Source organism: Leucoraja erinacea, chromosome 6 (assembly GCF_028641065.1).
Source record: "Leucoraja erinacea ecotype New England chromosome 6, Leri_hhj_1, whole genome shotgun sequence".
NCBI classification, from domain to species: domain Eukaryota; kingdom Metazoa; phylum Chordata; class Chondrichthyes; order Rajiformes; family Rajidae; genus Leucoraja; species Leucoraja erinaceus.
Genome location: NC_073382.1, coordinates 4,363,955 through 4,508,133, shown reverse-complemented (window position 1 = coordinate 4,508,133; position 144,179 = coordinate 4,363,955). Strand labels below are relative to the sequence as shown.

Below are 144,179 nucleotides of genomic sequence, written 5' to 3'. Positions count from 1 at the left end.
GGTATGGAGAGAAGGCAGGTACGGGATACTGAGTTGGATGATCAGCCATGATCATATTGAATGGCGGTGCAGGCTCGAAGGGCCGAATGGCCTACTCCTGCACCTAATTTCTATGTTTCTATGTAAGTTGCTGCCAAAAGTCCGACATTACAACAGTGATGGGCCACCAAATGCTGGAGCAACTCAACGGGTCAGGCAGCATCTCTGGAGAAAAGGAATAGGTGACGTTTCGGGTGGAGACCCAAACAATGACACTGTTACAAAATTACTTTGTTTGACTGTAAAGCACTTTGGGAGATTCTAAAAGAGAATCCCAACACAAAGTCATCGTTAGTGTGGCTAGACATTTATCAGACTTTCATGGTAACTTCGAAGAGATTCAGGATTTCTTCAATGTGTTAAATCTGTGCCACAGAACCTCTCGAGATAGTTCCTTTGTGCCTGTATATTTAGGAACATTGCAAAGGTCAGAAATATTAGTCAGAAGTACGATATCAGAATGTCTCCCTCATTTGATCTAATTTTAACGATGTTCCTCAGAAAGAATAAAAGCTGAGGGTAATGGGGGAATGTGTTTGGAGATGTGAAATCCACACTTGGCACCACTCCTTTGTGCTTAGTTATTACCAACTGCTGGCAAAAATCACCAGTGAGGTTTGGATTGGGTGCGTGTAAATCAGATTTTTTTTAGTTTTAGTTTTAGAAATACAGCGCGGAAACAGGCCCTTCGGCCCACCGAGTCCGCACCGACCAGCGATCCCCGCACATTAACGCTATCCTTACACATATGCCCAGCCATTTAACCTACAAACCTGTACGTCTTTGGAGTGTGGGAGGAAACCAAAGATCTCGGAGAAAACCCACGCGGTCACAGGGAGAACGTACAAACTCCGTACAGACAGCACCCGCAGTTGAGTTCACACCCAGGTCCCCAGCGCTTCAAGTGCTGTAGGGCAGCAACTCTGCTGCTGCGCCACCGTGGCCTGTAAGATAGATTTTTAATGACAAAAGAAGGTCATTCAGCACCATGAGAGGAATAGATCGGGTAGATGCATAGACTCTCTTGCCCAGAGTAGGTGAATCGAGGACCAGAGGTTTAAAGTGAAGGGGAAAAGATCTAATTCAAGTTCAAGTTCGAGTGAGTTTATTGTCATGTGCCCCTGTATAGGACAATGAAATTCTTGCTTTGCTTCGGCACACAGAAAAAATAGTAGAGTAGGCATTTACTACAAAACAGATAAATGTGTCCATATACCATGATATAAATATATACACACATGAATAACTAAACTGGTAAAGTGCAAATAACAGAAAGTGGTTATTAATAATCAGAGTTTTGTCCGAGCCAGGTTTAATAGCCTGATGGCTGTGGGGAAGTAGCTATTCCTGAACCTGGTTGTTGCAGTCTTCAGGCTCCTGTACCTTCTACCTGAAGGTAGCAGGGAGATGAGTGTGTGGCCAGGATGGTGTGGGTCTTTGATGATACTGCCAGCCTTTTTGGGGCAGCGACTGCGATAAATCCCCTCGATGGAAGGAATCTGAGGGGTAATTTTTTCACACACAGGGTGGTGGGCGCATGGAACAAGCTGCCAGAGGAGGCCGTTGAGGCAGGGACTATCCCAACCTTTTAGAAACAGCTAGACAGGTACATGGATAGGACAGGTTTGGAGGGATATGGGCCAATCGCAGGCAGGTTGTAGCTGGCCAGTGTGGGCAAGTTGGGCCGAAGGGCCTGTTCCTGCACTGTATCACTCTATGACTATGGTGCATCAGGTTTATTCCAGCTTTTAGAACATTCACAGCAGCACCATTCTTATGGGCAGCACAGTGGCACAACTGCCTTACCGCACCAGAGACCTGGGTTCGATCCTGACGACGGGTGCTGCCTTTGTGGAGTTTGTACGTTCTCCCCATGACTGCCAGGGTATTTTCTGGGTGCTCTGGTTTCCTCCCACATTCCAAAGGAGTGCAAATTTATAGGTAAATTGCCCCTCGTATGTTGGATCCGAAACTGGGATCAATGGTCAGGTCAGCATGGACCCGGTCGGCTGAAGGGCCTGTTTCCATGCTGCATCTCAAATCTAATAGAAACATAGAAACATAGAAATTAGGTGCAGGAGTAGGCCATTCGGCCCTTCGAGCCTGCACCGCCATTCAATATGATCATGGCTGATCATCCAACTCAGTATCCCGTACCTGCCTTCTCTCCATACCCCCTGATCCCCTTAGCCACAAGGGCCACATCTAACTCCCTCTTAAATATAGCCAATGAACTGGCCTCAACTACCCTCTGTGGCAGAGAGTTCCAGAGATTCACCACTCTCTGTGCGAAAAAAGTTCTTCTCATCTCGGTTTTAAAGGATTTCCCCCTTATCCTTAAGCTGTGACCCCTTGTCCTGGACTTCCCTAACATCGGGAATAATCTTCCTGCATCTAGCCTGTCCAACCCCTTAAGAATTTTGTAAGTTTCTATAAGATCCCCTCTCAATCTCCTAAATTCTAGAGAGTACAAACCAAGTCTATCCAGTCTTTCTTCATAAGACAGTCCTGACATCCCAGGAATCAGTCTGGTGAACCGTCTCTGCACTCCCTCTATGGCAATAATGTCCTTCCTCAGATTTGGAGACCAAAACTGCACACAATACTCCAGGTGTGGTCTCACCAAGACCCTGTACAACTGCAGTAGAACCTCTGCTCCTATACTCAAATCCTTTTGCAATGAAAGCTAACATACCATTCGCAATCTAATCTATGTTCTCGCACGTATTTCCCTACAACCTATTCTCTCTCATGCCAACAAAAATAATGAAGTGGCGGTGCGCTACATTGCGAAATGAAGATCTGAAGGTAGGGCAAATGCACTGGGAGCTGGGCTCTGAGTCCTTTGTATGTTTGGAGAGATGTTAAGGGTTTGTTACCTACTGTAGTCCTCTCTTACTGTCTCCCACTTTTATCTTAACCTTGAACAGGGAAGGTGTAAATGTTGGTTTCCATGCAATGTAGCTAAGCCTGTATATTATCTGTAGCACAAAGCCGCTAGTTTTGTTTCGGAGGAGAGACTGCTGCTGAACCTTTGTGTATTGAATATATTCAGTTCTAGTCCAGAGCATTGAAGTGCTTCCTCATGAGATATTGATAGAAAAACAATACTACTTTAACATGGAGCAGCAGTATAAATATGTACCCATGGGGGGTTTGCTGTTATTTTCTGCTCTCTCGCACTGTGTCCATGAAAGGTGTGCTTGCATTGTCACCTTCTGCCCTGGCCACCTTTGCTCAATGCTCCTGTGCTCATCATCTGTCGGGTCACGGTAACATTGCACTCCTTCCTGAATGCTAACACCACTGCTTGTGCAAATTCTTTTGTAGGCCACACGGACAAACTGAAGAAAGTTTACAATCCATAAATAAAACAGTTTGACGGATTTACACTAACCTTTTGAACGCTGCTGCAGGAATACCAATGCTAACCTTTTTTTCATTGTGAATAGCTACCCTCTGCTTCCACTCTCAACTTTCTGAAGAACGGCTTTAAGAATAAGGGGCAGGCCGTTTAGAACTGAGACGAGGAAAGACTTTTTCACCCAGACGGAGCATTGTAAATCTGTGGAATTCTCTGCCACAGAAGGCAGTGGCGGCAAATTCACTGGATGTATTCAAGAGAGAGTTAGATACAGCTCCTAGGGCTAATGGAATCAAGGGATATGGGGAGTGAGCAGGAACGGGTACTGATTAGACAATAGACAATAGACAATAGGTGCAGGAGTAGGCCATTCGGCCCTTCAAGCCAGCACCGCCATTCAATGTGATCATGGCTGATCATCCCCAATCAGTACCCTGGTCCTGCCTTCTCCCCATATCCCCTGACCGCTATTTTTCAGAGCCCTATCTAGCTCTCTGATTGTGGATGATCAGCCGTGATCATATTGAATGGCAGTGCTGGCTCGAAGGGTCGAATGGCCTACTCCTGCAACTATTTTCTTTGTTTCTAGGTTTCTATGTTTCTACCTTCAAGTCAGCTTACAACCCATTCTTCTCGGTATCCTCGGGCCCCACATCCTTATTCATTAGTCTGGCAAAGTATCTTCTTAAATGAGGGAACCTTGGATGGCAAACGACATTGAAGGTTTGTGTTGGAAAGAACTGCAGATGCTAGTTTAGATCGAAGGTTGACACAACATGCTGGAGTAACACAGCGGGAGAGGCAGCATCTCTGGAGAGAAGGAATGGGTGTCGTTTCGGGTCAAGAACCTGCAGACTGTTTCAGATATTGAAGGCTTGTTCAGGGAAAAAAGGGATGGGTTGATATGGGAGGGGTAACTGCAGACATAAGTAACTGCAGATGAAGGAATCTTGAGCAAAAAAATAAAGTACTGGAGGAATTCAATGGGTCAAGCAGCATTTGTAGAGAGAATAACAGACAACATTTTGGGTTAGAACCCTTCTTCAGGTTTATGGAGTAGGGAGAGCAAGCAGGAAAAGAGAGATGGGGGTGGGGCAAAGCCTAGCAAGTGGCAGGTGGACGTCAGAATTAAAGGACGTTCATTTTAGGGTGGAGATGAGGAGAAATATCTTTAGTCAGAGGGTGGTGAATCTGTGGAATTCTTTGCCACAGAAGGCCAAGTCAGTGGATATTTTTAAGGCGGAGTTAGATGGATTCATGATTAGTACGGGTGTCAGAGGTTATGGGGAGAAGGCAGGAGAATGGGGTTAGGAGGGGGAGATAGATCAGCCATGATTGAATGGCGGAGTTGACTTGATGGGCCGAATGGCCTAATTTAACTATTCCTTATGACCTTCTGACCTTATGAGGGAGGGTGATTGGCAAATGTGTGCGAGAATGACAAAGGCAAGAGGTGAAAAGGAAGCAAAGGTGTGTCAGATGAGAGAAAAAGAGTGTGAAGCCGGAGGGAGGATAGGTTGCATGTTACAATCACTACTTGCTCCAAAGGCAAAAATAGAATTGAATTAAGTAAGTAAGTAAGTAAGTAAGTTTATTGGCCAAGTATTCACATACAAGGAATTTGCCTTGGTGCTCCGCCCACAAGTAACAATATGGCAGTTACGAATGACGCAGAAAACGCTACACATTAATAACAATAAAACATTAATGATAAAACACCATTGATCAAACATGTGAACCAACAAATACCAGATCAAAGGGAGGCTACAGATTTTTGGCTGTTGAGTAGAGCAACTACTCGTGGATAAAACTGTAGTTAGTTTAGTTTAGTTTAGTTTAGTTTAGTTTAGTTTAGTTTAGTTTAGAGATGCAGCGCAGAAGCAGACCCTTGGGTCTACCAAGACCGCACCGACAAGCGATCCCCGCACATTAACACTATCCTACACTAGGGAGAATTTTGACATTTATACCAAGCCACTTAACCTACAGACCTGTACTTCTCTGGAGTGTGGGAGGAAACCAAAGTTCTCGGATGAAACCCACGCAGGTCACAGGGAGAACGTACAAACTCCAAACTTGCATGATATATTGCTGATGAAAAAAATTTTTTTTTTTGGAGAGAAAGACCTGGGAAATCTTGAATGAATGGGAAGGAAACGAGCAACCTGGTGGGCTCTCTCTTTTCTGGAGAGAGAGGGCGTAATCAGAATGATCCTTCGAGAATACCATAAGATTCAAGATTCAAGATTCAATTTATTTGTCATTTGGACCCCTTGAGGTCCAAACGAAATGCCGTTTCTGCAGCCATACATTACAAACAAATAGACTCAAGACACAACATAATTTACATAAACATCCATCACATCGCTGTGATGGAAGGCCAAAAAAACGTATCTCTCCACTGCACTCTCCCCCCCCCCCCCCCGATGTCAGAGTCAAAGTCAAAGCCCCCGGCTGGTGATGGCGATTGTCCCGCGGCCATTAAAGCCACGCCGGGTGATGGAAGGTCGCACACCGGGCCTTGATGTTAGAGCCCCCGGCGGGCGCTCGCAGAGTCCCGCGGCCATTCGAAGCTGCGCGGGGCGGTGATGTCAGGCCCCGCTCCAGGAGCTCTTCGACCCCGCAACTCGGGCGGGAGAAGTCGCCGTTGCGAGATCCCTGAAAAGCGGTCTTCCTCCAGGGACCCCGCGGGCTCCCGGTGCTGCCGTCCGCCAGACCCACAGTTGCAGCAACCGAATCTCCGGCGGTCGGGCCGCAGCAGCAGCAGCAGCAGCGCTCCACCACCGCTCCACCCGCTCTGGACTCGGCCAGCTCCGCGACGGTGAGGTGAGTCGTCGGCACCAGAGTCCCCGGTCTTCTCCTGTTGGAGGCCGCTCCTCGTTGCAGCCCCAACGAAGCAAACACCATGCAGTGCATTTCTTGCCCCTGAAGTGATGACGAGGCAGAAGATGATGGTCCAGACTTCAAGTGCAAAATAAAATGCTTACTCAGTCCGCTTCTTAGAGGCCTGTGTTTATCTCATTGCAGATGAAAAAAACGTAATTGATTGTTTCGGCTTCTTCAGGTGGAACAATAAACAGAATTAGAGTATTCCGCTGAGAGCAATCTAACACATTTTACGACTCGAATAGGCTTGATGTTCTTCAAACTAACCATGAAAAATGTGGAATCCCACTGTAAAACCGTACAATGGACTCCCATTGGACTCGTGCTGTAGTTACATGACTTGTATTGAGGCATTGCTCAGACTGATTTGTGACCATGTAAATTCAGTGCCTTGTATCCGTTCAGTGAGTTTATCTTATCAACAGAAAGGTTTTCAGTAAGCGTGAATGCAATATTCATTAGGAACTAAACCATCACAGCTAACTAAAGCAATGATGCAATGATTAAAAAATAAAACTTAACGTCTCGACATAGTAACTTAAGGCCATTTAGGGAATACATTCTGAAATGGTGCCAATGCTTTTGAGTTAATCATTTTGGCAGTGATAAGCATCGGAGCAAATTTCCGGATTACTTCCGTTTAGGTTGGTTTAGTTTAGTGATGCGGCGTGGAAACAGGCCCTTCGGCCCATCGAGCCCGTGCCGACCAGCAATCCCCGCACGCTTTAATACAGACAAATTACAAATTATACCAAGCCAATTAACCTACAAGCCTATACGTCTTTGGAGCGTGGGAGGAATCCGGAGATGCCGGAGAAAATTCACGCAGGTCATGGGGAGAACGTACAAACCCCGTACAGATAAGCACCCAGAGTCAGGATCGAACCCGGGTCTCTGGCGCTGTAAGGCAGCAACTCTGGGCATTGCGCCACTGCACCACCCTATATGTGAGGTTGTTTGTACCTTCTCCCTGTGACTACGTGACTTTTCTCTGGGAGCTCCGGTATCTTCCCACACTCCAAAGACATGCAGGTTGGTAGGTTAATTCTGTAAATTGCCCCTTGTGTATAAGATGCGAAAGTGAGGTCACATAGAACTAGTGCGAACGGGTGATCGATGGCGGCATGGACTCGGTGGGCCGAAGGCCCTATTTCCTCGCAGTTAAGGGCCTGTCCCACGGGCATGCGACTCCATGCGGCAAGCGCGACCTAAAGGGCCTGCCCCACGAGCATGCGACTCCATGTGGCAAGCGCGACCTAACATGGTCGCTTGAGCCGTACGGCCTCGCAGGGCCGGTCCCACTTCGATCGCCGGAGCCATATGGAGTTGTGCGGAGCTGGTCCCGACATCGCGCGGGGCTCCGAAAAACTGACCGTGTTCAAAAATTCCACGCGGCAACGGCCTGCCGGCCCGCAGCCGCCTTTAGGTCGCGCTTGTCGCATGGAAGTCGCAAGCTCGTGGGACAGGCCCTTAAGTCTAAACTAATCCGACCTGCGGATACCAGACCCCAATGCTCCAGGACCATTTCTTGTATCTTTATGTTTAATCCTTGTAAGGTATTCACATCTCGACCTGTAACATCGCCAATTCCTTCTGCTATAGATGATGCCTCACCCGCTGAGTTTCTCCAGCATTTTTATCTACCAAGGATTATGAGCGATGGTTTTTGTTGTTTCGTTAGATCCATTAGAAAAACTGAAATACTGTGCAACTCTCAATACAAACTAATCTTAATATTCTAATTGTGATTACAAATAACAGAAATATTAATAGATTTAATGTTGTCCGTCTTGGTGACATTTGTATTTCAATTGGAAAGTTTAACGTCCATTCCATCAAACTTCAGCCTATAATGCAAGCTGAAACGTCCATGCTTTCCTTTCAGTTCAGAAGGCCAGTCAGGTGCCGGACTAAGACCCTATCTGCTTGCTCATTCTGATGGAGACATCTCATAGCGGGGCCATTCCCCAGATCTTCTGACCAAGCTTCACCCCTTAGTTGAGGTCACTGAATCAGATCACATGACTACTTAGCTCATTGGGGTTTGTCAAGAATTAGCATGCACAATTTGGCTGCCATGCTCACTGACATTACTATAGTCATTCCCCCCTCAGAAGCCTTGAAAATACCTCAGCCTTGCCTTTAACATTCATATGCTGAGCACTGCCAGGTTGAGTGTGGAGATTGTGGAGCTTTCTTCTCCTACTTAGGCTTTAACTATAGATACATAGAAACATAGAAAATAGGTGCAGTAGTAGGCCATTCGGCCCTTCGAGCCTGCACCGCCTTTCAATATGATCATGGCTGATCATCCAACTCAGTATCCCGTACCTGCTTTCTCTCCATACCCCCTGATTCCCTTAGCCACAAGGGCCACATCTAACTCCCTCTTAAATATAGCCAATGAACTGGCCTCAACTACCGTCTGTGGCAGAGAATTCCAGAGACTCACCACTCTCCGTGTGAAAAATGGTTTTCTCATATCCACTACCATTCTCAACGTGATGTGCAAAGACAGCTAAGTTTGATATGCTCAGTAGCTTGGGGGATTGCTACTTCTGTCTATGATATCCTGTTTTTTTGCTGTTTAGTGTGCATTTCACATTGTGATGCAACTTCATTTGGCAACATCTTATCTCACTGTATATCTAGTTCATAAGACATGGGACCAGAAGTAGGTGCTTTAGCCCATCGAGTCAACAAGCAATGTTTCCAGAGACAACCAGGAGTGATCCTTTGACTTATTTGTAACCGTAGAATGAGGAATATACCAAGCCATGAGGTTCAAAAGTTCACAAGGTCAAAAGTGATATGAGCAGAATTAGGCAATTCGGCTCACCAGGTCTACTCCGCCATTCAATCATAGCTGATCTATCTCTCCCTCCTAACCCCATTCCCCTGCCTTCTCTCCATAACCCCTGGCACCGATACTAATCACGAATCTATCTATGGCTTAAAAAAATTCCATTGAATTGGCCTCCAAAGCCTTCTGTGGCAATGAATTCCACAGATTCATCACCCTTTGACTTAAAGAAGTTTCCGCCTCATCTCCTTCCTAAAGGAACGTCCTATAATTCCTCTAGTCCTGGACTCTCCCACTAGTGGAACCATCCTCTCCACATTCATGTCGTTCACTATTCGGTACATTTCAATGAGGTACCCCCTCATTCTTCTAAATTCCTCATGGATTATGGATTATGGCAGTGGGCAGGTGCTATAGACCTGCACGGGAAAGTAGACGCTCCCGCCCCCACGAGTCTCGGGCAGATGTGGCTCGGCAGCCTGGGAAGGCAGTCCATCTAGGAGAGGGAAAACTCTGATTTAAAACCTCCACTGCCTTGTGGCCATATCCAGTCATGGAAAAGGCTCCAGGAGTAAACCTCAAGAAAATCCGGAGCCCCTAAGGCAATTCGTCTTTGTCTACAACCTCGCTCTGGCAGCTCCTGCGATGGCGCTGGTGCCAAACTGTCACGGCCCTGCTGTTCCTTTGGATCGATCAGCGACGTGGAGAGGGGGGGACGTGCTGCATGGGCAACAGCCTGTCCTCCATATGACATCGCCCAGGCTTGCATCCAACCACACATCACCTGCAAACCTACACCTATCTGGTGTGACGGATAGTCCATTGCTATCACTGTGGGATTTGAATACCCATCCTCAGGTTGTTTATCAGGGCTCTTTACTACCAGTTGGTTAAGATGGAACTGCAGATGCTGGAAAATCGAAGGTACACAAAAATGCCGGAGAAACTCAGCGGGTGCAGCAGCATCTATGGAGCGAAGGAAATAGGCAACGTTTCGTGCCGAAACGTTGCCTATTTCCTTCGCTCCATAGATGCTGCTGCACCCGCTGAGTTTCTCCAGCATTTTAGTGTACTCTCTTTACTACCAGTACAGGCGTTTGACTGTGCCACGAAGATAGCATTCATTAATTTTAAAAAGCTTACTGTGAATTAATTATTTCACATTGACACATTTCAATTCATTTAGCGCTGAGTAATTTGGTTCAGTTAAAAACTGTGAGTGAGCGGTTGTGACTTCTTCAAATAGATTCCAATTACAAAAGCTGGTGGGAAGCTCTCAGACTGAGGTGGTTTCAGTACAATAGGAAGAGATGATTCGAGATATCAACGACAAATTAGCAACATGTTGCCAGAAGAAGTTTGAGTTATGTCGAATTCTAACTTGGCTGATTTTTTCCAGGGAACCCAAAGTCTATAGTCTTTTGCCCAGAGTAGGGGAATCGAGGACCAGAAGGTTTACGAGGATGTTGCCAAGACTAGAGGGTCTGAGCTATAGGGAGAGGTTGAGTGGACTGGGACTCTGTTCCTTGGAGCTCAGGAGGATCTTATAGACATGTATAAAATCGATTGGAATAGATCGGGTAGATGCACAGAATCTCTTGTCCAGAGTAGGGGAATTGAGGACCAGAGGACATAGGTTCGAGGTGAAAGGGAAAAAGATTTAATAGGAATCTGAGGGGTAACGTTTTCACACAAAGGGTGTTGGGTGTATGGAACAAGCTGTCAGAGGAGATAGTTGAGGCAGGGACCATCCCAACATTTAAGTAACAATTAGGACAGATAGGACGGGTTTGGAGAGATATGGGCCAAACGCGGGCAGTTGGGAATGGTGTAGCTGGGACATGTTGGCCGGTGTGGGCAAGTTGGGTCAAAGGACCTGTTTCCACATTGTATCTCTCTATGTCTTTGGGATTTGGGAGGAAACTGGAATAGTCAAACCAAACAGTCCCAGGGAGAAGGTGCAAATTCCACAAAGGGCCAATTAATGTACAAATCTCGACACAAAGTGCTGGAATAATTCAGGCAGCTTCTCTGGAGGAAAAGAATAGGTGACGTTTTGGGCCGGGACCCTTCCTCAAACTCCTTCTTGCAGGATGAAGAAGGGTCCTGACCCAAAACGTCATCTATCATTTTCTTCCAGAGATGCTGCTTGTATCAATCTTAGGTGTAAACCAGCATCTGTGTTTCTTTGTTCCTACATAATGTACAATCCTGCAAGTCTTTGAGGTGTGGGGGAAAACCAGAGCACTAGGAAGAAACCTGAGCAGTCACAGGGAGGAATGTGCAAACTCCACCCAGACAGCACCCCAGGTCAGCATTGAACCTGGGTCTTTGGCGCTGTGAGGCAGCAGCTCCACCAGCAACACCACTGTGCCATTCACTAACTGACTGTCTGACTATCTACCCTATCTACTCCTCATGATGTTATATACTTCTATCAGGCCTGCCTTCATTTTCCGATACATTCCAGAGGACATAGGTTTCAGGTGAGGGGGGGGAGATTTAATTGGAACCTGAGGGGTAACTTCTTATAGAAACATATAGAAACATATAAAATTATAAAAGGACTGGACAAGCTAGATGCAGGAAAAATGTTCCCAATGTTGGGCTAGTCCAGAACCAGGGGCCACAGTCTTAGAATAAAGGGGAGGTCATTTAAGACTGAGTTGAGAAAAACCGTTTTCACCCGGAGAGTTGTGAAATTATGGAATTCCCTGCCACAGAGGGCAGTGGAGGCCAGGTCCCTGGATGGATTTAAGAGAGAGTTAGATAGAGCTCTAGGGGCTAGTGGAGTCAAGGGATATGGGGAGAAGGCAGGCACGGGTTATTGATAGGGGACGATCAGCCATGATCACAATGAATGGCGGTGCTGGCTCGAAGGGCCGAATGGCCTCCTCCTACACCTATTTTCTATGTTTCTATGTTTCTTCACAAAAAAGATGTTAGGTTATGTAACGAGCTGCCGGAGGAGGTAGTTGAGGCAGGTACTATTGCAACGTTTAAGAAATATTTAAGACAGGTACATGCTTAAGACAGGTTTAGAGGAATATGGTCCAAACGTAGACAGGCGGGACAAGTGTAGATGGGAAATTGGGTGTGGGCAAGTTGGGCTGAAGGGCCTGTTTCCACGCTGTCTGATTCCCATTGAAAGCTCCATAAAGGGCTTCCTATGGCCCATTGTTATTATTGCACCAATTTCAAGGAAGTGCATTAAACTGCTCTCCCCACAGCTGCCAGTAGGATTCAAGGCTGCTGGAGAAATTACAGGGAAGGGAAACACGGCCCGATCTCCCGTGTACCTTTGTGTAGTGTATGTGCCCTGGCTGGCTCACGTGCCACGTCACCGTGACTCCACGTCACTGCAAAGCGAGAGCTGGTCAAACCCTGGTTGTTTTTACACCGATTGCTGGAGCGGGACGGGCAGCATCGCTGGAGAGAAGGAATGGGTGATGTTTCGGACTCGAAACATCGCCCATCCCTTCTCCCCAAATATGCTGCCTTTCTCCCTGAGTTACTCCAGCATTTTGTATCTATCTTCGGTGTCAACCATCATCTGCAGTTCCTTTCTACACTAGGCCAGGTTGTTGCTGTGTGCAGCTGAGCAGCAACTTGTACTAAATGGCTGCAGACATTGCACAGACCTCAGCTTTTGCTAATTCTGTAACCCCATTCACTGAAAACTGAGGCTGTCTGATGTGGCTTGGTGCCAACAGTTCCCCTCTCTCACTGATGCCCATTGTCAATACCTAGTTAGAAGGGTATTTTAATACTTTTTGCTAAAATGGGTTTTTTGGTTTGGGAACAGCTCCATTCAAGCAACCACAAGAAATATCAGACAGTTGTAGACGTAGCCCAGACCATAATGCAAACCACACCCCAGTGTGGGTAGGGTCATGTTAATTTACGGAGATCGCTGGTCGGTGAGGACTCGGTGGGCCGAAGAGCCTGTTTCCAGGCTGTATCTCAAAACAAAGACCTCAGACTGAACAAAATAGGGAAATTCCATTGTCATGAGTTGAAAGTTAACACAGCTCTCTCCCAGTTAACAAAAGGGTTACGATCCTATGTAGGTGGTGGGGGTGGGGGGAGGTACAGCAGACAAAGCTCCTCAATCACCGTTCAAGTAAGGACACCGTAAATCAAAAGCAAATCATGCTGGTTTTGACAAGCTGAATGAACCATGCAAGTCATTCATTCAATGACCATTATTGTCAGGTGTCCAAGATGCTGAATAACTAAATGAAGCCTTTAGTTTGGTTTGCATGGAAACTGGCCCCGGGGCCCACCGAGTCCACAAGTCCACTGATTGCCCATTCACATTAGTCCACATAACTTTCCCATTCACTCTCTGCGCATTAGGGGCAACTCCAGAGAGGCCAATTAACCTACTCTTTCACCCAGAGAGTTGTGAATGTGTGGAATTCTCTGCCACAGAAGGCAGTGGAGGTCAATTCACTGGTTGTATTCAAGAGAGAGTTAAGAGCCTGTCCCACGAGCATGCGACTCCATGCAGCAAGCGTGACCTAAGCGACTACATGCGGCAAGCGTGACCTAACGTGGTCGCTTGAGCCGTATGGCCTCGCGGGGCCGGTCCCACTTCGATCGCCGGAGCCGTATGGAGTTGTGCGGAGCTGGTCCCGACATCGTGCGGGGCTCCGATAAACTGACCCTGTTCAAAAATTCCACGCGGCAACGGCCTGCCGGCCCGCAGCCGCCTCGACGCTGTGCGCACTGCCTCGACGCCATACGTCACGCGCGAACTTCCCGCGGACTTCGCTCGAACTTCATGTCACTCACTCGACCTCCGCGCGGCCCCCGCTTCTGGTTAGGACGCGCTTGCCGCATGGAGTCGCATGCTCGTGGGACAGGCCCTTTAGATTTAGCTCTTGGGGCTAATGGAATCAAGGGATATGGGGAAAAAGCAGGAATGGGGTACTGATTTTGGATGATCAACCATGATCATATTGAATGGCGGTGCTGGCTGGAAGGGCCGAACGGCCTACTCCTGCATCTATTTTCTATGTTTCTATGTTTACAAACCCACACTCCTTTTTAGGATGTGGGAAATAATTGGAGCACTTGCGGTCATAGTGAGAACGTGCAAACTCCACACACTCAGCACCCAAGGTCGGGATCGAACCAGGGTCTCTGGTGCCGTGAGGCAGCAGCTCAACCACCAAAGCCACTGTGCCACCATGGAATTGTTAGCATTGCAATTTTTCCATGTTATTTTCCTATTTTTAAGAACTATTTACAATTCTTCTTCTCAATACCCTATCAAAAAGACTGTCAGATGCGACTGGGTTTGTTTTCTGACCTGCGCTTGAAAGATTGCATCCAAATCCAAAAATTGTCAGTAAAGAAATGAATTGCTTACCCATGACCAGTGATCTGGGCAATATTGTATGTCAGTCTGAAGAAGGGTTTCGGCCCGAAACGTTGCCTATTTCCTTCGCTCCATAGATGCTGCTGCACCTGCTGAGTTTCTCCAGCATTTTTGTGTACCTTCGATTTTCCAGCATCTGCAGTTCCTTCTTAAACAGTGTTGTATGTGGTATTGGACTAGAGCGGGGCTGATGAACTCACTCACGGAAAAGCGGTAAAAGGTTTAAGAGTGCAATATATTATTTTCTTTCTGAATGCAACTTTTTATATCATTATACAGCAGATAATTGGGCAATGAAGGAGCAATTGCGTTTTTTCCCTTTCCTGAAGCTCTCCCTATCTTGATCTCACAAAGGGCATGAGCAGAATAATGTGGCTCTCGACAGTCTTGTGTGCACTAATTGGATCTACACAGAATCGGAATGAATGAGTCATCCTTCCAGGATGACGGCATGATCTGAATGGGTATTTAAGAATTAGCTGACCTTGGCCATGCTAGTGAGATCATTAGAACACTCTGTCAGTACATTACTGCTAATGGGAATGTTGAGGTGCCTCTGACTCTTTGACAGATTACCATCCGTAACGCCCATGCCAACATTTCCTGGATCTTGCCGTCTTGACTGCCAAAGGGCAGCTGCTTCTTCGGACCTTTATGTGGCACGGCGGCGCAGCGGTATAGTCGCTGCCTTACAGCATCGGAGACCCGGGTTCGATCCTGACTGCGGGTGCTGTCGGTACGGAGTTTGTACGCTCTCCCCGTGACCAGCGTGGGTTTTCCTCGGGTGCTCCAGTTTCAGATGAGAAAAACATTTTTCACGCAGAGAGTGGTGAATCTGTGGAATTCTCTGCCACAGAAGGTAGTTGAGGCCAGTTAATTGGCTATATTTAAGAGAGAGTTAGATGTGGCCCTTGTGGCTAAAGGGATCAGGGGGTATGGAGAGAAGGCAGGTACAGGATACTGAGTTGGATGATCAGCCATGATCATATTGAATGGCGGTGCAGGCTCGAAGGGCCGAATGGCCTACTCCTGCACCTATTTTCTATGTTTCTATGTTTCCTGCCACACTTCAAAGACGTACAAGATCGTAGGCTAATTGGCTTGGTTAAATTGTAAATTGCCCCTAGTGTGTGTAGGATAGTGTTGGTGTGCGTGGATCGCTGGTCGGCACGGACTCGGTGGGCCGAAGGGCCTGTTACTGAGCTGTATGCCATCGACATTTAACTCTGACATGGGGGGGGAGAGGGGAGTGCAGGGGAGAGATATGTTTTTTTTGCCTTCCTTCACAGTGCGGAGAAGATGCGCTGTGAAGGATGTTTGTGTAAATTGTGTTGTGTCTTGGGTCTTTTTCGTTTTGTATGTATGACTGCAGAAACGACATTTCGTTTGGACCTCAACGGGGTCCAAACGACAAATAAATTGTATTCTATTGTATTGTTATACAATACAATACAATACATTGTATTAGTGCATACAATTGTTATATTATATGGTTATGCACATGAAAGTTTATAAGAGCTTTGGATCTAATACAGTGGACTATTGGGTGTCTGCGATTCAATCTTTAAGGCTGGCAGAACATATCGAGAACGTACGAAACAAAACCTCCAGCATCCGTCTGGAGAAGGGTTTCGACTCGAAACGTTGCCTATTTCCTTCGCTCCATAGATGCTGCTGCACCCGCTGAGTTTCTCCAGCATTTTTGACTACCTTCGATTTTCCAGCATCTGCAGTTCATTCTTAAACATCCTGGGCATAGGTACAGGCATAAAGTAAAGAATTGAGAAATATATTATGTGCCTTCAAAAATACTGGCTCAGCTGCACAATTCCGGTCACCATTTAGGAAAGATGTGAAGGAAAATGTTACTAAAATGCCTGCAGCGATGTGAGGATTGTTCCGTTTGGAAAAAGATAAGTTTGAGAAGAGATGTGATGTTGGAAAGGGTCTATGGATTACAAAGAGAAAGGTTTTCCAATGATGGAAGGTGAGTACAGAACTTAATGGGATGGAGGGAGGAATGAAAATAATCTAAAGTTGAACAGCTTCCTTTACAGTAACCAATGATTCCATCACTCGACAAAGTAGTAGAGCATTTTATGAAGAATTCAATGTTTAAAAAATGTTAACTGCCACTGTTACCTTCATTTGTAATACCTCTGCCAAGAAGATTCAACAAGAACACACGGGCTAATGGAAGTACCCTGTTCCATAGTTCTCATGGAACTTATATGTTTATAATGGGAAATTTGTCCTTCACCTGTACATTGAACCAGATACAACAAACCAGCGTAGTATTAAGGCAGGGACTACTTATTGAAGGCCATCTCCTGAATTAAAATAATACTACTGTGGTGCAGCTGATAGAGCTGTTGACTAAAGAGCCCGTCCCACCAGCATGTGACTGCATGCGTCTAGCGCGACCAAACGTCGCTTGAGGCGTACGGCCGCGCGGGGCCGGTCCCACCGATCACCGGAGGCGTATGGAGTTGTGTGGGGCTGGATTTGCGCGGGGCTCCAAAAATCTTGCACTGTTCGAAAATCCCACGTGACAACGGCCTGTCGGCCCGCAGCCGCATTGAGGCCGTACGCAGCGTCTCGACGTTGTACGCAGCATCCTGACGGCGTACGCAGTGTCTTGACGGCGTACTTCTAGCACGTGTCATTGCGCGATGACGTCACCGCCCGGTGTGCCATTGCGTGATGACGTCACCACCCGACACCGTGCGAAGCCCAAATACAGTCGGCCCGCCTCCTGCCCAGCTGATTGCGTCACGTAAATTACGTCACGCGCGAACTTTGCACGTCCTTAGCGTGTACTTACCGCAAATTTAACGCGAACCACGCTTCCATTTGGTCGCGCTAGACTCATGCAATCGCATGTTGGTGGGACAGGCCCTTAACAGCGCCAGAGATCTGGGTTCAATCCAGACCTCGGGTACTGTCCTTGTGGAGTTTGCACGTTCTCCCTGTGCCTGGGTTTCCTGTGGGTGCTCCGGTTTCCTCCCACATCTCAAAGACTTAGGTTAATTTGTAGTTTAATTGGCCTCAGTAAATAACCCCCTAATGTGGTGGGCGTGGATGAGAAAGTGGGATAACAGAGCATTAGTGTTTGAGGATTGACGGGCGGCATTGCCTAAATGGGCTGAAGGGCCTGTTTCCTTGCTGTATCTTTCAATCAGTCAACCAAAAATACGATTTATTTTCTTTCCTTCCACTGATGCAAAAAGAAAAGTAAAACAGATGTCTTTTTGGCTCTGTCATAAGAATTAGGAGCAGGAATAAATCATTTGGCCTTTCAAGCCTGCTTCACCATTTATCAAACTTGGTTGATCTTAAACCTCAGCTCCATTTGATGACACTATCCCCATAAGGTTCAAAATCCAGAAATCTATTAATCTCCGTTTTGAATGACCGAGCCAAAGACAGTTTTGCTACTCATTGTGTGAAGAAAATTCTCCTCAATTCAATTCTGCATGGGCTACCCCTTACTCTATGCGTTGTACTCCTCACTGTAGGTGTGGACTTAAATTTGGTCCTAAAAGGGACCATTTTACTGATAGTATCTCAATTATGGAAAACATTCCCCAAGCATCGAATAGTGAAAGGCTTGGATAGAGTGGATGCGGGGAGGATGTTTCCACTAGTGGGAAAGACTTGAACCAGAGGTCATAGCCTCAGAATTAAAGGGTGATCCTTTGGGAAGATGAGGAGAAATGTCTTTAGTCACAGGGTGGTGAATCTGTGGAATTTATAGCCACAGAATGCTGTGGAGGCCAAGTCAATGGATATTGTTAAGGCTGAAATAGATAGATTCTTGATTAGTGCAGGAGTCAGGGGTTATGGGGAGAAGTTAGGAGAATGGCGTTGGGAGGGAAAGATAGATCAGCCATGATTGAATGGTGGAGTAGACTTGATAGGTAGCATGACCGAATTCAGCTCCTATCATAGAAACATAGAAACATAGAAAATAGGTGCAGGAGTAGGCCATTCGGCCCGTCGAGCCTGCACCGCCATTCAATATGATCATGGCTGATCATCCAACTCAATATCCTGTACCTGCCTTCTCTCCATACCCCCTGATCCCTTTAGCCACAAGGGCCACATCTAACTTCCTCATAAATAAAGCCAATGAACTGGCCTCAACTCCCTTCTGTGGCAGAGAATTCCACAGATTCACCACTCTCTGTGTGTAAAAAATGATTTTCTCATCTCGGTCCTAAAAGACTTTCCCCTTATCCTTAAACTGTGACCCCTTGTTCTGGACTTCCCCAACATCGTGGAACAATCTTCCTGCATCTAGCCTGTCCAACCCCTTAAGAATTTTGTAAGTTTCTATAAGATCCCCCCCTCAATCTTCTAAATTCTAGCGTGTACAAGCCGAGTCTATCCAGTCTTTCTTCATATGAAAGTCCTGGCATCCCAGGAATCAGTCTGGTGAACCTTCTCTGTAATCCCTCTATGGCAAGAATGTCTTTCCTCAGATTAGGAGACCTATCATTTATGAATTTATGAATCTATGATAATTCATCTGTAGGATCATGCAGCCTCACATGCAGTATATCCCAGGTTTAGTTTAGAGGTAAAGGGCGGAAACATGCCGTTCGGCCCACTGAGTCTGCGCCGACCAGTGATCCCTGCACACTATCACTATCCTACACACACTATGTATGGTCAATTTACAATTTTACCAAAGGAAATTAACCTGCAAACCAGTACGTCTTTGGAGTGTTTGAGGAAACCGGAGCACCCGGAGAAATCCCACACAGGTCACGGGGAGAACGTACATAGTACAGATAGCTCCCGTAGTCAGGATCGAACCTGGGTCTCTGGAGCTGTGAGGCAGCAACTCTAGTTATTGATCTGTTGGTAGACAAAAGTGCTGGAGAAACTCAGCGGGTGTGGCAGCATCTATGGAGCGAAGGAAATGGGCAACGTTTCGGGCCGAAACCCTTCTTCAGTCTGATGCACCCGCTGAGTTTCACCAGCACTTTTGTCTACCTTTGATTTTCCACCATCTGCAGTTCCTTCTTAAACGTTATTGATCTGTTTCTTGTTTCATAGAGAGGAACAAAAGCATGCTTGTGGGAGAAGAATGTGGTGCTAATTTCTTATGCCCAACCTAACCCATTTCACTTTTTTCACAGAGAGTGGTGAATCTCTGGAATTCTCTGCCACAGAAGGTAGTTGAGGCCAGTTCATTGGCTATATTTAAGAGGGAGTTAGATGTGGCCCTTGTGGCTAAAGGGATCAGGGGGTATGGAGAGAAGGCAGGTACAGGATACTGAGTTGGATGATCAGCCATGATCATATTGAATGGCGGTGCAGGCTCGAAGGGCCGAATGGCCTACTCCTGCACCTATTTTCTATGTTTCTATTGGAAAAGTGGTCATAATATCATTAGGGTTGGATTAAGGGTTAATTGGATTAGGGACAGTCTTTTATGATAAAAGATTCTAACTCCCACAATCAGCCTTTTGATCCTAATGACATTAGGATTGCTTTACAATCGAAAGTCTACAGTTATCCCTTTTTGATCCTGAATTGTTAATAAATGAGATTAAAGTACCATGATCGGATTGTGAAAATGAATTTGGAAGTTTGTAAAATAATCAGGCATCAATGAAAGCAATCATAAAGAAGGGAGATTATCAGACCAGTGACAAAGGGTGTACAAAATGTATTCAAGAGAGGGTTGATGTATTTAGGTGAGAGTTAGATATAGCTCTTAGGGCTAACGGAATCAAGGGATATGAGGAGAAAGCAAGAATGGAGCACAGATTTTGGATGATCAGCCATGATCATATTGAATATGAAGGGCCGAATGGCCTACTCCTGCATCTATTTTCTATATAAGGGGTTGGGCAGGCTAGATGCAGGAAGATTGTTCCTGATGTTGGGGAAGTCCAGAACAAGGGCTCACAGTTTAAGGATAAAGGGGAAATCTTTTAGGATCGAGATGAGAAAAACATTTTTCACACAGAGAGTGGTGAATCTCCGGAATTCTCTGCCACAGAAGGGAGTTGAGGCCAGTTCATTGGCTATATTTAAGAGGGAGTTAGATGTGGCCCTTGTGGCCAAAGGGATCAGGGGGTATGGAGAGAAGACAGGTACAGGATACTGGGTTGGATGATCAGCCATGATCATATTGAATGGCGGTGCAGGCTCGAAGGGCCGAATGGCCAACTCCTGCACCTATTTTCTGTTTCTATGTTTCTATGTTTCTAAAAACATGAGAGGATTAGTTCGGATAGACCTCTTCCCTCTTCCATCTTACCTTATCCCAATGCACATTTGATCTTCACCCTCTGAGTTTCTCTAGCATTTCTGTCTACCTTCGATTTTTCCAGCCTCTGCAGTTCTTTCTTAAACAGTGTGGAATCGGATGGATTTTCACAACAAATGGGTAATGATGCCGATCATTAATCATTAGATTTTTATTCCAGATTACATGAATCTAAATTCTTCACTTGCCTCTGAGGCAATTGAATGCTATAACTACGGATCATTAATCTGGTCTATTACATATTGATCTGGTGATTTCACTACACCACAAACGAGCATCAAGCTGGATCTACTAAGGCAAACGATGATTACCCAGTCAGTGGAAAAGGGGGTTGGAGATGGTAACTGTTCCCATCATGTACATTTCAACAGAACGTTGTGTCACGCAGAATGGCTGCAAATAATACAGTTCAGGCAACCATGGGCAACAGAGGAACTAAACATGACAGGCATTTATGTGAAGAATCAAATAAGATAAACTGCTTATTATCATTCCATTGTATATAAAAACCTGTTTATTATCTAAGACAGCTGAAGTACTCATCTCCACTCGATTCAGTAAATTCTGACTTTTCTTGTTTGCATGAGAAGGTTGTGATTAGAGACACATTTTCAATCCAATCCTGCTCGTCTGCTCTTGTGTAAGTCAATAATGTTGGGAAAAGAAACAAAATGTATGTAATATTTCCAGCTGCATGCAACATCTCCAAAGAGACCAAGTATTGCAGGTTTGTGTGAGCCAAATATCAGGACTCTACTCTGTTAACAGTGTGGAGTTATAATAAAATAATAGCAAAATACTTGAGAAGAAGGCACGGTGGCGCAGCGGAAGAATTGCTGCCATATGCCACTGTCCCACTTAGGCGATTTTTTAGGCGAATACAGGTGACTAGACTGTCGGCACCTGGTCGCCGAGGTGTCGCCTGTATGGTCGTGAGTCGTCTCCTCAGTCGCCCAAAGAATCGTAACGTTTTTCAGGTCGCCGCTGGATTTTGAAATGTTCAAAACATTTCGGCGACAGTTGACTTGTCGTAGGTTGTCGCCAGGATGACGTAGGTTGTCGCCGGTGCCGACTTTGGCGAATTCCATTGGCGACTGCCTACATCAACCTACAATCAACCTACATCAACCTGGGAAAGGGGGAGATGCAGCGAGACCTGGGTGTCATGGTACACCAGTCATTGAAGGTAGGCATGCAGGCACAGCAGGCAGTAAAGAAAGCGAATGGTATGTTGTTAGCTTTCATTGCAAAAGGATTTGAGTATAGGAGCAGAGAGGTTCTACTGCAGTTGTACAGGGTCTTGGTGAGACCACACCTGGAGTATTGCGTACAGTTTTGGTCTCCAAATCTGAGGAAGGACATTATTTCCATAGAGGGAGTGCAGAGAAGGTTCACCAGACTGATTCCTGGGATGTCAGGACTGTCTTATGAAGAAAATTACTGGATAGACTTGGTTTATACTCTCTAGAATTTAGGAGATTGAGAGGGGATCTTATAGAAACTTACAAAATTCTTAAGGGGTTGGACATTGCTAGATGCAGGAAGATTGTTCCCGATGTTAGGGGAGTCCAGGACAAGGGGTCACAGCTTAAGGATAAAGGGGAAATCCTTTAAAACCGAGATGAGAAGAACTTTTTTCACGCAGAGAGTGGTGAATCTCTGGAACTCTCTGCCACAGAGGGTAGTTGAGGCCACTTCATTGGCTATATTTAAGAGGGAGTTAGATGTGGCCCTTGTGGCTAAGGGGATCAGGGGGTATGGAGAGAAGGCAGGTATGGGATACTGAGTTGGATGATCAGCCATGATCATATTGAATGGCGGTGCAGGCTCGAAGGGCCGAATGGCCTACTCCTACAGCTAATTTCTATGTTCTATGTTTCTATGTTTCTATGTTTCTAACCAACATCAACCAACATCAACCTACAACAACCAGCGACATGTGCGACTATGACAGTCGCCAGCAGTCACCAAATAAATCGCCTAAGTAGAGCACGCCCATTACAGCGATACGCATGTATCGTCTGTGTCGCTGTGAAGCAGCAACTGGTGAGGGGCTTAGAATGAGTATTGCAGCTGAAAGTTTGCCCAAGAATAATGGAGCAATCAGCATGTTAAAGAGTTTTTTCAAAACTCTTTAGATTCTAGAGTAGTTCCTGAGGGTTGGAGGGTAGCTAATGTAACCCCACTTTTTAAAAAGGGAGGGAGAGAGAAAACGGGGAATTACAGACCAGTTAGTCTAACATCGGTAGTGGGGAAACTGCTAGAGTCAGTTATTAAAGATGGGATAGCAGCACATTTGGAAAGTGGTGAAATCATTGGGCAAAGTCAGCATGGATTTACGAAAGGTAAATCATGTCTGACGAATCTTATAGAATTTTTCGAGGATGTAACTAGTAGCGTGGATAAGGGAGAACCAGTGGATGTGTTATATCTGGACTTTCAGAAGGCTTTAGACAAGGTCTCACATAAGAGATTAGTATACAAACTTAAAGCACACGGTATTGGGGGTTCAGTATTGATGTGGATAGAGAACTGGCTGGCAAACAGGAAGCAAAGAGTAGGAGTAAATGGGTCCTTTTCACAATGGCAGGCAGTGACTAGTGGGGTACCGCAAGGCTCAGTGCTGGGACCCCAGCTATTTACAATATATATTAATGATCTGGACGAGAGAATTGAATGCAACATCTCCAAGTTTTCGGATGACACGAAGCTGGGGGGCAGTGTTAGCTGTGAGGAGGATGCTAGGAGGCTGCAAGGTGACTTGGATAGGCTGTGTGAGTGGGCAAATGCTTGGCAGATGCAGTGTAATGTGGATAAATGTGAGGTTATCCACTTTGGTGGCAAAAACAGGAAAGTAGACTATTATTTAAATGGTGGCCGATTAGAAAAAGGGGAGATGCAACGAGACCTGGGTGTCATGTAACACCAGTCATTGAAAGTAGGCATGCAGGTGCAGCAGGCAGTGAAGAAAGCGAATGGTATGTTAGGCATTCATAGCAAAAGGATTTGAGTATAGGAGCAGGGAGGTTCTACTGCAGTTATACAGGGTCTTGGTGAGACCACACCTGGAGTATTGTGTACAGTTTTGGTCTCCTAATCTGAGAAAAGACATTCTTGCCATAGAGGGAGTACAGAGAAGATTCACCAGACTGATTCCTGAGATGTCAGGACTTTAATATGAAGAAAGACTGGATAGATTTGGCTTGTACTCGCTAGAATTTAGAAGATTGAGGGGGGATCTTATAGAAACTTACAAAATTCTTAAGGGGTTGGACAGGCTAGATGCAGGAAGATTGTTCCCGATGTTGGGGAAGTCCAGAACAAGGGGTCACAGTTTAAGGATAAGGGGTAAATCTTTTAGGACCGAGATGAGAAAAACATTTTTCACACAGAAAGTGGTGAATCTGTGGAATTCTCTGCCACAGAAGGTTGTTGAGGCCAGTTCATTGGCTATATTTAAGAGGGAGTTAGATGTAGCCCTTGTGGCTAAAGGGATCAGGGGGTATGGAGAGAAGGCAGGTGCAGGATACTGAGTTGGATGATCAGCCATATTGAATGGCCGTGCAGGCTCGAAGGGCCGAATGGCCTACTCCTGCACCTATTTTCTATGTTTCTATGTAAAGGCAAGGCTTAGAGAGTTCTCAGATGCCTATGGGCTTGAGGAAAAATGTGAATTAGGAATGGGATAAGTGTCATGGATAAATTCAATGAATATTTGATGTAATGCTCCCGACATAGATGAGATACGCAATGTGCTGCAGAAATTCGGCAGATCAAGCAACATTCCCGGCACATTTGGGTAGGTGACCTTTTTGGGCGGAACACCTTCATTTTGTAACTTAGCGAGGATCAGACGGCAACCCTGGAGAACATGGATAGGTGACATTTCGGATCAGGACTCTTCTTCAGACTGATGAAGGGCCCCAAACTATTGCGTCACTTGTTTAGTTTAGGTTACTGTCACGTGTACCGAGGTACTATGAAAAGCCTTTTCTCAGTGCTAACCAGTCAGTGGAAAGACAACACGTGACTACAATGGAACCATCCACAGTGATAAGACAAATGATAAAGGGAATAACGTTTAGTGCAAGATTTAGTCCAGTAAAGTCCGATTAAAAATAGTTTGATCATCCGAGAACATGTCCAAGTTCTCCAGAGATGCTGCCTGAGCCACTGAGGTACTCCAGTACTTTGTGTCCTTTTTGTGTAAACCAGCATCTGCAGTTCCTTCTTTCTGCATCGATTAAAGGGCAAAAGATTGGGTGGTGACATGAACCTGTTTGGATGAATACATGTTCATGTCTGGTGCATGATAGAAAGCCCAGTAGACAATAGGTATTAGGTGTAGGAGTAGGCCATTTGGCACTTTGAGCCAGCATCACCATTCAATGTGATCATGGCTGATCATCCACAATCAGAACCCCGTTCCTGCCTTCTCCCCATATTCCTTGACTACGCTATGTGTAAGAGCTCTATCTAACTCTCTCTTGAAAGGAGCTAATGAGATAAGGCAAACAGGAAGGTAAAAAAATGAATAGACACAAAGTGCTGGAGTAACTCAGCGGATCAGGCAGCATCTCCGGAGAAAAAAGATGGGTCACATTTTTGGTCGGGACCCTCCCAAAGCTTCACCACAGTTCTCCATTGTTGCTGTCTGACCCGCTGAGTTACTCCAGCACTTTGTGTCTATCTTTGGTATAGATCAGCATGCGCAGTTCTTTTCTTCTACAAACAAAATGGATGATGGTTTCTGCTACTGAGGAATTGAGGAAAGAATGGGAAGAGTTGATACCACAGAGGTGAAGATATTCAGCTGGTGGTGAAGTGGATGCACAGTCAGGAATTTGTCTTGTGGTCAATTAACGCGGCACGGTGGCGCAGAGGTAGAGTTGCTGCCTTAAAACGCTTGCAGCGCCAGAGACCCGGGTTCGATCCCGACTACAGGCACTTGCCTGTACGGAGTTTGTACGTTCTCCCCGTGACCTGTGTGGGCTTTCCCAAGATCTTCGATTTCCTCCGACACTCCAAGGACGTACAATCTTCGTAGGTTAATGATACAATACAATGATACAATTTATTTGGTTTCATTTGAACCTCATTGAGGTTTCTACAGTCATACACACAAGAAAAAGAACCAAGACACAACACAATTTCCACAAACACAATTGGCTTGGTATAAGTGTAGATTGTTCCTCGTGTGTGTAGGATAGTGTTAATGTGCGGGGATCGCTGGTCGGTGCGGACTCGGTGTGCCCGAAGGGCCTGTTTCAGCGCTGCTTCTCTTAAAAATATAATAGCACATCATATTTGCTAAGAGACTGACTCAGCTTGGTTCAACGACATCTGTATTTATGACGTGGGTCCAGTTTACATGTTATGACGTGGATTGTCTTATGATATCTGTGCCTTTTTAAAGTAACAGAGTAAGCACTGGGCAGGTTCATAGTCAAAACTGCAAAATATATTTTTCAGTATAAAATGTAATTTTTTTTTACACACTTTTTTACACACTGGAACGCACTGCCAGGGATGGTGGTGCCATTTAAAATGCTGTTAGACAGACGCATTGATATGCAGGGAATGGAGAGGACAGGATCATTTGCAGATGGACAAATTAGCTTGGCATCATAAGATCATGAGAGGAATAGGTAAAGGTAAATGCACAGGATCTTTTATCCAGAGTAGGAGAATCAAGAACTAGAGGACATAGGTTTAAGGTGAGGGGGGAAATATTTAATAGGAACCTGAGGGGCACAAAGAGTGGTAGTTATATAGAGGAGGTAGTTGAGGCAGGTATTATCACAATGTTCAAAAAACATTTGAACGGGATAGGTATAGAAGGAGATGGGCCAAACGTTGGCAGGTAGAGTTGCTGTCTTGAAGTGCCAGAGACCCTGGTTCAATCTTGACAACAGGGTTTGCCTGTACAGAGTATGGAGTTACACAAAAATGCTGGAGAAACTCAGCGGGTGCAGCAGCATCTAAGAGCAAAGGAAATAGGCAAAGTTTCGGGCCGAAACATTTCCTATTTCCTTCGCCCCCATAGATGCTGTTGCACCCGCTGAGTTTCTCCAGCATGTTTGTGTATCTTTAATTTTCCAGCATCTGCAGTTCCTTCTTAAACACAAGAGTTTGGAAGTTCTTGCTGTGACCCCATGGGTTTTTTCCGGGTGTTCCGGTTTCCTCCCACATTCCAAAGACGTGCGAGTTTGCAGGTTAATTAGCTTCTGGTAAATTGTCCCCAGTGTGTAAGATAGAACTAGTGCATGGGGTGATCGCTGGTCAACGCGGACTCGACGGGCTGAAGGGCCTGTAACCACTCTGTATCTCTAAACTAACCTAAACTGAACTAGGCAGAATGAGCATTGCATCACGTCATTCAATCTGTGGCGAACCTTGCAATGTATTTCGGCCACAACACACTCGCTCATCTACTGTCATGTTTAGTTTATTTTAGTTTAGTTGAGAGTTACAGCGTGGAAACAGGCCCTTCAGCCCACCGAGTCCGCGCCGACCAGCGATCCCCGCACATTAACACCATTCTACACTAGAGACAATGTCCACAGTCATACCAAACCAATTAACCTACAATCCTGTACGTCTTTGGAGTGTGGGAGGAAACCGAAGTTCTTGGAGAAAACCCACGCAGGTCACGGGGAGAACGTACAAAATCCGTACAGGCAAGCACCCGTAGCCAGGATCGAACCCGGGTCCCTGGTGCTGTAGGCGCTGTAAGGCAGCAACTCTACTGCTGCTGGACCAGGCCGCTTTTGAACCTTACTCACTGTATAAGGACCCGCTTCAAGTCAAATATTAGAAGTCAAATCAATATATATAGAAACATCAAAATAATCTAAAACCCCTGTCCCACGGTACGAGTTCATTCCAAGAGCTCTCCCGAGTTTGCCCTGATTCGAACTCGGAGATTTACAGTAATGGCCGCTCGTCGGTACTCGGGGCTCTCGTGGACATTTTTCAACATGTTGAAAAATCTTCCCGTGCTTACCTGCCGTTAGCGAGGCTTGCCGTGCTTGTCTGCCATTAGCGTTACGAGCCGCTAAGAGACGTCCCCGAGCTCCGACGTACCCGCTACGCTCATTCTCCGTGCCGAATTGTCTTAAGAGTGCCACCATCGTCCCTGTACCGAAGAAACCAAACCCAGCCTGCCATAACGACTTTCGACCAGTGGCCCTAACACCCATTGTAATGAAGTGTTTTGAGCGACTAGTTATGCAGCACATCAAAAACAGTCTACCTGCCGACCTAGACCCACTGCAGTTCGCCTACAGAGCCAACCGATCCACAGAGGACGCAGTCTCAACAACACTGAACCTCGTGTTGTCACATCTCGATCGGAAAAACACCTATGCCAGGATCCTCTTCATAGACTTCAGCTCCGCTTTCAACACAATCATCCCGCAGCAGCTGGTGGAGAAATTGAAGCTGTTGGGGGTTGATGCTGGCACATGTAGCTGGGTCCTGAACTTCCTGTCGCAGCGGCAGCAGACAGTCAGGGTGGGCAATAGGACATCAAAAACCATAGCCGTGAGCACTGGCTCACCCCAAGGCTGTGTCCTAAGCCCCCTTCTGTTTAGTCTGCTGACACACGACTGTACTGCCAGACTCAATAACAACTTCATCAACAAGTTCGCTGATGACACAACAGTAGTGGGTCTCATCAGTGACAATGATGAATCGGTGTACAGGATGGAGGTGGAGCTGCTCACAGGTTGGTGCAAATCCCACAACCTCATTCTTAACGTGGGAAAAACTAAGGAGATGGTGGTTGACTTCAGGAGGGCGGGGAAACATCACCATGCACCTCTGCACATCGACGGAGCTGATGTGGAAAGGGTCAGCAGCATGAAGTTCTTAGGACTACACCTGTCTGATGACCTGACGTCCACGGCCAACACCACAGCTCTGGTCAAGAGAGCCCAGCAGCGACTTCACCCCCTCCGAAGACTACGGAAAGCAGGCCTCCCCACCACACATCTACGGACTTTTTACAGGGGGACTGTCGAGAGCACACTGACATACGGCATCACTTCCTGGTTCGGGAGCTGCAAGGCGTACGAACGGCACCAACTGGACAGGATAGTGAAGACCGCAAGCAGGATTATTGGTGCTCCACTCCCCTTCCTGCTGGACATATACAAGAAGAGATGCATCAACAGAGCCATCTCCATCATCAAAGACCCTTACCACCCATCGCATGACTTTTTCACCATCCTCCCATCTGGGAAGAGGTACAGGAGCATCAGCTGCAAAACCAGCAGGATGCTCCTCAGCTTCTTCCCACAGGCTATAAGACTGTTAAATGGACTTTGCCCCCTGCCAAGTATCGCGCACAAACCCCCCACACTGCAGCAGAGCCACTGTTGTGCCGCTGCCGGTCGGAACGGCTGTTGAATGTTATTGAATGTTATTAGAGGGTTAAATTGTTCATGACATGTATTTTAATTTTAATTGCTATTTATTTTGTAACGAAAACTGACTGGACACTGGTTGAGAAACGTTTTTTTGTTTCCTCTGAGTATGCGAATACTCAGGAAATGACAATAAAGATTTACAATTACAATTAACACGAGTTTGATTATTTTTAAACTCGGGAGAGCTCTTGGATTGAACTCGTACAGTGGGACAGGGCTATTACTCCTGACCAAAGTCTGACAAATCTAAGATCTTCTCTGTTTCCACAGTTTAATTTGAAGAGCCCTATTAATTGAATTAATCTTATAATCCCTTCACATTTTTCAAATGACATTTCTCTAGCCTCTGCCCACGGTATGAAAGGGCTGATACTAGCATGGCTGCATTGGGCTGTCATCTGCTTCTCTTTGTTTCCCTGTTTACATCTTCAGCCTGACATCCATTCATATCCATGTTATAATCACATTGCCTGTCATATGCTGTGTTCGGTTTGATCGGCCAAATGAGCGTAATAATTGGAATCTGTGGCAATAGAATAACATAATAGCATGCCGACGCACATCGCAGTGAATATCCGATGACAGGCCATTTCCAGCCATGTAAAGGATAATTTTAATAATCATTTCCACCATTGTTTAAAGAGTAATATTTCTGAGCACCCATTCATTTTTACAGAGAATTACAGCTCAAAAGCGCTCCAAACCTCCGCTGTTGATTTATGACCCTGCTTCCCTATCTTATCCTTCCCACGAAATGCAGTCCCCATTCCCTTCTGTGTTTGTCCTTGATTTCCCCACGTTTCATTTATTCCATTGCCTTCACAACTCATTGTGACAGCAAATTTCCAAACCCTCATTCAAAACACAAAGTGCTGGAATAAATCAGTGGGTCAGGCAGCATCCGTGGAGGGAATCGATAGGCAATGTTTCTGGTTGAGCCCTTCTTCAGACTCCAAACTCTCCTAACTCTCATTTGATCTCAAAATTCTCAATACTCCCCAACAAAGAATTTTCAGCTTAGTTTCTGTAGCCTTTAATAACTACATTCATATTTCTAGTGTAAAACACAAAGTACTGGAGTGACACAGTAACTCAGGCAGAAATTCTGGAGGTTTCAGTAAGCCTTTGATGTATTGCCACATGTGAGATGAGAGCCCACTGTATCAAAGGGCAGATACTAGTATGGATAGCAGGTTGGCTGGATGGCAGAAGGCAAAGAGTGGCAATAAAGGGGGCCTTTAGGAAGGAAATGAGAAGGAATTTCTTCAGCCAGAGGCTGGTGAATCCATGGAGTGCTGCCACAGAAGTCTGTGGAGTCCAAGTTAAACCAGAGATAGATAGATTCTTGATTAGTACGGGTGTCAGAGGTTATAGGGAGAAGGCAGGAGAATGGGGTTAAGAGGGAGAGATAGATCAGCCATGATTGAATGACGGAGTAGACTTGATGGGCTGAATGGCCTAATTCTGCTCCTATTACTTATCACCTTATGACCTTCAGTCATGGATAGGCAAGGCTTTGTGTTGTGTCTTCCAACTGCCTGACCTGCTGAAATGCTCCAGTACTTTGAGTTTTACTCAAGACTCCAGCATCTGCAGTTTCTTGTGTCACTCTTTACAATTCTAGTGCCTAGTTCGGAGCTGTTTCAGAAGTGGAAATTAGCCTTGTGTTAATATTTTGCAATGAATTTGCAATGCAATAATGTGCTTTCCTTGAATTCTAAGAAACTGATCTAAATTCCCAAAGCTGGGCTTGACGTAAGCACATTAAATTGAATTTCGACCACTTTACCCTCATCTCTTCTGAAAGATAAATGCCTGGATTTGAACCCACAACCCTCTGTCACAGAGGCAAGCATGCTGCCAATTGAACCACAGATGATCTCTCTGGACACCCTTTTCGACAGGAATGGTCTCCAAATATTTTCATTCTGATGGAATAATAATAATAATAATAATAATAATAATAATAATAATAATAATAATAATAATCATATATTTTATTGTTATTTCACATAAGTGCAACGAGATTTGGTATGCAGCTTCCATCCGATGTCATAACTTAAATAACTAACGACAAAATGTTGAGACAATAATAGAATGAGACACAAGGAACTGCAGAAACTGGAATCTTGCGAAGAACACAAGTGCTGGAGTACGGCACAGTGGCGCAACGATAGTGTTGCTGCCTTCCAGCACCAGAGACCTGGGTTCGATCCTGACTACGATTGCTGTCTGTACGGAGTTTGTACGTTCTCCCCGTGACCTGCATGGGTTTTCTCCACGTGCTCCCAGTTTTCTCCCACACTCCAAAGACTTGTAAAGAGCCTGTCCCACGAGCATGTGACTCCATGCGGCAAGCGCGACCTAAAGGGCCGGTCCCACCAGCATGCGACTGCATGCGGCAAGCGCGACCAAACCAGAAGCGGGGGCCGCGGGGAGGTCGTGTGAGTGGCATGAAGTTCGAGCGAAGCCCACGGGAAGTTCGCGCATGACAGACGGCGCCGAGGCGGCTGCGGGCCGGCAGGCCGTTGCCACGCGGAATTTTTGGACAGTGTTCAGTTTTTCGGAGCCCCGTGCGATGTCGGGACCAGCTCCGCACAAGCGACCACGTTAGGTCGGGCTTGCTGCATGGAGTCGCATGCTCGTGGGACAGGCCCTTTAGTTAATTGACCTGTAAATTGTCCATGGTGTGTAAGATAGTACCTGGTGTACAGGGTGGTCACTGGTCAGTGAGGACTCAGTGGGCTGAAGGCCCTGTTTCTACGCTGTATCTCTAAAGTCTAAAGTAAAGAATAACTCAGTGGGTTACATCACCAATGCCTGGATATTTAAAATAAAGAGCAGTGTAATGTATTGACCCAAGGAATCATCATAATCGGAAAGAATATGAAGTGCTGGAGTAACTCAGTGAGTCAGGCAGCAGTCCAGAGGATATGTACAGGCAAATGCTCCAGCACTTCATGTTCTTTCCAGTTCAGACGATTACTGGGACTTGGTTCTTGGTTCTTGGTTTCTTGGTCCTCCAAAATATTCCAAATGGAATTTAAACTGGAGGTGGTGGAGGGAGGACTTAAGCCAGAAAGGGTTATTGGGAAGAAAGAGCTACTTTAAATTTAGTTGGGTAACTATAGTTGGGTGGAGATTATTCCATGCTGTAATTGTGCGGGGGAAGAACGAATTGCTGTACACATCTGTCTTTGTAGCTGGGATCACAAATTGGATCGAATGCCCTCGTCTGCTCCTAATTGGTTTGGGTTTGGTGTAGGTCTTGTAGTCTATGTCGAGCTGACCATTTAACATTTTGTAAAAACAGGCCAAACGGTGAGCTTCACGTGTGTCTGTCTTGGAGAGGGTTCCACCCCAGAGAATTCAGAAGTTTGGTGACACTCGCTTCTCTCTCATAGGTGTTAGTAACAAATCGAGCTGCCTGTCTTTGGATAAATTCGATGGAAGAAATGTATTTATCTGTGTATGGGTCCCATGCTGCAACTGCGTAGTCCAAATGAGGTCCAACGAGGGTGAAGTATAGCTTCCCCTTGACAGAAGTTGAGCAATGATGAAAGTTGCGCCTCAAAAAGTTTAGGACACCTGTTGCTTTCACCGTTGCATGATGAGTCTGACCATTTAGTTCTGCAATTTGATGTCAAGATACTTGGTTTGTTTGGATTCTCCAAGGGTGGCACCAAGTATATTGTAAGATGTTTCGCCTGGATTCCTCTTTCTGGTGACACGCATGGCTTCACATTTGGAAGGGTTGAACTTATGATCAATGTTCTACATAGCCCTGCATTGTAAATAACCATGCATCAATGTCTTAATTACACTGAAGTCAATGGAATGTATATTTGTAAATTCACCGCATCAACAGAGTAGGAACGCTTGGGTAGAAAGGGATTCAGTGATTCATATCCCCTACAACTCTCACCAACTTCTACAGATGCACCATAGGACGCATTTTATCAGGATGCATCACAGCTTGGTTTCCATCCAACTAGGCAAAAAATTGCAGCAGATTGTTTGACACAGCCCAGACCATCACACAAACCAACCTTCCTTCTATTGGCTCCATTTATACCTCATGCTGGCTCAGCAAGGCCAGCAGCATAATCAAGGACGAGTCGCACCCTGGCCACTCCCTCTTCTCCCTTCTCCCATCAGTCAAAAGGTGTAGGTGTGAAAACACACACCTCCAGATTCAGGGACAGTTTCTTCCCAGTTGTCATGTGGCAACTGAATCATCCCACCACAACCAGAGAGCAGTGCTGAACAACTATCTACCTCATTGGTGGCCTCCAGACCAGCCCTTGATCAGACTTTGCTGGCTTTACATTGCACTGAACGTTATTCCCTTATCATTTGTCTATACACTGTAAATGGCTCGATTGTAATCATGTATTGTCTTTCTGCTGACTGGTTAGCAAGCAACAAAAGCTTTTCAATGTACCACTGTACTATACTAAACTAGGAGATCAGAGTTCTTCTGCCTTGATTTGAATCTATATGTCTCTTGCTGGGAGCACAGAATCAGTGATTTTTAGAGACAAGGAATTGCAGATGCTAGTTTACTAAGCAAGATAAATAAAAGTGCAGGAGTAACTCAGCGGGTCTGTCAGCATCTCTGGAGAACATGGACAGATAACACTTTCGGGATATGAGCTATTCTTCAGTCTGAAGCCGAAACGTCACCCATCCATGTTCTCCGAAGATGCTGCTTGACCTGCTGAGCTCCTCCGGCATTTTTGTATCGTTTTTTTTAATTATTGATGTTTAGCCCATCGGCAATGAAACGTGACTTTAATATTTTTCCCTCAACCAGGGGAGTATGTCGTCATGACCGTCTACTTCGACTTAAGCAGGAGAATGGGCTACTTCACGATTCAGACCTACATACCGTGTATATTGACAGTCGTCCTTTCCTGGGTCTCATTCTGGATCAAAAAAGATGCCACACCAGCCAGAACAGCACTGGGTAAGTTTTGTATCGCATCCTTGACTTACTGTTAAGTGGAAACCAATCAGAAACCATCTAATGGCGGTTGGGCTGGACTGGCAAATGCAACACGGTTATAATTGTGTGGCACGGTGGCGCAGCGGTAGAGTTGCTGCCTTACAGTGTTTACAGCACCAGAGACCTGGGTTCGATCATTGGTATCATTTAAAAATAAATTGGATAGGCATATGGATGAGAAGGGAATGGAGGATTATGGTATGAGTGCAGGCAGGTGGAACTAAGGGGAAAAAACATTTGTTCGGCACGGACTTGTAGGGCCGAGATGGCCTGTTTCCGTGCTGTAATTGTTATATGGTTATATGGTTATATGATCCCGACGATGGGTGCTGCCTGTACAGAGTTTGTACATTCGCCCTGTGACCAGGTGGGTTTTATCCCCAGATCTTCGGTTTCCTCCCACACTCCAAAGACGTACAGGTTTCAAGGTTAATTGGTTTGGTATAAATGTAAATTGTCCCTAGATTAATTTTTCTTTTTCTGGCCTGTAGGGAAAGCCCAGCACTAAACTGATTGGATAGCTCTTACAATGCCAGTACAAGTACAATGGGCTGAAGAGTCAGTTCAAGAGAAGAGTCAAGGGAGTTTTATTGTCATGTGTCCCAGATAGGACAATGAAATTCTTGCTTGCTGCAGCACATCAGAATATATAAACATAATAGTTGTTTTCAAAAATAGTTGTTTTCCGAAAGTCATAACTACTCTAAATTCACACATGCACTGACTTCACAGCCCAACACCCGGACTTCCATCTATTCTATCCACGTACTGAAATTTGGAACTGTAATGTGTATTGTAACTGTAATTTTTAATATTTTTTAATTTTTTTTTAAATATTTAATATAATATTTAAACATCTGCCTAAGAATACTACCTATTCATCCTTCACCATTTTGCCTTTATAGATATGTATATAGCGCCACAGAATTGTGCACCTATCCCCCCCCCCCCCCCCCCCCCCCCCCCCCCCCTTTTGTCTTGTTTTCTGTTTCTTGTTTTTTTTGTACTAAATTATATGTATGCACTGAGTCCGAGCTGCTTTTAATTTCATTGTACATGTATAGTGACAATAAATGGCATATCTATCTAATACAGAACGGGAGATGAATGTTCAGTGCGTCTATAGACCATAGACCACATATGCACAATACATAAACAGATAAAGTGATAACATGCGATAACATGTTCAGAGCTTAATTGATGTCGTGTTTAATCATTAATTCCATGGTTCTATTAATTTTTAATACAAGTGCGGTAGAAATCCATTCACTGTCGCTGGTACTAAATGTCAGTGTTTCACCATTTCAGCTGGTTCTGATGTCTAACTTTGAGGCTAATACAACGAAGTGGAGCACAATATTCATTGGAAGTGGCCTCTCGTGAGACAACCATTCTCGTGTGCTTGGTGTGATATGGTATTGCAATGTCGTCCACATACAATGCCCATTTGGCCTGTTAAACTGAACACGTTGATACCGGCAAGGTTATACTGGCTTATATAGAGTTATCTAATTGCAAAATGAATGCAATCTCTCTGTTGTCAATTAGCCCAAGGTTTTGATGAAATCCTCCTTGAAAAATGTCACAACAAAAGGCAAGAAAACACAGGGACATATCTGATATTTTTTTTGGTAAAAATAGATTTTTTAATTTTGGCATCATCTCATTATTTTGGCTATACACCATGATCTATACTACTTAAAATACAGGATATGAATCAATGGGAATATTACATACAAAATAGGAAAATAACCTGGATATTTGGAGACCTTCAGTTTCACTACTGAGTGCTGTCTTTAGGGAAACAACCCATATATATATATATGCACACACACACACACACACACACACACACACACACACACACACACACACACGCAAACACGCATAAAACAAGCAAGAGTTGTGTAATAATAACAATAATAGTTACAATATCAGGGCCCACCACAATAGTGTATTGTAGTTGAGCTTATTTGAGGTTGTAGTGTTTAATATCCTGATGGCTGTAAGGAAGAAGCTGTTCCTGAACCTGGACATTACATTACCTTGTACTCCTGTACCTTCTTCCCAATGGCAGGAGTGATATGAGTGTGTGGCCACGATGGTGTGGGTCTCTGATGATGCTGGCTGCCTTTTTGAGGCATCGACTCTGATAAATCCCTTTGATGGTGGGGAGGTCAGTACTGGTGATGGACTGGGCAGTGTTCACAACTTTTTCATTCCTGGGCATTCAAGTTGCCGACTCAGGCCGTGATCCAACCAGTCAATATACTCACTACTGTACACCTGTAGAAGTTCAAGAAAATCCTCTATGACAGTGGTTCTCAAATGGGGGTATGCGTACCCCCGGGTGTACGTGAAGGCACTCCAGGGGGTACGTGAGATTTTAAAATATAGGCGTACATATATTTAAAAAGGAGCATCCACGCCAAAATCCTTTAAAAATAATTATTTAATAAATATTTCAGGAAAATATAAGTATAAGTTCATAAAATGAATTTTATATACAGTAGGCTATTCAATTTCATTATCCTAAAAACCCAGAGTCTCCCCCATTCCAGGATGGTTCGACCCAACCTGTCATATGCCACCCGGCATCACCTGTCAATCACAACTCAAACGATAGAGTCGTGGTTGAAGCGTAGCAGCAATTCTTTTGAAAACACGGAGGGACAAGTGGCAATGAAGGCCAAACCGGAGCCGGAAAAATTCTGGCTTTATCTTGAAGATTATGTTTGTATGTGTTTATCAGTTCCAAAGTTTAATATATCAGACACTGATGGCACAGTGCTCTGTTTTAAGTCTTTTTTTTTTCAACCAAAAATACTTTGCGCTGGTTAGGGGGTACTTGGCTGAAAAAATATTTCACAAGGGGTACATCACTGAAAAAAGGTTGAGAACCACTGCTCTATGACATACCACATCTCCGTAATCTTCTCGGGAAGTAGAGGCGTTGATGTGCTTTCTTAAAATTGTATCAGTGTGTTGGGTCCAGGAAAGATCTTCGGAAATATGCACGCCCAGGAATTAGAAGTTTTGGGCTCTTTCCACCAATGTCCTGTTGATAAAAACAGGATTGTGGGTCCTCATCCTTCCTCTTCCAAAGTCCATTGGTTTCACTGATATTGGGAGCCAGTTTGTTGTGCTGGCACCATTTGGTCAATCGGTCGATCTCACTTCTATTCTCTGACTCATCGCCATCTGTAATTCGTCCAACAACGATGGTGTCATCGGCAAATTTGAAGATGGAGTTCGCACTGTGTCCGACAACACAGTCATGAGTATAGAGTGAGTAGAGCAGGGGGCAGAACACGCAGCCTTGTGGTGCTCCAGTACTGATTGTTAATGAGGAAGAAGTGTTTCTGGCAATTCAAACAGACTGTGGTCTGTGGATGAGGAATTTGAGGATATAATAGTAAGATTAAACGAGAACTTACCAGTTTGAAGTTTGATCTGTATTTTATGAGGAGTTACGATGAGGGATTACGTCAAGAGCCCGCTCAGCACGCATGCTTCAAAGCAGCGGTGTGGAATCACAGATAGACACAGTTATTGAAATAAACATAGTAAAGAAAAGGAGACATCAGTTATCAGTTTGACCCATATTAATGAGAGTGGGAGCGGAGGGCACGTAATCCCTCATCGTAACTCCTCATAAAATACAGATCAAACTTCAAACTGGTAAGTTCTCGTTTAACCTTACTATTTTACTTCAGAGTCACGTGAGTGACTACGTGAAGATTTTAAAGCTCTGTGATTTCAAACCGTGTGACAGTTATTACAATACAATACAATTTATTGTCATTTGAGCCCCAGTGAGGCTCAAACGAAATTCTGTTTCCACAGCCATACAAACAAAGACAATTTCCTAGACATACACACAATTTAACTCACACAAACATCCATCCATGATGGAAGGCAAAGTCTTTTCTCTCCCCTGTTCTCCATGTCTCTCCCGATATCCAAGCCCCAGGTGGGCGATGATAAGTCCCACGGCCATTTTAGGCCGTGCCGGGCGATTTACGGCCCCGCTCCCGGTCTAAATGTCACAAAGTTGGAGCCCCCGGCAGGCGCTGGAATGTCCCACGGCCATGAAGCCGTACCGGGCGATGTACGTCCCTGCTCTGGGTCTTTCCAACCCCGCGACACGGGCTGGAGAAGTCGCGTTGCGGGAGCTCCGGGAAGCGGTCTCTCTCTCCCCCCGGACCCGCGAGCTCCCGATGTCCCAGTTCACCGGACCTGCAGCTGCGTTGCTGGAGCCTCCGGGCCCCAGGAGTCGAGTCGCAGCAGCGAGTCACCACCGCTCCCCACGCTCCGAGGCCAGCCAGCCCCACGATGGTGAGTAGTCCGCAGCTCCGCAGTCTCCCGAGCCCCCGGGTCCTTCAGGTTGGAGGCCTCTCCACGGTGCTAGGCCCCAACGACAACGGAGACCGACAGGGAAAAGGTCGGGTCTCCCGAACAGGGAAGAGATTTTAAACGGTTTCCCCCTCCCCCCCCCGCCCCCCCACATATACACATTTAAAACTAGTATTAAAAAACACCAACACTACATTTAACTAGACAAAAAATAAAAAAAGACAGAGACAGGCTGCAGGGGCCGCTGCAACTGCAACTGGTGAGTCGCGCCACCAACCAACCAACTTCACTCACTGCCGAAGTCCTTAAGGGAGGAAGTGTGTTATCGTAATCAACCAATGAATCTGTTTGTAGAAAAACACAACGGTATTTTTTAACAACAAAGAAATTAAATTGCTCCCCTGGGCTTAAATTAAATATTTGCAGTCTGTAAATTTTTTTCTGCAAATAAAGCAGGTTTTGCCAACGGCTTATTATAAAAAGTTCTGAACGTTCTTTCCCCCGACCATCCTGCTGTAGCCAGGATGTGGTCTATAGACAATTCCATTCTTTTGGCCGTCAACGTGGATGCTGCCCTGGTGGAATGAGATTTGTACATGTTAGTGTTTATCCCAGCAGCTTTTAGCATCTGCTTGAGCCATCTCGAAACAGTTTGGCTCGTCACCCGACCATAAGGTTTTTTATGACTGACCCATAAGGCTTTTCCACTCCCTTGAATATTTTTGGTTGTCTCTATGTAGGACAGTAGGTGGGTCATGGCACATAACCGTGGTTCTGGCGGGTAAGCCCGGAATTCCACGACTGGATTAGGTTTTCATGGTCTGCTCTGTTTGATCAGTCCCTGGATAATGAAAGAGATCTGGTCTGGAGCTGTGATCATGTTGTCCAGTCGCAATAGGTGTGGTGACTGGACCCTCTGTGCAGATACAAGTGCCATCAACATGAGTGTTTTGAGCGTGGATTGTTCCAGGTTGAGAGATCTGGCTGGTGGCCATCCCCTGAGGTATGTCAGGACCACACTGACATCCCATATATGGGTGTATAGGAGGGTTGGTCTAGGGGGGTTAGAGTTGTAAATACCCTTCATTAGTTTGACCACCAGCGGGTGGGACCCCATGGCTTGTTGTCCTGGAGCTTGTTTTAAATAGACAGACAAGGCACTTCTAGCTGGTAACTGTAGCGGTTGAGTAGGTGGTCCCTGTATCCAAGCAGTACTTATCTCTTCTCCCACTTTTTGATGCTGGACAAGTACTGTTTTCTTGTGGATGTTCGGAAGGATGTCGTGGGGTAATGGGAACCATGGCTGTGTAGGCCAGTCGGGTACTATCAAAATACCTGAAGCAGAGTCTATTTGTATTTTGCGTAGTACACGGCTGATGAGGCAGAAGGGAGGAAATGCATATAAGAAGAAATTTCCCCAATCCAGCGCGAACGCATCTACCGCTGCTGCCTCAGGGTCTGGTTCCCAAGCGACATACATAGGTACCTGGTGATTCAGCCTTAATGCAAATTAGTCGATATCTGGTGTGCCATATTGCTTAATAATCTTTGCAAACACTTTGGGGTTTAACATCCATTCGGTGTTGTCATTAAATTTGTGTGACCTGGTGTCTGCCACTGTATTTAGCTTACCTGGCAGGTAAGTTGCTGATAGCCAAATATGTCTTTCGACACACCATTGCCAAATTGTGTTGACCAATTTGTTGCATGATATCGATTTTATGCCGCCCATATGGTTAATGTAGGCCACCACGTGGTATTATCTATTTGTAACCGTACATGCAAGTGATGAATATTGGATGCATATGCTTTTAAACCATAAAAGGCACCTAACATCTCTAGATAGTTAATGCCCAGTTAAAGTAGTAATGATGACTCTAGGTTAGTCCATCTGCCACCTGTGCTGGACATGGAGTTAGTGCTCCCCAGCCTTGAGCACTGGCATCTGTTTGGATAACTAAGGTAGGGTTAATGATGATGATAGGGCTGAAACTATGCCAAACGTTTTCTGCCCACCACTGTAGTCCTGATATTGCTTCAGTGGGTAATTTCATGCAAAGGTCCAAATTGTGTAGCCGGAAATGCTGCTACCATTTCCCCAATTACTCTTGCTACTTGTCGAATAGTTGGTCGCTCATTGGCCATTGAATTGTTGCATGATTGTGCCAATTCAGTTGTTTTGACTTTTGGCAAAGGTACAGACATGTGGGCTGAGTTGATTGTGAAGCCCAAGCAGTCCATGGTTGTGGATGGCTTCAACTTAGATTTATCTGGATGGTTACAGACCAGGCCTTGGTCAGGTGTAAAGATACTTTTGATCTCGGTATATATTTACTCCACGTTACTGTTGACTGGACAAGATCCACTGACGTGGAACACATCTTCCAGAACCAGGGACCACAGTTTAAGAATAAGGAGTAAGCCATTTAGAACGGAGACGAGGAAACACTATTTCTCACAGAGAGTGGTGAGTCTGTGGTATTCTCTGCCTCAGAGGGCAGTGGAGGCAGGTTCTCTGGATGCTTTCAAGAGAGAGCTAGATAGGGCTCTTAAAAATAGTGGAGTCAGGGGATATGGGGAGAAGGCAGGAACGAGGTACTGATTGGGGATGATCAGCCATGATCACATTGAATGGTGGTGCTGGCTCAAAGGGCCGAATGGCCTACTCCTGCACCTATTGTCTATTGTCTATTATCTCAAAAAATATGACAGCTGATGATCCAGATCATTGAATCATTGGTCCAGGCAAGATCATGTTTGCCAACTTTGTTAGATATTAAAGAACCCATAATATGATTTAAAGAATAATGCACCATTTATCCCAAGCAACAAAGCACAAATCTCTCACCATCATAATTTCATTATTTTGCAGTTCTGCTTAGCCACAGTTATGTTCTATGTTATAAATTAATGCTCAAATGCCCTGATAGTAAATCAAGTAATAATTGAGAAAATTACTTGTCAGGATGATATTAACGAACCTTGGATAAAACTGCAATTGCCATCTATTATAGACAATAATATAAGAATGCATTTCATGGATCTTTATTACAAATTATCGCATTCTACATTTTGATTGTATGCAATTCTGAACATTTTATGGAGGCAATGCTGGACCATCTAAGGCATGTCAAACAGCAACACATGTGAATACCAAAATTAGTCAATTCCGTTCCTTCACCATGTCCAGGTTGAATTTTCAAAGAGCTAAAATATCGGTATTTTCAGGATCTTATGAGAAATTTGCATGATTCTCACTTTAATAATTACTGTGAATATTCATGGGGGGGGGGGGGGGGGTAGATAGATTCTTGATTAGTAAAAATGTGTCAGGGGTTTATGGAGGTAAGGCAGGAGAATGGGGTTGTGAGAGAGAGATAGATCAGCCACGATTGAATGGAGGAGTAGACGTGATGGGCCGAATGGCCTAATTCTGCTCCTATCACTTATGACCATTATTTGTTTCTGGATCAATGTCATTTTCACATTTGTGTAACAGGTAAAAAAATAAATAAAATGGTGGTGCCTTATACCCGCTCTGAAGCTTAATGCCATATGCCAATTATTCACTAACAAATCCAGTATGGAATTGAGCAGAAACACTTTTTACTGAGGACAGTTAGAAAATGATGTATTATTGCCAGAAATAGTTGAGACCAAAAGCATGGATGCATTTAATGGGAAACTATTTAAGATGGTAGAAGACATTGCTTATCGTGATATGTCATGTGATAGTAGCAGAATTAGGCTATTCGTCCCATCAGGTCTACTCCGCCATTCAATCATGGCTGATCTTTCTTTCCCTCCGAACCCCATTCTCCTGTCTACTCCCCATAACTCCTGACACCCGTACTAATGAAGAATCTATCGATCTATGCCTTATAAATATCCATTGATGGCCTTCCACAGCCTTCTGTGGCAAAGAATTCCACAGATTCACCACCCACTGACTAAAGAAATTCCTCCTCATCTCCTTCCTAAAGGGACGTCTTTTATTTCTGTGGCTTTGAGCTCTGGTCCTAGACTCTCCCACTAGTGGAAACATCCTCTCCACATCCATTCTATCCAAGCCTTTTACTATTCGATTTTCATATGGAATGAAGTAAGTTAAAAGGAGGTTAATGTACCAGGTGTTGGGAAGCATGATTAATAAACATACTTGTCACAAAAGAAAATCGTGATGTCCACCTTTGTAAGAGATCCCAGTATGCTGTACTACCCCCATGCTATTGAGATTAGATTAGATTCGATTAGATCCTTTGTTTGTCATTCAGTCCTTTCGGTCTGAACGAAATGTCGTTGCCTGCAGCCATACATATAATAATAAACAACAAAACACACAATAAACACAAATTAACATCCACCACAGTGAGTTCACCAGGCACCTCCGCACTGTGATGGAGGCAAAAGTCTTAAAGTTACTGTCTCTTCCTCATTCTCCCTCTGTGTTGAGGCGATATGTTGTTACCCCACCGGGCGATGGTAGTCAGTCCCGCGGCTCAACCGAGCTCCGCAAACGGGCCGGTTCAGCTTCGTGGCCCGGGGTGGTCGAAGCTGCCGCCCTCCAGTCCAGCGGACGCAGCTGTTGCCGCGGGAGCTCCGGAAAACAGGCACCAGCCTGTGACCTGCGAGCTCCCGACGGTGTCGTCTACTGGCCCGCGGCCGAGCCCCGGATTCAGGTCGCCGCCGCCGTTGGAACACTGCCTCAGCCACCGGAGCGCCGTCTCAGCCCCGAGCCGGGCCGCACTCACCGGAGCGCCGTCTCAGCCCTGAGCCGGGCCGCCCTCACTGGAACACCGTCTCAGCCCCGAGCGGGGCCGCCCTCACTGGAACGCCGTCTCAGCCCCGAGCCGGGCCACCGGAACACCGGAACGCCACCACAGCTCTGAATTCGGCCAGCCTCGAGGTCGGTCGCAGTTGGAGGCCGTCAGCTCCACCATTAGGCCCCAGCGCAGACTGAGGGAGAGAAGGGTGGATACGACAAGAAAAGTCGCATTCCTCCGAAGGGAGAGACAGAAAACTATGTTTCAGCCCCCCCCGCCCCCCCACACATAACACATCCTAATAACCAAAATTTAACTAAAACAAGACAACAAAAAAAACAACAACAAAAAGTAAAGACAGATGGACTGCAGGCGAGCCGCAGCCATTCAACAGCGCCACCACTTCCGAGGGAGTGCAGCGTAGGTTTATTCCCGGGATGGCGGAACTGTCATATGCTGAGAGAATGGAGCAGCTGGGCTTGTACACTCTGGAGTTTAGAAGGATGAGGGGGATATCATTGAAACATATAAGATTGATAAGGGCTTGAACACGCTAGAGGCAGGAAACATGTTCCCGATGTTGGGGGAGTCCAGAACCAGGAGCCACAGTTTCAGAATAAGCAGTAACCATTTAGAAGGGAGACGAGGAAACACTTTTTCCTCACAGAGAGTGGTGAGTCTGTGGAATTCTCTGCCTCAGAGGGCGGTGGAGGCAGGTTCTCTGGATGCTTTCAAGAGAGAGCTAGATAGGGCTCTTGAAAATAGCAGAGTCGGGGGATATGGGGAGAAGGCAGGAACGGGGTACTGATTGGGGATGATCTGCCATGATCACATTGAACGGCGGTGCTGGCTCGAAGGGCCAAATGGCCTATTCCTGCACCTATTGTCTATTGTCTATTGTCTATTGTCATGATATCACCTACTGGGTAAGTTGCATGTAAGAGTTTTCCATGCAGTTAACATATGATGTTAACATATGATGAACATTTGGAGGCACTGGGCCTGTACTCGCTGGAGTTTAGAAGGATGAGGGGAGACCTCATTGAAACTTACAGAACAGTGAAAGGCCTGGATGTGTGAAGAGGATGTTTCCATTCGTATGACCAGAAGTCATAGCCTCAGTATAAAAGGATATACCTTTAGAAAATAGATGAGGAAGAATTTATTTAGTCAGTGTGTGGCGAATCTGTGGAATTCATTGCCACAGAAGGCTGTTGAGACCAAGTTTACAGATATTTTTAAGGCAGAGATTGACAAATATTTGATTAAGACGAGTGTCATGGTGTTATGGGGCGAAGGCAGGAAAATTGGTTTGAGATAGGTCAGCCATGATTGAATGGCGGAGTAGGCTTGATGGCCCGAATTGCTTAATTCTGCTATGAGAACTTACGAAGTTGGTTCCCAGCCTTTGAAACATGAGCAGTAATGAGTCACAGAGCCAGAAGAATTGGTACAGATGTGTAGGAAGGAACTGCAGATGCTGGTTTAAACCGGAGATAGACACTAAATGCTGGAGTAACTCAGCGGGACAGTCCACATCTCTAGAGAGTACGGCAGAAGAGTCGCATTCCTCCGAATGGGTGACATTTCAGGCCGAGCCCCTTCTTCAGACTGATGGCATGCCAACCTTTGCACATCGAGCGATTGCTCAAGGAGCGAACTGGAAAATGATTCAAGAGATATTCACCTGTCCACAATATTTGATCATGAAAAATGACCAGGGAGCGTGTTTTTAAGAAAACGACAAACAATTTTCTATTGAAAAAGGTGATTTATTTTTTTTAAAGTCTGCATTTTTAGTGCACGACGACTTAGGAATATCCAGCTGTGAATTCAATTTGAGTTTGCAGATGGATTCCCTGTAGCCTGTATCACTGCACCAAACTCAAGACCCAAATGCAACACCTGACTGGTGCAGTCAGCAGGTATTTAATGTGAGCAAGCCATATGTTAAAAATATATATATTTAAAACAATGTCAACCTGCCAAATGGTGCTGCATAATGGCAATACATCTCCAGGTTTTCGACAGGCTAAATGTAAAGTATCTCACATTGTATGTTGTGAACTTCCTTCTGTATCTGAGTCTCCGGGGTTTGGACAAGGCAAATCATGGGCCATATGTAGAGCCAGGATGTTTAGGCACTAAAAAACACTGAAACAGTCAGACAAATAAGCATAAAATGTAAAAAAAAAGCACGAAAAGGCATTTATTGACAAAAAAAGGCATTCATAGGCATTTATTTCCACCAAAATATGATTTTAAATGATAATATAAAAGTATACTACATTAAATGACCAAAGTTGCCTGGTTGCACATAATTACTAGCTTTTTTTTTCAAATTATCTGGTGTTAAAATATGCCGTCTGTCAGATAGAATATGCTTCAGTGAAAAACTTCTGTCTACCTCAGCTGAGATCACTGGTGCATACCCATTATAAGCTACAGTATATTCATGTTGATATCTTGTGCATTACAACTACCTTTGAGAACTTTAGTTATGTTTTGTATTTCTTCAAGATCTTTGTTCGCTAAAATCCCTCTCTCACATTTTCCTTGTATGTCTTTACCTACATCGCCAGGTACTTTACAAATATCGTCAGTTACTTTGTTGAAAACCTGCAAGTTATTCACTAATGTTTCCCCACGTTCCTCAAGGGAAGTGATAGTTTGAGGGAAGTTTGCAAAATTGGAAGCAATAAACACAAGATCGCAGTGGAGGGACTTTTTCTGCGAGGAGAGATTTGTTTTCCAATTTCTACAGTGGAATTCCAGCATCAATGAATGCCTTGCACAGATTACTCAAAAACTCAGATGTGTGACTGGAGCAAGCAGTAAATGTAGAGAGGAGACAAGCTTGGGTATTTCGCTTGGGTTGTCTCCACCCCAGCAGTATCAACATTGACTTCTCTAATTTTAGATAGCCCTTATCTTCTCCCTCCTCCCCCTCCCCCTTCCCCATAGCAAAAGGATTTGAGTATAGAAGCAGGGAGGTTCTACTGCAGTTGTACAGGGTCTTGGTGAGACCACACCTGGAGTATTGCGTACAGTTTTGGTCTCCAAATCTGAGGAAGGACATTATTGTCATAGAGGGAGTGCAGAGAAGGTTCACCAGACTGATTCCTGGGATGTCAGGACTGTCTTATGAAGAAAGACTGGATAGACATGGTTTATACTCTCTAGAATTTAGGAGATTGAGAGGGGATCTTATAGAAACTTACAAAATTCTTAAGGGGTTGGAGAGGCTAGATGCAGGAAGATTGTTCCCGATGTTGGGAAAGTCCAGGACAAGGGGTCACAGCTTAAGGATAAGGGGGAAATCCTTTAAAACCGAGATGAGAAGAACTTTTTTCACTCAGAGAGTGGTGAGTCTCTGGAACTCTGCCGCAGAGGGTAGTCAAGGCCAGTTCATTGGCTATATTTAAGAGGGAGTTAGATGTGGCCCTTGTGGCTAAGGGGATCAGAGGGTATGGAGAGAAGGCAGGTACGGGATACTGAGTTGGATGATGAGCCATGATCATATTGAATGGCGGTGCAGGCTCGAAGGGCCGAATGGCCTACTCCTGCACCTAATTTCTATGTTTCTATGTTTCCCAGCTCTCCTTTTAGTTCTACTGTCTCCGCCTCTTCCTTTCTTTTTCCCGCCCCCACATCTGTCTGAAGAAGTGTCTCGACCCGAAACTTCACCTATTCCTTCTCTCCATAGGTGCTGCCTCACCTGCTGAGTTTCTTCAGCATTTTTTATCTACCTTCGATTTTTCCAGCATCTGCAGTTCTTTCTTAAATAGATCTTGGAGAAGACTAAACCAGCAGGTAGCGGCATTAACGAATGAATGACTGGCGGTGGCACCCCTGGGTTTGCCCTTGTGATGGAAATTTTCTTGTGTCATACTATGTTACCACATTAATAATAACATTAATATTAACATTCACATAGAAAATGTCATTGTGATCATGGTAGAACTAGAGAAAATAGCACGACCTTTTAGCAAAACAGCAAAAAAAGGCTGATTAAGGCACTCGACCGTGAAAAGAACATTATCCTGGTGAAATCATCAAAAAAGGCATGAAAAGGCACTCGTGGCATTTGGCAAAATCCTGGCTCTAGTCCTAAGCGATAGGAGCAGTATTAGGCCATTCAGCCCACTCAATGACTTCAATGGATTCTGCCAGTACGTCTCTTTGTATGGGTAACACATTGCAAAGCCTTTGCGTACCGGCTGCACCTCGGAATTATTAACCAAGGCAGCTTGAGGTTGTAATTGGGAAAAAGAGCTTGAAATCGTTTGGAGATGCTTACACCTTAGAGAGTGCATCTTGTCTTAAAACACAGTAACAGCATGCCTGAACCTACCTGATCTCCTGGTTGCTAGATACTTTAATTCACCTTCCCATTCCCACACAGATCTTTCTGGCCTCGGTTTTCCTCCATTGTCAGAGTGAGGCTAATTGCAAATTGGAGGAGCAGCATCTCATATTTCACTTGGGCAGCTTTCAGCCCAGTGGTATGAATATTGATTTCTCTCACTTCAGGTAGTCCCGGCATTCCCTCTCTCATCCCTCCCCTACCAGGTCGCATTAACTTCTCATTTTCACCATACAAACAGCCTACAATGGCCTGTTTCCTTTATCATCGTTACTTTTTTGCATATCTTTAATTCATTGTTCTTTATCCCTCCACATCACCGTCTATATCTCTCGTTTCCCTCATCCCTAACCAGTCTGAAGAAGGGTCTTGACCCGAAACGTCACCCATTTCTTCTATCCAGAGATGCTGCCTGTCCCGCTGAGTTACTCCAGATTTTTGAGTCTATCTTATGTCTACTCTGCCATTCAATCATGGCTGATCTATCTCTCCCTCTTAACCCCATTCTCCTGCCTTTTCCCCATAACCTCTGACACCCGTACTAATCAAGAATGTATCTATCCCTGCCGTAACAATATCCACCAACATGGCCTCCACAGCCTTCTGTGGCAAAGAATCCCACAGTTTCATCACCATCCTCTGACTAAAGAAATTGTAAATGCCTACTATGTTCTGTGTGCTGAAGCAAAGCAAGAATTTCATTGTCCTATCAAGGACACATGACAATAAACTCGCTTGAACTTGAACTTGAACTCCTCCTCAGCTTCTTTCCGAAAGAACTTCCTTTAGTTCTTTCAGAAACTTACAAAATTCTTAAGGGGTTGGACAGGCTAGATGCAGGAAGATTGTTCCCGATGTTGGGGAAGTCCCGAACAAGGGGTCACAGTTTAAGGATAAGGGGGAAATCCTTTAGGACAGAGATGAGAAAAACATTTTTCACACAGAGAGTGGTGAATCTCTGGAATTCTCTGCCACAGAAGGTAGTTGAGGCCAGTTCATTGGCTATATTTAAGAGGGAGTTAGATGTGGTCCTTGTGGCTAAAGGGATCAGGGGGTATGAAGAGAAGGCAGGTATAGGATACTGAGTTGGATGATCAGCCATGATCATATTGAATGGCGGTGCAGGCTCGAAGGGCCTACTCCTGCACCTGTTTTCTATGTTTCTATGTTTCTATGTTTCTGAGGCTATAACCTCGTGGAAACATCTGCTCCACATCGACTCTATCCAAGCAAATGTTGGAAGCTTCACAGCTTGTCAAATTTCAAGTCTGAATATTTGCTTAATGCTACATGGCTTGAAGTGCATTAGTGCTGCTTATACATTGTGAACATCTGGTTTAGCGAAACCCAAGAGAGAATGTAACACAAATTAAAATGAATGTAACTGGTGTGAAGGGGGCATTACTGATGCCAAACATGTCTTATCACAATACTGGAGATCCGATATTCTTGTTGGTCTGATCCTATTTAATGTTATCTGATGAAAATCTAATTTAATATAAGGTGTTATACATTGAGAATTGCAAGTACACGGGGAATGGGGTTGAACTTTCAGGAAAAGATGAAGAGTATATATTTGGGAGGGATTATAGATTTATTTTTTAATTCGTGGAACTGACGGCAAGTTGTCTATTTGGATAGGAGATTGGTTAAGTGGCTGGAGCAGAGAGTGGAGGTGATGGCAAGCACTCAAATTGGCAGTAAATTAAAGTATAAAGCGAATGGAAATCTAATAGAGAAAAAGAAAGTGCTGGAACAACACCGCAGGTCAGGTAGCATCTATGGATAGAGAAACATTTAACACTTAGTTCGAAGTCCCTTCGTCAAAAAGGGCGGCATGGTGGTGCAGCGATAGGGTTGTTGTCTTACGGTGCCACAGACTGGGTTGATCCCGACTATGGATGCTGTCTGTATGGAGTCTGCACGGTTCTCCCCATGACCGTGTGGGTTTTCTCTGGGACTTCGGGTTTCTCCCACATTCTTTTTGTTTTTTTTTAATTTATTTTTATTAGAAGTACAGTAAATTACAATAATACACATCAGATATATCTTCTTACATTTGTTGTACCACTTCGTCCCCCACTTCGGGGGAGATGCAGCGAGACCTGGGTGTCATGGTACACCAGTCATTGAAGGTAGGCATGCAGGTGCAGCAGGCAGTAAAGAAAGCGAATGGTATGTTAGCTTTCGTGCAGGCGCGAAGGGCCGAATGGCCTACTCCTGCACCTAATTTCTATGTTTCTATGTTTTTCGAGCTTTTAAAAAAGATAGAAATAAAAGAAGTAAGGAAAGTGAGCAAGAATCGTGAAGGTGCAGGAAAGTGTTGGGAAAAGACAGCCCCTTAGGGAAGAAGTTAGAGAAGGAAGTAAAGAAAGGAAATAAGACCCTAGAAAGAATAAAAAGGGAATACAATCGCTCTATTGTAACTCAAAACTCGCAAAAAAGGATATACCAACCGTGTTTAAAAAATATATCTATATTTTATATCCCCCGTTACCAGATCCTGGTACCATTTATATTTTAAATTACTATTGCACCGTATGCTTGTAATAGTTCCATAAATGCAGACCACGTCATTTGGAAGTGGTCTGCTTTGCCTGCTAGGAGGAGTCTCATCTCTTCCAAGTGTAGTGTTTCGAACATGTTTGAAATCCACATTTTTATTGTTGGTATTGGAGCATTTTTCCAAAATTTGAGTATAAGCTTTTTTCCCCATTATTAGCCCGTAATTAAGTAAGTTCTTTTGAAACACATTTAATTCGGGGTTACCTTCCGATATTCCAAAAATGATCCATTCTGCTTTTGGTACAAGTTTTATTTTAAATAATTTTGTGAAGATTTCAAATATTTTGTTCCAAAATGTTTGGATTTTTATACAAAAAACAAAAGAGTGCGCTATGGTAGCTTCTTGTGACTGACATTTATCACAAATGGGGAAAAGTTTATTTATTTTAGTTTTTGAATAATATAGTCTATGTAATGTTTTATATTGAATTAGAGTATGTCGTACGTTGATCGAGCATTTATGCACATATAGTAAGTGTTTATCCCAGCTCTCTTTTGAAATTTTTATAGCTAGTTCCCAGTCTCTTCTAATACCATCGGTTGTAGGTATTTCTATATTTAAAATAATGTTGTATAAGTATGATATTAGATTTGATGATTCAGCCTTTGTCTTCATGGCTTCATCCAATAAGTCTGGGGACATGTTATTGTGTATTTTTTGTGTCTTTTGTGTATTTTTTCAGATAGTCACGGATTTGAAGATATTTAAAGTATTGATTATTTTTCAAATTATATTTGTTGTAATTGTTGAAATTATAATAATTTTCCTGATTCATACAAGTCTCCGAGCGTTTTAATTCCCATTCTTTCCCATTGTGTAAATGATTTATCTATAATTGAAGGTTTAGACGACGGGTTATTGACTATTGGCTTTAAAAGAGATAGATTTCTTAATTTTAGATCCTGTTTTATTTGTTTCCAAGTTCTAATTGTGCTATGTTCTATTCTCCCACATTCTAAAGAGATACAGGTTTGTAGGTTCATTGGCTTTGGTAAGAATTGTAAATTGTCCCCAGTGTGTCGAACATTGCTAGCGTACGGTGATCGCTGGTCGGCGCAGACTCGGCGGGACAAAAGGCCTTTTTTTCACGTTGTGTCTCTTAGCGAAACTAAACTAACGAGAGAACATTAAACATAGACCAGTACAGCATAGTAATAAGCCCTCACTCCCATAATGCCCATGCTGAACATATACGTCGTTAATCTAATCTCCACTGCCTACACGTGATCCACATAAAGTACCTGCATTCCCAGCCTACCCCTCCCTCCCCACTCTTCCACTTCTCTCCCCCCTTCCCCCTCCACTCTCCCTCCCCACTCTTTCCCCTCTCTCCCCCCCCACCCTTCTCCCCGTCCCTCCCTCATCCCCTCCCTCCCCATCCCCCCTTCCCCCACATCTCTCTCCCCATCCCCATCTCTCACACCCCTACCCCGCTCTCCTTTCCCTCACAAATCTGTCTCGTTTCCTCCTCCTCCTCCTCCTCCTCTCCCCTCACTCCCCTCTTCTCACCCCCCCCTCCCTCCACCTGTGTGTTTGGGGGGTGGTTAATGTGTGTGTGATGCCGCAGCAAACGCCGTTGGGGAAACAGACCCAACGGGTCTGCACTTGGTCTAGTCTCCTTTAAACTTTGGCATTCTCGCCTTAAACCTATACCCTCTAGTCTTTGATGACAGTTCCACCCTGGGAAAAATATTCTGACTGTCTACCTTATCTATGCTTCTCATAATTGCATACACTTCTAGATTAGATTAGATTAGATTAGATTAGATTAGATTAGATTAGATTAGATTAGATAAGATTCCTTTATGTCGTTCAGGCCTTTCGGTCGGAACAAAATTTCGTTGCCTGCAGTCATACACAATAATAATAAATAACAAAACATTCAATAAACACAAATTAACATCCACCACAGTGAGTTCACCAAGCACCTCCTCACTGTGATGGAGGTAAAAGTCTTAGTCTCTGCCTCTTCCCTCCTTGTTCTCCCTCTGCATTGTGGCGATCCAGGCCGAAGATGCCGCCCTCCAGTCCAGCGGACACAGCTGTAGTTGCGGGAGCTCCGGAAACAGGTCACCAACATGTAACCTGCGAGCTGGGCCCGCGGCCGAACCTCCGGAGTGATGTCGCCGCCACCTCAGCTCCGATTCGGTCCGCTGCCGAAAGCCGGAACACCACCGCGGGAGTCTATCAGGTTCTATCAGGTGTCCCTTCAACCTTTGGCATCCCAGGGAAAATAATCCAAATTTGTCCAACCTCTCCTTGGAGCTAACATCCCCTAATCGAAGCAGCAAACTCTTCTGAATCCTCTGGAAAGCCTCCACATTCTTCCAAAGAAAGTAAGTTAGTCTAAATGGTAGAGAAGGTGGGCGAGGGCAATGGGTGGCCCATTGAATGAACATGTTGTTATTCTTTCCAGATGTAGCGCGGAAACAGGCTCTTCAGCACACAAGACCCATGCCTTCCAGCGATCACCCTGTACACTTGCACTATCCAACACATCAGGCAGTAATTTACAATGTTACCAAAGCTAATTAACCAACAAAATACTTCTTTGGAATGTGGGAGGAGACCGAAGCATCCTGAGAAAATCCACAAGCGGCCATAGGGAGAAGGTACAAACTCCATAGAGACTGCAGCCGCAGTCAGGATGGAACGCGGGTCTCTGGAGCTGTAAGTCAGCAACTCCACCGATGCGCCACTCCTGCCATCCAAAGTTGAAAGAAGAGGAAAAACAGACAGAACCATTTCCCCAGTTTGGAAATATCACATACTGGGGGGGAGGGACATAGATTTGAGATGCTTTGTAGTTTAGAGGAGATGCATAGGGCAAGTTTTTTATAATGACAGTGGTGAATGCCTGGCAGGTGCTGCTGTGGTGTCTTTCCGCTGACTGGTTAGCACGCAACAAAAGCTTTTCACTGCACCTTGGTACGCCTGACAGTAAACTAAACGGAGATACAATAATGACATTTAAGAGACATTTAATTGGCACATGAATATGCAGGGAATGAAGGAATATGGTTAATGTACGGGCAGATAAGAATTGGTTTTGGCATCATGTTCGGCACAGACATTGTGGGCCAAAAGACTCGTTCTTGGGCTGTACTGTTTTAGTTCTATGTTCTAAGAGCAAGTGAATTACTATTTTAGCTGGAAAGACTATTTGGGTCACGAGATGGAAAGGATGAAGCAAACACTGTTCTTGAAGGCAGGCACAAAAACTGGAGTAACTCAACGGGCCAGACAGCATCTCTGTAGAAGAGGAAGAGGTGACATTTCGGGTCGAGACCCTCCTTCTTTCGACCCGAAATGTCGCCTATTCTTTTTCTCCAGAGATGCTGCCTGACCCGCTGAGCTACTCCAGCTTCCTGTGTCTATCTTCGGTTTGAATCAGTATCTCCAGTACCTTCTTACACAAACGCCGAGAAGAAGGGGTGAGAGTGAAAGAGAGAGATGTGAATACGACATGGTCTATGTCTCTGTCCACAGTGGTCATAGGGTCATAAGTGAGAGGAGTGGAATTAGACCATTCGGCCCATCAAGTCTCCTCCACCATTCAATCATGGCTGATCTCCTTCAAAAGCCCCATCTTTCTGCCTTCTCCCCGTAACCTCTGACACCCGTACTAATCAAAAATCTATCTATCGCTGCCTTAAAAATATCCACCGACTTGGTCTCCACAGCCTTCTGTGGCAAAGAATTCCAGATTCACCACCCTCTGTCTCAAGACATTTCTCCTCATCTCCTTCTTAAAAGAATGTCCTTTAATTCTGCGGCTATGATCTCTAGTCCTGGATTCTCCTTGATCATGGTGAAGCCAAGGTGCAGGAGGAATCTGCTGTGGTAGACAGGAAGCAAGGGGGTGAATGGTTACCAGGTCAAAGCAAGAAAGTGGAATTGAGGTTACAGCCAGATCAGCCTTGAGCATTGAATGGAGGAGAAGGCTCTATTGGCTGAATGGCCTGCTCCAGTTTTCAATTGACATGTTCATAGACTTGTATTAGACACAATCACACCAGATAGAACATCCAACTCCGAGTAACAAAAGCTGAATTAAATCACCAAATGCCAGATGTGATCATTCTTCAAATGCAAAAAAAAAGACAAAATCTAATCTAGAATGAGTTCTTGTGAGAAGTTTTGAAAATTAGTCGGGAGATAATTGAATTGGCCAGCATAATCGTGAGAATGAGAAGCTCAAGGGGGGGGCCACATTTATAAATTAATGAATAATATCTAATGAATTAGCGCTCAGGTTGTATGGCATTTACTAATTATTAATTTAAACACTGAAGTGTTGAAAATTTTGCTCCTTCAGCCTTTTTGTCAAATCTTTTATTAAATATTTGCCACATTTGGATTTGAGTTTCGACTTACATAGATGGACTGGCCCACCTTGCTTCGACACCTTCAATTAACCCATCGCAAGTTATATAAACGATAAGTGCAAATGAGGAAAATCTGCCAACAGTCTTTTGCAAAGCTTGCTGAGCCCTTTGCCTCTGACAGATGCTTTGCAAGTTCTCATGCACCAGGTTCCGAATACGCACTGCCCATGTTGCTATGGTGAAAATGAAAATGAAAACCCCATCATCTTTCTGGATTCCGCAGTTTATCTATCTATAATTCTCCTAGCTCATTAAAAAAATATTCCTTTTATCTCCATCTTTAACACTTTACCGCCGCCCACAATGTCCTCCTTTGCCATGATTTGATCACGTTTGTTGTGAATGCTACTCTTCAACGTCATTGTCATTTTACCGAGCATTCTTGCTATTGAGGGAGTGCAGCGTAGGTTCACGAGGTTAATTCCCGGGATGGCGGGACTGTCATATGTGGATAGAATGGAGCGGCTGGGCTTGTACGCACTGGAATTTAGAAGGATGAGAGGATATCTTATTGAAACATAGAAGATTATTAAGGGATTGGACACACTAGAGGTAGAAAACATATTCCCAATGTTGGGGGAGTCCAGAACCAGGGGCTGCAATTTAAGAATAAGGGGTAGGCCATTTAGAACGGAGATGGGGAAAATCTTTTTCACCCAGAGAGTCGTGAATCTGTGGAATTTGCTGCCTCAGAAGGTAGTGGAGGCCAATTCTCTGGATGCTTTCAAGAGAGACTTTGATAGAGCTCTTAAAGATAATGAAATCAGGGGATAAGGTGAGAAGGCAGGAACGGGGTACTGAATGTGGACGACCAGCCAAGATCACAGTGAATGGCGGTGTTGGCTCGAAGGGCTGAATGGCCTACTCCTGCACCTATTGTCTATTGTCTATTGTCTATTGTTTTGTCTCCCGGAGTCAGAGGGACACTGAATGGAGATGGAACACTTGGACCACTGTGTCCACACAAACCATCAGCAACTCCTCACAACGCCTCATCCTTCATGTCAAAATGCCCCCGACTATTAGTATACCCCATACTGATCTCACTATCCTCCAAGTCCTTCTCCTTGGCGCTCACCCATGCAAAGTGTCGATGCAAGGCACAAAATAGGACGATGATTCAGCCACTTCTCCCCTTCATCCTGAGACAGTATTCAGTATGATCATGGCTGCTCTGTGCCAGGTGGCACAGTGGAAGAGTTACTGCCCTACAGCTCCTTCAGATTCAGATTCAGATTCAATTTTAATTGTCATTGTCAGTGTACAGTACAGAGACAACGAAATGCATTTATCATCTCCCTTGAAGAGCGACATAACAAACGATTTGAATAAATAATAATAAGTGTCCGGGGGGGGGGGGTGGTGATTGGCAGTCACCGAGGTACGTTGTTGAGTAGAGTGACAGCCGCCGGAAAGAAGCTGTTCCTTGACCTGCTGGTTCGGCAACGGAGAGACCTGTAGCGCCTCCCGGATGGTAGGAGGGTAAACAGTCCATGGTTGGGGTGAGAGCAGTCCTTGGCGATGCTGAGCGCCCTCCGCAGACAGCGCTTGCTTTGGACAGACTCAATGGAGGGGAGCGAGGAACCGGTGATGCGTTGGACAATTTTCACCACCCTCTACAGTGCCTTCCGGTCGGAGACAGAGCAGTTGCCATACCATACTGTGATGCAGTTGGTAAGGATGCTCTCGATGGTGCAGCGGTAGAAGTTCACCAGGATCTGAGGAGACAGATGGACCTTCTTCAGTCTCCTCAGTGCTAGAGACACAGATTCAATTCTGATTGCGGGTGCTGTCTGTACGGAGTTTGTACGTTCTCCCCGTGACTGTGTGAGTTTTCTCCGAGATCTTCTGTTTCCTCCCACACTCCAAAGACGTACAGGTGTGTAGATTCATTGTCTTGCTATGAATGTAAATTGTCCCTAGTGTGTGTAGGATAGTATTAATATGCGGGGCTCGCTGGTCGGTGCGGACTCGGTGAGCTGAAGGGCCTACTTCCGCTCTGTATCTCTAAACTAAACTAAACTAATCCATACCTTCCCTTTCCCCCTCACCTTCAATTCTCTGATCTGCTTCCATCTCCTCATTAATTCCCCCCAATGATCTAAACTCCACAACCCGCCCTCTACTGTAGTGAATTCCAGAGATTCCTCAGCCTCTGTGAGAATGTGCAGGAAGGAACTGCAGGTTCTGGTTTATACTGAAGATAAGACACAAAATGCTGGAGTAATGCAGCGGGACAGGCAGCATCTGTGGGCCGTTATGGACTCCACCGTTCCTGAGCTCATCTGTGGCCGGCACGGTTTTTGTCCTGGCCTTCTCTATCTTTCAGTCTGATTCGGGGGGGATGCAAGCTTTTCTTTGTCGTATCTCCGTCTCTGTCTCCCTCTGCGCTGAGGCCTAATCGTGGAGCTGGCGGTCTCCAACTGGGACCGGCCTCAAGACTCCGGAGGCAGAGCCTGGACTCACCGTCGCGAAGCTGGCCGACTTCAGGGCTGTGGTGGCGCCGCGGGCAGCGGCTGCGGCCCGACTTCGGAGCCTGTGGCCGACAATATCGGGAGCTCGCGGGTCCCAGGTTGGTGACCGGTTCTCCGGAGCTCCCGCAACAACAGCTTCGTCTGCTGGACTGGAGGGTGGCAGCTTCGTCCGCCCCGGAGTTTGACCCGGCCCGTTCGCGGAGCTCGGGTTCGGCCGCGGGACTTACCATCGCCCGGCGGGGGGGGGGGGGGGGGCCCAACATCAACACCCTGGATCGCCTCAACGCAGAGGGAGAACAAGCAAGGAAGAAATAAGACATTAAGACATTTTGCCTTCCATTACAGTGAGGAGGTGCCTGGTAGACTCACTGTGGTGGATTTTAAACTGTGTTCATTGTGTGTTCTGTTGCTTTATTTTCTGTCATGTCTGCAAGCTATTGAAACTTGTCCCCTTATTTAAGATTTTCCCACTTCCAGAAATATCTGAAAATCCGATTAAGCCCCCTCAGGTTTCATATATGTTGTGTAATTTTCCTTTAAATAACAGAGGGATGTTTTTTTTAGTGGCACAGCTTTAACTGGAAGCTGAATGTGTGGGAGAAATGAGCAGAGGAGAGAAAAATAAGTGCACATATTTGTTGATGTTTTTGTTATATAATATCTGGAAATCATATGAAACTGAGAGGGAGTGACAGACCTCAGTGAAAGTCAGTGCCAGAGACTGAAGAGAATTGCGGAGATGGCGAGGAACACTTGTCAGATTAAAGATGAGAGGGGAAAGTGGGTCGGGGAAGGGTGTGATCATTTAATGTTACTAAATTTAATTTTTTTTGGCAAGCAGCGAGTTTAGTTTTGTGTGTTTTGTCTGCAGTTGGCAAAAGCCAAGATTAATCACCTCATCTGCAAGGCAAAAGTTAGAATTTCAAGTAGATACACGAGAGACTGCAGACACTGGGAGCTGGATCTTAAAACAGTGTGCTGGAGGAAGTCAGTGGTTCAGGAGGCATTGGGGGGGGGGGGGGGGGGGGGGGGGGGGGGGGGGGGGGGGGGGGGGGGGGGGGGGGGGGGGGGGGGAAGGACATTGCCACCATTTCAGGCCAAGTCCTGATAGAGGGTCCCGGCTTGAAATGTCGACTATTCTTTCTACCTGAAATAGCTGTGAAATGATAGTGGGAGAGGTAGAGGGAGAGGGAGAGTGGTAGGGAGAGAGGTAAAGAGAAAGGAAGGGGAGGAGAGGGAGGGAGGGAGGGAGGGAGGGGAGAGAGAGAGAGAGAGAGAGAGAGAGCATTTGCGGGTCTGGGCATCGGGCAGTCGACGGTCACACCAGAGTCGGCTGCCTGCCCCTCTTCCCTACATCCGTGCTCGCGTGTCCCTGGAGAGGGAACATGCGGTGTCCACGGAGATGCTGGAGGCCTTCCGTGAACGATGGTCGCCACATTGGGGGGATCGAGAGCATTGTTAATATTGATCAGAATCAGAATCAGATTTTGCAACATACGAGGAATTTCATTGGCCAGGTCAGTCATACAATTAAAAGCAACAGATCACTCAAGAACACATTTTAACATGAACATCCACCACAGTGACTCCGACACATTCCTCACTGTGATGGAAGACGAAATAAAGTTCAAGGCCTTCCTTTTGTTCCTCCTTGATCAGGGGCCTCGAGCCCTCCGTTGACGGGTTGATCTTGAGTCCTGTAGTCGGCGCCGTTCGGGCCCTCCGCGTCGAGGCGATCAGCTCCTGCATCGGGGGGTTGTCAGCTCCCCCGCGCCGGGCGATCAAACCTCGCGTCGGGGCTGGTTGAACCTTCTGCGGCATTGGAGCTCCCGACTCGGACTCTCCCGAGACTGCGAGCCCTTGATGGTAAGCCCGCAGGCTGCGGTGGGAGCGATCCCAGGCAAGGGATCCACTCCGATGTTAAGTCCGCGCCCTGCGTAGGGGTTCACAACAGTCCGAGGCGGCTCTCAGCTCCAGCGATGGTAGGCCGCAGAGCGCCCAGATAATGTGATCCGAAAATCAATCACATCTCCGGGAAGGTAAGAACTTGAAACCCCGAACCCCCCCCCCCACATAAAACAAACCGAAGTACATTAAAACAAACTCTTAACAGGCGCTAAAAATAACAAAGGATAAAAAAACGAACGGACTGTCGGCAGGTCTGTCATCTCACCGGCGCCCCTGGTGGTCGCTATATTGATTGCACCAGAGTATTATAATGACTGCTTGATGTATTGTAACTGTTGAATATTTCTGTACTTTTGGGACGCTGTAATGAGCAATTGCTGAATAAAGTCCTTGGAAAGGAAAAAAATGGGTAGAGAGAGAGAGAGCATTGGAGAGGAAGGGGAAGGGCAGAGGGAGTTTATTTCCATGTGTTTGCATGATTTTTTTCAAGAAGCACATATATTGTGGATTGTTTCAAAGTCCTAATTCCACCAGCATAACAAGTAATTGAGTGTAATGGGGATCTAGCACAGAAGGGGAGCTATAGACTCACAGAGACTGCATACAGCATGGAAACAGGCCCTGCAGCCCAACTCCTCCAAGCCGACCAAGATATCCTATCCAAGCTGGTCCTATTGGCTTGAGTTTGCCGCATATAGAAACATAGAAAATAGGTGCAGGAGTAGGCCATTCGGCCCTTCGAGCCTGCACTGCCATTCAATATGATCATGACTGATCAACCGACTCAGTATCTTGTACCTGCCTTCTCTCCATACCTCCTGATCCCTTTAACCACAAGGGCCACATCTAACCCCCTCTTAAATATAGCCAATGAACTGGCCTCAATTGTTACACAAAAAAGCTGGAGAAACTCAGCGGGTGCAGCAGCATCTATGGAGCGAAGGAAATAGGCAACGTTTCGGGCCGAAACCCTTCTTCAGACTGATCGGGGGCGGGGGTGGGTGGGGACAAGAAAGGGAAAAGGAGGAGTAGCCCGAAGGCTGGGGGATGGGAGGAGACAGCAGGGGGACTGAGGAAGGGGAGGAGACAGCAAGGACTAACAAAATTGGGAGAATTCGATGTTCATGCCCCCGGGGTGCAGACTCCCCAAACGGAATATGAGGTGCTGTTCCTCCAATTTCCGGTGCTGCTCGCTGTGGCGATGGAGGAGACCCAGGACCCTCTCTAACTGGCCTCAATTACCTTCTGTGGCAGAGAATTCCAGAGATTCACCACTCTCTGTGTGAAAAAATACATGACTCCACTGGGGCTCGAACCCAGGACCTTCTGCGTGTAAAGCAGATGTGATAACCACTACACTATGGAACCACTTATCCTTCTAAACCTTTCTGATTCATCATCTGCCCAAATATCTTTTAAACACTGTAATAAAATCTGCCTCAACTACCTCCTCTGACAATGCTTTCCATACACCCATCATCCTCTGCGTGAAAAAATTGCCCTTCATCCTATTAAATCGTGCCCCACTCACCTATATCCTCCAGTTTTTGATTCCCCTATTCCAGGTAATAAGAATATGTGTAAATTCCTTATCAATTCCTCTCATGATTGTGCACACCTCTATAAATTCCATTCATGCACCTTCACTCCAAGGAACAAAGTCCTAGCCTGCCCTCGATTCTTGGCAGCATCCTTGTAAGGTTTCTCTGCAATCTTTCCAGCTTAATGACATCCTTTCAACAGCAGGGTGACTAACGATGGGTTAGAAACATATAAAATAGGTGCAGGAGGAGGCCATTCGGCCCTTTGAGCCAGCACCGCCATTCATGGTGATCATGGCTGATCGTCCCCTATAAATAACCCGTGCCTGCCTTCTCCCCATATCCCTTGACTCCACTACCCCTTAGAGGTCTATCTAACTCACTTAAATCCATCCAGTGATTTGGCCCCCAATGCCCTCTGTGGTTGGGAATTCCACAAATTCACAACTCTCTGGGTGAAAAAGTTTTTTCTCATCTCAGTCTTAAATGGCCTCCCCTTTATTCTAAGACTGTGGCCCCTGGTTCTGGATTCACCCAACATTGGGAACATTTTTCCTGCATCTAGCTTGTCCAGTCCTTTTACAAGTTTGTACGGTTGAGGCCACCATTGCTCATTCACGATCTTATGGAGTGATGGGGCATGCATGAGGAGCAACATAGAAACTTAAAAAATACATGCAGGAGTAGGCCATTAAGCCCTTCGAGCCATCACCGCCAATCGATATGATCTTGGCTGATCATCTAAAATCAGTAGCCCCATTCCTGCTTTTTTCACCCTATCTCTTGATTTCCATTAGAACTCTCTCTTGAAAACATCCAGTGAATTGTCCTCCACTGCCTTCTGTGGCAGAGAATTCCACAGATTCACATCTCTCTGTATGAAAAAGTTTTTCCTTATCTCAGCCCGAACTGGCCAACCCCTTATTCTTAAACTGTGACCCCCTGGTACTGGACTTCCCCAACATCGGGACAATTTTTCCTGCAACGAGCCTGTCCAATCCCTTACAATTTTTACATGTTTCTATAAAACACCTCTCATCCTTCTAAATTCCAGTGAGTACAAGCCCAGTCGACCCTTTGTTTCATCAGTACGTCCATCTTGAATGGTCAGCCGACTCCTGTTTTATTGTGTTCTAGTATCTATAAAACTTATTGCCTTAATCATGTATCTGTAAACTGTGGATGGCTCGATTGTGATCATGTGGAATGAGCTTCCAGTGAAGGTGGTGGAGGCAGGTTCGTTTTTATCATTTAAAAATAAATTTGATAGTTATATGGATGGGAAGGGAATGGAGGGTTATGGTCTGAGCGCAGGTATATGGGACTAGGGGAGATTATGTGTTCGGCATGGACTAGAAGGGTCGAGATGGCCTGTTTCCGTGCTGTAATTGTTATATGGGTATATGGTTATATAGTGTGCAGTAACTGCAGTGTCCACAACTGGAAATGATGAAAAATCTCAGCTACGCAGGCAGCAGCTGTAGACGGAGAAACAAAGGGTTTCAGGTTGACAATGGTGCAGGAGTAGGCCATTCGGCCCTTCGAGCCAGCACCGCTATTCACTGTGATCATGGCTGATCATTCACACTCAGTACACCGTTCCTGCCTCCTCCCCATATCCAGCAGCATAATCAAGGACAAGTCGCACCCTGGCCACTCCATCTTCTCCCCTCTCCCATTGGGAAAAAGTTATAGAAGTGCTCCAGATGCAGGGATATCTGCCCAACAGTGTTAGGCAACTGAACCATCCGACCGTAACTTGAAAGTAATCCTGAACTACTGGTTATCCTTGGACTATCTTGTAGGGTCTCGACCCGAAAGGTCGCCTATTTCCTTCACTCCATAGATGCTGCCTCACCCGCTGAAGTTCTCCAGCATTTTTGTCTACCTTCGACTTTCCAGCATCTGCAGTTCCTTCTTAAACACCTGGACTACCTTTGATCTGACTTTACTAGCTTTATCTTGCACTAAAAGTTATTGCCTTAATCATGTATCTGTAAACTGTGGATGGCTCGATTGTGATCATGTATTGTCTTTCCACTGACTGGTTACCACGCAACAAAGGCTTTTCACTGTACCTCGGTACACGTGACAATAAACGGAAACCGAACTAAACTGAAACTGAAATAATCAATCAGGGAGCTAATTTATAAAATAACAGTTTTTGACACGAATAGAAGATTGGTTGACTAATGGGAAGCAGAGAGTGGGCACAAATGGGTCTTTTACACTTTGGCAAGGTGCTAGGAGTCAATGAGTGGCATTCCACAAGGATTGGTTTGTATGTGTTAACAAGCAACTAGCTTGGATGATGGAAGAAAGGTATTCTTGCTAAACCCAACATTGAGTTTGATTCTTAAGGGGTTGGACAGGCTAGATGCAGGAAGATTGTTCCGATGTTAGGGAAGTCCAGGACAAGGGGTCACAGCTTAAGGATAAGGGGGAAATCCTTTAAAACCGAGATGAGAAGAACTTTTTTCACACAGAGAGTGGTGAATCTCTGGAACTCTCTGCCACAGAGGGTAGTTGAGGCCAGTTCATTGGCTATATTTAAGAGGGAGTTAGATGTGGCCCTTGTGGCTAAGGGGATCAGGGAGTATGGAGAGAAGGCAGGTACGGGATAGTGAGTTGGATGATCAGCCATGATCATATTGAATGGCGGTGCAGGCTCGAAGGGCCGAATGGCCTACTCCTGCACCTAATTTCTATGTTTCTATGTTTCTATGTTTCTATTATATTATGTTCTGTGTTAGTTGAATGCTGGATAGTTGACCAAATAGGCTCAATAGATTATTAAATTCATCACGGGCTACCAGGTGAAATCGTTCATGTGCATCGGAGAGCCTTAGTTAACTCTTAGCAAACATAATTCATGTTAATATGTATTAGGAGAAGAATGGGGCCATTTGGCCCATCACGTCTACTCTGCTGTTCAATCATGACTGATTTATCTTTCCCTCATCCCATTCTCCTGCCATGGCCCCATAAACCCTGACATCCGCACTAATCAAGAATCAACCTCCGCCTTAATAATATCCATTGACTTCAGCGCCAAGGCCGTCTGTGGCAATGAGCCCCACAGATTCACCTCCCTTTGACTAACAACATTATTTTTCATCTCCTTTCTAAAAGGACGTCCTTTTATCCTGAAGCTATGGCCTCTGCTCCTAGATTCTCCCCGCTAGTGGAAATATCCTCCCCACATCCACTCTGTCCAGACCTGAAGGTAGGCATGCAGGTGCAGCAGGCAGTAAAGAAAGCGAATGGTATGTTGGCTTTCATTGCAAAAGGATTTGAGTATAGGAGCAGGGAGGTTCTACTGCAGTTGTACAGGGTCTTGGTGAGACCACACCTGGAGTATTGCGTACAGTTTTGGTCTCCAAATCTGAGGAAGGACATTATTGCCATAGAGGGAGTGCAGAGACAGTTCACCAGACTGATTCCTGGGATGGCAGGACTGTCTTATGAGGAAAGACTGGATAGACATGGTTTATACTCTCTAGAATTTAGAAGATTGAGAGGGGATCTTATAGAAACTTACAAAATTCTTAAGGGGTTGGACAGGCTAGATGCAGGAAGATTGTTCCCGATGTTAGGGAAGTCCAGGACAAGGGGTCACAGCTTAAGGATAAGGGGGAAATCCTTTAAAAACCGAGATGAGAAGAACTTTTTTCACACAGAGAGTGGTGAATCTCTGGAACTCTCTGCCACAGAGGGTAGTTGAGGCCAGTTCATTGGCTATATTTAAGAGGGAGTTAGATGTGGCCCTTGTGGCTAAGGGGATCAGGGGGTATGGAGAGAAGGCAGGTACGGGATACTGAGTTGGATGATCAGCCATGATCATACTGAATGGCGGTGCAGGCTCGAAGGGTCGAATGGCCTACTCCTGCGCCCAATTTCTATGTTTCTATGTTTCTATGTTTCACAATTCGAAAGCCACAGTGGCAACGAATGTACTAAGGGAAAAGTGTGACTTGCAGGAAGTATAAAATTAGCGCTGGACTCACTGAAAATTCACGGAAATACAACGTGGGTTCATTGACAAGACGGCTGACAAACATTCTGTATATTTGCCGCATTTTGCTATTTTTACATCAGCATGTCGACAGGTGTACGAGTTTGCTGAAAGGCATTTTATTTCTTAAGCAGCACACCAACCCTCTCTCCCCTGCAGGCACAGTATTTGCTGTGCACGCCACACATCATTTGGTGGTTCATCAATCCGCAGGGTTCCCGATCTAATGTGAAATCCCCTGGTCTGTTAGCATTGGGCTCAATTAGCATCCCTCATGCTTCAATGGAGGGATGGTTGACAAAGCAAAAGAAAAAAATCGCGAGTGGCAAAATAGATATCCATAAATTGCGCTCTTTCTCTGCGCGTTGAAGTGTAAGGGCGGCACGGTGGCGCGGCGACAGCATCTCTGGAGAGAAGGAATGGGAGACGTTTCGGGTGACACAAAAAAAGCTGGAGTAACTCAGCGGGACAGGCAGCCTCTCTGGAGAGACACAAAAACATAACGTCACACATTCCTTCTCTCCAGAGACGCTGCCGATCCCGCTGAGTTACTCCAGCTTTTTGTACAGTCTGTGGAATTCTCTGCCTCTGAGGGTGGTGGAGGCAGGTTCACTGGATGCTTTCAAGAGAGAGCTAGAGAGGGCTCTTAAAAATAGCTGAGTCAGGGGATATGGGGAGAAGGCAGGAACGGGGTACTGATTGGAGATGATCAGCCATGATCACATTGAATGGCGGCGCTGGCTCGAAGGGCCGAATGGCCTCCTCCTGCACCTATTGTCTAGTGTCTATTTCTATTGTATCTATCTTTGGTATATATAAATGGTCTATTTGCCCAAGTTTGACCCATAATCCCTCTAGACTGCCTCAACTACTATCTCTGACAACTTGTTCCATATACCGAATACTCTCTGTATGAAAAAGCTGCTCCAGGTTCTGACAGAATTTCCCCCCTCTCACCATAAACCTGTGCACTCCAATTCTTGCTTCCCCTACTCTGGGAAAAGGACTCTGTGCATTCACTTTATCTGTTTCTTCTTCTTCTTCTTCTTCTGTCGTATGTCTTTTAGACCTGCAGCTCCGTTGAGGCGAGCCAGGCCAACGTGTCATCGTCCAGGTCAATCAGACCTCGTTCACCATTCAGTGGCCGGTGTTTGGGGCAACTGGTGACCATGTGCTCCACTGTCTGTGTTGGGTCCCCACACTCCCAGGAGGCGCTGTCCACGAGGCCCCACCTCTTCATCGCTACTCCATAGCGTCCGATGCCTGTCCTCAAGCGGTTGACGGTTGTCGACTGCTTTCAGGGCAGGTCCATACGACCCTAATATATACCAGATACTGTTTTTTGGTGGACTGTCTGTGGGCCGCCGAAATAATGTTCACTGTTCGGTCCGTCAGTCCCAGCTGTAGTGGAGGTATTTTTAGACTCTACAAATTAATAAGTTCATATAGTTGTGACATGGGTGGCTATCCCTTGTTACGGGATGAACCAATAAATCTGGTCTATTCGGGATGGTGATACATGGTTCTAATACCATGTCGAGTATCACAGGGAACCATGGTTGAGTAGGCCAATCGGGTAATACCAAAATACCAGACGCAGAGTCTTGCTGTATTTTCCTTAATACCCGACTGATGAGGCAGAAAGGAGGGAATGCATAAATAAACAATTTCCCCCAATGCAGCGAAAATGCATCTGTCGCCGCTGCCCCAGGGTCTGGTTCCCATGAAACATAGTTTGATAACTGGTGATTAAGTCTCGATGCGAATAGATCGATATCTGGTGTTCCATACCGTGCTGTAATATCAGCAAATACTTTTTTATTCAACATCCATTCCGTGTTTTCATTACATTTGCGTGACCTGGTGTCTGCCACTAAATTTAGTTTGCCTGGTAGGTAAGTAGCTGATATCCAAATATTTCTCTGGATACACCATTGCCAAATTGTATTAGCCAGATTGTCACATGATGTCGATTTGTTTCCACCCATATGGTTGATATATGTTACCACGGTGGTATTGTCAATCTAGTCTAACATGCTGGTGATATAACCCAGAACAATATGATTTTAGACCATGGAATGCACACAACATTTCCAGGTAGTTTGTGCCCAGTGTTTGTAATGATGATGCCTCCTGTGCATTCCATCTACCTCCACAGCTGGAGATGGAATTGGTAGCACCCCAACCAAGTGCACTGGCATCAGTTTGTAGCACCATAGAAGGGTTGCTGATAATGATTGGATTGGAAAATGCCGAATGTTATCTATCCACCATTTTAGTTCTATTATAGCTTCGATTGGTAGCTTCATTGGTCTGTCAAAATGACCAGCATTAATTTTGAGTGCTCGTATTTTTGCTCTCTGTAAATTTTGGTAATGTAAAGGTCCGAATTGTGTGGCTGAAAAAGCAGCCACTATTTTGCCAATTACTCTTGCTACCAATCTGATGGACAGTTTACTGATGTCAATGAGGTTATTGCAAGCCTCTATTAAGTCTATAGCCTTTCCCTTTGGCAAAGTCACCGACATGTGAACTGAGTCAATGGTGAACCCCAAATAATCCATTGTGGTGGAAGGCGTTAATTTAGATTTAACTGGATGGATAATAAACCCCAGTTTTTCAAATAATTGTTTTGTGGCTGTTACAGTTTGTTTGGCCAATTCCAAAGTTTTGCCCACAATAAGTATGTCATCTAGATATGCCATGACCATGTGTTTTCGTTTCCGCAGAAACGCTAGGGCTGGTTTTAAAATTTTTGTGAACAGCCTGGGGGCTGATGTTAACCCATTTGGCAGCACTCTATACTGCCAGGGCTGTCCCATCCAGTTGAATTTTAAGTAACATCTGTGGTCACCTCGTATAGGCACTGAATAGTAAGCATCTTTTAAATCGATGCTAGCCATGAAGTAACCTTTGGAAATCAATTGTTTTGCAGTAACAAAGGTTTCCATTTTGAAATGAATATATTGTACAAATGTATTCAAATTGGTCAAATCTATGATGATGCGACAACCACCATCTTTTTTGTTTTTGATAAAGCTATTGGACACAAATTCCAGCGATTTGTGTTGGGATTTTTCAATTACCCCTTTTGCGTAAAGCCGCTCCAGTTCAGCATGCACTTCTGATTTTTCTTTACCTGAAAGTACGAACATTCAGTTCGGTACATGCTGAACTGGAGGGCTATATTTGTGTATAAATTCTATGGTATATCCCTGGATACTGCTTAAAATATAAGTGTCGGTAGTTAACATACTCCATGCATCCAGAAAGAAGTGTAATCTCCCCCCAACCTCCATACTCCCTGCAATTTGTAAGGAACCAGACCCACCTACCTCCATGGTTACCAGTGGCAGGTTTACTTATTTTTGTAAATCCTTTGTGGATGTTGAGGCGCCGGTGTCTGGGTTTGTGGTTGGGTTGGTGTTGGAGGTTTGCGTATCTTCCAAAAAGGCCGGTCTGGGCCATGGCCTAAAAAAGACCGATGTTCGGTGTACCGGTCCTTTGAGCTTTCACCAGTTTGTCTTGTTCTACTGATGGGTGCATAAGGGTGCTGTTTATGGCCGTAGTAGGTTCTTGATGAAGTCGCTTTTATGAGCCCCAGGGTTTTTGCCTCCTCATCGAGCTCCTTGACTTGCTTGGATAGGTTACCTCCAAATAGTAAAATTGGTGGTTTTATGTTTCCAGGTTTGCACAGACCTGCGAATTTCGGGTTTAGAGCAGGTCGGATGGCACTCTTCCTGATGCTGTTTATTTCATATTGTGTGTTGCAAAGCAGTGCCAATGCATCCTGTTGATCCTGCGACATCTCCTTTTCATCTACTGTGCGGGCGAAAGCTGTTATTCCCGCTGTTAGGAGCTTTAGTACTTTTTGGAGTTTGACATCCATGCCTCTAACTCCTGTTCTGACATGTTTCCATATGCAATTATTTACAATGGGGACATTCAGGGATATACAGTTTCCCGGTGCCAAGTGTCTTGCCGTGGTGTCCATCACAGCCCGTTCCTGTAGCTGCTTAAAGGACATATAAAGGACATCAATACTGGCAGCTAGTTTTTGTTCCAGGTTTTGGCCAGTCTGGTCTGGCTGTATGAAGTTGGACACCATGTCTAGTAGATTTTCACGTTCCTGCACCCCTTGCACACTTGATTTCTGTTCTGCAAACCCCTCTTCTGGATCAGTCCAGAATTGACCCCCAGTACTCCCCTCTGACGAGGGAGATGCACTGTGCAGCCCTACAAGAGATGCTGCTGTGGGTGTGGTATATTGCATACAGTGACTGGACTCCGTCTCCCGGAGTCTGTCACGTTGGAGCATCTGCTCCACAAGCCGCTCCATCCGGCTCCAGCGCTCACGGTCGCTGGCTGCTCGCGGCTGCCCGAAGTCGGACTCATCTGAGTCAACGACTTTGTTGGTTTTTTGTTTTGCCTTACCGCCCGGCCGCGGTGTAGATCTGGCCGGTGCGGGGGCGAAGTCAGGCACAGCTGATCCCATTACGGGTGATTCATGTGTCGCTGGCCACTGCTGGCTGCCCGCAACTCCGCGGTCCTCCCCCGCCAGCTTTGTCGCAGCCCTCGTTGTTTTCTTGGACTTGTCCATTGACTCCCCACCTGTAAACATAGAAACATAGAAACATAGAAATTAGGTGCAGGAGTAGGCCATTCGGCCCTTCGAGCCATTCAATATGATCATGGCTGATCATCCAACTCAGTATCCCGTACCTGCCTTCTCTCCATACCCTCTGGTCCCCTTAGCCACAAGGGCCACATCTAACTCCCTCTTAAATATAGCCAATGAACTGGCCTCAACTACCCTCTGCGGCAGAGAGTTCCAGAGATTCACCACTCTCTGTGTGAAAAAAGTTCTTCTCATCTCGGTTTTAAAGGATTTCCCCCTTATCCTTAAGCTGTGACCCCTTGTCCTGGTAAACCAATATGGGAACAACACAAAAAACGGCAGAGTATCTCTTACCTGCAGGTTCCGGCTTTTAAACTTGCCGCCGTGGGGGAACATCGTTCCACCCCGCCTGACTGTTTCGCAATGCATGTAGCGATATGTCACGTGACTCCGAAGTAAAATGCAGAGCTAAAATCAACAAACAAAACAAGGGTTTTGTAAGGAGCCAAATTAGGTTTAGAGGGCATGTTAACTACATCTTGCTCAATATTCATTTAAAACCAACACGGACTATCTGACAGAATCACACTGGTGCAGGTGTAGATGCTGCCTTATTTAACTTCTCATCAAAAACAAGTGGAAAACCCACAGTGGGGAATAAGGCAAAGAAAAGAGTGTTGTGACTTGCTGGTAATGTAAAAAGCAGCAGGAGCAGGGCTCACTAGAATACATTGAAATACACCACTGGTGCTTTTGTAATATTGCTGACAAATATAATCTGTACATTTCTAGCATTTTCTATTTTCTACAACAGCCTATTGACACAAGTGTACGAGGCTTTGCTGTGAGGTAGCTTTCTCTTTCTCACAGGGCTCACCAGCTCTACCCCGCAGGCTTCATATATTTGACGCTTATGCCGCACGTCATTCCATATTCCGTCAACCCATAGGGTCTCAGATCCTCGGGTCTGTTGGCATTGGGCTCAATTAGTCTCCGGGTTGGATAAGAGGGTGAAGGGAAAATGCTGAGATGAAGCAGAGATGAGAACGAGTAATAGATACTGACAACTTGCGCTTTTCCTCAGAGGGCTCCAGAAACTCCACCTCATTTCGCTTGGGCACCTAAAAACCCAGCAGTATGAATATTGAAGATAGACACAAAAAGCTGGAGTACCTCAGCGGGGCATTCTTCAGGGTCTCCGCCCGGAATGTCACCCATTCCTTCTCTCCAGCGATGCTGCCTGTCCCGCTCAGTTACTCCAGGGTTTTGGCTTCAGTTAGGGCACCTTGCCTTTCTCAGGCATATTGTTTTGGAACACTCGAACCAATAACAGTAATATATTGCCCCCTTACCCTCCAGAAACATACAGAATTGGTCAGTTGCCACTTCAGCCCTAATTGATATACTATGGACGAGTTCTTTCCTTGAAGTTGACACCCATAGAAGACTACTAAGCCCACTAATAGTGATGGCATGGCTTTCAATGGTTCAATGGTTCATTAGGGTGATGCATTTCGATGCATTTAGGATGGCACAGTGGCACAACGGTAGAGTTGCTGCCTTACACCGCCAGAGACCCGGGTTTGATCCTACAAGACACAAGATACATTTATTTGTCACATGTACCAATTGGTACAGTGAAATGTGTGCTCAACATTCAGCCATACGAATAAATAAAGAACATAACACACGATAGAGTCCCAGGTCCATGAGTGCTTCAGCCACTTACCCCCACACAGCAGAATCAAAGTTTCCCACTGTGAGGGAAGGCACACAATGTTCAGTCCTCTTTCTCTGATGATCTTTGATGTTCACCCGTGGTTAGGGCCTCCCGAGTCCCCCTCAGTCGCCGCCATAGGTGGCCCGATGTTCAGGCCCGCTTGCGGGGATGATGGAACTCTGACGTCGGACCGGGAGAAGAACCTCAGCGGCTTGGAGCTCTCAATCGGCCACTTCCTACCGCAGTCCGTGGCTCCCGAAGTCCACAGGCCCCGCTGGGCGGTGATTCACACTGGCGGCCCCCGGCAAAGGGCCCAAAGGCACCACGATGTTGGTCAGCGCCCCCCACACTAGGAGCCCCACGAACCACAGCCCCGCGATGTTGAAGCAGCAGGGCCAACACACCGGAGCTTCAAACGGCGATCCAGGTAGGCATCGCAAGCTCCGCGATGAATCCAGCGCTGCGCCGCCGCTGCTGAAGCTCTGGTTCGTTCCCGGGTCCCCGGCAGGAAAGGCCGCGCCAATCCAGTTGGTAGGCCATGAGGAGGGGGGCGAGGACGCGACTCGGAGAATAGGAAGTGACTGGGAAACGGTTTTCCCCTTAACCTACCACCCTCCCCCACATAGAAAAACTAAAGAAACTAAAGACTAAAAACGAAAAACTAAAGAAACTAAAAACTAAAAACTAAAAAAAAATAAAGACCTCCAAAACAAACTGTTAAGTCAGACTAAAATTTAAAAAAGATAGAAAAAATTGGCAGACTGTAGGCAGAGGCGCTGCCCCTAGTGGAGATAGCACATCTAGGGGTGACTTAGGGTACTGTCTATACGGAGTTTTTACGTTCTCCCTGCATGTGATCCCAGACCTCTTCATTCTCTGCTTATCCATGTGCCTGTCTAAAATCTCTTAAATACCCCTTTTTGTGTCTGTCTTCACCACCAACCCTGGCAGCACGTTCCAGACACCCATCGCATCTTCTTTAAGCTTTGTCCCTCTCCTTAAACCTCTGCCCAGAGATCTTTGACATTTCCATCCTGGGAAAATGATTCTCGTCTTGCCCAATTCACGAGCCTTGTCCAAGAAAAACACCTGTTCCGTCAATGGTAGACCCGGGGAGAAGAAGAAGAAAGAAGCATTGCTACTCAAATTAAATATTTACACCATAAAATAATTCGATGCAGAGATACAGTAAATGACTTAGATAACCAATAGAGAAGTCTAGAGAAGGGTTACGGCCCAAAACGTCACCTTGTTCATGTTCTCCAGAGATGCTGCCTGACCTGGTGAGTTATTGTATTGTAGATTGTATTGTATATCTTTATTGTCATTTCCTGAGTATTCACATACCCAGAGGAAACAAAAAAACGTTGCTCAACCAGTGTCCATTCAGTGTGCATTAAAAAATAAATAGAAATAAAAGTACATATATCACGAACAAATTCAACAGGCGTTCCGATCGGCAGCGGCACAACAGTGGCTCTGCTGCAGTGTGTCCAGGTTGGTGGTTGGTGCGCGATACTTTTGGCAGGGGGGCAAAGTCCGTTTATCAGTCTTATAGCCTGCGGGAAGAAGCTGAGGAGCATCCTGCTGGTTTTGCAGCTAATGCTCCTGTACCTCTTCCCAGATGGCAGGATGGAGAATATGTGATGCGATGGGTGGTAGGGGTCTTTGATGATGGAGATGGCTCTGCTGATACATCTCTTCCTGTATATGTCCAGCAGGAAAGGGAGTGGAGCACCAATAATCCTGCTGGTTACTCCAGCATTTGGTGCCCTTTCGCGCATTAAACAGCATCTGCAGTTCCTTGTTTCTACAAAATATCAGGCATCTTATCAGGCAACTGAACCATCCTACCAACAACGAGAGAGCAGTCCTGAGCTACTATCTACCTCATTGGAGACCCTCGGACTATCTTTGATCGGACTTTACTGGATTTATCTTGCACTAAACGTTATTCACATTATTCCCTTTATCATGTATCTGTACACTGTGGACGGCTCGATTGTGATCGTGTATTGTCTTTCCGTTAACTGGTTAGCGAGCAACTAAAGCTTTTCACTGTACCTCGGTACATGTGACAATAAACTAAACTAACCCGAACTATAACCAAGAGCTTTCACAATGGGACATTTACCAGTTAAAATATTAGCTAATTTTGTGACTAGGTTACTTGCATGGTATTACAAATATCTTTCAACCTTCAGTCCGTAACATTTTTCCATTAGGTTTGCCATGTTTACAAATACACAGGACTAGATGTTAAAAGTCCAAAGTGCCAAATATCAACATACTCTCGATGGTGATGGGAGCCTTCTGCACTCACCTATGCTCCTCCGATGTTGAGAAAGGCTAGACAGACATGTCATTGGGGTTATCAAGTGGGCACCTACTTTCATCAACGTTTCGTTGATTGAACCCACAACGTCTCCAGTAGGCTCAGCGGTGCATTCTGGCGTCCCAGAAACACCCCCCTCTGCATCTGTCTAGACGGCTATTTGGGAGATCAAATGGAGTCTTTCCTCTTCAGCCAGAGCCACTGGCTACTCCGCTCTGCCACCCGTGATGTTTCTTTGATGGCCTGGCATAGGGCTTGTCCGCTGATCCCCAGGTCCTTTTCAATTGGGCAGGAAGGAACTGCAGATTCCAGTTTACACTGAAGATAGACACAAAATGCTGGAGTAACTTAGGCAGCCTCTCTGGATAGAAGGAATGGGTGACGTTTCAGATCGAGACCCTTCTTCAGACTGAGAGTCAGGGGAGAGAGAATCACAGAGATAAGGAAGTGTAAGAATTCAAGAGAGATGAAGATCAAGGAACATGTAGAATAGAGCAGTGTTAGCGAGGAGAAGGTGACAATAAAGCAAACAGAGATAAAATGTATTTAAGAAGGAACTGCAGATGCTGGAAAATCGAAGATAGCCAAAAATGCTGGAGAAACTCAGCGGGTGCAGCAGCATCTATGGAGCGAAGAAAAAATTTCCTTCGCTCCATAGATGCTGCTGAACCCGCTGAGTTTCTCCAGCATTTTTGGGTACCTTAGAGATAAAATGTAATCAGGGAGAAAGTTAGACAGATCGGGGAACTGGGAAGGGGATGGCGGGGGGATTGAGAGAGAGGGAAAGCAGGGGCTATTTGAAGTTAGAGAAGTCAATGTTCATACCACTGGGGTGTAAGCTGCCCAAGCGAAATATGAGGTGCTGCTCCTCCAATTTGCGCTGGGCCTCACTCTGACAATGGAGGAGGCCCAGTTCTATTGCCTCGGTTGTTTTCTTCAAAGGTTTAGATTATTCGATCCGCATTGTGTTTCAAATGCAGTGGGATTGTGGTTTCCATCAAAGACTGTACTTCTCCAATCCAATGTAGCAATACTGCAGGCAATCTGGCAGTCAGGCTTATAAAAATAAACTCTTTTACAAATCATTAACGTAGGAGAACTAATAAATCTCAGCTGCTCATCCATGGTTATTAGTCAAAACATTTAACAATTTCATAATTATTTAATGCACAAGAAACCCTGTGTTTGACATTCAAACATTGCAAAGATGTAACAAAAAAGGTATTTTTATTTATTTAACAGCTTTTTCTCAGGGGAACAGATTCCCTGCAAAGGCATTGAACTTAAGGAGCATAAATCCCAAAATAAACTGTTTCAGCAGCTGGCAATTTTTATTAGGGCAGAAAAAAACAGAGTAAACAAAGATATTTCTGCATTCCCACGATCAGCTACTGTTAGATGAATAGTGGAGATGTGAGAAGAGATACATTTTCTGGAATAATTCGCATTTAAGCACTACCTTTTATGGGGTTAAGAGGGAGAGGTAAATCAGCCATGATTTGAATAGCACAGTAGACGTAATGGGCCGAGTGGCCTAATTCTGATCTTATCACATGACCTTTATGATTGTATGACCTTTGACAGAGGAAAACACCCCAAGGCAAGTCATAGGACATTATATTTGCCAGAGAGGAGAAAGTTATATTGGATAATATTAGATGGATGTCACAACAGTTGTAGTTTTGGTCTCCTAATTTGAGGGAGGACATCCTTGTGATTGAGGCGGTGCAGCGTAGGTTCACGAGATTGATCCCTGGGATGGCGGGACTGTCCTATGAGGAAAGATTGAAAAGACTAGGCTTGTATTCACTGGAGTTTAGAAGGATGAGGGGCTATCTTATAGAAACATATAAAATTATAAAAGGACTGGACAAGCTAGATGCAGGAAAAATGGTCCCAATGTTGGGCGAGTCCAGAACCAGGGGTCACTGTCTTAGAATAAAGGGGAGGTCATTGAAGACTGAGGTGAGAAAAAACTTTTTCACCCAGAGAGTTTTGAATTTATGGAATTCCCCGCCACAGAGGGCAGTGGAGGCCTAATCACTGGATGGATTTAAGAGAGAGTTAGATAGAGCTCTAGGGGCTAGTGGAGTTAAGGGATATGGGGAGAAGGCAGGCATGGGTAATTGATAGGGGATGATCAGCCATGATCACAATGAATGGCGGTGCTGGCTCGAAGGGCCGAATGGCCTCCTCCTGCACCTATTTTCTATGTTTCTATGTTTCTATGTAACAGTGGTGCTGCTAGTAGGTGCCACTGCCTCTTGGATCCAGAGACTTGGATTCGATCCGCACCTCTGATGTTGCCTGTGTAGTGTTCATGTTTAGGAAGGAACTGGAGATGCTGGTTTAAACTAAAGTTAGACACAAAATGCTGGAGAAACTCAGAGGGACAGGCAGCATGCTGAGAGAATGGAGCGGCTGGGCTTGTATACTCTGGGATTTATAAGGATGAGTGGAGATCTTATTGAAACATATAAAATTATTAAAGGTTTGGACACGCTAGAGGCAGGAAACATTTTCCCGATGTTGGGGGAGTCCAGAACCAGGGGCCACAGTTTAAGATTAAGGGGTAAGCCATTTAGAATGGAGATGAGGAAACATTTTTTCACACAGAGAGTTGTGCGTCTGTGGAATTCTCTGCCTCAGAGGGCGGTGGAGGCCGGTTCTCTGGATACTTTCAAGAGAGAGCTAGATAGGGCTCTTGAACATAGCGGATATGGGGCGAAGGCAGGAACGGGGTACTGATTGTGGATGAACAGCACTGATCACATTGAATGGCAGTGCTGTTTTGAAGGGCCGAATGGCCTACTCCTGCACCTATTGTCTATTGCCTATCTCTGGAGAGAAGGGATGTGTGACGTTTCGGCTCAAGACCCTTCTTCAGACTGATCAGGGCAGAGTTACTCCAGCATTTTGTGTGGAGTTCATGTCCTTTCCATGACTGTGTGGGTTTCCTCCAGGTGCTCCTGCTTCTCCCCACCCATCGCTAAAACATGTGTGTTGGTTGGATAACTTTCTGCGATATATTATCCCTGGTATGTACATGAGTGATAGAACCTAGAGGCAGATGATGGGTATGGGGGAATGGGATTCATAGAGTCATACCATATGGAAAAGGGCCCTTCAGCCCAACTTGTCCATGCCACCCAACATGCCCCATCTTCACTAGTCCTACCTGCCTGTGTTTCGCCCACATCCCTCTAAACCTTTCCGACCCATGTACTTGTCCCCATTTATTTTTAATCTTCCTATGGCCCCAGCCTCAACTACCTCCTCTGGCAGCTTGTTCCATACACCCACCACCCTCTGAGTGAAAATGTTGCCTCCCAGGCTCCTATTAAATATTGCCCCTCTCTTTTAAACTGTGGTTCTTGATTCCCCTACTCTGGGGAAAACACTCTGCAAAGACTCCGCACAGACTCTGTGCATTTACCCTACAAATTCCCCTCATGGTCACACACAGATTATGCTGGATTAGTGTAAATGACTCCTTGAGCGTTTGTGCATTGACTTGATGGACCAAATGGCCTGTTTGCATGCCGTAGGGCTGATTCTTTAAAACTACTTGTTCAGAAAGGTATATTGCAATGCCCCTCTGTCCCACTTAGGAAACCTGAACGGAGACCTCTGGAGACTTTGTGCCCCACCCAAGGTTTCCGTGCGGTTCCCGGAGGTTTTTGTCAGTCTCCCTACCTGCTTCCACTACCTGCAACCTCCGGCAACCACCTGCAACCTCCGGGAACCGCACGGAAACCTTGGGTAGGGCGCAAAGTCTCCGTTCAGGTTTCCTAAGTGGGACAGGGGCATTAGGAGCTACAAAAAGGATAGAGGGTAAAGGTGGTGAGAGCCTTAGAGAGGGAACCATTTTTAGTATCTAAAGAAATCAAACAGGGAGCACTAAAGAAAGTGAAGATGGATTAAATGATGCTGGGGGCACAGTGACCAGTGATGCTCAAGAAAGCTGGACCAGATGGCACTTCCATGCTCCATGGAAGATTCATCCACTGGTGGAGTGGCCAAGAATCCTGCTGAGGTACAAAGGATCATAGTCAGCAAGTTTAGTTTTAGTTTAGTTTCGAGATACAGCGCGGAAACAGGCCCTTCGGCCCACCGAGTCCATGCCGACCAGCAATCCCCATACATAGAAACATTGAAACATAGAAAATAGGTGCAGGAGTAGGCCATTCGGCCCTTCGAACCTGCACCGCCATTCAATATGATCATGGCTGATCATCCAACTCAGTATCCTGTACCTGCCTTCTCTCCATACCCCCTGATCCCCTTAGCCACAAGGGCCACATCGAACTCCCTCGTAAATATTGCCAATGAACTGGCCTCAACTACCTTCTGTGGCAGAGAATTCCAGAGATTCACCACTCTCTGTGTGAAAAATGTTTTTCTTATCTCCGTCCTGAAAGGTTTCCCCCTTATCCTTAAACTGTGACCCCTTGTTCTGGACTTCCCCAACATCGGGAACAACCTTCCTGCATCTAGCCTGTCCAACCCCTTAAGAATTTTGTAAGTTTCTATAAGATCCCCCCTCAATCTTCTAAATTCTAGCGAGTAGAAACCGAGTCTATTCAGTCTTTCTTCATATGAAAGTCCTGACATCCCAGGAATCAGTCTGGTGAACCTTATCTGTACTACCTCTATGGCAAGAATGTCTTTCCTCAGATTAGGAGACCAAAACTGTATGCAATACTCCAGGTGTGGTCTCACCAAGACCCTGTACAACTGCAGTAGAACCTCCCTGCTCCTATACTCAAATCCTTTTACTATGAATGCTAACATACCATTCGCTTTCTTCACTGCCTACTGCACCTGCATTCCTACTTTCAATGACTGGTGTACCATGACACCCAGGTCTCGTTGTTCTCCAAAGATGCTGCCTGAGCTGCTGAGTTACTCCAGAAGTTTGGGTCTTCTTTTTTCAACTCTTCAAAGGAGGTTCTGCACTCTTTTTATGCTGGAGGAAATCATTGGATCAGACACCATTTTGGGCCAGGACCCTTCTTCAGACAGCCGGGATAGAGCGGAGAAAACTGGTAAAGAGGGCTGAGGGAAAGGGAGAGAGCACTGGTCTTGATTCATGTTTTGTACACTTATTTTTCTGATTCTGAATGTGACTTCAGGCTCGCAAGAGGGAGACCAGTCTAAACCTGTGAGGTAATGAATTTGTGCTTTAGCAATTTGGATCTATTGACTTTGGTGGTACTATAGACAATAGACAATTGGTGCAGGAGTAGGCCATTTGGCCCTTCGAGCCAGCACCGCCATTCAATGTGCTCGTGGCTGATCATCTCCAATCAATACCCCGTTCCTGCCTTCTCCCCATATCCCCTGACTCCGCAATTTTTAAGAGCCCTATCTAGCTCTGTCTTGAAAGCATCCAGCGAACCTGCCTCCACCGCCCTCTGAGGCAGAGAACTCCACAGAGAATTCCACTAGACCTTGGTGTGACATTTTTAACGCAACCAAATGGGGAGAATTGTCCAGACCCACCTGTTCTCTGCAGATTAACCAGAAGAGTGAAACTACCACAACATGCATGGTTTCGGCTCAAGTATTGGTCTATACTTGTTACCAGGTTACCATGTGTTGCCAAGCTACATTAGTTGCCAGGCAACAAACTAACACACTGCAGGCTCCAAAAGTGGTGTCGAGGTAACAGTAGTGGCTGACAGTGTTATACATTACACAATGCAATACAAATGCGACATTATACAATGCTTTGTCAGAAAATAGTTACTTTCCATCTCTTGACTCCTGAGGAAAGACGTCAAAATGATGGAGCAACTCAGCGGGTCAGGCAGCATAGAAACATAGAAACATAGAAAATAGGTGCAGGAGTAGGCCATTCGGCTCTTCGAGCCTGCACCGCCATTCAATATGATCACGGCTGATCATCCAACTCAGTATCCCAACCCTGCCTTCTCTCCATACCCCCTGATCCCTTTAGCGACAAGGGCCACATCTAACTCCCTCTTAAATATAGCCAATTAACTGGCCTCAACTACCTTCTGTGGCAGAGAATTCCACAGATTCACCACTCTCTGTGTGAAAAATGATTTTCTCATCTCGGTCCTAAAATACTTCCCTCTTATCCTTAAACTGTGACCCCTTGTTCTGGACTTCCCCAACATCGGGAACAATCTTCCTGCATCTAGCCTGTCCAACCACTTAAGAATTTGGTAAGTTTCTATAAGATCCCCCCTCAATCTTCTGAATTCTAGCGAGTACAAGCCGAGCATCCCTGGCAAACATAGGTAGGTGATGTTAAGGGTCAGGGTCCCTTCATCAATCAATCACCTATCCATGTTCTCCCGGGATGCTGCCTGACCTGCTGGGTAACTCCAGCATTTTGTGTGCCTTTCCTTGCTAAACCAGCATCTGCAGTTTCTTGTTTTTCCATAGTGATTCCTGATAATGGGAAAAGTTGGACCAAGCCACCCAGGGAAACATATTCACAGATGAGATACCTAGAGGTTAACAGTGTCTCAGACTACAACTCATCACGTTCCCTGAGGGAGGGAACTACTGGAAGAGAGGAAGAGATGAGAAGATTGCTTTCTCATTTTGCTACATTGAACTTATTCTGTATGCACATATATACAATATATATAATCAGTCTGAAGAAGGGTTTCAACCCAAAATGTCACCCAGTCCTTCTCTCCAGAGATGCTGCCTGTCCAGCTCAGTTACTCCAGCATTTTGTGTCTATCTTCGGTTTAAACCAGCATCTGCAGTTCCTTCCTACACAATAAGCAATGGCTCAGACCAAATCAGAACATTCCCAGTTCAAATTCCACGCCAGAGAGATGTGCAAAACATTAGAGGTTTGTGAAGGCACAAAGAAATGCAGATGCTGTTTTACAAAACAAAAACACAACGTCTTCCCCAATATCTTTATCCTGACACTTCGACGAGCTACTGTCACCGGCTGCTGCAAGGAGATCTCCAACATTCCAGATCCCAAGAAAAGTCAAGTGACCAGTTTCAATGACCACCACCCAGTGGCTCTAACATTGACCATGATGTTACGGTTTGAGGAATTGATGAAGGTCCACATTAGCAGCAGTTTCCCAAACAATCTAGACCCCTTGCGATTATATACAGTAAACATACATTCACAGCGGGTACCATCTCCCTTGCACTATGTAAAGACACAAAATGCTGTAGTAACACAGCAGGACAGGTGGCATCTCTGGAGGACACGGATAGGTGATGTTTCGAGTCGGGACTCATCTTCAGACTGACAGTCTAATGTAGACAGATTATAGGATATAGATGTATCCTTCTAGTGCAGCACTGAGGGAGTTCTGCAGTTAGAGGTTCCATATTGTTTCACTAAAGGGCCTGTCCCACGGGCATGCGACCTGCATGCGGCAAGCGCGACCTAAAGGGCCTGTCCCACCAGCATGCGCCTGCAGGCGGCAAGCGCGATCTAACGTGGTCGCTTGAGCCGTACGGCCTCGCGGGGCCGATCCCACTTCGATTGCCGGAGCCGTATGGAGTTGTGCGGAGCTGGTCCCGACATCGCGCGGGGCTCCGAAAAACTGATCGTGTTTAAAAATTCCGCGCAGCAACGGCCTGCCGGCCCGCAGCCGCCTCGACGCCATGTCACTCACTCAACCTCCGCACGGCTCCCGCTTCTGGTTTGGTCGCGCTTGCCGCATGCCGTATGGCTCAAGCGACCACGTTAGGTCACGCTTGCCGCATGCAGGCGCATGCTGGTGGGATCGGCCATTTATTCATACATTGTTTTGTGACATAAAAGATCATTTGGCCCATCAAGGCAATGCCAGCTCTCAAAGCATTCCCATCAAGCCCATTGCCAGGGAAGAGTTTAGTTTATTGTCATGTGTACCGAGGTGCGGTGAAAAGCTTTTTGTTGCGTGCTATCCAGTCAGCTGGCAAACTATATATAATTACAATCCAGCCGTCTACTGTGTACAGAAACTGGATAAAGGGTGTAACGTTTAGTGCAAGATAAAGTCTAGTAAAGTCTAATTAAAGATAGTCCTAGGGTCTTCAATGAGGTAGACAGTAGCTCAGGACCGTACTCTAGATGTTGGTAAAATGGGTAAGTTGCCTGGTAACGGCTGCAAATAAATTGTCTCTGAAACTGGAGGGATGGGTTTTCATACTTCTGTACCTCTTGCCTAAAGGGGGAAGAAGGAGTGACTGGGGTGAGACAAGTCTTTGATTATGCTGGAGGCCAAAGTACCAATGCAGTAGTCATGGTCATACAACATGGAAACAGACCCTTTGGCCCACCTCATCCATGCTGACCAAGGTGGCCCATTTCATCTAGTCCTATTTGTCCAGGTTTGGCCCATATCCATCTTCACCCAGACCTTAGATAGACACAAAAAGTTGGAGTAACTCAGCGGGACAGGCAGCATCTCTGGAGGGAAGGTATGGGTGATGTTTCGGGTCGAGACCCAAACTTTCCTGTCCTTGTATCTGTCAATTTATCTAACAATGAGTATGCCTTTGGGAAGATGGTGGAGAAAACCGGAGAACATTGACGAACTGCATGCAATTATGGAGAGACGATGAAAGCCCCGCGTAGATGGCACTGAGGTCAGGATCAAATCTGGGTCCCTAGAAGTGGGAGAGAGCAGAACTATCTGCAGTCTCACTGCATAAGCCCACATTGTGCTTCGAACCCTACTTTAGAAATGTGAACCGATAGACTTCAGGCTGCTCGGCAGGGCCTATAGTATAATCAAGGATGAGTCACACCCTGGCCACCCTCTTCTTTCCTCTCCTATTGGGCAAAAGGTATAGAAGTGTGAAAACGCACACCTCCAGATTCAGGGACAGTATCTTCCCACCTGTTATCAGGCATAAATAGTGGATGTGGAGAGGATGTTTCCACTGGTGGGAGAGTCTAGGACCAGAGGTCGTAGCCTCAGAGTTAAAGGTTGCTCTTTTAGAAAGGAGGTGAGGAAGAACTTCTTTAGTCAGAGGGTAGTTAATCTGGGGAATTCATTGCCACAGAGGACCGTGGAGGCCGTCAGTGGATATTTTTAAGGCAGAGATAGACAAATTCTTGATTCAAATGGGTGTAAAAAATTATGGGGAGAAGGCAGGAAAATGAGATTAGGAAGCAGAGATCAGGCATGATTGAATGGCGGAGTGGAGTCAATGGGCTTAATGGCCTAATTCTACTCTTGTAACTTGTGAACCTATGAACTTGTGAACTGAATCTTACTACCACAACCAGAGAGCAGTCCTGAACTACTATCTACCTCATCGGAAACCCTTGGACTATTATTTGATCGGACATTACTGGCTTTGACTGAACATCATTCCCTTATCACGTTATTCCCTTAACCCTTCCCTTAACCATTCCCTTATTTTCTACAACTGCAACATCCAGGTTCAGGAACAGCTTCTTCCCTACAGCCATCAGGCTATTAAACACGGCAACAAATAAGCTCTGAACTCCAAGAGACAATTATTATTATTATTGCACTATATTTGTTTATTTATCGAGTATGTATGCATGTGTACACACACACACACTGAACTTTTTTTCTCCCGTTATGCACCATGTTTACATATTCTGTTGTGCTGCAGCAAGCAAGAATTCCATTGTTCTATCTGGGACACATGGCGATAAAACGCTCTTGACTCTTGACGCTTGACGTATCTGTACACTGTATGTATTGTCTTTCCGCTGGCTGGTTAGCACGCAACAAAAGCTTTTCACTGTACCTCGGTGCACGTGGTAACAAACTGAAAAACGGAAACTTTTGTTGGAGGAGTAACATGCCTTCCGTGCCACCCAACAAGGCCAGATTTCCCCTGTTATTCGCTGCCGAGCAGTCAGATGAGCAAGACTTCCGCAACAAGCGTACTTTTGGCTCAACTGTTGATCTATGGTTGTTACCAGGATACCACGGGTTGCCAAGCGACATCGGTTGCTATGCAACTGACTTAATTCACTGCCGTCTCTCTCTCCCGAGTTGACGCAAAAGATCCCAAGGCACTATTCAAAAGAGAACATGGGAGTTAATCCTGTGTAATCTGGCCAATGATCATTTCTCCTGCTAAATAGCGGGTGGAATTAAGTGATGGTCTCGTCGCCTTGACAACATGTGGGAGCTTGTTGTGCAGTTGCTGTAAAGTATTTCGTTGGGTCCAGTCTATGATGGGACATCTGGAAAGGCGTTCAAAAAAAATGCTGTAAAAATGCAAGTGCTAATGTGGAGGAAGGAAGTGCAGATGCTGGTTTACATCGAAGATAGACACAAAATGCTGGAGTAACTCAGCACGACGGGCAGAACCTCTGGATAGAAGGAGTGGACCCTCAGTCTGAAGAAGGGTCTCGACCTGAAACGTCCATCAAGAGATGCTGCCTGTCCCACTGAGTTACTCCAGCATTTTGTGTCTATGTAAATGCAAGTGCTATTTGCATTCAGGGTTTTGAACTGTTTTGGTATCGTTTAGAGATATGTACAGTGAGGAAACAGACCATTCTGCCCATCAAGTCCGTACCGACCAGCAATCCCCGCACATTAACACTACCCTGCACACACAAGGGGCGATTTTACATTTAAACTAAGCCAACTAATCTGCAAACCTGTACGTCTTTGGAGTGTGGGAGGAAAGCGAAAGTCTCGGAGAAACCCCATGCAGGTCATGGGGAGAACATACAAACTCCGTTCAGGCAAGTACCCGTAGTCAGGATCGAACCCGGCTCTGTGGCGCTGTAAGGCAATTTCACTGCTACATCACCGGACCACCCATTATCTGAGGGTATATAGAAATAGTACAGAACATAGGACAGTACAGTACGTCACTGGCCCTTCAGCGCACAGAGTCTGTGCCGAACATGATGCCAAGTTAAACTGACCTCTGTCTGCACAAGATCCACATCCCTTCATTCCCTGCATATCCATGTGCATGTTTGAAAGCTTATATGCATTGCCCACCGCAATCTCTAACAGCCTGTTCCACTGTGTTAAAAAACTTGCCCCACACATCTCCTCCAAATGAATCCCCTCCCACCTTAAAACTATGCCCTCTAGTCCTTGATATTTGCACCCTGGGGAAAATCATTATGACTTTTTTTTGCACATCCCCAAGCCTGAACTATCTGCTTGTCATTTGAATTTCATATTTCATGTATCTTGTCGTGTTTTATGACTGTTGGCAGACCGATTTCCCTCCTGGGATAAATATCGTACCTGTTTAGTTTTTTTAGTTTAGTTTAGAAATACTGCACGGAAACAGGCTCCACCGGGTCCGCGCCGACCAGCGATCCCCCGCACAGAACACTATCCTACACCCACTAGGGACAATTTTTACATTTACACCAAGCCAATTAACCCTACAAACCTGTACGTCTTTGGAGTGTGGGAGGAAACCGAAGATCTTGGAGAAAACCCACGCAGGTCATGGAGAGAACGTACAAACTCCGTACAGGCAGCACCCATAATTGGGTTCGAACCCGGGTCTCCAGCGCTGCATTCGCTGTAAGGCAGCAACTCTACCGCTGCGCCACCGTGACTACTCAGTCATTATGCCCCTTTTCATTTTGAATACTTCTGCCAGGGTCTCCTCAACCTATGATTGTTCCAGGGAAAACAATCCAAGTTTGGCCAGCTTCGCCGTATGGATGGTGCCTTCCATTCCAAGTAGCATTCTGGTAAATCTTTCCTGCACCCTCTCCAAAGCCTCCACATGCATCCTGTAATGGAGCGACCAGGCCAAGCACCAAATGCGGACTAACTAGTCCTACAAATCTGCAACGTTACTCCCTGATTCTTGTACGTAATTCCTCTACCGATGAAAGCAAGCATACCATGCACCTTCTTTACTACTCTATCTACTTGTGTTGCTACTTTCAGGGAGTTGTGGAACTACCCTGTACCATAAACGCAGTGGAACATTTAAGCCAAGTTGTCGGCAACATACGGCCCCTGGACCAAATGCGGCCCGTAACCCAAAATCATCCGGACCGCGGGTGGATTTTTTTTCCCGTAATCATCCGGCCCGCCGAGCGCGGCCAAACCCCGGGCTCTGCGCAATCATCCTGCGCAAAGCCGCTGGCACGGGCGCGCACCTTCTGTGATCACGTGATTTGATGCCTGCCATCCGGGGCGGGATGGGGGTGGGATCCATATGTACACATGATAGATGTGGCCTGCCATCCGCTCACAGACATGTGTCGCGGCCCCTTTGCAATGTTGCCGACTCCTGATTTAGGCAAACCCTCACGTTGCCTCATTTCACCCTTTATGCCGACTTCCACTCACATCTTGATTGTAATCACGCATTGCCGTTTCTTTGACTGGATAGCACGCAACAAAGACCTTGCACTGTACCTCGGTACACGTGATAATAAACTAAACCGAAACTGAAACCTCAGTACACGTGATAATAATAAAAACGAAATGAAACTGAACTAAACTCTAACATTCTAGCTCCAATACTCTAACTGGTCCATGACTTCCACTCTCCCCCTCGCCCCCTCTCCATGACCTTGAGGTAGTGAATGCTTAGATCTTCCCATGGTTTCCATCCCAATAGTCCACCATCAAGACCCCTTCATGTAGCTGCTGTCACCACCTCTGAAACTGTTTCGCAAAATCGCAGTTTAGAAGGATATTGAAACTTAAGGGCCTGTCCCACCAGCATGCGACTGCATGCGACAAGCGCAACCTAACGTGGTCGCTTGAGCCGTACGGCCTCGCGGGGCCGGTCCAACTTTGATCGCTGGAGGCGTTGTGCGGGGCTGGTCCCAACATCGCACGGGGCTCTGAAAAACTGACACTGTCCAAAAATTCCGCGCGACAACGGTCTGCCGCCCCGCAGCCGCATTGAGGCCGTAAGCAGCGCCTCGAAGGCCGTACGCAGCATCTCGACGTCGTACGCAGCCTCTTGACGCCGTACGCAGCGTCTTGATAGTGTACACCTAGCGCGTGGCGTTGCGCGATGACGTCACCACCCGGCGTGCCGTTGCGTGATGACGTCACCGCCCGACACCGTGCGACGTCCAAATCCAGACGGCACGCCTCCTGCCCAGCTGATTGGTGACCAGTCCCGCACAACTCCGGTTGGAAGTGGGACCGGCCCGGCGAGGCCGTACGGCGCAAGCCACCACGTTTGGTCGCGCCAGCCGCATGCAGTCGCATACTGGTGGGACAGGCCCTTTACCGAACAGTGGAAGGCCTGGATAGAGTGAAGGTGGAGAGGATGTTTCCACTAGTGGGAGAGTCTGGGAACAGAAGCCACAGCTTCAGAATAAAATAATGCACCTCTAGCAAAGGAGAAGAGGTGGAATTTCTTTAGTGAATCTGTGGAATTCATTGCCACAGATGGCAGTGAAGGCCGTCAATGGATATATTTAAGGCAGAGATCGACAGATTCTTAATTGATAAAGGTGACATGGGGTTACGGGACAAAGGCAGGAGAATTGGGTTAAGAGGGAAAGATAGATCAGCCATGATTGAATGGCGATGTAAATTTGATGGACCGAATGGCCTAATTCTGCTGCTTGAATTTATGAACTAATGAACCTTGCCACACTTTACCTAGGTTTGAAGCATCTCCTTCATTTATTTCTACTTCTGAAATTCAGTTCCATCTTCTTAATTGGAGGAAGATCAAAGCATATAGCCCCTTCTGTACTTGTAAGTTTCACAGATAGTAGCAATGGCAAATTATATCCGTTTTTGTTTCACTTCTTTAGGACTGGGTTTTCCTGTTTCGCTTAGAGATGCAGTGTGGAAACAGGCCCTTCGGCCCATCGAGTCCATACCGACAATTGATCACCAATTCATACCAGTTCTATGTCATCCACTTTCAGATCCCTTCCCTTCACATTGGAGATGAAAGGAAAGACAGGAGATGAGGAAGAATATCTTCAGTCAGAGGGTAGTGAAACTGTGGAATTCATTGCCACGGAAGGCTGTGGAGGCCAAGTCACTGGATATTTTTAAGGCGGCGATTGGCAGATTCTTGTTTAGTACGGGTGTCAAGGGTTACGGGAAGAGAGTAGACACAAAATGCTGGAATAACTCAGTGGGTGAGGCAGCATCTCTGGGGAAAAGGATGAGAAGAAGGCAGGAGAATGGGGTTGAAAGGGAAAGACAGATCAGCAATGGCCTCATTCTGCTCCTATAACTTATGAACTTATGAACACGGGGTGCGAATTTTGCAGAAGCCAAAAAACCTACTAACCCACAGGTCTTTGGGATGTGGGAGGAAACCGGAGCATACGGAAGAAACCCATGTGGCCGCAGGGAGAACGTGCTAATTCTACTCAGTACCCGAGGTCAGGATCGAACTCAGGTCTCTGGTGTTATGAGGCTGCAGCTCTACCGCTCCACCACAGTGCCCCCCCCTACATTTTCCCAACTCAGTATTCATTCATATGTAAAACATGTTGCCAATTTGAAGAATAACTAGATGATCACAGGTTTTTTGTGTGGATAAATAGTAACTAATAAAAGGCAATAACATGAAGACTCTGTTATTTTCTAATCATATTCCTGAGATTAAACCCAAGTACAAGCCAGCTGAGGCTTCATCCATGGTTGATGAAGGTTACAATTGGTGCTTTTTGAATCAGCAGTAAATCGAAGTTGTTATCTTGCTTGAGCATAACCTTCACTATTGAATCCAATTGATGTTTCAATCCAGTATTTGAATACCCAGCCTTTTGAAGCCATTCAAAATGAAATGAAGTGTATAAGTGGAGAGAAACAGCTGTAAACATAGACACATAGAAACATAGAAAACAGGTGCAGGAGTCGGCCATTCGGCCCTTCGAGCCTGCACCGCCATTCAATATGATCATGGCTGATTATCCAACTCAGTATCCCGTACCTGCCTTCTCTCCATACTCCCTGATCCCCTTAGCCACAAGGGCCACATCTAACTCCCTTTTAAATATAGCCGATGAACTGGCCTCAACTACCTTTTGTGGCAGTGAATTCCACAGATGTGTGAAAAATGTTTTCCTCATCTCGGTCCTAAAAGATATCCCCCTTTTGTGGCAGAGAATTCCACAGATTCACCACTCTCTGTGTGAAAAATGTTTTCCTCATCTCGGTCCTAAAAGATATCCCCCTTCTCCTTAAACTGTGAACCCCTTGTTCTGGACGTCCCCAACATCGGGAGACCAAAACTGGAAAGACTTCCTGCATCTAGCCTGTCCAACCTCTTAAGAATTTTGTACGTTTCTATAAGATCCCTCCTCAATCTTCTGAATTCTAGCGAGTACAAGCTGAGTCTATGCAGTCTTTCTTCATATGAAAGTCCTGACATCAAAGGAATCGGTCTGGTGAACCTTCTCTGTACTCCCTCTATAGCATGAATGTCCTTCCTCAGATTAGGAGACCAAAACTGTACGCAATACTCCAGGTGGGGTCTCACCAAGACCCTGTACAACTGCAGTAGAACCTCCCTGCCCTTATACTCAAATCCTTTTGCTATGAAATTCTCCTAAAAATGTGGTGGTGTAGTACAACCTTAATGAAAGCATTAAATGTTGGAAAAAGCATGGTTTTAGTTTGGTTTAGTTTAGAGGTACATCATAGAAACAGGCCCTTTGGCCCACTGAGTCCATGCCAGTCACCGATCATCCGTTCACACTAGTCCTTTGTTCTCTCACGTTTTCACCCGCTCCTTGCACACTAGGGGCAATTTCACAGAGGCCAATTAACCGGCAAGAGTTGATGCCTTAAGGGCCTGTCCCACTTAGGCGATTTTTTTTAGGTGACTGCCAGTGACTGTAGCAGGGATCCGAAAAACCGGCGGACTGGACCCGCCTACAACAATGTCTACGACAACCTACCACCTAGTCGATGTCACGCTAAGGCAAGCTACCGTCCACCGACGACCCATTAGGACATCCACCTACGACCACACCTACATCAACCTACGTCCATCCCGGAACAAGCTATGACAAGTTACGACCCTGTCGGCAACAACTGAAGACAGTTACGGCCCCTGTCGCCAATTGACGTAGGTAGTCGCCAATGGAATTCACCAAAGTCAGCACCAGCGACAACCTACGCCATCCTGGTGACAGCACCTACGTCAGGAGAAGTCAAGCTACGCTCATTGGCGTCAAGCCACTGTCGCCGAGAAAATTTTGAAAATGATGAAAATCCAGCAGCGACTGAGGAGACTACTCACGACCATACAGGCGACACCCCGGCGAACCATGTGACAACAGCCCAGTCGCCTATAGTGACCCAAAAATGAGCCAAAGTGGGACAGGCCCTTTACAGCACCGGAGACCCGGGTTCGATCCTGACTATGGGTGCTGCCTGTACGTAGTTTGTACGTTCTCCATGTGACCATGTGGGGTTTTTCCGGGATCTCCGGTTTCCTCCCACACTCCAAAGACGTACAGGTATGTAGGTTAATTGGCCTTGGTATCATTGTAAATTGGCCCTAGTGTGTGCAGGATAGTGTTAATGTAAGGGAATAGCTGGTCGGCGCGGACTCGATGAGCTGAAAGGCTTGAAATCCGCGCTGTATTTCTAAACTGAACTAAGCTCAATCATAGAACTGTACAGGACAAGAACAGGCCCTTCAGCCCATAATGTTTCTGCTAAACATGATGCCAAGTTAAACTATGCATTTCGTTGTCTCTGTACCGCACACTGACAATGACAATTAAAATTGAATCTGAATCTGAATCTGAACTAATCTCATGTCATGAATATCCTCTCTATTCTCTGCAAAGCCATGTGTCTGTCTAAAGCTCGACCAAACCTCCACCTGCCTATAGCATACCCCCACCTATTACCTGCCTGGCTTAGTCTTATCCCTCCTCTCTTCCAGCTTTCCTTCCCCCCTCCACCCTCCCCTCCTACTATCAGTCTGAAGAAGGGTAACAAACCCAAAACGTCACCTATCGTGTTGGCAGAGATGCTGCTTGACCCACTGAGTCATTCCAGCACTTTGCGTCTTGCCACTATTATACCTGCCCCCGCCATCACTACTGGAAGCATGTTCCAGGCACCCTCCACCCTGTGTTAAAAAAAACCTGCCCCACGCATCTCCTTTACACTTTCCCCTCTGACCTCAAGCTATGCCCTCTCATCATTGACAATTCATCCCAGCAGCGAGTAACTTTAAGGATGATCAGTAGGCCAGGTAAGTGGGGTAATCAGAGACTTGAACATTTGACAGCACTGAGCCTCTACTCGCTGGAGTTTAGAAGGTTGAAGGGGGGACCTCATTGAAACTTCCAGAATAACGAAAGGCATAGATAGAGCGGATGTGGAGAGGATGTTTCCACTGGTGGGGGAGTCTAGGATCAGAGGTCATAGCCTCAGAATTAAAGGGCGATCTTTTAGAAAGGAGGTGAGGATAAACTTCTTTAGTCCGAGGGTAGTTAGTCTGTGGAACTCATTGCCACAGGGGGCTGTGGAGGCCAAGTCAGTGGATATTTTTAAGGCAGAGATAGACAAAATCTCGATTTGAACGGGTGTTAAGGGTTATGGGGAGAAGGCAGGAAAATGAGATTAGGAGGCACAGATCGGTGAATGGCAGAGTAGACTCGATGGGCCGAATGGCCTAATTCTACTCCGATAACCTGTGAACTTGTGCGCAACGTTGGAGGAGATTACAGGGATAATTAGGACTGTGAGGAGAGTGGGAATTTAAAACAGTAATGAGCATTTTAAAACTGGGGAACTGCTTAGCTGGAGGTGAGTGAGCAGACAGGCGAGGTTAGGACAGAAGTGGTCGGGTTTTGGACGACTCCGAATTCACGGAGAGCAAAGCACAGATAGACAGCTAATAGAGCGAGAACACAAGAACATAGCCTCCAGCTTAGAGGTAACAAACAATGAGGGATGTGGTAACCCTTGCTTCACCTCTCTCTCCATTCCCCCTCCCCCCACCATCCTAGTTCTCCGACCAGTCTGACTGTCCTCCTGATTAAAATGTTCCTTTATATGCCTCGTTGTCACCTTCCCCTAGCTAACGATGATTTATTCTACATCTACAACGAGACATGGGTGTCATGGTACACCAGTCATTGAAAGTAGGCATGCAAGTGCAGCAGGCAGTGAAGAAAGCGAATGGTATGTTAGCATTCATAGCAAAAGGATTTGGGCATAGGAGCAGGGAGGTTCTACTGCAGTTGTACAGGGTCTTGGTGAGACCACACCTGGAGTATTGCATACAGGACATTCTTGCCATAGAGGAAGTACAGAGAAGGTTCACCAGACTGATTCCTGGGATGTCAGGACTTTCATATGAAGAAAGACTGGATAGACTAGGCTTGTACTCGCTAGAATTTAGAAGATTGAGGGGGAATTAAGTTTGCTGATGACACTGTGGTGGTGGGCCTGATCTCAGACAATGATGAGAGGGCCTACCGGGAGGAGGTGGCTGATCTAGCACTCTGGTGCCAGGAGAACAGCCTCCTCTTGAACATCAAAAAAACGAAGGAGCTGATCATGGACTTTAGGAGGGCACATCATCCGAGGACGTATACTCCGTTGAGTATAAATGGGGATCCTGTGGATAGGGTGAACTGTTTTAAATATCTGGGAGTCCACATCTCTGAGGATATGACATGGTCATCACACGCCTCAGCACTCGTGAGTAAGGCAAGGCAGCGCCTTTACCACCTCAGGCAATTGAGGAAATTCAGAGTGTCTCCGAGGATCCTCCAGTGCTTCTACGCAGCGGCGGTGGAAAGCATCTTGTCCGGGAACATTACCATCTGGTTCGGGAATTGCTCTGCCAAGGACAAGAAGGCTCTGCAGAGTAGTGCGTTCGGCCGAACGCACTATGGGAACTTCACTCACCCCCCTGCAGGAACTATACAACAGGAGGTGCAACTCCAGAGCAAACAAAATCATGAGAGACATCTTTCACCCCTGCAACGGACTGTTCCAGCCGCTACGGTCAGGCAAACGCCTCCGTTGCCATGCAGTGAGAACGGAGAGGTTGAGAAGGAGTTTCTTCCCAGAGGCAATTTGGACTGTAAACGCCTTTCTCACCAGGGACTAACTGTACAGAATGTTTTTCCTTCTATTATTTATTATGTAAAATAATATGTGTGTTATGATTGTGTTTAAAATTTGTTTGGTTGTTTTGTTGTTCCGCGAGCATTGCCACTTTCATTTCACTGCACATCTCGTATGTGTATGTGACAAATAAACTTGACTTGACTTGACTTGACTTGGATCTTTTAGAAACGTACAAAATTCTTAAGGGGTTGGACAGGCTAGATGCAGGAAGATTGTTCCCGATGTTGGGGAAGTCCAGGACAAGGGGTGTCAGCTTAAGGATAGAGGGGAAATCCTTTAGGACCGAGATGGGAAAAACATTTTTCACACAGAGAGTGGGGAATCTCTGGTACTCTCTGCCACAGAAGGTAGTTGCGGCCAGTTCATTGGCTATATTTAAGAGGGAGTGAGATGTGGCCCTTGTGGCTAAAGGGATCAGGGGGTATGGAGAGAAGGCAGGTACAGGATACTGAGTTGGATGATCAGACATGATCATATTGAATGGCGGTGCAGGCTCGAAGGGCCGAATGGCCTACTCCTGCACCTATTTTCTATGTTTCTATGTTTCTATGTTTCCTTGAGCTTCGTCCCCTTTGATTTCTCATTTTCACACCTTACCCTTCTTCCATACCTCTGTGACTCCCTCTCCCCTGACTCTCAGTCTGTAGAAAGGGTCTCGAACCCAAGATGTCACCCATTCCTTCTCTCCTGAGGATGCTGCCTGTCCCGCTGAGTTGCTCCAGCATTCTGTGTCTATCTTTGAGGAATGTATGGTGGGGTTACTCTGAAAGTCACCACAAATGATCCCAAACATACACATGCAGTTTCCCGATCAGAGAGTCTGAAGAAGGGTTCCGACCCGAAACATCACCTATTCCTTTTCTCCAGAGATGCTACCTGACCAGCTAAGTTACTCCAGCACTTTGCGTCTATCTTCAGAGAACCTGACTGATCTGAAACTCCCAAGCAAAAACACTGGATCAGAAAGCTAATCATTTACCATTGCTGTGCCTGTGTGTCTTCTTTATTGACATTTCTCTTTCTATTTATAGCTATAAGCAAGCACCCTCCAGCAGGAATAACACCTCCGCAGACATCACTGATCACTCGGTTGAAACACGAGAAATGAATTTTGTTGACTTTGAATTCACATGCACTGTTCGGCATGTCGGCATTTGCTTTGATTTTTGACATGATCAGTCCATTAAGGGGCAGTTGTGAAAAGGAACGGGAGTGTTCTTCACGGTGTGGGGCAGGTGATGCAGTGTTTGAGTGGCTGCCTTACAGCGCCAGAGTCCCGGGTTCGATCCTGACTACGGGTGCTTGTCTAACAATAGACAATAGACAATAGGTGCAGGAGTAGGCCATTAGGCCATTCGGCCCTTCGAGCCAGCACCTCCATTAAATGGGATCATAGCTGATCATCCCGAATCAGTACCCCGTTCCTGCCTTCTCCCCATATCCCCTGACCGCTATTTTTAAGAGCCCTATCTATCCCTCTCTTGAAAGCATCCAGAGAACCTGCCTCCACTGCCCTCTGAGGCAGAGAATTCCACAGATTCACCACTCTCTGTGAGAAAAAGTGTTTCCTGTACATTCTCCCCGTGACCTGCGTGGCTTTTCTCCAGGATCTCTGTTTTCCTCCCACACTCCACACACGCACAGCTTTGTAGGCTAATTGACTTCAGTATGATCGTACATTGCCCCTAGTGTGTGTAGGATAATGTTAATGTGCAGGGATCGCTGGAGAACTCTGCAGGCCAGGCAGCATCTCTGGAGAAAAGGGATGGATTCATTAGCTTGGTATAATTGTAAATTATCCCTAGTGCGTGTAGGATAGTGTAAGGTTGCGGGGACCGCTGGTCGGTGCGGGTTCGGTGGGACATAGGGCCTGTTTCCTGTGCTGTATCTCTAAGCTAATCTAAAGGTGTTCAATTGCTTTGTCAATTTCTTCGCTTTTACCAAACAGGTATCACAACGGTGCTAACCATGACCACACTAAGCAGCATAGCAAGGAAATCACTGCCAAAGGTCTCCTACGTCACCGCCATGGACCTGTTCGTCACCGTCTGCTTTTTATTTGTATTTGCGGCGTTGATGGAGTACGCAGCCCTCAATTACTACACCTGTTGCAGGAAACCAACGTACACAAGAAAGAAAAGAAAAGTAAGTTCACCTTGAGCCAATGAATACATGCATCATTCATGCTTTTGTGCATTGTCATAAGTGATAGGGATAGGATTAGGCCATTCGGCCCATCGAGTCCATTCAGCCATTCAATCGTGGCTGATCTATCTCTCCCTCCCCAATCCCGTTCTCCTGCCTTCTCCCCATAACCTCTGACACCCGTACTAATCAAGAACCTATCCTTAAAATTTTCCACTGACTTGACCTCCACAGTCTTCTGTGGCTACTATTCTGTATAATAATAATAATAATAATAATAATAATAATAATGCATTTTATTTGTTGGCGCCTTTCTGAACACCCAAGGACACCTTACAGGACATAAAATCACAATACATTTATCAATATTAAAATCAAGTTGATTAAAAACAAAACAAAAATAAAATACACAAAACATTTTAAGTCATTAAAATCAGGGTGAACATGGTGGAAGTTATGTCGGGTATGCTAATCTAAACAGGTGTGTTTTGAGTTGTGATTTGAATTGATCGATAGTGTCCGGGTGACGGATGGGAGGTGGAAGAGTGTTCCAGAGACGTGGGGCAGAGCAGCTGAAGGCTCTGGCACCCATGGTGCTGAGTCTAAATGTGGGGACAGTTAAACATAGAAACATAGAAATTAGGTGCAGAAGTAGACCATTCGGCCCTTCGAGCCAGCACCGCCATTCAATATGATCACGGCTGATCATCCAACTCAGTATCCCGTACCTGCCTTCTCTCCATACCCCCTGATCCCCTTAGCCACAAGGGCCACATCTAACTCCCTCTTAAATATAGCCAATGAACTGGCCTCAACTACCCTCTGTGGCAGAGAGTTCCAGAGATTCACCACTCTCTGTGTGAAAAAAGTTCTTCTCATCTCGGTTTTAAAGGATTTCCCCCTTATCCTTAAGCTGTGACCCCTTGTCCTGGACTGTCGGGAACAATCTTCCTGCATCTAGCCTGTCCAACCCCTTAAGAATTTTGAAGTTTCTCGAATCTTCTAAATTCTAGAGAGTATAAACCAAGTCTATCCAGTCTTTCTTCATACGTCCTGACATCCCAGGAATCAGTCTGGTGAACCGTCTCTGCACTCCCTCTATGGCAATAATGTCCTTCCTCAGATTTGGAGACCAAAACTGTACGCAATACTCCAGGTGTGGTCTCACCAAGACCCTGTACAACTGCAGTAGAACCCTCCCTGCTCCTATACTCAAATCCTTTTGCAATGAAAGCTAACATACCATTCGCTTTCTTTACTGCCTGCTGCACCTGCATGCCTACCTTCAAACTGGGTACCATGACACCCAGGTCTCGCTGCATCTCCCCCTTTCCCAATCGGCCACCATTTAGATAAAATTGCAGCTGAGGAGGAACAAAGTGACCGGGAAGGAGTGTATGGTAGCAGCAGGTCAGAGAGGTATTGGGGAGCAAGGTGGTGTAGGGCTTTGAAGGTCAGCAGTAAAATCTTGTAGTTAATCTGCTGGTGCACAGGGAGCCAGTGGAGCTGAGTGAGGATGGGTGTGATGTGGTCCGATGATCTGGTGCGGGTGATGATCCGGGCTGTATGTTTCAATGAGGTCCCCCCCTCATTCTTCTAAACTCCAGCGAGTACAGGCCTAGTGCTGACAAACGCTCACCATAGCCTACTCATTCCTGGGATCATTCTTGTAAACCTCCTCTGGACCCTCTCTAGAGCCTGCACATCCGTTCTCAGATATGGTGTCCAATATTGCTCACAATATACCAAATGTGGCCTGACCAGCGCCTTATAGAGCCTCAACATTACATCCCTGTTTTTGTATATGGGCCCTTCTTGAAATAAATATTTGCTTTCTTTACTACTGGTTTGACTTGCAGATAAACCTATTGGGAATCATGCACTGGCACTCCCAAGTCTATGTGGCCGTGATGTGCCTTTGTGCCAGATGCTGCCTGGCCCGCTGAGACACTTTATGTTAACTCAACATTCCAGCAACTACATTTCCGTGTGTCTCCATGAAGCCTGACTCTGAGCAAACTTCCATTGTACATGTACCTCACTGTACCTGGGCATACGGCAAAGACGACCTGAAATGACTTGACTTGATATCCTGCACCTCTGACAGGGCAGAATCCACCTCAGAACTGCACTGAAAGGTTCACCCTAATCGCACGCACCTGTCCTGAACTGTCCGAAATAACCCACATGGTGTATTACTTGCTTAAGAAGGAACTGCAGATGCTGCAAAATCGAAGGTACACACAAAATGCTGGAGAAACTCAGCGGGTGCAGCAGCATCTATGGAGCGAAGGAAATTGGCAACGTTTTGGGCCGAAACCCTTCTTCAGACTGAACTTGGTTTAGTTTAGTTTAGTTTATTGTTGCGTGTACCGAGGTACAGTGAAAAGCTTTTTGCTGCGTGCTACCCAGTCAGCAGAAAGATAATACATGATTACAACCGAGCCATTTACATTGTATAGGTACATGATAAGGGAACAACGTTTAGCGTTGAGATAAAGCCAGCCAAGTCCGATCAAGGATAGTCCGAGGGTTAACAATGATAGTAGTTCAGCACTGCTCTCTGGTTGTGGTAGGATGCTTCAGTTGCCTGATAACAGCTGGGAAGAAACTGTCCCAGAATCTGGAGGTGTGTGTTTTCACACTTCTATACCTTTTGCCTGATGGGAGAGGGGAGAAGTGGGAGTGGCCGGGGTGTGACTCATCCTTGATTATATTGCTGGCCTTGCCGAGGTGGCGTGAAGTATAACTGGAGTCAATGGAAGGTTTGTGTGATGGTCTGGGCTGCGTCCACAATTCGCAGCAGTTTCTTGCGATCTTGGAAAGGAGTTGTTCCCAAACCAAGCTGTGATGGATCCTGATGGATGCATGGGTAGCGAAGGGTTGTCTCAACCCATCCCTTCTCTCCCGAGATGATGCCTGGCCCGCTGAGTGGCTCCAGCTTTTTGTGTCTAACATGTGCAGGAAAGGTTCAGAGGCCAAATGCGGGCAAATGGGACGAGCTCAGATGGAACAGCTGGTTGGCATGGATGAGATGTTGAAACTCTGAAATAAAAACAGAACATTCTGGAAACGCTCAACAGGCCCGACAGTATCTGTGGAAAGAGAATCAGAAGTGATCGAGTGACCTGAAACATTAATTTTGTTTCCCTTTCTGCAGAGGTCGCCTGGGAGTTAGATGTGGCCCTTGTGGCTAAGGGGATCAGGGGGTATGGAGAGAAGGCAGGTACGGGATACTGAGTTGGATGATCAGCCATGATCATATTGAATGGCGGTGCAGGCTCGAAGTTTCCTGCAGTATTTCATAGTTTTGGCGGTGCAGGGTGTTTAACAGGATGTCTTGGCTAAATCCATTAGCTATTCCTTAAGAGTGATAGATCATACATATAACCATATAACAATTACAGCACGGAAACAGGCCATCTCGGCCCTACAAGTCCGTGCCGAACAACTTTTTTTCCCTTAGTCCCACCTGCCTGCACTCATACCATAACCCTCCATTCCCTTCTCATCCATATGCCTATCCAATTTATTTTTAAATGATACCAACGAACCTGCCTCCACCACTTCCACTGGAAGCTCATTCCACACCGCTACCACTCTCTGAGTAAAGAAGTTCCCCCTCATATTACCCCTAAACTTCTGTCCCTTAATTCTGAAGTCATGTCCTCTTGTTTGAATCTTCCCTATTCTCAAAGGGAAAAGCTTATCCACATCAACTCTGTCTATCCCTCTCATCATTTTAAAGACCTGTATCAAGTCCCCCCTTAACCTTCTGCGCTCCAGAGAATAAAGACCTAACTTATAATATATATTTAATAATAATAATCTTATTTATATAGCACATTTTTAGTCAACTTGCATTGACCCCAAAGTGCTTCACATAATTACATTACATTTTACACACAGGCAAAGGTGGGTGAAGTGTCTTGCCCCAAGGACACAACGACAGTATGCACTCCAGGCGGGATTCGAACCGGCTACCTTCCGGTCGCCAGCCGAACACTTAGCCCATTGCGCCATCTGTCGTCCCACAGATAACTTACTCAACCTATCTCTGTAACTTAGTTGTTGAAACCCAGGCAACATTCTAGTAAATCTCCTCTGTACTCTGAATATACTTGGCTTATCATGTCCAAGCCGACCTTTATGACCTTCCACATTAATCCCATTTCAAATGTTTTAAATGATAGTATAAGTAGGCCATTCGGCCCATCAAGTCTAACCCACCATTCAATCATTAGGCCACGTTTCGTCTCGAAACGTCGCCTATTTCCTTCGCTCCATAGATGCTGCTGCACCCGCTGAGTTTCTCCAGCATTTTTCGATTTTCCAGCATCTGCAGTTCCTTCTTAAACACAAATATTAAACCTGACTTCAATAAAACACCAAGTGCTGGAGTAACTCATTGGATCAGACAGTATTTGTGGAGGGAAAGAATAGGCAACGTTTCAGGTTGGGACTTTTCTTCAATGTGAAGGGGTTTCCCTACAGAACACATGACCAAGACACCACTTGTCCATTCCCTCCACGGATGCTGCCTGGTCCACTGGGTTCCTCCGACACTTTGTGTTTTACACTTATTACACTTGTTATAAGGTTACATGTCATGTTACACTTAATGTAACATTACAATAATAATAGTAATACACTTTATTGTCATTGTAAATACATACAACAACATTTCGGGCGCACTGCCAGAACGGAGCTCAAAACGTATTAGATAAATAATAATCAATAACGAATAACAAATACACTAAAAGCAAGAAAACGTCGTCATAATGTGCAATATTTCACAGTATAGTGTTGTGGCAGTACAAAATATTGGCTATGGTGGCTGTGTGTTCAGTGTAGAGTTCAGAGTGGTGATGGCCTTGGGGTGGATACTGTTAGTTAATCTTGTGTTGTGTGATTTGATGGGTCTGCAAAACTTTCCTGAGGGCAGAAGGGCAAGCAAGTGATGTGCGGGATGAGATGAGTCATTTAGTATGCGTGATGCCTTCTGCAGGCAACCAGAGCTATAGATCTATTCCAGGGCCGGCAGGTGTGTGCTGGTGATCTTCTGGGCTGTATATTGATGACTCTCTGCAGAGCGTCCTCATTTACGTGAATCTCTATTTGCAGGCGTCATTGTGGCGTGGTGGTAGAGTTGCTGCCTTACAGCGCTTACAGCACCAGAAACCCGGGTTTGATCCCGACTGCGGGTGCTGTCTGTACGCGGTTTGTACGTTCTCCTCGTAACCACGTGGGCATTCTCCGAGATATTCGGTTTCCTCCCACACTCCAAAGACGTACAGATTTGTAGGCTAATTGGCTTTGTGTAAATGTAAATTGTCCCTTGTGTGTGTAGGATAGTGTTGGTGTGGTCTCGGTGGGGCAAAGGGCCTGTTTTCACGCTGTATCTTTAAGCTAAACTAAGCTAAGTTAAGCCTGACTGTTCAGCACTGGCTGTTTTATGTTTCCCTATCCGCACTACTGTGATGTACAAGATGGCCTCCTTCACGGGAGGCAAACATCTGTGGACATGGTAGCATCTGTTTATGTTCCTTTGCATGTTGTTATTCAGCGCCAAGGCGGCACAGTGCCACAGCTGGAAAAGCTGCCACCTCACAGCATTAGAATCCTGGGTTAAAATCCCGACCTCGTGTGCTGTTGGTGTGGAGTTTGCATGTTCTCCTTGATATTGCATAGATGGAGACACTGCAGTTCGGACAGCAGCAGCTGGGAGCGAAACACAGACCTAACAATTCAGGTGAAGGACCCTTCCCCGGAACGAGAAACACGGTAGCTAGAAAAGCTGTTGCCTTGTAGCACCAGAAACCCAGGTTCAATCCTGACCTGGGATGCTGTTCCATGTGGAGTTTGCATGTTCTCCCTGTGACCGCGTGGGTTTCCTCCAGGTGCTCCGGTTTCCTCCCACATCCCAAAGATGTGCGGATTTGTAGATTAATCAGCCTCTGTAAATTTACCCTAGTGTGTAGAAAGTGGGATAACATGGAACCAGTGTGTGCGGTGATCGATGGTTAGCATGGGCATTATTCGGCCCCAACCTGATATATCGCCAGTGACTAGCCACATGAGTGAAACCGTCCATGAACCAGTTCAGGTGGATTGTGTTGCCATTGCGTACAGTTCTGAGCTACTGCTACGGTGACCAATACTCTTCAGCAGTCCAACTGTGCCACACTTGTTAAAGGGTGCAATGATTACCCTACCACAACCAGAGGCAGTGCTGAACTGCTATCTACCTACTTGATGATCCCCAGACTATCCTTGATCGGACTTTGCTGGCTTTACCTTGCACTAAACATTTTCCCCTTATCATGTATCCATGTATCATGTATTGTCTTTCTGCTGACTGGTTAGCGCGCAACAAAAATGTTCACTGTATCATGGTAGAAACCATAGGTGCAGGAGTAGGCCATTCGGCCCTTCGAGCCTGCACCGCCATAATATGATCATCCAACTCAGTATCCTGTACCTGCCTTCTCTCCATACCCACTGATCTCTTTAGCCACAAGGGCCACATATCTAACTCCCTCTTAAATATAGCCAATGAACTGGCCTCAACTACCCTCTGTGGCAGAGAGTTCCAGAGATTCACCACTCTCTGTGTGAAAAATGTTTTTCTCTTCTCGGTCCTAAAAGATTTCCCCCTTATCCTTAAACTGTGACCCCTTGTTCTCGACTTCCCCAACATCGGGAACAATCTACCTGCATCTAGCCTGTCCAACCTCTTAAGAATTTTGTAAGTTTCTATAAGCTGAACTGACTTAGTTCTGCGGTCAGGTCCGGGTTGTACTTGGAGCCATCGATTGAGAATAGAGTGGCCTGGTTTGACATTGAATTGTATAGGCTGGTTTCAACCGAAGATGGACACAAAAAGCTGGAGTGAGTCAGCGGGACAGGCAGCATCTCTGGAGACTCGTTTTGGGTCGTGTCTGAGGAAGGATCTCGATCTGAAACATCGCCCATTCTTTCTCTCCAGAGGATGCTGCCTGTCCCGCTGAGACACTCCAGCTTTTTGTGTCTATCGTTGACATTGAATTCACCTTTTGCGGCATGCATTCCTTCTTGTTCACACCTCACGCTTTTCATCTTTCTTTGCCTTACAGCTGCCAAACACAACCATCGGATGCAGAGTTAAACACAATTCTCACTGTCACGGCTTCCCAAGTCAATATGAACAGGACTGGAAAGGGGTGTGCAGACGTGAATGGTTCTACACTCCACAGAAAGGACCCCAAGAGGTACTTACTCTTAACATTTGCAACTTTGGCTTGAAGCGGCACAAATTGGGCGGCCACGGTGGAGCAGCGGTAGAGTTGCTGCCTTACAGTGCTTGCAGTGCCGGAGACCCGGGTTCGATCCTGACTACGGGCGTTGTCTGTACGGAGTTTGTACATTCTCCCCGTGACCACGTGGGTTTTGTCTGATATCTTCGGTTTCCTCCCACATTCCAAAGACGTGCAGGTGTGTAGGTTAATTGGCTTGGTGGAAGTGTAAAATTGCCCCCAGTGTGTGTAGGATAGTGTTAATGTGCGGGGATCGCTGGTCCGTGTGGACTCAGTGGACCAAAGGGCCTGTTTCAGCGTTGTATCTCTGAACTAAACTAAACTAAACGAGTAGAGCTACTGCCTCACAGCTCCAGCGACCCAGTTTCAATCCCAACCTCCACCGCTGCCTGAGTGCAGTTTTGCACGGTTTCTCTGTGAAGGCATAGGTTTTCCTGCAGATGCTCTGGCTTCCTCCCAAATCCTAAAGACATGCAAACTGGTAAGTTAAAGATAGACAGTAAGTTAAAAGTGTGGCAGTAAGCCAGCGAGCCAGGCAGCATCTCTGGAGAAAAAAGGATGGGTTGATGCTGCAGGTCGGGAGCTCTCCTTCAAACTTTCAGACTGAATAAGAGTCCGGACCTGAAACATTACCCATCCCTTTTCACCAGAGATTCTGCCTGGCCGGCTGAGTTCCCCAATGATCCCTGCACATTAATACTATCCTACGTACATTAAGAACAATTTACAATTACACCAAGCCAATTCACCTACAAACCTCTGCGTCTTTGAAGTGTGGGCGGAAACCGGAGCACCCAGAGAAAACCCACCTGGTCACAGGGAGAACGTACAAACTCCGCACAGACAGCGCCCGTAGTTAGGATCGAACCCTTGTCTCTGGCGCTGTAAGGCAGTAACTCTACCGCTGTGCCACCTTTCCACCCAAATCCTATTATGGTTTTAAGGTAGGTAGACAAAAATGCTGGAGAAACTCAGCGGGCGAGGCAGCATCTAAGTGTACCTCATGGGTATATGGTAATAACTTACAATGATTTACACTTGAAGGAGCAGTGGTAAACCATTGTAAATGTAGAGGGATCTAGGAGTGCAGGTACATAGTTTTGTGAAAGTGGGGTCACAGGTAGAATGGGTGGTCAAGATTCCTTTCAGTACATTGGCCTTCATCAGTCAGGGTGTGAGTATAGAAGTTGGGATGCTGTATAACTCTGTCTCATAGGAAACCCTGTAGGTGGTTAGCACAAGGACGGAGTGGCCTAATTGTTTTGGCTTTGGGTGGTAGCCTTCACTGGGGTGCTACAGATACATCCCCTGTCCTATAATATTTTCCTATTTGTTCCTGCCTCTGACTATTGATTAACCTACACCACTAACAGGGCAGAACAGCGGCACAGTGGCAGAGCTGCTGCTTCACAGTGCCAGATCCTAACCTTAGGTTCTGTCTGTTTGGAGTTTGCACGTTCTCCCTGTAGCTGTATGGGCTTCCACCGGGTGCTCCGGTTTTCTCCCAAATCCCAGTAAAATTCCCCCCTAGCGTGTAGGGAAAGGATACGAAAGTGGGATAACATAGAACTAGTGTGAACGGGTGATCGATGTTCGGCATGGATTCTGTGGGCCAAAGGGCCTGTTTCCATGCGGTATCTATAAAACTAAAACTAATAGGAATCAGGGGAAGTTGTATGTGAGAGCATTCTTTAGTCTCGATCAAATTAGGTCAAATTCAAAATAGAGAAGGAACTGATAGCAAGAAGAATATCAAAGCATGTAAAATAATGAATCAGGCATGCAATAGCATGCAACATAGAGAGATATTTACTTTCAATTTTCAATCCACTGATTCCTCTGTTTGGGAGATGCTAATTTTTTTTGTCGCTCTACAATGACAAAATTCTCTTTTAAAAAATTCCACAAACTAGGAGTGCAAGTGCATAGTTCCTTGAAGGTGGCGTCACAGGTAGATGGGGTGGTCAAAAAGGCTTTTGGCACATTGGTCTTCATCAGTCTGATTGTTGAGAATAGAAGTTGGGAGGTCATGTTGCAGTTAAGCCCACTTTCACGAGTTACTCACTAATTCTCCCGAGTTTTTTCCCCTTGACTCGGGAGAATGTCCATAGCGAGTCCGTAGGAGACCGTAGGAGGCCATAGATATTCCATAGCGGTTCATAATGCCAGCCGTAGGCACTCGGGGCATCAGGTAAGTCGGGACTTTTTTTCAGCGTGTTGGAAAATGTCCACGAGTAAAAAAAAATAGCCCCGAGTACCTACAGTTGGCAACTCCGAGTTTGAATCAAGGGGAGAATTTGTGAGTAACTCGGGAATGTGGGACAGGGGCTTTAGGCCGCATTTAGTTCAGTTTTGTTCTAGGCATCATGTTATGCTACAATGATACAATTGATATAATGATACAATTTATTTGTTGTCATTTGAACCTCATTGGGGTTCAAACAAAATTGGTTTCTGCAGTCATACAGACAAGTAGAAGAACCAAGACACAACACAATTTACACAGACATCCATCACAGTGAATCTCCTCCTCGCCGTGATGGAAGGCAAAGTCTTATCTCTTGGAAAGATGTTGGAAAAGGTGAAAAAGTTGGAAAGGGTGAGAGAAGATTTACAAGGATGTTGCCAGGACTCGAGGGTCTGAGCTATCGAGAGAGAGTTTGAGCAGGCTGGGTCTCTATTCCCTGGAGTGCAGGAAGATGAGAGATGATCTTATAGAAGTGTATCAAATCATGAGAGGAATAAATCAGTGGACACACAACATATTTTGCCCATAGTGGGGGAATCACGAACCAGAGGCCTTAGGTTTAAGGTGAAAGGGGAAAGATTTTATAGGAATCTGAGGGGTAATTTTTTCATGCAAAGGGTGGTGGGTGTTTGATGAGCTGTCGGAGGAGGTAGTTGACACAGGGACCAGCACAACATTTAAGAAGCAATTAGACAGGTGCATGGAGAGGACATGTTTAAGGGATATGGGTGAATGGAGGAGGTAAGTGGGACTAATGCGACATGTTGGTCGGTGCGGGCAAGTTGGGCTGAAGGGCTGTTTCCACACTGAATCACTCTATGACTCTAAATACACACAGTTAGCAGGGAAACCATGACTGGAAAGTACCTGGTATTGATAGGGCCACAGTATATAATTTTGGAGATACCGAGCAGAAACAGGTTTGGCCCATCGAGTCCACACTGACCAGCGATCCCCAAACATTAACACTATCCTACACACAATGGGAACAATTTACATTTATACCAAGCCAATTGACCAACAAACCTGTACATCTTTGGGGTGTGGGAGGAAACGGAAGACCTGGGATAAAGCCCACACGGTCACGGGGAGAACGTACAAACTCCATTCAGAGAACACCGGTAGTCAGGATCAAACCCGGGTCTCTGGCGATGTAAGCGGTATAAGGCAGCAACTCTACCGCTGCGCCACTGTGCCACCCTAGGTATATCTCCACTTCTCCAGCCGAGCCACTCCTGAGCATAAGAACTGTGTAGTGCAGGGATGGGGGTGAAGAATCACCCTTTAACTAACTTGTTCGACAAGGCAAACACTGTTCACTTTGAACACAGGCTGAAACATGAAGCAGGTTATGAAAGGGCAAAGTCTAAATCTTCCACAGTGATGGTGGTTTTGCTTATCATTTATCAATATTGTATTGTACTTCCGGTGGCGCTGGTGCCAGCAGCCTCCACCTTCAGCCGGGTATCTTTTTGTTTTTTTGTTTTTTTAGTTATGTTGATGTGTGTTTTTTATGATTTTTTAAATGTTTTTATGTGGGGGAAGAGGGCACGGTGCGGGGGATACCGTCCTTCAGCCGCTTCCTGGTGAGGACGCGACTATTATTCGAGTCGCGTCCTCGCCCCCTCCCCCTCCCCCCACAGCGGCCTTTCCTGCTGGGATCGACCACAGCTCCAGCAGCGGCGGGACAGCGCTGAAACATCGTGGGGCTGGCGATGCCTTACCGGGGGTCGCCGTCTGGAGCCCGGAGTGCTGGACCTGCTGCACCAACATCATGGAGCTGCGGTTTGCGGAGCTCCCAACGCTGGCGGCGCTGGTCAACAGCGCGGGGTCCTGCGACTCTGCCCGGCTCGACCTGCGGACTCGGGAGCTGCAGACTCCGGCAGCGGGAGGCGGCTGATCGGGAGGTCCGGGCCGCTGAGGAGGAGGATGTTCACCGTCAGGGATCGGCGTCGGCGTACCACCAGCCCGGCGTGAGGGCCTGAACATCGGGCCACCCGGGGCGGCGACTGCGGGTGCTCGGAAGGCCCTGACCACGGATGAACATCTGGGAAGATCGGAGGGGAGGCTGGCTGGACTATGGTGCCGTCCTCACCTTGGTGCCACTGTGTTGTGTTGTGTCGTGGACTTTCTGTGTTTGTGCTTTTTTTTTTAAATTCTATTTTATTTTTTTAATATGTTTTAATATTTATTATTTATTTATTTTTATGATACTGACTGTAAAGGGAAATTCATTTTGTTGTCTCTAATTGAGACAATGACAATAAATTTGAATACAATACAATACAATACAATGCAATATGGTTTATAGCTCTATAGCCCCTAAAGATGTATTCATGTTGTTGGCTGATTATAAATGCAGTGAGCATAAACCAAGTACAATACAATTTCTTGCATTGATTGGCACTTTCATTATAACAAATGACAAGGAGTAGTGGCATAATGGTTAAGTTACTGGACTTACAGTATATCCAAAGGACTATTGATTCATGTATTGAGTTCGTATCTGACCAGGGCAGCTGGGGAATTTAACTTCATGTTAAATGAATTGAGATTAAAAAGCTTACATCGGCAATGATGGTAATGAACCTGCTGCTTGTTATTTAAAAACTCATATAGTCCAATGTCTTCAAGCAAGGAATTCTGCTATCTTTCCCCTCTCTCACCTACACAATAGACAATAGGTGCAAGAGTAGGCCATTCGGCCCTTCGAGCTAGCACCGCCATTCAATGTGATCATGGCTGATCATCCCCAATCAGTTCCTGCCTTCTCCCCATATCCCCTGACTCCGCTATTGTTAAGAGCCCTATCTAGCTCTCTCTTGAAAGCACCCAGAGAACCTGCCTCCACCGCCCTCTAAGGCAGAGAATTTCACAGACTCACCACTCTCTGTGAGAAAAAGTCTTTCCTCGTCTCTGTTCTAAATGACTTGCGCATGACACAATATAGAAACCATATAACCATATAACAATTACAGCACGGAAACAGGCCATCTCGGCCCTACAAGTCCGTGCCGAACAAATTTTTTTTCCCCTTAGTCCCACCTGCCTGCACTCATACCATAACCCTCCATTCCCTTCTCATCCATATGCCTATCCAACAGAAACATAGAAAATAGGTGCAGGAGTAGGCCATTCAGCCCTTTGAGTCAGCACCACCATTCAATATAATCATGGCTGATCATCCAAAATCAGTACCCCGTTCCTGCTTTCTCCATATATCCCTTGATTCTGTTAGCCCGCAGAGCTATATCTAACTCTCTCTTGAAAACATCCAGTGAATTGGTTTCCACTGCCTTCTGTGGCAGAGAATTCCGCAGATTCACAACTTTCTGTGTGAAATAGTTTTTCCTCATCTCAGTCCTAAATGGTTGTTGACTCTTTACATAGTTAGGGGCAATGAGGGATGGGCAATAGATATTCTCTTGCTGGTGTTGTCCAAACCCTGTGAACAATAAAATAATAAAATACAATAAAAAGCAGTGTACATTCAGCAGTTTACCACAGAATATATCAACCTACATGTAGCTAAGATTCTTAACATGAAGTAGAATGTTAAAATGGAACAGGTTTTGATTGATTGAAAGTTACAGCGTGGAAACAGGCCCTTCGTGCCATCCATGCTGATCATTGGTTACCAGTTCACATCAGTCCTATGCTACCTACTTTCGCATCCACTCCCTACATGCCTGGGGCAATTTACAGCAGCAATTAACCTACCGACCCGCGTGTCTTCGGGACGTGGGAGAAAACCGGAATACCCAGAGAAAACACACGGGGAGAACGTGCAAACTCCACACAGACAGCACCCAAGGTCAGGATCGAAACCGGGTCTCTGGCGCTGTGAGCCAGCAGTTCTACCAGCTGCGCCACTGTGCCACAGGTTGTGATTATCAATTTAAGAAATCTGAAAGGGTACAAGGAATGAAAAGGGGTGGACAGTAAGAAACAGTTCCCCATGGTGGAGGTCTCTAAGATTAGAGGGCACAGGTTTAGGGAAAGGAGCAAGAGATTTAAATGGGACATGACAAAGATATTTCTCACCAAAACGGTTCTTAAAACCTGGGGCACACAGCCAAAATATGCAATGGAGGCATGGAGTCTAACACCATTTGAGAAGTATTTGGATGGACACCTAAAAGGGCCGGTCCCACGAGTATGCGACTCCATGCGGCAAGCGCGACCTAAAGGGCCGGTCCCACCAGCATGCGACTGACTGCATGCGGCAAGCACGAACTAACGTGGTCACTTGAGCCGTACGGCCTCGCGGGGCCGGTCCCACTTCGATCGCCGGAGCCGTATGGAGTTGTGCGGAGCTGGTCCCGACATCGTACGCGGGGGGCTCCGAAAAACTGACCGTGTTCATAAATTCTGCGCGGCAACGGCCTGCCGGCCCGCGGCCGCCTCGACGCCGTACGTCACGCGCAAACTTCCCGCGGACTTCGCTCGAACTTCATGTCACTCACTCGACCTCCCCGCTTCTAGTTTGGTCCCGCTCGCCGCTTGCAGGTGCATTGCTGGTGGGACCGGCCCTTTAGGTCGCGCTTGCCGCATGGAGTCGCATGCTCATGGGACAGGCCCTTAAATCACCATGGTATAGTAGGCGACTGACCGAGAGCTGTCAAAGGGGGTTGGTATGGAGAGGTACTTGGTAGTTATGCTGGGCCAAAAGGCCTTGTTTCCGTGCTGAATGACTCTATGAAGATGGCTTACTGTTCCAATGAGTTCCAATAATTCAATATCTCGCTTATCTCTTCATTCCAGAACCATTCGGTGCTGAACCTGGGGCCATCCTCGTCAGTCATTACCATAAACAATTCAATGTACTGGCAGGACTTTGAGGAAGCCTGCGTCTATGAATGCCTGGATGGTAAAGACTGCCAAAGCTTCTTCTGCTGTTACAAGGAGTGCAAATCCGGTTTGTGGCGAAAAGGGCGGATCCACGTAGATATCTTGAAATTGGACACATATTCACGTGTGTTCTTTCCTACAACATTTTTGCTATTTAACCTCATTTACTGGGTCGGATACCTCTACCTTTAAGTTTCTGCCTGTACCAGTCAGGACTTCCTTCTTTGACACTCTGATATATATCTCGGGAACTTGTCAGAAAAATGGAACTACTTGAGATGAAGAGGCATCAGTTCTTATTGTTTACTCCCTTTACATTAATGACAAACTCGTAAAACATAATGGCGGATGGAGACCAAGAGCAGAAGGTGTACATACCTGACCAGGTTGACTCTCCAAGGCTGCCCGTTGAAACATTATTTTGAGGATCCTGAAGTGAATAGACTGGTCCCATTGACACGATGAATTGTAGTCCTGGTTTTACAATCGGCAGCAATTTTATAGTAACTATTCTCAAGTCTGCTGGATGGTCGGAAGAGCCTTAATTTTTAAATAGTTGCATGAAGAAAAGCAAAGAGTTAGCTACAAACAAACTAGGCCAATGCATATTCCTCTTACAGAGCTAATTAGAGTAAATGAAGGCATTTCTGCCCATGCAACCAATGAAAAGATTCCCTTTTCTGTCTAAATTACAAATGGTTCATGTAAACCCATCTGAACCTGACAAGACCAAATCCAGAGGTGTCCACAGGTCTTTGGGAAAATAAAGCTAGGTGTATGCTGTGTTTGTTCATGAACAAAACTTCAAAACAATGTTGGGTTAACAAAGTGTTAGACTGTTTGGAAACTTATACAGCACGTCATATTATGTGGGTTTACTTTGGTAGTGTAATGTTAGAGGTGACTGAGTTAAACTAGCTGAAAATATTGATGAAACATTAACTAGGTACAAGGTGGCTCATTCTCCATTCATTCATTCTTCACCACGATGACGATTCTGCTTAACCCTTTGAGGACTGAGTTAGCTTTCACACACAACCAGATTTTAAAAAGAGCCACGTCTAAGACCATGTTTTGGTAAATTCAAGAGCTTTTTCGGTAAAGCAAAGGAACGTTCCCCACATCACCAAAGTGTTTCTGGGCCTCGATAGAATGAAGCGATTAGTACCAATGGCATCTATAAAGATATCGGGCAAAGTCATTCCACCCCGAGTGGACATAGAGGCACAGAGGTTAGGAATACTAATTAAACGAGTCCTCCAAATGAAACAATAGCTCAACTATTACCAATGTTTTCCTCATATTGCCCATCAGCGTTGTACCAGGAATCACCTTGAGAAATATCAAACCTCTGAGCTCTCAAAGCCACAAAAATACACAACGGAAATGGGGGCAGGAGAAGACGATGGAACGACGAAGATATTGATAACTAAAATGTTAAACAGAAAAAAACACGTGCGTAAGAAAAGTTATGCTCACCGATGACTAGTGATTTACCGTTAATACACATGAATCAACATGTGAGATTCAATGAGAATCAAAAGGAAATTGTTGCTGGAAATTTTGAAATAATAACAAAAAATAAATGGAAACATTCAACAGGTTCGGCAACACCTGTGGAAAATAAAAGTTAATTTTTCTGGTTGAAGACACCTCATTAGAGTGGATGATCCAACAAAGAGTGTTTGGTCCGAAATAATAGCTATCTACATATTCTTTCCTTATCTTTCCACTCTTTCCACATATGCTGCCTGACTTCTTGAGTGTTTTTCTGTTTATTTATGTGAGATTCAATATCTGGCTGATGTAAAAATAACTGGATAAAGTGGCTCGCACAGTTGTGAGTGATTTACATTGATGTGGGTTGGTGGTTTGGACAGGGACCCAGATGTCTCTCAGTGCCTGTGTATTAAACCCTGGGGCATTCAGAGGCAAGAAGCAGAAAAATATATTCTAAATAATTTTATAAATGATTTCTAAAGATTGAAAAGACTAGGCTTGTATTCACTGGAGTTCAGAAGGATGAGGTGTTATCTTATAGAAACATATAAAATTATAAAAGGACTGGACAAGCTAGATGCAGGAAAATGTTTCCCAATGTTGGGCGAGTCCAGAACCAGGGGCCACAGTCTTAGAATAAAGGGGAGGCCATATAAGACTGAGGTGAGAAAAAAATAATTTCACCCAGAGAGTTGTGAATTTGTGCAATTCCCTGCCATAGAGGGCAGTGGAGGCCAAATCATTGGATGGGTTTAAGAGAGAGTTAGATAGAGCTCTAGGGGCTAGTGGAGTCAAGAGATATGGGGAGAAGGCAGGCACGGGTTATTGATTTGATTCAGCCATGATCACAATGAATGGCGGTGCTGGCTCGAGGGCCGAATGGCCTCCTCCTGCACCTATTTTCTACGTTTCTATGTTTCTGTGTTTAAATAAATAATCTGTGTGCATGTGCGTGTGTGCGTGTGTGTGTGTTTGCGTAGATGATTCGTAGGAAGTAATGATGAAACTTTATCGAACGTTGGCTAGGTCGCATTTGGACTACTGTGTGCTCTTATGGTCGACTGATTACAGGAAGGATGTGGAGGCTGTGGAAAGCATGAGAGGAGGTTTATCAGATTTATGCCTGGATTAGCTACAAGGAGAGGTTTGGATTGAGGGGGGATCTTATAGAAACTTACAAAATTCTTAGGGGCTGGACAGGCTAGATGCAGGAAGATTATTCCCGATGTTGGGGAAGTCCAGAACTAGGGGTCACAGTTTAAGGATAAGAGGGAAGTCTTTTAGGACCGAGATGAGAAAATCATTTTTTTACACATAGAGTGGTGAATCTGTGGAATTCTCTGCCACAGAAGGTAGTTGAGGCCAGTTCATTGGCTATATTTAAGAGGGAGTTAGATGTGGCCCTTGTGGCTAAAGGGATCAGGGGGTATGGAGAGAAGGCAGGTACGGGATACTGAGTTGGATGATCAACCATGATCATATCGAATGGCGGTGCAGGCTCGAAGGGCCGAATGGCCTACTCCTGCACCTATTTTCTATGTTTCTATGTTTCTATGTTTCTATGTTGGACAGACCTGGATTGTCTCTGGAAAGCTGGAGGTTGAAGGGGTGACCTGATCAAAATATAAAATGATGAGAGACATTGATGGGGCAGACAATCAGAACCTTTTTCCCAGGATAGAAATATCTTTCATGGACAAGGTTTAAAGGAGATGTGCGGCACAAGTTTTGTACACAGATGGTGGTGAGCACCTGGAACGCAATGTCATCACTGGTGGTTGAAAGCGATACAACAGTGGGATTTCAGAGTCTTGTGGATGGGCACATGGATATGTAGGGAATGGAGTGAGATGGATTAGGTGCAGGCAGATGAGAGTTGGTCTTCTCATCATGTTCAGCATGGACATTATGTGTCGAAGAGCCTGTTCCTGTGCTGTACTGTCCTATGTGCTACGACCCCCTCAGTATTTATCGGAAGCTGGCTGTTTTGTTGTAGTATTGCATTAGGTTACCCAGCAGCACAGTGCATTTCTCCAGTCGCGCTCCCAAGTGCCCAAGCACCATACATGTCCCATATGTGTGAGCAGTTTGCTTAATTGGGGCAAAGTGGCCAGTGATACTGTCTTAACCGCAAACACGCGGGCAAACATATAAGCACACACACACACACAGACCAACATGTGTACACACACATGGACATGTGTGTCGTTGTTGGTCCATCTGACCCTCCCTTGCTCTGCCTTATGCATGGTGAGAGACACTCAAGCATGTATCGTGATACACAAGCATTCATGATACACAAGCAAGCATTCATTGGTATCATTTAAAAATAAATTGGATAGGCATATGGATGAGAAGGGAATGGAGGGCTATGGTATGAGTGCAGGCAGGTGGGACTAAAGGGAAAAAAAAAAAATGTGTTCGGCACAGACTTGTAGGGCCGAGATGGCCTGTTTCCGTGTTGTAATTGTTATATGGTTATAAGCAGTGAGCCGTAAATGAAAATTACGCAAGTGGAGGTAAATAACAATTTTAAAAGGAAATTGGAAAGGCATGTGCCAGATTATTTGTATACAGACCTTCCCCAAGTAACAAAATGGTGCCTTTCTAATAGATGTCACACAAGTTGATTTTGTCTGTAATTTAGAAAATAGACAAACGTCGCTAGATATGGTCACAAATACCTCTCTATGTAATGAATGGCATCAAAAGTCCATGTGACTGACGAGATCTGACTATTTCTAAAAGTGGAGAGAAAGGGAGGAAAACAATTCTGTTGTTTATAGGAATGTACATATATAGGAATGAAACCAGTGCTTTATTTTGTAGACTAAAAAGTGCCGGTACACACCTTTAATAAAACTACGTGTCACGATGACCAGATAATTAAATAATGATGTTTCATTTTTTAGAGATACAAGTAATGTTGTACCTGCCATGCCCACAGAAAACACACTGAATAATATTATTTTGAGCTTGTTTGTATGGACATAGGGGTCAGGTGTACTTAACCCAGGGATAAGTAGGGTGGGTGAATGATATTGGTGCATTGTTCCACAAAAGGACTGAAGGGCCTTATTCTGAGCCGCTATGACTCTACAACTGTTATCCACTTCATTTTCAATATTACTATCAAATCTTAATTCCATCACCATAACTCACTGCACAATTAAAAAATCGTGGCCTTTTTATCTTTATCATTTTACACATATCCAAAGGCAACAGGCCATCTCGACCCTTCTAGTCCGTGCCGAACACATAATCTCCCCTAGTCCCATATACCTGCGCTCAGACCATAACCCTCCATTCCCTTCCCATCCATATAACTATCCAATTTATTTTTAAATGATAAAAACGAACCTGCCTCCACTTCACTGGAAGCTCATTCCACACAGCTACCACTCTCTGAGTAAAGAAGTTCCCCCTCATGTTACCCCTAAACTTCAGTCCCTTAATTCTCATGTCATGTCCCCTTGTTTGAATCTTCCCTACTTTCAGTGGGAAAAGCTTTTCCACGTCAACTCTGTCTATCCCTCTCATCATTTTAAAAACCTCTATCAAGTCCCCCCTTAACCTTCTGCGCTCCAAAGAATAAAGCCCTAACTTGTTCGACCTTTCTCTGTAACTTAGTTGCTGAAACCCAGGCAACATTCTAGTAAATCTCCTCTGTACTCTCTCTATTTTGTTGACATCCTTCCTATAATTAGGCGACCAAAATTGTACACCATACTCCAGAATTGGCCTCACCAATGCCTTGTACAATTTTAACATTACATCCCAACTTCTATACTCAATGCTCTGATTTATAAAGGCCAGCACACCAAAAGCTTTCTTTACCATCCTATCTACATGAGGTTCCACTTTCAGGGAACTGTGCACAGTTATTCCCAGATCCCTCTGTTCACCTACATTCTTCAATTCCCTACCATTTACCATGTACGTCCTATTTTGATTTGTCCTGCCAAGATGTAGCACCTCACACTTATCAGCATTAAACTCCATCTGCCATCTTTCAGCCCACTCTTCCAACTGGCATACATCTCTCTGTAGACTTTGAAACTCTACTTCATTACCCGCAACCCCACCTATCTTAGTATCATCTGCATACTTACTAATCACCGCATATGTGCACCGCTCCCATTAATCTGACTGAGATTTTCAGAAAACCGACCTCCCCTATCCTTGTGCTATTGACGTGTTTGAGAAGGAACTGCAGATGATGGAAAATCAAAGGTACACAAAAATGCTGGAGAAACTCAGCGGGTGCAGCAGCATCTAATGGAGCGAAGGAGATAGGCAACGTTTCGTTCCGAAACGTTGCCTATCTCCTTCGCTCCCTTAGATGCTGCTGCACCCGCTGAGTTTCTCCAGCATTTTTGTGTACCTTGTGCTATTGATGTTGTCAAGCTGGAAAGGATAGCAAAGAAGATTGACAAGCATGTTGTCAGGACTTGGGGGCCTCAGCTATAGGGCGAGCTTGAGCAGGCTGGGACTCTATTCCTTGGAGCGCAGGAGGATGAGGGGTGATCTTATAGGTGATCGCACAAAATCATTGGAGAGGAATAGATCAGCCAGAGATGCACAGAGTCGCTTTCCCAGAGGAATCGAGGACCAGAGGACACAGGTTTAAGGTCAGAGAAAAGAGATTTAATAGGAACCCAAAGAGTAACTTTTGCATGCATAGGGTGGTAGGTGTATGGAGCAAGCAGCTGGAAGAGGCAGTTGAGGCAGGGACTAAATGAAACATTTAGACAAGTATATGGATAGGGTTAGAGGGATACTAGACCAAGTGCAGACCCGTTGGGTCTGCTCCCCCAATGGTGTGGTCCCCCAACCCAATATTCCACCATGCACCCGTCTCCTCCAACGGAACTGAAGCCGTCCTCAAATGTAAGATTCCAGCACTCCCCTGCCTCCCTCAGCAGTGGATTAAAAAAAAATTCCAATTGCACCTACCCTGCCTGCTGCAGCAGTGAAAAGTTCAGAGTGTTCCTGTCTTGTAACTTTGTTTCGAAGTGTGTTGGAAGCTGATAGGAAGGAGCAGCCGTCAACTAATCAAAAGGCAGAAAGGCAGCTGGACGGCAGCCGGTCGGATGGCACGAGAGTTTTATATATTAACTAGACCAAGTGCAGACCCATTGGGTCTGCTCCCCCAAACGTGTGATTCCCCCAACCCAATATTCCACCATGCACCCGTCTCCTCCAATGGAACTGAAGCCGTTGCCAAATGTAAGTTTCCAGCACTCCCATGCCTCCCTCAATTGCACCTCCCCTGCCTGCTGCAGCAGTGAAAAGTTCAGTGTTCCTGTCTTGCAACTTTGTTTCGAAGTGTGTTGGAAGCTGATAGGAAGGAGCAGCCGTCAACGAATCAAAAGGCAGGAAGGGATCCGTACTGCAGGCGGACGGATTTGAGTTTTATATATTAATAGATAGATGGGCCAAATGCAGGCAGGTGGGACAAGTGTAGATGGGACATATTGACTGGTGTGGGCAAGTTGGGCCGAGGGGCTTATTCTCATGCTGTAAGACTCTATGACTCGATTACTGCTCCCAATACAAACCCTTGAAACATCTCCAACAGAAGAAAAAAAAACTTCCTTAAGCAACCAGGCACCTACACTGAGCTTCTATATTGCTAAGATTCCTTTCCTTATTGCACTTTGTCTTTGGCCCACCAACCAGACAATCAGTTTAAGTAAGCAACAGATGTTAGATGACCTTATAGAGGTGTATAAAATCATGAGAGGAATAAATCGGGTAGATGCACAGAATCTCTTGCCCAGAGTGAGGGAATCAAGGACCAGAGGACATAGGTTCAAGGTGAAGGGGAAAAGACTTAATAGCAAAACTGAGGGGTAACTTTTTCACACAAGGTGTGTGGAACAAGCTGCCAGAGGGGGTAGTTGAGGCAGGGACTATCCCAACATTCATGAAACAGTTAGACAGGTACATGGATCGGACAGGTTTGGGAGGATATGGACCAAACACAGACAGGTGGGACTGGTGTAGCTGAGACATGTTGGCCGGTGTGGGCAAGGTGGGCTGAAGGGCCTGTTTCCACACTGTATCAGTCTATGACTCTATAACAGACAATTTTCCTGGAGCATGCTGCCTCATGACTACAAGGGTAAGGCTATCAAGCCCCAACCATAACTCTTTGTTGGTGTGCAATGATCCATACTGTGTTGATTGTTCTAATGTGCATGCAGGTGCAGCAGGCAGTGAAGAAAGTGAATGGTATGTTAGCATTCATAGCAAAACGATTTGAGTATCGGAGCAGGGAGGTTCTACTGCAGTTGTACAGGGTCTTGGTGAGACCACACCTGGAGTGTTGCGTACAGTTTTGGTCTCCAAATCTGAGGAAAGACATTCTTGCCATAGAGGGAGTACAGAGAAGGTTCACCAGACTGATTCCTGGGATGTCAGGACTTTCATATGAAGAAAGACTGGATAGGCTCGGCTTGTACTCACTAGAATTTAGAAGATTGAGGGGGGATCTTATAGAAACTTACAAAATTCTTAAGAGGTTGGACAGGCTAGATGCAGGAAGATTGTTCCCGATGTTGGGGAAGTCCAGGACAAGGGGTCACAGTTTAAGGATAAGGGGGAAATCCTTTAGGACCGAAATGAGATAAACATTTTTCACACAGAGAGCGGTGAATCTGTGGAATTCTCTGCCTCAGAAGGGAGTTGAGGCCAGTTCATTGGCTATATTTAAGAGGGAGTTAGATGTGGCCCTTGTGGCTAAAGGGATCAGGGGGTATGGAGAGAAGGCAGGTACAGGATACTGAGTTGGATGATCAGCCATGATCATATTGAATGGCAGTGCAGGCTCGAAGGGCCGAATGGCCTACTCCTGCACCTATTTTCTATGTTTCTATGTTAATCGTTGAAGGTACAGTGCCTTATTTTGAGCGGTGCAGATCGAGTTTTCAACATTGCCAAATAATCCTTTGCCATCAGGTTAAATTGAACACAGGGAATAATGACAGCAAAATAAATTCTAATTACAGCACAAAAAATAATTACACTAATAGAATAATTATGGCATCAAAGTAGGCACTTCAAGCCATCATCTATGCTATCTCTGAGTAGAACAAATCCATCAATCCCATGTTATAATCAGTGGACAAATGTCCTCATTACAACTTAGTATATAACACACTTACTGATTTAATTGTACCTTAGATATCAAATAGCAGACCAATGGTAGACAAGGATCTTGGCACCCAATGCAATTTGGAGGAACAGCACCTCATAACATATAACAATATAACATATAACAATTACAGCACGGAAACAGGCCATCTCGGCCCTACAAGTCCGTGCCGAACAACTTTTTTTTCCCCTTAGTCCCACCTGCCTGCACTCATACCATAACCCTCCATTCCCTTCTCATCCATATGCCTATCCAATTTATTTTTAAATGATACCAATGAACCTGCCTCCACACCTTCCACTGGAAGCTCATTCCACACAGAGTGGTGAATCTGTGGAATTCTCTGCCACAGAAGGTAGTTGAGGCCAGTTCATTGGCTATATTTAAGAGGGAATTAGATGTGGCCCTTGTGGCTAAAGGGATCAGGGGGTACGGAGAGAAGGCAGGTACAGGATACTGAGTTGGATGATCAGCCATGATCATATTGAATGGCGGTGCAGGCTCGAAGGGCCAAACGGCCTACTCCTCCACATATTTTCTATGTTTCTATGATTCTATGTTTCTATGATGAGAACCCAGATTGGGGGCTAGGGCAGTGGAGGAGGGGGAGAAGGAGGGGGGGATGTGTAGTGGTACCTGTAGATCGCTGTCTCGGTAATGCTGAAGGGAAATTGGATCCTGACTCATGGGATTGAGCCCATTTAGGGAAGTACATGAGCGTGGGTCAGTGTCAGGACAATGGTGCAAGGGGAAGAGTAAGGTCCTGGAGTGCTGCAGGTAAGCTGAAATAAATAAAAGAGACCTATCCTGATCTCATTCCCACTGCTCTTTATGGAAACATGGGACAGTAACTTCCTCAGACAACTGAATCATCCTACCACAACCAGAGGGCAGTGCTGAACTACCATCTACCTCTTTGGTGACCCTCGGTCTATCCTTGATAGGACGGACATTGCTGGCTTTACTTTGCACTAAATGTTATTCCCCTTCCAGGTGTCTTTCCTCTGTAAATGGCTCCATTGTAATCATGTGTTGTCTTTCCGCTGACTGGGCAGCACGCAGCAAAAGCTTTTCACTGTACCTCGGTACAGGTGACGATAAACTAAACTAAATGAGACTGCTTTAAACAGAACTGTTCCAGCAGCACTGTGCGGGAACAGTTGTTCTTGGTGTGACCATTAACAAGGGACTGAATTTCCTGGGCAGTTCTGCAAAGGACCCTGAACTGTCCCAAGCCTCGTGAGTCAATTTGTGGCTGAATATGCCAACACAAAAAATGGTCGCAATCTGCTTCCACTTTAGAGGGTGCGGGGCATATACGTCCGAAGAAACTATATGTCACTGAATCGGGAGTCCACCATCCCTTGTCATGCTTTACTTTCCTCAAGGAGCTGCAATTAATTGTCCTAATGATACACCTTTAACATCCTACTTCTAATATTCAGTACATTAAATTCTGGAAACATTCATCGCTGGATGGAAGTGCAATGGGCGAGGCAGCAAAAAGAAACTCAGTGCTCAAAGGGTTAATAAATTATTTCTGTATTGAATGTTAAGGCAACTGTACAGGTCATTAAGCCACTAAAGAGAATCAAACTTTGTTTTCATCATTTCTGTTTAAGATTTATTAACTTTATTCATACACTTTATAAGTGTTTTAGTGAAATGTATTTACAATAAATAAACCTATTTTATGAATAGAGATTGTACAAATGATCTCTTTGCTTCTTTGTGATATCTGCTTATGATTCAACACCATTGCTTGTCTAATAGCTGTTTTCCTCAAAATTAGTTTTCTAAGCAAATTTAAAACTTCTGCTTGATTCGGATATTTGAGATGATGCAGAGAGTGCCACCAAGAGCAAGGAACGGCCGATAGAGCTGCTGCCTCACAGCGATCGAGAAGAGGTTCGATCCTGACTGTCTGTGTGGAGTTTGCATGCTGGGCCTGTTGTCCGATTTCCTCCCACATCCCAAAGGTGTGCGGATTTGTAGGTTAATTGGCCTCGGTAAATTGCCCCTGGGTTGTAGGGAATTGATGGGAAAGTGGGATAACATAGAACTAGTGTGAATGGGTGTTTCATGGATATGGGGACCATCGAATCTTGAGGGGAATAGATGCACAGAGTCTTTTACCCACCGTAAGGGAATCGAGGACCAGAGGACATAGGCTCAAGGTGAAGAGGAAAAATTTAATAGAAATCCGAGGGGTAACTTTTTCACACAGAGGGTGGTGGGTGTGTGGAACAAGCTGCCAGAGGAGGTAGTTGAGGCTGGGACTATCCCATCGTTTAAGAAACAGTTGGACAGGTACATGGATAGGACAGGTTTGGAGGGTTGTGGACCAAGCGCAGGCAAGTGGGACTAGGGTAGCTGGGACATTGTTGGACGGTGTGGACGAGTTGGGCCAAAGGGCCTGTTTCCACACTGCATCACTCTACTTCAGACTCTAGGATAGGCCGAAAGACCTGTTTCCACGCTGTATCTCAAAATAAACTAAAATTAGCATCTGATTTATGAGTTTGGAGTTTTTTAAATAGTGGCCTTGCTCGCTGTAAAGAAGCAGCCTTCTAAATTAAAAGCTGTTAATAAGAGATGAAGAATGATCAATATTATCTCAAACACTTTTCAGAACTAAGAATAAGTTGGAAATAATGAGAGAAGTAAAGTGGGACTAATTATGCTCCTAAAGCTAGCCCCCCTCAGTCTAGTTCAGTAAAACACTGAGTCAAGCACAGGACCACTAAGCTTTATTTTTGAACAAACAACGAATCCCCTGTACGATACCTAAACCCCTGCGGGTTCGATCCTTGTCTCTGCCTGGCCAAACCCTTCAGCCTCGTGCAAGCAGACACTACCAAATGGTCACGCAATCCCAGGCACCCTTCCAGAAGATCGACTACGATCCAAATGGGGGCTACCTTTTATAGGCCTTCGAACACGGTGGGGCCGAACTGCATAGGGGTGGCGCCCCTAACAAGTCAATCACAAATATCGATTACATTAAACTATTATTGGCAGTCCCCCAACCCAATTACAAACAGTCCCAATACAATGTTTCTACAGAAGCTTCCGGAAGGAAGTCAATTAATCAAATAACGCAACATTCTCCCAGGTAATGTAAACAATTCAAACAAGGCTTCACACTTCAGCCAATCATCAAACACCAGTAAGGACACTTTGCAACATTATTAACAGTATTTACAATTTATTTGCAGCAATCCAATCAAAACAATGCATTTACAACACCTTGGAGTCTCTTTGCAGAGTCCTCATACATTCTAACAATTGGGAGGACATCTGGACCTCACTTTATCTGATATATCAATCTGGGACCTAGACTTCCTGGCACCAGCTCGTGGTCTCTTACAAAAAAATGTTAACAAGCCTTGTAGATGCATAAATCCTTTACTTTATTTTAGCTCTGTTTTTGGCCAGGATTTACAGAACTTCAAAAGGAAACCGGAGTGTAAAGATGCTGTACCTAAACGTGGTGGTACATGCTTCCAAGCTTACGTATCTTCCGCACAACAGGAGAGGGGAGAAGAGGAAATGACTGGGATGTGAGTGAGCCTTGATTATGTTGGCTGCTTTCCCGAGGCAGCGTGAGGTGTAGATGGAGATGAAGGGAGGAAGCTGGACATTGTGATGAGCTGTGCTGCCTCTACACCACTATAATTTCAGACGGTCTTGGACAGGGCAGTTGTCAATCCAAGTTGTGATACCTCCCAGTAGGAGATTCTCCATGTTTCACAGACCATCTGAGAAAAGAGCTGCCATCTCATTCTGTTTGAAATGTGCGGTGCCCTTTCCGAAACTGTGGTACATGGTCCTAAATGCTCACATTATGTGATATATGTTCTCTGTTTCTATCCCATCCCCAAACTCACCTAGAATCTTTTGTATCTTAACAAAATTCACTTTACAATACAGTATTCTAAAATCCAATCAGTGCAAGTCTAACCTGGTCAATACATAATAAGATGGAAGTGCAAATACTGGTTTATATCAGAGAGAGAAACAAAATGCTGGTGTAACTCAACAGGTCAGGTGGCATCCCTGGAGAACATGGATGGGTGACGTTTCAGGACTGAAGAAGGGTTGCAACCCGGATTGTCGCCAATCCATGTTCTCCAGGAATGCTAGACACAAAAATGCTGGAGTAATTCAGACCCTTCGCGATCCGAAACATCACCTATTCCTTTAGAAACATATAACATTATAAATTATAAAAGGACTGGACAAGCTAGATGCAGGAAAAATGTTCCCAATGTTGGGCGAGTCCAGAACCAGGGGCCACAGTCTTAGAATAAAGGGGAGGCCATTTAAGACTGAGGTGAGAAAAAACTTTTTTCACCCAGAGTTGTGAATTTGTGGAATTCCCTGCCCCAGAGGGCAGTGGAGGCCAAGTCACTGGATGGATTTAAGAGAGAGCTAGAGATAGAGCTCTAGGGGCTAGTGGAGTCAAGGGATATGGGGAGAAGGCTGGCACGGATTTTTGATAGGGGACTATCAGCCATGATCACAATGAATGGCGGTGCTGGCTCGAAGGGCCGAATGGTCTCCTCCTGCACCTATTTTCTATGTTTCTATGTTTTCTCTAGAAATGGTGTCTGTCCCGCTGAGTTTGCATCTATCTTCCATTTAAACCAGCATCTGCAGTTCCTTCCTACACATTTTCCAGGGATGCTGCCTGACCCGTTGAGATACTCCAGCATTTTGTGTCTGCCCAACTCATCAACCTCTTTTTATCCCAGGAAGAAACCAGGTGAACGTCCTCTGCGCAACCTCCAATTCAAGTGTATCCATCCTTAAATCGTAATCAATCTTGATCATTTACTGTGGGCAGCAAGAATGAGTACACGTTATTTTATCCATAACAATAGACAGTTGACAATAGGTGCAGGTGTAGGCCACTCGGCCCTTCGATCCAGCACCACCATTCAATGTGATCTTGACTGATCATCCTGCCTTCTCCCCATATCCCCTGACTCCGCCATCTTTAACACTGCTGTGTAAGGACAGAAACAACATCTTGGAGGACAGGCAGCAACACTGGAGAGAAGGAATGGGTGACGTTTCAGGTTGAGACCCTTCATCAGACCCGGCCCGAAACGTCACCCATTCCTTCTCCCCAGAGATGCTGCCTGTCCCGCTGAGTTACTCCAGCGTTTTGTGTCTACCTTCGATTTAAACCAGTATCTGCAGTTCTTTCCTACACAGGCTAATGATGTTATTGATTAGCACCTATGAGGAAAAAGGATTCTCAAATACAATTTTCTAGAATAAATAACTTACCACAAAAGAACAAGGGCTGAGAATGATAGGGACAGCACAGTGTCACAGGTAGTGGTGTTGCTGCCTCACAGCACCAGTGACTTTAGACTTTAGACTTCAGAGATACAATGTGGAAACAGGCCCTTCGGCCCCCTGAGGCTGTGTCAACCTGCACAGACTGGTACAGACGGACAGTTCCCCGCACCAAGTACCATTTACAATTTTACAGAAGGCAACCCACAGTACAAACCTGTGCGTCTTTGGAGTGGGCGAGGAAACTGGAGCACCCAGAGAAAACCCATGCTGTTACAGGGGGAACGTACAGGGAGAACTTTAATGCCCCTGTCCCACTTAGGAAACCTGAACGGAAACCTCTGGAGACTTTGCGCCCCACCCAAGGTTTCCGTGCGGTTTCCAGAGGTTGCAGGTGGTTGCCAGAGGTTGCAGGTAGTGGAAACATAGAAACATAGAAACATAGAAATTAGGTGCAGGAGTAGGCCATTCGGCCCTTCGAGCCTGCACCGCCATTCAATATGATCATGGCTGATCATCCAACTCAGTATCCCGTACCTGCCTTCTCTCCATACCTTCTGATCCCCTTGGCCACAAGGGCCACATCTAACTCCCTCTTAAATATAGCCAATGAACTGGCCTCAACTACCCTCTGTGGCAGAGAGTTCCAGAGATCCAGAGTGGAAGCAGGTAGGGAGACTGACGAAAACCTCCGGGAACCGCACGGAAACCTTGGGTGGGGCACAAAGTCTCCAGAGGTTTCCGTTCAGTTTTCCTAAGTGGGACAGGGGCATAAGGATAAGGGGGAAATCTTTTAGGACCGAGATGAGAAAAACATTTTTCACACAGAGAGTGGTGAATCTGTGGAATTCTCTGCCACAGAAGGTAGTTGAGGCCAGTTCATTGGCTATATTTAAGAGGGAGTTAGATGTGGCCCTTGTGGCTAAAGGGATCAGGGGGGATGGGGGGAAGGCAGGTACGGGCTACTGAGTTGGATGATCAGCCATGATCATATTGTATGGTGGTGCAGGCTCGAAGGGTCGAATGGCCTACACCTGCACCTATTTTCTGTGTCTCTATATACAAACTAGCCCAGACAGCACCCGTAGTCAGGATCGAACCCGGGTCTCTGAAGCAGCAAGGTAGCAGTTCTACTGCTTCACCACTGTACCGCCCTAAGTTTAATTCTGACCTCGGATGCTGTCTATGAGGAGTTTGCACATTCTCCCTGTGGCCACTTGGGTTTCCTCCGGGTGCTCCGGATTCCTCCCGCATCTCAAAGATGTGCGGGTTTGTAGGTTAATAGACATCTGTAAATTGCCCTTAGTGTGTAGGGAGCGGATGAGATAAAGTGGGATAACATTAGAAAAGTGTGAACAGGTGATCGATGGCCAATGTGGACTCCGTGAGCCGACAGGGCCTGTTTCCAGGCTGCATCTCTGAACTAAACTAAACAAAACTAAACTAAAAAGGCTTTGGCTGAAGCTGCAAGATCTGGGCGTTTTGGTTGTGATTTCCAAGAGACTAAATCAAACGGGCTCGCCAGTAGTGAATATGAGGACCTGGATCTGTGCGGAATGATTCCCCTGTGGCTTTCCAATGCCAATTTCATGCCTGCTGCTCATTCTAATGATTGTGGCCACATCGTTCACATGCTACGCGCATCAGTAAGTGATTAATTTTGCAAGCGGCCAACACCAACTTAGGACTGCTTTGCAATACTCAAGCTGAGGTTTATTATTGAACTCCATCAGATGTTGGCAGACATTTTACAGCAGAAGCTGAACTAAGTTATAGGGGAGGCAAGGTGGCACAGGGGTAGAGTTGCTGCCTACTGACCCTGTCCCACTTAGGAAACCTGAACAGAAACCTCTGGAGACTTTGTGCCCCACCCAAGGTTTCCGTGCGGTTCCCGGAGGTTTTGTGCCAGTCTCCCTACCTGCTTCCACTACCTGCAGCCTCCGGCAACCACCTGCAACCTCCGGGAACCGCACGGAAACCCTGGGTGGGGCGCAAAGTCTCCAGAGGTTTCCGTTCAGGTTTTCTAAGTGGGACAGGGGCTTTACAGCGCCAGAGACCAGGGTTTGATCCTGACTAGGGACGCCTGTGTGTACGGAATTTGTACGTTCTCCCCGTGACCTGCGTGGGTTTTCCCCGGGTGCTCCGGTTTCCTCCCACATTCCAAAGATGTGTAGGTTTGCAGGTTAATTGGCTTTGGCAAAAACTGTACATTCTATAATTCATTGCATTTATACATGGCAGAGTGGAGTCTAACCAAGATGATGTCCCTTCACCTTGTGCCATTTACAGCTGGTCTAGGTTTTTCCTGCACCTCGGCATGGATGAAGGATTTGTTTACACTGCGTCTTATCAAAGAAAAAATGTCTCAAAGTGCCTCAGACAATGATTTTATGTTATGCGTTGCCAATTATGCCATCTGTAGCCAGCAGAACAAATTCCTGCTGCTTATTTGAGTCTTCATTCTGGACAGTGGTTGTCACAATCATTTTAATCCACAATTTGCCATCTGCAACAGAGCATAGTTCTCACCGGATACCAGGCCAGAGGAGGTAGTTGCGGCATGGGCTATGCCAACTTTTAAGAAACAGGTTTGTGGTGGGTATAAAATAAATGTTTAATAAAAACACGGTTGGTATATCCTTTCTTGCGGAGTTTTGTGTTACAATAGAGCGATTGATTTTCCTTTCTTCTTTTCTTCTTTTTTTCTTTTCTTTCTAGGGTCTTATTTCTCAAAAAGAAAAAAAAAAGAAACAGGTTTGTAGGGATATGGGCCAAACATAGATACATAGAAAATAGGTGCAAGAATAGGCCATTCGGCTCTTTGAGCCAGCACCACCATTCAATATGATCGTGGCAGATTATCCAGAATCAGCCAACCCCACATTCTTAATACACAATCGCGGGCAGGTGGGACATGTTGGCCGGTATGGGCAAGTAGGGCCAAAGGGCATCACTCGATATGACAAAGAGGTATGAATCATTTCAGACAACTGGATTATTAGTTGATACGGTGAAAGATGTTTCCATCTAGGGATGAGAAACAGGAGAGAAAGAGGCGGCAGGGTGAGTATTAATAGGAATGAGCAGAAGGACATGTATGCAGAGGCATAAAGGTCTATTCCCACCAGGTAGGAGATGCTTTGCAGATACAATGACATTTCTGGATCAGATTCTCTGACGCTATTTCTCTTGTTGCCATAGCAGCCGGAGAAAAAAAGAATGAAGTCGACTCCGCTTGGGACTAGCACTCTGTTTATACTTGTGATATAAATACACCATGATTCACAGAAGCCCCCTCCCCCAATTGAACATATGCGAACAGTTTAGCAACCACTGTTAGATGTTGCACTCACTGCCCATGTCATTCTCTCAGCTCACTGTATAAAGTGAAACTAAGCTCTGCACCACAGTTTGATAATAAACCCAAGTTTCAAAAGCTATGCAGAAAAAAGCTCAGACTTACATATTGAATCGTGTAGGAAGGAACTGCAGATGCTAGTTTAAACCAAAGATAGACACACAAAAAAGTCTGAAGAAGGGTTTTGGCCCGAAACGTTGAATATTTTGGGTTGGGACTCTGCTTCGGTTTGAAGAAGGGTCTCCACCAGAAACGTCACCTATCCATGTTCTTCAGAGATGCTACCTGATCTGCTGTCAATTTGAGCCTACTTAGCACTTTTCGATGTCTATGCATTTCACAGTGCATGGATCTCAGTTCGCCTCCTGGCACCTTCTAAGATCTGGAGTAAGAGACCTGAAGGTGCAGAAATTATTATCAAACAAATGCATCAGTCCCAAAAATTGAAGCTTACATCTAAATATTGAATTCTAAATGACCAGAATCAGAGTTCAGTTCAGTTTAGTTTGTTGCCACAAGTACAGAGGTACAGTGAAAAGCTCTTGCAAGTACAATGTTCTGCCTTAGCACTTCTGCTGTGCAGTGAGAACTCATGTTGGGTAAAAGAACAAATGCCAAACTGGGCGGCAGAGTTATTGCCTTACAGCACCAGAGACCCATGTTCAATCTGAGTGCTGCCTGTATGGAGTTTTACATTCTCCCCGCAACCAGCGTGGGTTTTCTCTGGGATCTCCAATTTCCTCACACACTCTAAATACGTACACATTTATAGGTTAATTGGCTTGGTATGATAATAAATTGTCCCCCGTGTGTGTAGGATAGTGCTAGTGCTGTGTGGGGGGGGGGGGGGGGGGGGGGGGGGGTGCTGGGTCAGCGTGTACTCAGAAGGGCGAAGGGCCTGTTTCCACACTGTATCTCGAAACTAACAACTAAAAAACTAAACAATAACCAAAATCAACAGATATATTGCTGCACATCAATGAAGGCAACCCATCAGAGTAGACTTGATGTGTAGAATGGCCTAATTCTACTCCTATCATTTATGACATGGGTTAGAAGGGAGAGATAGATCAACCATGATTGAATGGCATGGTAGACTTAATGGGCCGAATGGCCTAATTTTACTCCTATCACTTATGACATGACATTACTGATAGCCTCAATGGGTCAAGTTCACCCATCATTCCATTTTCACTGCCTTACAGTGGCTCGAGTTTAAACAAAGCCTTTTAAAATTTCTCATCAATGTTTTCAAGTCCCTCAAGACTTGTATAACTATGCATAACTATGCCATCTGTGACCTCCTTCAGCTCCAGATGCCTTGAGATCTCCCTGCTCCTCCAATTTCTGCTCTCTCGCCCATCACCACTTTTAATACACTGCCAAGTGGATCTGAGAAAGATCCCAGTGTATTATTCAACATGGAGCCGCTGAAGCAGTTCCCCTCAGATCTTGTCCGATCAAGAAACATTGCACCAACTAGGAGTGCAGGTACATGGTTCCCTGAAAGTGGCATCACGGCCTAGAAAGAGTGGTAAAGAAGGTCTTCATCTATCGGGGAAGCGAGCGTGGAAAAAAGACACAAGACGTTAGAGTAACTTAACAGGTCAAGCAGCACTTCTGGAGAACATGGATAGGTGATTTTATTTGGGGTCAGGACCCTTCTTAAGACTGGTTGTAGGGGGAGGGGGGGAACTGTGGGATGTCAAGGAGGGCTTCCTCTATGATGGAAGAGGGGAACCCCTGTTTCCTAAAGAATGAGGACATCTGAATTATTATCTGAATGGTGGCCAATTAGGAAAAGGGGAGATGCAACGAGACCTGGGGGTCATGGTACACCAGTCATTGAAAGTAGGCATGCAGGCGCAGCAGTCAGTGAAGAAAGCAAATGGTATGTTAGCATTCATAGCAAAAGGATTTGAGTATAAGAGCATAAGTGGCTAAAGGGATCAGGGGGTATGGAGAGAAGGCAGGTACAGGATACTGAGTTGGATGATCTTGAATGGCGGTGCAGGCTCGAAGGGCCGAATGGCCTACTCCTGCACCTATTTTCTATGTTTTTATGTTTCAGGCCCACTTGCCGGAAAACTGGAACTCTGGCGTCGGGTGAACACTTGGAAAAGACTGGAGCGGCCGCTTCCTCCCCGGAGACCACAGCACCCGAAGTCCACGCGCTGGTTGGAGTTCCGACTCTGGCGATCTCGAATCAAAGGTGTTTTAAATCCAGCGCCGCCCGCCCGCGGCTGGACGCCCGCAGCCACTGCTCCTCAGATGTTGGAGTCGGCAGCCACAATCTGTTTGTTTCATTGAATCATGGAATGGGTATAATACTTAATTAGGCGTATACCAGAGGTATAAGGAGAAAGAGGGAGTCAGTTAAACAAAAGAAGCCAGGAAGAAGGCAGAAAGGAAAGCTCATTACCCACCTCAAGCATTTCAAACACTGTGCTTTGTATTCTTAATTACAATTGGTTTTTAATTTAGAAATCTGTTCAATGTCCTTGCAATAGGTTGTTAAAAGTTAAGCCTGCTGGCATTCGATTATGAATATACAGATATTAAGTGTATGCTCAACAAGATAAAGGCTAATTGGGTTCTAATCAGATATCCATTTTTGCCCCAGTGTTTCCGCACCTGAAACTGCAGGAAAAAAGACAATGGAATCTTGTATCTTTGCCCCGAGCCACTAGTTTTCTCTGGAAAGCAATTCTGATTATTAATTTACACAGTATGATATTCCTGTCCGCTTATTTTCTTTTACAAATATGTCAGCAACATCAAGATTGCAGCTCTCAACAAAACTTATGACCATTTGTGCTAACAGCGGGAAGTGCGTTGATGTATCCAAGATATTTACTGTGTTGATGTATCTAGCTGGCTCCCTCGGCTTTGATAATTTTGTTGCTTTGTGAACATTTACTGTAGATTCTCAGCTTATTGTTGGGTTTCACTTACATGTACATTTCTACCCACTGTGTCTCTTTTTCACGTTGGAAGGACATTTTAACATGGCCCTATCCTCAAACTCTATCACCACTACATTGACGACTGTAGCCGATGCAGAACTCACGGACTTCGTTAACTTCCCTTCTAATTCCCATCCTGTACTCAAATTCACTTGGACCATCTCCGACATCTCCCTTCCGTTTCTTGATCTGACCATCTCCATCACAGGAGACGGTCTATCGACTGACATCTATTATAAACAGTAGGATAATAGACTCCCACAGCAATCTTGACCACACTTCTTCCCACTATGCCTCATTCAAAGACTCTATGCCCTGCTCCCAATTCCCCCATCCACGCCACAATTGCGCCCAAGATAGCATAGTCCATAGCAGGACATCAGAGATAGAAATATAGAAACATAGAAAATAAGTGTAGGAGTAGGCCATTCGGCCCTTCGAGCCTGCACTGCCATTCAATATGATCATGGCTGATCATCCAACTCAGTATCCTGTACCTGCCTTCTCTCCATACCCCCTGATCCCTTTAGCCACAAGGGCCACATCTAACCCCCTCTTAAATATAGCCAATGAACTGGCCTCAACTATGTTCTGTGGCAGAGAATTCCACAGATTCACCACTCTCTGTGTAAAAAATTATTTTCTCATCTCGGTCCTAAAAAACTTCCCTCTTATCCTTAAACTGTGACCCCTTGTTCTGGACTTCCCCATTATCGGGAATAATCTTCCTGCATCTAGCCTGTCCAACCCCTTAAGATTTTTGTAAGTTTCTATTAGATCCTCCCCTCAATCTTCTAAATTCTAGCGAGTACAAGCCGAGTCTATCCAGTCTTTCTTCATATGAAAGTCCTGACATCCCAGGAATCAGTCTGGTGAACCCTCTCTGTACTCCCTCTACGGGAAGAATGTCTTTCCTCAGATTAGGAGACCAAAACTGTACGCAATACTCCAGGTGTGGTCTCACCAAAACCCTGTACAACTGCAGTAGAACCTCCCTGCTCCTATGCTCAAATCCTTTTGCTATGAATGCTAATATACCATTCGATATTTGAAAACATTGGACTGACTGCAGAGGCCACAATAGGCCAAACTATGGGTGAACAGGGGATGGGACTGGACTTTGCTGCCTTCCCCCACAGTGGGAACCATTGTGGGGGAGGGGGGGGGGGGGGATGTTTTTATGTTTTCATGTTTATTGTTAAATTCTTTAATGTTGTGTCTTATCTTTATTCATGTGCTGCATTGGCACGTCAAATTTCACGACACCATTTGGTGTATGTGATAATAAATGTCCTTTGTATCCTTTGTAGATTGCATGTGCAATCAAAAGTAGTCAATATCACTGTTAAGTTTTATGTCAACAGGATTTAACGTTGATGAATATAAGAGAGGTAATTTTCGCTTTCATTGCTCATACAGTGAGGCTGGAGAGAAGACAGACGAGGAACATCATCTCATATTTTGCTTGGAGAGCTTACAACTCAGTGGCACACATTCTGATTTCTCTAACCTCAAATAACCTCTGCATTTGAATTGAATTGAATACATTTTATTGGCCAAGTATGTCTACATACAAGGAATTTGCCTTGGTGCTTTTCTCGCAAGCAACAACACGATATACAGTGGACAATTAAAAATAAAATGTTATAATTTAAACACGTGACGAATGAAATAAAATATCAGAGCAAATGGAGGCTACAGATTTTTGGCTGTTGAGTAGAGCTACTACTCGTGGAAAAAAAAAAGTTGTTTTTATGTCTGGCTGTGCCGGCTTTGACAGTCCGGAGTCGCCTTCCAGAGGGAAGTGATTCAAAGAGTTTGTGGCCAGGGTGAGAGGGGTCAGAGATGATCTTACCCACTCACATCCTGGCCCTTGCAGTGTACAGTTTGGCAATGGGGGGGGGAGGTTGCAGCCAATAACCTTCTCAGCTGATCGAATGATTCACTGCAGCCTCCAGGTGTCGTGCTTGGTGGCTGAGCCAAACCAGACCATGATGGAGAAGGTCAGAACAGACTCCACGATGGCCGTATACAATTGGACCATCATTACCTGTGGCAAGTATTTTCTCTGTTGCCGCAGGAAGTGCATCCTCTCTGTTGGGCCTTTTTGACTGTGGAGTCGATGGTGGCCCCCCGTTTAAGATCTCTGGAGATGATGGTTCCAAGGAATGTAAATGACTCCACAGATGTGACTGTGGTGGTGTTGATGGTGAGTGTGGGGAGAAGGGAGGGGGACCTCTACTAAAGTCTACAATCAATTCCACTGATTCACTAAATAATTTCCTCTCCCTCTCCATCCCTCCCCCAACAAGGTTACACCAGCTTATCGTTCTCACCCAGCTACAGCTAACAATGGCCTGTTTCCTTTAACATGGATCCTTTTTTGCATATCTTTCATTCTTTCATCATCGTCTATATCTCTCGTTTCCCTTTCCCGTGACTTTCAGCCCGAAGGAGGGTCTCGACCCAAAACGTCACCCGTTCCTTCTCTCCAGAGATGCCGCCAGTCCCGCTGAGTTACTCCAGCATTTTTAGTCAAAGAGCAGTAATATCCCATTCCTGATTGCCATTTCTGTTGAGGTGAGAAAAAGCGACTGGTCGTACATACAAAAACATGTTCACAGAAAGAGAGGGGAGCTACCTATTTCCATCTACAGATACTGCCTGACCCATTGAGTTCATTTACCAGCCTGTTTTCTATTCAAGTTCAAGGTCCCAGGTTCTGCAGTGGCTTGAGTCCATGCTGAACATAGATCACCAGTTCAATCTAGTTCTGCGTTATCCCACTTTCTCATCCACAAAAGTAGATGAAAATTTTGGAAATATTCCATAGGTCAAGCAGCATCTGTGGAATGAAAAACAGTTCATCTTTCTCGTTGAAGACCCTTTTTCAGACCTGGAAAAGAGGTAAAGTGCCAAGTTACAGAGGGAGTGGAAGAGAGATAGAAACATAGAAACATAGAAACATTGAAATATAGAAGATAGGTGCAGGAGGAGGCCATTCGGCCCTTCAAGCCAGCACCGCCATTCATTGTGATCATGGCTGATCGTCCCCTATCAATAACCCGTGCCTGCCTTCTCCCCATATCCCTTGACTCCACTAGTACCTAGAGCTTTATCTCTTAAATCCATCCAGTGACTTGGCCTCCACTGCCCTCTGTGGCAGGGAATTCCATAAATTCACAACTCTTGGGGTAAAAACATTTTTTCTCAGCTCAGTCTTAAATGAATTCCTCTTTATTCTAAGACTGTGGCCCCTGGTTCTGGACTCGCCCAACATTGGGAACATTTTTCCTGCATCTAGCTTGTCCAGTCCTTTTATAATTTTATATGTTTCTATAAGCCCCCCCCCCCCCCCCCCCCCCCCCCCCTCATCCTTCCAAACTCCAGTGAATACAAGACGTCTTTTCAATCTTTCCTCATATGACAGTCCCGCCATCCCAGGGATCAATCGCGTGAACCTACACTGCACTGCCTCAATCACAAGGATGTCCTTCCTCAAATTAGGAGACCAAAATAGTACACAATACTCCAGATGTGCTCTCACCAGAGCCCTTTACAACTGCCAAAGAACCTATTTACTCCTATACTGAAATCCTCTTGTTATGAAGGCCAACATTCCATTGGCTTTCTTCACTGCCTGCTGTACCTGTAAGCCAACTTTCAGTGACAGGTGTACAAGGCCACCCAGGTCTCGTTGTACCTTCCCCTTACCTAACCTAACCCCATTGAGATAATAATCTGCCCCCTTGTTTAACCTCACATTTATCTATATTATACTGCATCTGCCACGGGGTGGATGAGACCGAATGATGCTTGGGTTTCTGTGGTGATGAGTTGTCTGTTGCATGAAGCTGTCTGGCTGATAGCTCAATGAGAAGAGCAAAGGAGGGATAAAGCAAAGAAATATGTAACAGCTGTGAGATGCGGATCAGTGTTGTACAAAATACCTAACCACTCAGGCCGTGTCAGTGGAGAGAGGAATTTAGTTACGGTAATATTACAGATGAGAACTTACAGCAGAACTAGTTTGAGGCAGATACGATAGTGGCATTTAAGATACTTTTGGATAGGCACATGGATATGCAGGGAATTGAAGGGTATCGATTATGTGTGCAGGCATATAGGAATTTGTCTTGGCATTATGTTTGGCACAAACATTATGGGCTGAAGGATAGTTCTGCTTAGTTTATTGTCACGTGGTCCAAGTGAAAGACTTTTGTTGCATTCAAACCACTCAGCAAAAAGACAATCCATGATTACAATCAAGCCATTTACAGTGCATAGATACATGATAAGGGAATAACGTTTAGTGCAGGGTAAAGCCAGCAAAGGCTCACCAGCGTCTCTTCTTCCTGAGGAGACTAAAGAAGGTCCATCTGTATCCTCAGATCCTGGTGAACTTCTACCGCTGCACCATCGAGAGCATCCTTACCAACTGCATCACAGTATGGTACGGCAACTGCTCTGTCTCCGATCGGAAAGCACTGCAGAGGGTGGTGAAAATTGCCCAACGTATCACCAGTTCCTCACTCCCCTCCAATGAGTCTGTCCAAAGCAAACGTTGTCTGCGAAGGGCGCCCAGCATCACCAAGGACTGCTCTCACCCCAATCATGGACTGTTTACCTTCCTACCATCCGGGAGACACTACAGGTCTCACCGTTGCCGGACCAGCAGGTCCAGGAACAGCTTCTTCCCTGCGGCTGTGACACTACTCAACACTGTACCTCGGTGATTGCCAATCACCCCCCCCCCCCCTCTTCTCCCACCAGGAAAAAAAAAATACTATGACTGTTTGCATGTAAATAGATTTATTTATTGCTCATATTCTATGTTCGCTCTTCTAGGGAGATGCTAACTGCATTTCGTTGTCTCTGTACTGTACACTGCACAATGACAATAAAGTTGAATCTGAAAGTTTGATCAAGGATAGCCCAAGGGTCACCTAAGAGATAGATAGTAGTTCAGCACTGTTCTATGGTTGTGGTAGATGATTCATTTGCCTGACAACAGTTGGGCTGTGCTGTGATTTATATTCTACAGTATGTTCCAGTTGAAGCAGAGAAAGTGATTTACCTGAAGATATTGATTTAAATATGAAGTCTGGTAGGCTGTAATGTCCTATGTGAAAAACTGAGAGGCATCATTAGCTTTCATAGCAAAAGGATTTGAGTATAGGAGCAGGGAGTTTCTACTGCAGTTGTACAGGGTCTTGGTGAGACCACACCTGGAGCATTGCGTACAGTTTTGGTCTCCAAATCTGAGGAAGGACATTATTGCCATAGAGGGAGTGCAGAGAAGGTTCACCAGACTGATTCCTGGGATGTCAGGACTGTCTTATGAAGAAAGACTGGATAGACTTGGTTTATACTCTCTAGAATTTAGGAGATTGAGAGGGGATCTTATATAAACTTACAACATTCTTAAGGGGTTGGACAGGCTAGATGCAGGAAGATTGCTCCCGATGTTGGGGAAGTCCAAGAGGTCACAGCTTAAGGATAAGGGCGAAATCCTTTAAAACCGAGATGAGAAGAACTTTTTTCACACAGAGAGTGGTGAATCTCTGGAACTCACTGCCACAGAGGGTAGTTGAGGCCAGTTCATTGGCTATATTTAAGAGGGAGTTAGATGTGGCCCTTGTGACTAAGGGGATCAGAGGGAGAAGGCAGGTACGGGATACTGAGTTGGATGATCAGCCATGATCATATTGAATGGCGGTGCAGGCTCGAAGGGCCGAATGGCCTACTCTTGCACCTAATTTCTATGTTTCTATGTTTCTATACCTTTCATTGATATCTTGTTTGTACCTTTTCATACCTCTGGTTTCCCTCTCCCCTGACTGTCAGTCTGAAGAAGGGTCTCGACCCGAAACTTCACCTATTCCTTTTCTCCAGAGACGCTGCCTGACCCGTTGAGTTACTTCAGCATTTTATGTCTATCTTAGGCATCATTAGAACCGCACAGAAGTGCAAGGAAAATAGGCCAGAGAAGGCTTCCTCTCCATATATTTGCATTCAATTCCCCCTCCAATAAACGATAGCATTCTGTTAGCTTGCCTAATTATTTTCTATGCCTGCTTACTTGCCTGTTTCAAATCATGAACTGGGGCACCAAGGTCCCTCCACATTTCTGGTGGGGAGAGTAGGCCCCCCTTTGGTCATGACTGACCATGGGTGATGCATCCTGGTCGGATGCAAGCCTGGGCGATGTCGCTGTTCGATCCAAAGGAACAGCAGGGCCATTACAGTTTGGCACCAGCGCCATCGCAGGAGCTGCCAGAGCGAGGTTGTAGACAACGACAAATTGCCTTAGGGGCTCCGGCTCCGGATTTTCTTGAGGTTTACTCCTGGAGCCTTTTCTATGACTGGATATGGCCACAAGGCAGTGGAGGTTTTAAATCAGAGTTTTCCCTCTCCTAGATGGACTGCCTTCCCAGGCTGATGAGCCGCATCATGGTGGGGAGAATAAAAAGGGAATTTCATATAATGCAAGACAGAGTCCAGTGAAGTCTGATTCAAGATAGTCCGAGGGTCTCCAATGGTTTCTGGTCCATTATAATGCGCAGACAGACTACCACTGGACCAACTGTGGAATAGAATAGAATAGAATAGAATAGAATAGTTTCTTTATTGTCATTGTAACATGAGCCATGTACAACAAAATTTAAAAATGTCAGCCAGTCAGTGCACCATTCAAACATTTCTAAAAGCTAACGATACATACAAGGTAAAATATTAAAAGATAAACAACTAAATAAATATCACGAAAATAGCACGCATAAACACCCAACCCTCCATCCTTCTGTCGATTTCACAGTTACCACAGTCCCTTAGTCTGTATCGCCCCTGCGTTCCTTGGCGGCTACATTTAGTGCTTTTATAGCAGTGGGGTAAAAACTGTTTTTTAGTCTGTTCGTCCTTGTCCTTGTAGATCTGTACCGTCTGCCTGACGGCAACAGTTCAAACAGGGAGTGTCCGGGGTGGGAAATGTCCTTTATGATGCTCTGGGATTTTTTGGTGCAGCGGGAACTGTGTAAGTCCTCCAAGGTAAGGAGAGGGCAGCCGACAATCCTCTGGGCATTGTCAATGGCCCTCTGGAGCGCTTTCCTCTGAGCCGCTGTGCAGCTGGTGTACCACACGCATACACAGTAAGTTAGTATGCTCTCAATGGAGCACCGATAAAAGGACAGCAGCAGTCTCTGAGTGATGTTATTCTTCCTGAGCACCCTCAGGAAGTGCAGTCTCTGCTGGACCTTTTTCAGCAGCGCAGTGGTGTTCACGCTCCACGTCAGGTCCTCCTCAATGTGGATTCCCAGGAAGCGGAAATCCGCCACCCTCTCTACACAGTCCCCTCTGGAAGGACCTTAAGGCAATCAGAAAAACTCTGAGAACAGTTGGCGCAGTGGCGGAGTTGCTACCTTACAGGTGCTGTCTGTACATTCGCCCCGTGGCCCCGTGGGTTTACAACGGGAGCTCAAGTTTCCTCCCACTCTTTGCGGACTCTGTACAGGTTTGTAGATTAATTGGCTTCAGTAAAGATTGTGAATTGTCCTAGTGCGTAAGATAGTGTTAGTGTGCGGGGATCCATAGTCGTCCCGCATTCAGTGGGCCGAAGGGCCTGTTTGAGCACTGTATCGCTAAACCAAAAATTAAACTAATACTTCAACCGCCCCGATGCAAGAGTTTTGATCGCCCCAACGGATGGTTTGACTGCCCCGACCGCGGGAGAAAAATGAGGGAAGAAGATTTATACTTTATTGCCTTCCATCACAGTGAGGAATGTGGGCAATATACTGTGGTGGATGTTTATGGTAACTTTTATGTAGTTGTGTGTCTTGTTGGTTTTTTTAGTATGGCTGTTTGTAGGTATGTTGCAAAGCGTACCTGAAGCGTCGCTGAAAATCTATCCCAGCCCGTGTGCGCGATTTTGGCGCCGTTTAGAGGGGGGCGGGTTTTAAAACGCGATTTCCCCTAGGCTGTTCCAATCGAGGATGTTCAGCCTAGTTAATTAGTAACGGAAAATCGCTGGAAGATACTGTCGCTTTAGCTATTTTTAGTTTTAAAGGCTTTATATAATTGTTATAGTAGGTTAAAAATTAACCTCTAAACCCGCGACCACCGGCAACCGGCAGGGTCTCATACAGCAGACAATGGAAGGTAGGCTGTTTATTTTTACATTAAAAAGGGCTTCTTAAGATCCCTTTATACAAAGTTTAATGTTGCGAGTAGCTCATTTTGGGCCCATTATATCCCGCAGTATTTTTCTGGGCATTTGAGGGCACAAATCAACCGCAATGTGAACGTTCTAAACCAGCCATTCACAGGATCCCACTAGAAAGCTGATTTTGACTTTAGTTTACAGCAATTAAATTCCTTCCATTTGGCCTATAAATTAATGTAAATGAGATTTTAAAATCATGTTTTATTGTGAATTATTTGTGAATATTATTTAGACACTTAGGCTATTTAAAAATGTTAATCATTTATTAAGAAATAGATAGATGTTTAGATCTAGTAATTGAAGTTTGAAATTAGCTCCAATTGGATAACTAACTAATTATATGCTTTAATTTCAGGTCATCCAAGTAAGATTGATTTATATTTGTTTCAGAATGCTTCAATCTATGATAACTGAAAATTTCATTCAGTTCTCTTAATTTTTAAGAAAGTTATGGGCTTTTGACTGTCCACGATCACAGCTTTTTTGTTATGTCCATAGAAAATCAATAGGGAACAAGATGCTAATTTCCGAGTATGAAAATGGCCATAACTTTTTAAATACTTGAGATATGAAAGTAAATTAGGTGTCAAATTAAACTTCTTTTTATGCTTTATCTGATGGGATAAATTGCAGACTTGATTTTTAAAATCTCAAAATGTTGTAACATTGCTACTGTATGGTAATACGAATATCTCTGTACCTTAATTGGTAAACATGACAATAAAAGACCTTTGGGTGCTGTCTGTACGGAGTTTGCACGTTCTCCCTGTGACAGCGTGGGTTTTCCCTGGGTTCTCCAGTTTCGTCTCGCACTCCAAAGATGTACTACAAGTTTGTATGTTATTTGGCTTTGGCAAAATTTGTAATTGTCCCTAGAGTGTAGTGTGTGCTAAGCTAGTGTACATGAATCGCTGGTCGGCGCGGACTCAGTGGGCTGAAGTGCCTGTTTCCGCGCTGTATCTCTAAATTAAACTACAAAATTAAATAAGCCCTCCGAGCCTATTGTCACTTTCTACACAGAGCGGGGACAGACAAAAGGACTCGAGACCTACTGCAAATGCTCCAATTCAATGTGATGCTACAATCAGACCGATTGCTCCATCAGTCCAGCTGAAATTGGTTTTACTTAGCGCTCCTTGATTGCAAAGAGGTCAATATTCCTCCTGTGCATGCCGATAATATCAGAAGGAAAATTAATTAAAAAGGTCAGGGCATTTCAAACTTGTGACCTATACCAGGAAACAACTTAAATTAAAAAATTCTGTTCTCTGTTATGATAAGTTTATATTTAATTTTCTCGGCTCAGTATACCGCCACTAAATTGAACATGCCTCCCAGGTTAAAATTTCAAGCCTGCACGAGAAGACTATTCACTTTGCACTGAGGCACATGGGAATGTTTTTTAATTATTTAAATTAAAAAAAAATATTTAATTTACTCCAAAAACTTACCAATGTGCACCAATAAAACTGACAATTGTGTTTAAAGTAATTTTAAATGACTTTTATATTGGGTTAGTCAAAGCTGGGGGCTGAAAATCCTTTTTGCAATGCTTATTTTGGTGGAAGAATTAATAAGGTTACTAGGTTCCTGTTCTTCAATATACAAGGACTACTTTTTCATAGCCAATATGCTCATAAGATATTTTATTTTAATGAAATTGCAAATAAATTGTGGTGGAAATCTGATGAGTAAAGGGCCTGTCCCACGAGCATGCGACCTGCATGCGGCAAGCGCGACCAAACCGGAAGTGGGGGCCGTGCGGAGGTCGAGTGATCCCCGTACAGGGCCGGTCCCACCAGCATGCGACCTGCATGCGGCAAGCGCGACCAAACCGGAAGCGGGGGCCGTGCGGAGGTCGAGTGATCCCCGTACAGGGCCGGTCCCACCAGCATGCGACCTGCATGCGGCAAGCGCGACCAAACCGGAAGCGGCGGCCGCGCGGAGGTCGAGTTAGTGACATGAAGTTGGAGCGAAGTCCGCGGGAAGTTCGCGCGTGACTTACGGCGTCAAGACGCTGCGTACGCCGTTGAGACGTTGCGCACACCCGTCAAGGCGGTGCGTACGGCGTCGAGGCGGCTGCGGGCCGGCGGAATTTTTGAACACGGTCAGTTTTTCGGAGCCCTGGGCGATGTCGAGACCAGCTCCGCACAACTCCATATGGCTCCGGCGATCAAAGTGGGACCGGCCCCGCGAGGCCGTACGGCTCAAGCGACCACGTTAGCTCGCACTTGCTGCATGGAATCACATGCTCGTGGGACAGGCCCTTAACCCAACCAATGCATTTCTGGAACATAAGACACAAAATGCTTGAGTAACTCAGCGGGACAGGCTGTATCTCTGGAGAGAAGGGACTGGTGACTTTTCGAATCAAGATCCTTTTTCGGCGGACAACAGCATGACGGTTCCCCACCTGAAACGTCACCCATTCCTTCTATCCAAAGATGCTGCCTGTCCCGCTAAGATACTTCCGCATTGTATGTCTATTTTCAGTGTAAACCAGTACCTGCACGTTCACGTTCACAGGTTATAGGAGTAGAATTAGGCCATTCAGCCCGAGTCCACTCATGGATGACCTCTGCCTCCTAATCCCATTTTCCTGACCTCCCCCTAACCAGTTCACCACCAGGTGGCGTTCATAGTGGCCGCCTCGCCAACAGTCTGTTGCGTCTCACTAGAATGAATGAATGAATGAATGAATGAATGAATAGGTTTATTGGCCAAGTGTGTACACATACAAGGAATTTGCCTTGGTGCCCCGCTCGCAAGTAACACCACATACAAACAGTTAAGAATAAAACATAAAACATTAAACGTTATAGTTTAAACATGTGAAGGAAATAAAACACCAGAGCAAAAGGAGGTTACAGACTTTTGGTTGTTGAGTAGAACTACTACTCGTGGAATAAAGCTGTTTTTATGTCTGGCTGTGACAGCATTGACAGTCTGGAGTCGCCTTCCAGAGGGAAGTGATTCAAAGAGTTTGTGGCCAGGGTGAGAGGGGTCAGAGATGATCTTACCCGCTCACTTCCTGGCCCTTGCAGTGTACAGTTTGTCAATGGGGGGAGGGAAGGTTGCAGCCAATAACCATCTCAGCTGATCGAACGATTCGCTGCAGCCTCCAGGTGTCGTGCTTGGTGGCTGAGCCAAACCAGACCATTATGGAGAAGGTGAGAACAGACTTAATGATGGCAGTATAGAATTGGACCATCATTGCCTGTGGCAGATTGTGTTTCCTCAGCTGCTGTAGGGAGTACATTTTCTGATGGGCCTTTTTGACTGTGGTGGCCCCCCATTTAAGGTCCTTGGAGATGATGCTCCAAGGAACTTAAAAGACTCCACAGATGTGACTGTGGTGTTGTTGATGGTGAGTGGGGGGAGGGGAATGGAAGCTCTCCTAAAGTCTAGTAACAATTCCATTGTCTTAAGAGAATTGAGCTCCCGGTTGTTACGAAGGCGCCAGGACGCCAATTGTGTCACTTCCTGTCTGTAGGCAGATTCCTCCCCATCCTGGATCAATGCAATCAGGGTTGCGTCACCCGCAAACTTGAGAAGCTTGACAGAGGTGTCTGTGGAGGTGCAGTCATTGGTGGTGAGAGAGCAAAGCGGCGCTCCTTAGCTGAGGGTCCGCGGGTGTGAGATGTGTTTTCCCAGCCTCACATGCTGCTTCCTGTCTGTCAGGAAGTTGGTGATCCACTGACAGAGGGGTTCAGGCACAGTCAACTTGGAGAGCTTGGAATGTAGTAGCTCTGGCACAATGGTGTTGAATGCAGAGTTAAAATCCACCATCAAAATCCTTGCATAGGTCCCCTGGTGGTCTAGGTGATGGAGGATGAAGTGCAGGCCTAGGTTGACTGCGTCATCCACTGATCTATTGGTCCAGTATGCACACTGCAGAGGGTCCAGCAGGGGGTTTGTGATATTTTCCAGCTGGGCCAGCATATCTTTCAAGGCTACATAGGTCAGTGCGACAGACCTATAGTGATGAAGTGATCACTATTTTTACCATAAAGTACTTTGCAATCAATTTGATTTTATCAAAGGCAGTAGGACCAAAGGGCATATGCTTCAGATGAACTGTATTTCAGTAATACTTACCGATGTGTACATTCAAAGACTGAGCTTTGGGTTATCATTGACATTCACTGAAGTGAATTCCGAGAATTATAACTACTATTAATTCTAATTCACACATGCACTGACTTCACTGCCCAACACGGACTTCCATCTGTATATATGTATATATGTATGTAGCGCCGCAGAAATTGTGCACCTATTCCCGCCCCCATCCCCCCCCCCCCCCCCCCTTCTCCATTCTGTTTTTTTTTTTTTTTCTGTTTCTTGTTTTTTTGTGCTAAATTGTATGTATGCACTGAGTACGAGCAGCTTTCATTTTCACTGTACATGTATAGTGACAATAAATGGCATATCTATATCTATATCTATCTAAGAAGGTGGGCTTTAAACATAATTATTTTTTCCAAAAATAAACTTTTTTGATTAGTATTATAAAATATGTACAAAGATTTTGAGGGATATGGGGCAAACGGGGGCAGAAACAGCTTTATTCTCAGAGCTATAGCGGCTCTGAACCGGCCCTGCTGAGTGCCCCCCACCCCCCCTGGACTGTCTCCCTCAGATGGTCACGTCACATAGTTTATTTATTTATTTTATTTTTTTGACATCGGTTGGAAGCTGCATACTAAATCTCATTGTACTGATGTGCAATGACAATAAAATATATTATTATTATTATTATTATTATTATTATTATTATTATTATTATTATTATTATTATTATTATTATTATTATTATTATTATTAACCTTCCCCCACCCCAGTTGTCCTACTGGCTTCACTGTTCGTATCCCTTCGTTATCACCTCTTCCATTGGTGATTCCATTGTGAGCCCCATCTTTCCTTGTTCATCAGTGCCAACTCTGATTTGCTCTGCACCTTTTCTTAACTCCAGTTTCCCTCTCTCCTGACTATCCATCTGAAGTAGGGACTGGACCCGGAACGTCACATATTCCTTCTCTGCAGAGAATCAGCCTGACCCGCTGAGTTACTCCAGCATTATGGGCCTATCTTCAGTGTAAACCAGCATTTGCTGCTCCTTCTTACACACAAGTTGCGCCGCTGTGCTTATGAAGGCGTGTTCAGAGTGGAACTCATTGCAAGGTAGTCGAGGAACAAGGCGAGTAATTAATGTTAACATCATTTATATCCATGTCCCAAGAAGGCAACAAAATTTAAGTAACATAACATTATAGTTTCAATTTCCATAATGACATAAAGCCTTATTTAAACCTTTAATTGTTAAGCTATCAAATGTATTTTGCTTTCAGTAGCATTCAATACAATAATTTACTGTGGATTTAAACCTACTAATATATCCAAGATGTGTACATGGAATACTAGCAGGTTTAGATTTACATAAACCTTTGAAGCCAGGCTTATTCGTTTACAGGTTTTACGATGATAGCTAATTTGGTTTTATCGCTGAGAACAATAGATGCTGCAAACAGGAAATTCCCCAATGCTTTTCCGTACGATCCTAACAGCTTCTGAGGACCATTGTGGCGGGAATGATAGTAACGAGAGGCGAGACTTTCCGTTCTAATCCTGTGATTAGCGAGGAACAGATGAATAAAGGCACAGTCAGAGTGAAAGAGCAAAGTACTGTGTAAATGATGTCAGGAAAAAAGCAAAGAGCACAGGATCGGGGAAAGCAGAAAGAGAGTTTAAGAAGGAACTGCAGATGCTGGAAAATCGAAGGTACACAAAATTGCTGGAGAAACTCAGTGGGTGCAGCAGCATCTATGGAGCGAAGGAAATAGGCAACGTTTCGGGCCGATACCTTTCTTCAGACGGGTTGGGAACAGATGGGAACAGCTCAATGGGCATATAGGCAAGAGTTGCACATGAAACGACTAGCCCCTGAACAGTTCCTGCCACCAGCTTATATAATGCAAAAAGCAGCCCGCCATAAAAGACGACCATGGCTATCCATTCTTGAGACCTCAACAGGGTGGAGAAGCGGACAAGAAAGAAACCATGGGAATTCCAGACACCCCCCCCCCCTCCACTGTTTGCAAAATTGCAACTTGAAAGCTACAAAAACCACGGCCACATGCCTTTCGACAGTTTGCTCCACAGTCACGTCCTTCCGGGCGAAAATAGAAGCTTGGTGCTATTGAAGTGTTGGTGAGTGACTGACAGGTCCTTCAGCAAGTTAATGTCGGCATTGCCTGACTTTACTCACTGGCTTCAATGAATTCTGCCAGTACGTCTCTTTGCGTGGGAGACATTGAATTCATTGCAAAGCCTTTACGTTCTGGCTGCACATCAGACTTATTAACCGAGGCAGCTTGAGGTTGCAGTTGGGACAAAGAGCTTGAAATCGCTTGGAGATACTTAAAAATTAATGAGAGCATCTTGTCTTAAAAACACAGTAACAGCCCGCCCGGAACTATCTGATCTCCCGGTTGCTAAACACTTTAATTCTCCTTCCCATTCCCACACAGACCTTTCTGTCCTAGGTCCCCTCCATTGTCAGAGTGAGGCTAAACGCAAATTGGAGGAACAGCATCTCATATTTCGCTTGGGCAGCTTACAACCCTGTGGTATGAATATTGATTTCTCCCACTTCAGTTAGACCCGGCATTCCCTCTCCCTCCATCCCTCCCCCTCCCAAGTCGCACCAGCTTCTCGCTTTCACCCACCAATGGACAGTTTCCTTTATCATCTTTACCTTTTTGCATATCTTTCATTCATTGTTCTTCATCTCTCTACATCATCTCCTAAATCTCTCATCTCCCTTATCCCGAACCAGTCTGAAGAAGGG

At 45.5% G+C, this 144,179-nt stretch overlaps 1 protein-coding gene and 1 non-coding gene across 2 annotated transcripts; one reads left to right on the top strand and one right to left on the bottom strand.

The window, feature by feature from the left end:
• Window positions 1–34,018: 34,018 nt before the first annotated feature.
• LOC129697848 (gamma-aminobutyric acid receptor subunit gamma-3-like) lies at window positions 34,019–94,664 on the top strand. Its single transcript, XM_055636509.1, has 2 exons — window positions 34,019–34,165; window positions 94,228–94,664. The coding sequence occupies exons 1-2, from the start codon at window positions 34,027–34,029 to the stop codon at window positions 94,437–94,439; spliced, it is 351 nt and encodes a 116-aa protein (XP_055492484.1). The 5' UTR covers window positions 34,019–34,026; the 3' UTR covers window positions 94,440–94,664.
• Window positions 60,321–60,393, bottom strand: trnav-uac (transfer RNA valine (anticodon UAC)). The gene has a single exon. It is a non-coding gene; the product is annotated as a tRNA-Val (tRNA).
• Window positions 94,665–144,179: the final 49,515 nt, after the last annotated feature.

Bases quoted from the DNA above. Each gene is read 5' to 3' on its own strand.
- LOC129697848 (XM_055636509.1), top strand. From the start codon at position 34,027: ATGACCGTCTACTTCGACTTAAGCAGGAGAATGGGCTACTTCACGATT. The intron at 34,166-94,227 runs GTAAGTTTTGTA...TTTACCAAACAG, and splicing joins ACCAGCCAGAACAGCACTGG to GTATCACAACGGTGCTAACC.